Here is a 144179-nt window from a genome sequence, read left to right as displayed (position 1 = left end):
TCGAGCCCGCGATCCAAAATACGTCACGCTCTCGAGGTACAGAGCAACCAACCGCGCCACGACAGCAGTTGATATAAATCTATGTTCGTTTCTAATACTTAAAGTTCCCAGAGACCGTATGAGATCGCGGCAAAAGCAAACTGCCCCCACCTGGTCTCGAGCCCGCGATCCAAAGTACGTCACGCTCTCGAGGTACAGAGCAACCAACCGCGCCACGACAGCAGTTGATATAAATCTGTGTTCGTTTCTAATACTTAAAGTTCCCAGAGACCGTACGAGATCGCGGCAAAAGCAAACTGCGCCCACCTGGTCTCGAGCCCGCGATCCAAAATACGTCACGCTCTCGAGGTACAGAGCAACCAACCGCGCCACGACAGCAGTTGATATAAATCTATGTTCGTTTCTAATACTTAAAGTTCCCAGAGACCGTATGAGATCGCGGCAAAAGCAAACTGCCCCCACATGGTCTCGAGCCCGCGATCCAAAATACGTCACGCTCTCGAGGTACAGAGCAACCAACCGCGCCACGACAGCAGTTGATATAAGTCAATGTTCGTTTCTAATACTTAAAGTTCCCAGAGACCGTATCAGATCGCGGCAAAAGCAAACTGCCCCCACCTGGTCTCGAGCCCGCGATCCAAAATACGTCACGCTCTCGAGGTACAGAGCAACCAACCGCGCCACGACAGCAGTTGATATAAATCTATGTTCGTTTCTAATACTTAAAGTTCCCAGAGACCGTACCAGATCGCGGCAAAAGCAAACTTCCCCCACCTGGTCTCGAGCCCGCGATCGAAAGTACGTCACGCTCTCGAGGTACAGAGCAACCAACCGCGCCACGACAGCAGTTGATATAAATCTATGTTCGTTTCTAATACTTAAAGTTCCCAGAGACCGTATAAGATCGCGGCAAAAGCAAACTGCCCCACCTGGTCTCGAGCCCGCGATCCAAAAATCGTCACGCTCTCGAGGTACAGAGCAACCAACCGCGCCACGACAGCAGTTGATATAAATCTATGTTCGTTTCTAATACTTAAAGTTCCCAGAGACCGTATGAGATCGCGGCAAAAGCAAACTGCCCCCACCTGGTCTCGAGCCCGCGATCCAAAAATCGTCACGCTCTCGAGGTACAGAGCAACCAACCGCGCCACGACAGCAGTTGATATAAATCTATGTTCGTTTCTAATACTTAAAGTTCCCAGAGACCGTATGAGATCGCGGCAAAAGCAAACTGCCCCCACCTGGTCTCGAGCCCGCGATCCAAAATACGTCACGCTCTCGAGGTACAGAGCAACCAACCGCGCCACGACAGCAGTTGATATAAATCTATGTTCGTTTCTAATACTTAAAGTTCCCAGAGACCGTACCAGATCGCGGCAAAAGCAAACTTCCCCCACCTGGTCTCGAGCCCGCGATCGAAAGTACGTCACGCTCTCGAGGTACAGAGCAACCAACCGCGCCACGACAGCAGTTGATATAAATCTATGTTCGTTTCTAATACTTAAAGTTCCCAGAGACCGTATAAGATCGCGGCAAAAGCAAACTGCCCCCACCTGGTCTCGAGCCCGCGATCCAAAATACGTCACGCTCTCGAGGTACAGAGCAACCAACCGCGCCACGACAGCAGTTGATATAAATCTATGTTCGTTTCTAATACTTAAAGTTCCCAGAGACCGTATGAGATCGCGGCAAAAGCAAACTGCCCCACCTGGTCTCGAGCCCGCGATCCAAAAATCGTCACGCTCTCGAGGTACAGAGCAACCAACCGCGCCACGACAGCAGTTGATATAAATCTATGTTCGTTTCTAATACTTAAAGTTCCCAGAGACCGTATCAGATCGCGGCAAAAGCAAACTGCCCCCACCTGGTCTCGAGCCCGCGATCCAAAAATCGTCACGCTCTCGAGGTACAGAGCAACCAACCGCGCCACGACAGCAGTTGATATAAATCTATGTTCGTTTCTAATACTTAAAGTTCCCAGAGACCGTATCAGATCGCGGCAAAAGCAAACTGCCCCCACCTGGTCTCGAGCCCGCGATCCAAAATACGTCACGCTCTCGAGGTACAGAGCAACCAACCGCGCCACGACAGCAGTTGATATAAATCTATGTTCGTTTCTAATACTTAAAGTTCCCAGAGACCGTACCAGATCGCGGCAAAAGCAAACTTCCCCCACCTGGTCTCGAGCCCGCGATCGAAAGTACGTCACGCTCTCGAGGTACAGAGCAACCAACCGCGCCACGACAGCAGTTGATATAAATCTATGTTCGTTTCTAATACTTAAAGTTCCCAGAGACCGTATGAGATCGCGGCAAAAGCAAACTGCCCCACCTGGTCTCGAGCCCGCGATCCAAAAATCGTCACGCTCTCGAGGTACAGAGCAACCAACCGCGCCACGACAGCAGTTGATATAAATCTATGTTCGTTTCTAATACTTAAAGTTCCCAGAGACCGTATGAGATCGCGGCAAAAGCAAACTGCCCCCACCTGGTCTCGAGCCCGCGATCGAAAGTACGTCACGCTCTCGAGGTACAGAGCAACCAACCGCGCCACGACAGCAGTTGATATAAATCTATGTTCGTTTCTAATACTTAAAGTTCCCAGAGACCGTATGAGATCGCGGCAAAAGCAAACTGCCCCCACCTGGTCTCGAGCCCGCGATCCAAAAATCGTCACGCTCTCGAGGTACAGAGCAACCAACCGCGCCACGACAGCAGTTGATATAAATCTATGTTCGTTTCTAATACTTAAAGTTCCCAGAGACCGTATCAGATCGCGGCAAAAGCAAACTGCCCCCACCTGGTCTCGAGCCCGCGATCCAAAATACGTCACGCTCTCGAGGTACAGAGCAACCAACCGCGCCACGACAGCAGTTGATATAAATCTATGTTCGTTTCTAATACTTAAAGTTCCCAGAGACCGTACCAGATCGCGGCAAAAGCAAACTGCCCCACCTGGTCTCGAGCCCGCGATCGAAAGTACGTCACGCTCTCGAGGTACAGAGCAACCAACCGCGCCACGACAGCAGTTGATATAAATCTATGTTCGTTTCTAATACTTAAAGTTCCCAGAGACCGTATAAGATCGCGGCAAAAGCAAACTGCCCCCACCTGGTCTCGAGCCCGCGATCCAAAATACGTCACGCTCTCGAGGTACAGAGCAACCAACCGCGCCACGACAGCAGTTGATATAAATCTATGTTCGTTTCTAATACTTAAAGTTCCCAGAGACCGTATAAGATCGCGGCAAAAGCAAACTGTCCCCACCTGGTCTCGAGCCCGCGATCCAAAATACGTCACGCTCTCGAGGTACAGAGCAACCAACCGCGCCACGACAGCAGTTGATATAAATCTATGTTCGTTTCTAATACTTAAAGTTCCCAGAGACCGTACGAGATCGCGGCAAAAGCAAACTGCCCCCACCTGGTCTCGAGCCCGCGATCGAAAGTACGTCACGCTCTCGAGGTACAGAGCAACCAACCGCGCCACGACAGCAGTTGATATAAATCTATGTTCGTTTCTAATACTTAAAGTTCCCAGAGACCGTATGAGATCGCGGCAAAAGCAAACTGCCCCCACCTGGTCTCGAGCCCGCGATCCAAAATACGTCACGCTCTCGAGGTACTGAGCAACCAACCGCGCCACGACAGCAGTTGATATAAATCTATGTTCGTTTCTAATACTTAAAGTTCCCAGAGACCGTATCAGATCGCGGCAAAAGCAAACTGCCCCCACCTGGTCTCGAGCCCGCGATCCAAAATACGTCACGCTCTCGAGGTACAGAGCAACCAACCGCGCCACGACAGCAGTTGATATAAATCTGTGTTCGTTTCTAATACTTAAAGTTCCCAGAGACCGTATGAGATCGCGGCAAAAGCAAACTGCCCCCACCTGGTCTCGAGCCCGCGATCCAAAATACGTCACGCTCTCGAGGTACAGAGCAACCAACCGCGCCACGACAGCAGTTGATATAAATCTATGTTCGTTTCTAATACTTAAAGTTCCCAGAGACCGTATAAGATCGCGGCAAAAGCAAACTGCCCCACCTGGTCTCGAGCCCGCGATCCAAAATACGTCACACTCTCGAGGTACAGAGCAACCAACCGCGCCACGACAGCAGTTGATGTAAATCTATGTTCGTTTCTAATACTTAAAGTTCCCAGAGACCGTATGAGATCGCGGCAAAAGCAAACTTCCCCCACCTGGTCTCGAGCCCGCGATCGAAAGTACGTCACGCTCTCGAGGTACAGAGCAACCAACCGCGCCACGACAGCAGTTGATATAAATCTATGTTCGTTTCTAATACTTAAAGTTCCCAGAGACCGTATGAGATCGCGGCAAAAGCAAACTGCCCCCACCTGGTCTCGAGCCCGCGATCCAAAAATCGTCACGCTCTCGAGGTACAGAGCAACCAACCGCGCCACGACAGCAGTTGATATAAATCTATGTTCGTTTCTAATACTTAAAGTTCCCAGAGACCGTACCAGATCGCGGCAAAAGCAAACTGCCCCCACCTGGTCTCGAGCCCGCGATCCAAAAATCGTCACGCTCTCGAGGTACAGAGCAACCAACCGCGCCACGACAGCAGTTGATATAAATCTATGTTCGTTTCTAATACTTAAAGTTCCCAGAGACCGTACCAGTTCGCGGCAAAAGCAAACTTCTCCCACCTGGTCTCGAGCCCGCGATCCAAAATACGTCACGCTCTCGAGTTACAGAGCAACCAACCGCGCCACGACAGCAGTTGATATAAATCTATGTTCGTTTCTAATACTTAAAGTTCCCAGAGACCGTATGAGATCGCGGCAAAAGCAAACTGCCCCACCTGGTCTCGAGCCCGCGATCCAAAATACGTCACGCTCTCGAGGTACAGAGCAACCAACCGCGCCACGACAGCAGTTGATATAAATCTATGTTCGTTTCTAATACTTAAAGTTCCCAGAGACCGTTTAAGAACCCGGCAAAAGCAAACTGCCCCCACCTGGTCTCGAGCCCGCGATCCAAAATACGTCACGCTCTCGAGGTACAGAGCAACCAACCGCGCCACGACAGCAGTTGATATAAATCTATGTTCGTTTCTAATACTTAAAGTTCCCAGAGACCGTATGAGATCGCGGCAAAAGCAAACTGCCCCCACCTGGTCTCGAGCCCGCGATCCAAAATACATCACGCTCTCGAGGTACAGAGCAACCAACCGCGCCACGACAGCAGTTGATATAAATCTATGTTCGTTTCTAATACTTAAAGTTCCAGAGACCGTATGAGATCGCGGCAAAAGCAAACTGCCCCCACCTGGTCTCGAGCCCGCGATCCAAAATACGTCACGCTCTCGAGGTACAGAACAACCAACCGCGCCACGACAGCAGTTGATATAAATCTATGTTCGTTTCTAATACTTAAAGTTCCCAGAGACCGTATAAGATCGCGGCAAAAGCAAACTTCCCCACCTGGTCTCGAGCCCGCGATCGAAAGTACGTCACGCTCTCGAGGTACAGAGCAACCAACCGCGCCACGACAGCAGTTGATATAAATCTATGTTCGTTTCTAATACTTAAAGTTCCCAGAGACCGTATGAGATCGCGGCAAAAGCAAACTTCCCCCACCTGGTCTCGAGCCCGCGATCCAAAAATCGTTACGCTCTCGAGGTACAGAGCAACCAACCGCGCCACGACAGCAGTTGATATAAATCTATGTTCGTTTCTAATACTTAAAGTTCCAAGAGACCGTACCAGATCGCTGCAAAAGCAAACTGCCCCCACCTGGTCTCGAGCCCGCGATCGAAAGTACGTCACGCTCTCGAGGTACAGAGAAACCAACCGCGCCACGACAGCAGTTGATATAAATCTATGTTCGTTTCTAATACTTAAAGTTCCCAGAGACCGTACGAGATCGCGGCAAAAGCAAACTGCCCCCACCTGGTCTCGAGCCCGCGATCCAAAATACGTCACGCTCTCGAGGTACAGAACAACCAACCGCGCCACGACAGCAGTTGATATAAATCTATGTTCGTTTCTAATACTTAAAGTTCCCAGAGACCGTACGAGATCGCGGCAAAAGCAAACTTCCATCACCTGCCCCTCGAGCCCGCGATCCAAAGTACGTCACGCTCTCGAGGTACAGAGCAACCAACCGCGCCACGACAGCAGTTGATATAAATCTATGTTCGTTTCTAATACTTAAAGTTCCCAGAGACCGTACGAGATCGCGGCAAAAGCAAACTGCCCCCACCTGGTCTCGAGCCCGCGATCCAAAAATCGTCACGCTCTCGAGGTACAGAGCAACCAACCGCGTCACGACAGCAGTTGATATAAATCTATGTTCGTTTCTAATACTTAAAGTTCCCAGAGACCGTACGAGATCGCGGCAAAAGCAAACTGCCCCCACCTGGTCTCGAGCCCGCGATCCAAAAATCGTCACGCTCTCGAGGTACAGAGCAACCAACCGCGTCACGACAGCAGTTGATATAAATCTATGTTCGTTTCTAATACTTAAAGTTCCGAGACACCGTACGAGATCGCTGCAAAAGCAAACTGCCCCCACCTGGTCTCGAGCCCGCGATCCAAAAATCGTCACGCTCTCGAGGTACAGAGCAACCAACCGCGCCACGACAGCAGTTGATATAAATCTATGTTCGTTTCTAATACTTAAAGTTCCAGAGACCGTACAAGATCGCGGTAAAAGCGAACTGCCCCCACCTGGTCTCGAGCCCGCGATCCAAAATACGTCACGCTCTCGAGTTACAGAGCAACCAACCGCGCCACGACAGCAGTTGATATAAATCTATGTTCGTTTCTAATACTTAAAGTTCCCAGAGACCGTACCAGATCGCGGCAAAAGCAAACTGCCCCCACATGGTCTCGAGCCCGCGATCCAAAATACGTCACGCCCTCGAGGTACAGAGCAACCAACCGCGCCACGACAGCAGTTGATATAAATCTATGTTCGTTTCTAATACTTAAAGTTCCCAGAGACCGTATAAGAACCCGGCAAAAGCAAACTGCCCCCACCTGGTCTCGAGCCCGCGATCCAAAATACGTCACGCTCTCGAGGTACAGAGCAACCAACCGCGCCACGACAGCAGTTGATATAAATGATATAAATCTATGTTCGTTTCTAATACTTAAAGTTCCCAGAGACCGTATAAGAACCCGGCAAAAGCAAACTGTCCCCACCTGGTCTCGAGCCCGCGATCCAAAATACGTCACGCTCTCGAGGTACAGAGCAACCAACCGCGCCACGACAGCAGTTGATATAAATCTATGTTCGTTTCTAATACTTAAAGTTCCCAGAGACCGTATGAGATCGCGGCAAAAGCTAACTGCCCCCACCTGGTCTCGAGCCCGCGATCGAAAGTACGTCACGCTCTCGAGGTACAGAGCAACCAACCGCGCCACGACAGCAGTTGATATAAATCTATGTTCGTTTCTAATACTTAAAGTTCCCAGAGACCGTATGAGATCGCGGCAAAAGCAAACTGCCCCCACCTGGTCTCGAGCCCGCGATCAAAAATACGTCACGCTCTCGAGGTACAGAGCAACCAACCGCGCCACGACAGCAGTTGATATAAATCTACGTTCGTTTCTAATACTTAAAGTTCCCAGAGACCGTATAAGATCGCGGCAAAAGCAAACTGCCCCCACCTGGTCTCGAGCCCGCGATCCAAAACACGTCACGCTCTCGAGGTACAGAGCAACCAACCGCGCCACGACAGCAGTTGATATAAATCTATGTTCGTTTCTAATACTTAAAGTTCCAGGGGCCGTATAAGATCGCGGCAAAAACAAACTGCCCCCACCTGGTCTCGAGCCCGCGATACAAAATACGTCACGCTCTCGAGGTACAGAGCAACCAACCGCGCCACGACAGCAGTTGATATAAATCTATGTTCGTTTCTAATACTTAAAGTTCCAGGGGCCGTATAAGATCGCGGCAAAAGCAAACTGCCCCCACCTGGTCTCGAGCCCGCGATCCAAAATACGTCACGCTCTCGAGGTACAGAGCAACCAACCGCGCCACGACAGCAGTTGATATAAATCTTCGTTCGTTTCTAATACTTAAAGTTCCAGAGACCGTATAAGATCGCGGCAAAAGCAAACTGCCCCCACCTGGTCTCGAGCCCGCGATCCAAAATACGTCACGCTCTCGAGGTACAGAGCAACCAACCGCGCCACGACAGCAGTTGATATAAATCTATGTTCGTTTCTAATACTTAAAGTTCCCAGAGACCGTATGAGATCGCGGCAAAAGCAAACTGCCCCCACCTGGTCTCGAGCCCGCGATCCAAAATACGTCACGCTCTCGAGGTACAGAGCAACCAACCGCGCCACGACAGCAGTTGATATAAATCTATGTTCGTTTCTAATACTTAAAGTTCCCAGAGACCGTATGAGATCGCGGCAAAAGCAAACTGCCCCCACCTGGTCTCGAGCCCGCGATCCAAAATACGTCACGCTCTCGAGGTACAGAGCAACCAACCGCGCCACGACAGCAGTTGATATAAATCTATGTTCGTTTCTAATACTTAAAGTTCCCAGAGACCGTATGAGATCGCGGCAAAAGCAAACTGCCCCCACCTGGTCTCGAGCCCGCGATCCAAAATACGTCACGCTCTCGAGGTACAGAGCAACCAACCGCGCCACGACAGCAGTTGATATAAATGATATAAATCTATGTTCGTTTCTAATACTTAAAGTTCCCAGAGACCGTACCAGATCGCGGCAAAAGCAAACTGCCCCCATCTGGTCTCGAGCCCGCGATCCAAAATACGTCACGCTCTCGAGGTACAGAGCAACCAACCGCGCCACGACAGCAGTTGATATAAATGATATAAATCTATGTTCGTTTCTAATACTTAAAGTTCCCAGAGACCGTACCAGATCGCGGCAAAAGCAAACTGCCCCCATCTGGTCTCGAGCCCGCGATCCAAAATACGTCACGCTCTCGAGGTACAGAGCAACCAACCGCGCCACGACAGCAGTTGATATAAATGATATAAATCTATGTTCGTTTCTAATACTTAAAGTTCCCAGAGACCGTACCAGATCGCGGCAAAAGCAAACTGCCCCCACCTGGTCTCGAGCCCGCGATCCAAAATACGTCACGCTCTCGAGGTACAGAGCAACCAACCGCGCCACGACAGCAGTTGATATAAATCTATGTTCGTTTCTAATACTTAAAGTTCCAGGGGCCGTATAAGATCGCGGCAAAAACAAACTGCCCCCACCTGGTCTCGAGCCCGCGATCCAAAATACGTCACGCTCTCGAGGTACAGAGCAACCAACCGCGCCACGACAGCAGTTGATATAAATCTATGTTCGTTTCTAATACTTAAAGTTCCAGGGGCCGTATAAGATCGCGGCAAAAGCAAACTGCCCCCACCTGGTCTCGAGCCCGCGATCCAAAATACGTCACGCTCTCGAGGTACAGAGCAACCAACCGCGCCACGACAGCAGTTGATATAAATCTTCGTTCGTTTCTAATACTTAAAGTTCCCAGAGACCGTACGAGATCGCGGCAAAAGCAAACTGCCCCCACCTGGTCTCGAGCCCGCGATCCAAAATACGTCACGCTCTCGAGGTACAGAGCAACCAACCGCGCCACGACAGCAGTTGATATAAATCTATGTTCGTTTCTAATACTTAAAGTTCCCAGAGACCGTACGAGATCGCGGCAAAAGCAAACTGCCCCCACCTGGTCTCGAGCCCGCGATCCAAAATACGTCACGCTCTCGAGGTACAGAGCAACCAACCGCGCCACGACAGCAGTTGATATAAATCTATGTTCGTTTCTAATACTTAAAGTTCCAAAGACCGTACGAGATCGCGGCAAAAGCAAACTGCCCCCACCTGGTCTCGAGCCCGCGATCCAAAATACGTCACGCTCTCGAGGTACAGAGCAACCAACCGCGCCACGACAGCAGTTGATATAAATCTATGTTCGTTTCTAATACTTAAAGTTCCCAGAGACCGTATAAGATCGCGGCAAAAGCAAACTGCCCCCACCTGGTCTCGAGCCCGCGATCCAAAATACGTCACGCTCTCGAGGTACAGAGCAACCAACCGCGCCACGACAGCAGTTGATATAAATGATATAAATCTATGTTCGTTTCTAATACTTAAAGTTCCCAGAGACCGTACCAGATCGCGGCAAAAGCAAACTGCCCCCATCTGGTCTCGAGCCCGCGATCCAAAATACGTCACGCTCTCGAGGTACAGAGCAACCAACCGCGCCACGACAGCAGTTGATATAAATGATATAAATCTATGTTCGTTTCTAATACTTAAAGTTCCCAGAGACCGTACCAGATCTCGGCAAAAGCAAACTGCCCCCACCTGGTCTCGAGCCCGCGATCCAAAATACGTCACGCTCTCGAGGTACAGAGCAACCAACAGCGCCACGACAGCAGTTGATATAAATCTATGTTCGTTTCTAATACTTAAAGTTCCAGGGGCCGTATAAGATCGCGGCAAAAACAAACTGCCCCCACCTGGTCTCGAGCCCGCGATACAAAATACGTCACGCTCTCGAGGTACAGAGCAACCAACCGCGCCACGACAGCAGTTGATATAAATCTATGTTCGTTTCTAATACTTAAAGTTCCAGGGGCCGTATAAGATCGCGGCAAAAGCAAACTGCCCCCACCTGGTCTCGAGCCCGCGATCCAAAATACGTCACGCTCTCGAGGTACAGAGCAACCAACCGCGCTACGACAGCAGTTGATATAAATCTATGTTCGTTTCTAATACTTAAAGTTCCAGAGACCGTATAAGATCGCGGCAAAAGCAAACTGCCCCCACCTGGTCTCGAGCCCGCGATCCAAAATACGTCACGCTCTCGAGGTACAGAGCAACCAACCGCGCCACGACAGCAGTTGATATAAATCTATGTTCGTTTCTAATACTTAAAGTTCCCAGAGACCGTATAAGATCGCGGCAAAAGCAAACTGCCCCCACCTGGTCTCGAGCCCGCGATCCAAAATACGTCACGCTCTCGAGGTACAGAGCAACCAACCGCGCCACGACAGCAGTTGATATGAATCTACGTTCGTTTCTAATACTTAAAGTTCCAGAGACCGTATAAGGTCGCGGCAAAAGCAAACTGCCCCCACCTGGTCTCGAGCCCGCGATCCAAAATACGTCACGCTCTCGAGGTACAGAGCAACCAACCGCGCCACGACAGCAGTTGATATAAATCTATGTTCGTTTCTAATACTTAAAGTTCCCAGAGACCGTATAAGATCGCGGCAAAAGCAAACTGCCCCCACCTGGTCTCGAGCCCGCGATCCAAAATACGTCACGCTCTCGAGGTACAGAGCAACCAACCGCGCCACGACAGCAGTTGATATAAATCTACGTTCGTTTCTAATACTTAAAGTTCCCAGAGACCGTATAAGATCGCGGCAAAAGCAAACTGCCCCCACCTGGTCTCGAGCCCGCGATCCAAAATACGTCACGCTTTCGAGGTACAGAGCAACCAACCGCGCCACGACAGCAGTTGATATAAATCTATGTTCGTTTCTAATACTTAAAGTTCCAGAGACCATATGAGATCGCGGCAAAAGCAAACTGCCCCCACCTGGTCTCGAGCCCGCGATCCAAAATACGTCACGCTCTCGAGGTACAGAGCAACCAACCGCGCCACGACAGCAGTTGATATAAATCTATGTTCGTTTCTAATACTTAAAGTTCCCAGAGACCGTATGAGATCGCGGCAAAAGCAAACTGCCCCCACCTGGTCTCGAGCCCGCGATCCAAAATACGTCACGCTCTCGAGGTACAGAGCAACCAACCGCGCCACGACAGCAGTTGATATACATCTATGTTCGTTTCTAATACTTAAAGTTCCCAGAGACCGTATAAGATCGCGGCAAAAGCAAACTGCCCCCACCTGGTCTCGAGCCCGCGATCCAAAATACGTCACGCTCTCGAGGTACAGAGCAACCAACCGCGCCACGACAGCAGTTGATATAAATGATATAAATCTATGTTCGTTTCTAATACTTAAAGTTCCCAGAGACCGTACCAGATCGCGGCAAAAGCAAACTGCCCCCACCTGGTCTCGAGCCCGCGATCCAAAATACGTCACGCTCTCGAGGTACAGAGCAACCAACCGCGCCACGACAGCAGTTGATATAAATCTATGTTCGTTTCTAATACTTAAAGTTCTTAGAGACCGTATAAGATCGCGGCAAAAGCAAACTGCCCCCACCTGGTCTCGAGCCCGCGATCCAAAATACGTCACGCTCTCGAGGTACAGAGCAACCAACCGCGCCACGACAGCAGTTGATATAAATCTACGTTCGTTTCTAATACTTAAAGTTCCCAGAGACCGTATCAGATCGCGGCAAAAGCAAACTGCCCCCACCTGGTCTCGAGCCCGCGATCCAAAATACGTCACGCTCTCGAGGTACAGAGCAACCAACCGCGCCACGACAGCAGTTGATATAAATCTATGTTCGTTTCTAATACTTAAAGTTCCAGAGACCATATGAGATTGCGGCAAAAGCAAACTGCCCCCACCTGGTCTCGAGCCCGCGATCCAAAATACGTCACGCTCTCGAGGTACAGAGCAACCAACCGCGCCACGACAGCAGTTGATATAAATCTATGTTCGTTTCTTATACTTAAAGTTCCCAGAGACCGTATGAGATCGCGGCAAAAGCAAACTGCCCCCACCTGGTCTCGAGCCCGCGATCCAAAATACGTCACGCTCTCGAGGTACAGAGCAACCAACCGCGCCACGACAGCAGTTGATATACATCTATGTTCGTTTCTAATACTTAAAGTTCCCAGAGACCGTATAAGATCGCGGCAAAAGCAAACTGCCCCCACCTGGTCTCGAGCCCGCGATCCAAAATACGTCACGCTCTCGAGGTACAGAGCAACCAACCGCGCCACGACAGCAGTTGATATAAATGATATAAATCTATGTTCGTTTCTAATACTTAAAGTTCCCAGAGACCGTACCAGATCGCGGCAAAAGCAAACTGCCCCCACCTGGTCTCGAGCCCGCGATCCAAAATACGTCACGCTCTCGAGGTACAGAGCAACCAACCGCGCCACGACAGCAGTTGATATAAATCTATGTTCGTTTCTAATACTTAAAGTTCCCAGAGACCGTATAAGATCGCGGCAAAAGCAAACTGCCCCCACCTGGTCTCGAGCCCGCGATCCAAAATACGTCACGCTCTCGAGGTACAGAGCACAACCAACCGCGCCACGACAGCAGTTGATATAAATCTATGTTCGTTTCTAATACTTAAAGGTCCAGAGACCGTATGAGATCGCGGCAAAAGCAAACTGCCCCCACCTGGTCTCGAGCCCGCGATCCAAAATACGTCACGCTCTCGAGGTACAGAGCAACCAACCGCGCCACGACAGCAGTTGATATAAATCTATGTTCGTTTCTAATACTTAAAGTTCCAGAGACCGTATAAGATCGCGGCAAAAGCAAACTGCCCCCACCTGGTTTCGAGCCCGCGATCCAAAATACGTCACGCTCTCGAGGTACAGAGCAACCAACCGCGCCACGACAGCAGTTGATATAAATCTATGTTCGTTTCTAATACTTAAAGTTCCAGAGACCGTACCAGATCGCGGCAAAAGCAAACTGCCCCACCTGGTCTCGAGCACGCGATCCAAAATACGTCACGCTCTCGAGGTACAGAGCAACCAACCGCGCCACGACAGCAGTTGATATAAATCTATGTTCGTTTCTAATACTTAAAGTTCCAGAGACCGTACCAGATGGCGGCAAAAGCAAACTGCCCCCACCTGGTCTCGAGCCCGCGATCCAAAATACGTCACGCTCTCGAGGTACAGAGCACAACCAACCGCGCCACGACAGCAGTTGATATAAATCTATGTTCGTTTCTAATACTTAAAGTTCCCAGAGACCGTATTAGATCGCGGCAAAAGCAAACTGCCCCCACCTGGTCTCGAGCCCGCGATCCAAAATACGTCACGCTCTCGAGGTACAGAGCAACCAACCGCGCCACGACAGCAGTTGATATAAATCTATGTTCGTTTCTAGAACTTAAAGTTCCAGAGATGGTAAAAGATCGCGGCAAAAGCAAACTGCCCCCACCTGGTCTCGAGCCCGCGATCCAAAATACGTCACGCTCTCGAGGTACAGAGCACAACCAACCGCGCCACGACAGCAGTTGATATAAATCTATGTTCGTTTCTAATACTTAAAGTTCCAGAGATGGTAAAAGATCGCGGCAAAAGCAAACTGCCCCCACCTGGTCTCGATCCCGCGATCCAAAATACGTCACGCTCTCGAGGTACAGAGCAACCAACCGCGCCACGACAGCAGTTGATATAAATCTATGTTTGTTTCTAATACTTAAAGTTCCAGAGACCGTATAAGATCGCGGCAAAAGCAAACTGCGCTGGCCTGGTCTCGAGCCCGCGATCCAAAATACGTCACGCTCTCGAGGTACAGAGCACAACCAACCGCGCCACGACAGCAGTTGATATAAATCTATGTTCGTTTCTAATACTTAAAGTTCCAGAGACCGTATGAGATCGCGGCAAAACCAAACTGCCCCCACCTGGTCTCGAGCCCGCGATCCAAAATACGTCACGCTCTCGAGGTACAGAGCACAACCAACCGCGCCACGACAGCAGTTGATATAAATCTATGTTCGTTTCTAATACTTAAAGTTCCAGAGATCGTAAAAGATCGCGGCAAAACCAAACTGCCCCCACCTGGTCTCGAGCCCGCGATCCAAAATACGTCACGCTCTCGAGGTACAGAGCACAACCAACCGCGCCACGACAGCAGTTGATATAAATCTATGTTCGTTTCTAATACTTAAAGTTCCAGAGACCGTATGAGATCGCGGCAAAAGCAAACTGCCCCCACCTGGTCTCGAGCCCGCGATCCAAAATACGTCACGCTCTCGAGGTACAGAGCACAACCAACCGCGCCACGACAGCAGTTGATATAAATCTATGTTCGTTTCTAATACTTAAAGTTCCAGAGACCGTATAAGATCGCGGCAAAAGCAAACTGCGCTGGCCTGGTCTCGAGCCCGCGATCCAAAATACGTCACGCTCTCGAGGTACAGAGCACAACCAACCGCGCCACGACAGCAGTTGATATAAATCTATGTTCGTTTCTAATACTTAAAGTTCCAGAGACCGTATTAGATCGCGGCAAAAGCAAACTGCACTGGCCTGGTCTCGAGCCCGCGATCCAAAATACGTCACGATCTCGAGGTACAGAGCAACCAACCGCGCCACGACAGCAGTTGATATAAATCTATGTTCGTTTCTAATACTTAAAGTTCCAGAGACCGTATAAGATCGCGGCAAAAGCAAACTGCCCCCACCTGGTCTCGAGCCCGCGATCCAAAATACGTCACGCTCTCGAGGTACAGAGCACAACCAACCGCGCCACGACAACAGTTGATATAAATCAATGTTTGTTTCTAATACTTAAAGTTCCAGAGATCGTATTAGATCGCGGCAAAAGCAAACTGCACTGGCCTTGTCTCGAGCCCGCGATCCAAAATACGTCACGCTCTCGAGGTACAGAGCACAACCAACCGCGCCACGACAGCAGTTGATATAAATCTATGTTCGTTTCTAATACTTAAAGTTCCAGAGACCGTATAAGATCGCGGCAAAAGCAAACTGCCCCCACCTGGTTTCGAGCCCGCGATCCAAAATACGTCACGCTCTCGATGTACAGAGCACAACCAACCGCGCCACGACAGCAGTTGATATAATGCTATGTTCGTTTCTAATACTTAAAGTTCCAGAGATCGTACGAGATCGCGGCAAAAGCAAACTGCCCCCACCTGGTCTCGAGCCCGCGATCCAAAATACGTCACGCTCTCGAGGTACAGAGCACAACCAACCGCGCCACGACAGCAGTTGATATAAATCTATGTTCGTTTCTAATACTTAAAGTTCCAGAGATGGTAAAAGATCGCGGCAAAAGCAAACTGCCCCCACCTGGTCTCGATCCCGCGATCCAAAATACGTCACGCTCTCGAGGTACAGAGCAACCAACCGCGCCACGACAGCAGTTGATATAAATCTATGTTTGTTTCTAATACTTAAAGTTCCAGAGACCGTATAAGATCGCGGCAAAAGTAAACTGCGCTGGCCTGGTCTCGAGCCCGCGATCCAAAATACGTCACGCTCTCGAGGTACAGAGCACAACCAACCGCGCCACGACAGCAGTTGATATAAATCTATGTTCGTTTCTAATACTTAAAGTTCCAGAGACCGTATGAGATCGCGGCAAAACCAAACTGCCCCCACCTGGTCTCGAGCCCGCGATCCAAAATACGTCACGCTCTCGAGGTACAGAGCACAACCAACCGCGCCACGACAGCAGTTGATATAAATCTATGTTCGTTTCTAATACTTAAAGTTCCAGAGATCGTAAAAGATCGCGGCAAAACCAAACTGCCCCCACCTGGTCTCGAGCCCGCGATCCAAAATACGTCACGCTCTCGAGGTACAGAGCACAACCAACCGCGCCACGACAGCAGTTGATATAAATCTATGTTCGTTTCTAATACTTAAAGTTCCAGAGACCGTATGAGATCGCGGCAAAAGCAAACTGCCCCCACCTGGTCTCGAGCCCGCGATCCAAAATACGTCACGCTCTCGAGGTACAGAGCACAACCAACCGCGCCACGACAGCAGTTGATATAAATCTATGTTCGTTTCTAATACTTAAAGTTCCAGAGACCGTATAAGATCGCGGCAAAAGCAAACTGCGCTGGCCTGGTCTCGAGCCCGCGATCCAAAATACGTCACGCTCTCGAGGTACAGAGCACAACCAACCGCGCCACGACAGCAGTTGATATAAATCTATGTTCGTTTCTAATACTTAAAGTTCCAGAGACCGTATTAGATCGCGGCAAAAGCAAACTGCACTGGCCTGGTCTCGAGCCCGCGATCCAAAATACGTCACGATCTCGAGGTACAGAGCAACCAACCGCGCCACGACAGCAGTTGATATAAATCTATGTTCGTTTCTAATACTTAAAGTTCCAGAGACCGTATAAGATCGCGGCAAAAGCAAACTGCCCCCACCTGGTCTCGAGCCCGCGATCCAAAATACGTCACGCTCTCGAGGTACAGAGCACAACCAACCGCGCCACGACAACAGTTGATATAAATCAATGTTTGTTTCTAATACTTAAAGTTCCAGAGATCGTATTAGATCGCGGCAAAAGAAAACTGCACTGGCCTTGTCTCGAGCCCGCGATCCAAAATACGTCACGCTCTCGAGGTACAGAGCACAACCAACCGCGCCACGACAGCAGTTGATATAAATCTATGTTCGTTTCTAATACTTAAAGTTCCAGAGACCGTACCAGATGGCGGCAAAAGCAAACTGCCCCCACCTGGTTTCGAGCCCGCGATCCAAAATACGTCACGCTCTCGATGTACAGAGCACAACCAACCGCGCCACGACAGCAGTTGATATAATGCTATGTTCGTTTCTAATACTTAAAGTTCCAGAGATCGTACGAGATCGCGGCAAAAGCAAACTGCCCCCACCTGGTCTCGAGCCCGCGATCCAAAATACGTCACGCTCTCGAGGTACAGAGCACAACCAACCGCGCCACGACAGCAGTTGATATAAATCTATGTTCGTTTCTAATACTTAAAGTTCCAGAGACCGTATGAGATCGCGGCAAAAGCAAACTGCCCCCACCTGGTCTCGAGCCCGCGATCCAAAATACGTCACGCTCTCGAGGTACAGAGCACAACCAACAGTGCCACGACAGCAGTTGATATAAATCTATGTTCGTTTCTAATACTTAAAGTTCCAGAGACCGTATGAGATCGCGGCAAAAGCAAACTGCCCCCACCTGGTCTCGAGCCCGCGATCCAAAATACGTCACGCTCTCGAGGTACAGAGCACAAACAACCGCGCCACGACAGCAGTTGATATAAATCTATGTTCGTTTCTAATACTTAAAGTTCCAGAGATGGTAAAAGATCGCGGCAAAAGCAAACTGCCCCCACCTGGTCTCGAGCCCGCGATCCAAAATACGTCACGCTCTCGAGGTACAGAGCACAACCAACCGCGCCACGACAGCAGTTGATATAAATCTATGTTCGTTTCTAATACTTAAAGTTCCAGAGATGGTAAAAGATCGCGGCAAAAGCAAACTGCCCCCACCTGGTCTCGATCCCGCGATCCAAAATACGTCACGCTCTCGAGGTACAGAGCAACCAACCGCGCCACGACAGCAGTTGATATAAATCTATGTTTGTTTCTAATACTTAAAGTTCCAGAGACCGTACCAGATCGCGGCAAAAGCAAACTGCGCTGGCCTGGTCTCGAGCCCGCGATCCAAAATACGTCACGCTCTCGAGGTACAGAGCACAACCAACCGCGCCACGACAGCAGTTGATATAAATCTATGTTCGTTTCTAATACTTAAAGTTCCAGAGACCGTATAAGATCGCGGCAAAAGCAAACTGCCCCCACCTGGTCTCGAGCCCGCGATCCAAAATACGTCACGCTCTCGAGGTACAGAGCACAACCAACCGCGCCACGACAGCAGTTGATATAAATCTATGTTCGTTTCTAATACTTAAAGTTCCAGAGATCGTAAAAGATCGCGGCAAAACCAAACTGCCCCCACCTGGTCTCGAGCCCGCGATCCAAAATACGTCACGCTCTCGAGGTACAGAGCACAACCAACCGCGCCACGACAGCAGTTGATATAAATCTATGTTCGTTTCTAATACTTAAAGTTCCAGAGACCGTATAAGATCGCGGCAAAAGCAAACTGCCCCCACCTGGTCTCGAGCCCGCGATCCAAAATACGTCACGCTCTCGAGGTACAGAGCACAACCAACCGCGCCACGACAGCAGTTGATATAAATCTATGTTCGTTTCTAATACTTAAAGTTCCAGAGACCGTATTAGATCGCGGCAAAAGCAAACTGCCCCCACCTGGTCTCGAGCCCGCGATCCAAAATACGTCACGCTCTCGAGGTACAGAGCACAACCAACCGCGCCACGACAGCAGTTGATATAAATCTATGTTCGTTTCTAATACTTAAAGTTCCAGAGACCGTATTAGATCGCGGCAAAAGCAAACTGCACTGGCCTGGTCTCGAGCCCGCGATCCAAAATACGTCACGATACCGAGGTACAGAGCAACCAACCGCGCCACGACAGCAGTTGATATAAATCTATGTTCGTTTCTAATACTTAAAGTTCCAGAGACCGTATAAGATCGCGGCAAAAGCAAACTGCCCCCACCTGGTCTCGAGCCCGCGATCCAAAATACGTCACGCTCTCGAGGTACAGAGCAACCAACCGCGCCACGACAGCAGTTGATATAAATCTATGTTCGTTTCTAATACTTAAAGTTCCCAGAGACCGTATAAGATCGCGGCAAAAGCAAACTGCCCCACCTGGTCTCGAGCCCGCGATCCAAAATACGTCACGCTCTCGAGGTACAGAGCAACCAACCGCGCCACGACAGCAGTTGATATAAATCTATGTTCGTTTCTAATACTTAAAGTTCCAGAGACCGTACCAGATCGCGGCAAAAGCAAACTGCCCCACCTGGTCTCGAGCCCGCGATCCAAAATACGTCACGCTCTCGAGGTACAGAGCAACCAACCGCGCCACGACAGCAGTTGATATAAATCTATGTTCGTTTCTAATACTTAAAGTTCCAGAGACCGTACCAGATGGCGGCAAAAGCAAACTGCCCCCACCTGGTCTCGAGCCCGCGATCCAAAATACGTCACGCTCTCGAGGTACAGAGCACAACCAACCGCGCCACGACAGCAGTTGATATAAATCTATGTTCGTTTCTAATACTTAAAGTTCCCAGAGACCGTATTAGATCGCGGCAAAAGCAAACTGCCCCCACCTGGTCTCGAGCCCGCGATCCAAAATACGTCACGCTCTCGAGGTACAGAGCAACCAACCGCGCCACGACAGCAGTTGATATAAATCTATGTTCGTTTCTAGAACTTAAAGTTCCAGAGATGGTAAAAGATCGCGGCAAAAGCAAACTGCCCCCACCTGGTCTCGAGCCCGCGATCCAAAATACGTCACGCTCTCGAGGTACAGAGCACAACCAACCGCGCCACGACAGCAGTTGATATAAATCTATGTTCGTTTCTAATACTTAAAGTTCCAGAGATGGTAAAAGATCGCGGCAAAAGCAAACTGCCCCCACCTGGTCTCGATCCCGCGATCCAAAATACGTCACGCTCTCGAGGTACAGAGCAACCAACCGCGCCACGACAGCAGTTGATATAAATCTATGTTCGTTTCTAGAACTTAAAGTTCCAGAGACCGTATAAGATCGCGGCAAAAGCAAACTGCGCTGGCCTGGTCTCGAGCCCGCGATCCAAAATAAGTCACGCTCTCGAGGTACAGAGCACAACCAACAGTGCCACGACAGCAGTTGATATCAATCTATGTTCGTTTCTAATAGTTAAAGTTCCAGAGACCGTATGAGATCGCGGCAAAAGCAAACTGCCCCCACCTGGTCTCGAGCCCGCGATCCAAAATACGTCACGCTCTCGAGGTACAGAGCACAACCAACCGCGCCACGACAGCAGTTGATATAAATCTATGTTCGTTTCTAATACTTAAAGTTCCAGAGATGGTAAAAGATCGCGGCAAAAGCAAACTGCCCCCACCTGGTCTCGAGCCCGCGATCCAAAATACGTCACGCTCTCGAGGTACAGAGCACAACCAACCGCGCCACGACAGCAGTTGATATAAATCTATGTTCGTTTCTAATACTTAAAGTTCCAGAGATGGTAAAAGATCGCGGCAAAAGCAAACTGCCCCCACCTGGTCTCGATCCCGCGATCCAAAATACGTCACGCTCTCGAGGTACAGAGCAACCAACCGCGCCACGACAGCAGTTGATATAAATCTATGTTTGTTTCTAATACTTAAAGTTCCAGAGACCTTATTAGATCGCGGCAAAAGCAAACTGCGCTGGCCTGGTCTCGAGCCCGCGATCCAAAATACGTCACGCTCTCGAGGTACAGAGCACAACCAACCGCGCCACGACAGCAGTTGATATAAATCTATGTTCGTTTCTAATACTTAAAGTTCCAGAGACCGTATAAGATCGCGGCAAAAGCAAACTGCCCCCACCTGGTCTCGAGCCCGCGATCCAAAATACGTCACGCTCTCGAGGTACAGAGCACAACCAACCGCGCCACGACAGCAGTTGATATAAATCTATGTTCGTTTCTAATACTTAAAGTTCCAGAGATCGTAAAAGATCGCGGCAAAAGCAAACTGCCCCCACCTGGTCTCGAGCCCGCGATCCAAAATACGTCACGCTCTCGAGGTACAGAGCACAACCAACCGCGCCACGACAGCAGTTGATATAAATCTATGTTCGTTTCTAATACTTAAAGTTCCAGAGACCGTATTAGATCGCGGCAAAAGCAAACTGCCCCCACCTGGTCTCGAGCCCGCGATCCAAAATACGTCACGCTCTCTAGGTACAGAGCACAACCAACCGCGCCACGACAGCAGTTGATATAAATCTATGTTCGTTTCTAATACTTAAAGTTCCCAGAGACCGTATGAGATCGCGGCAAAAGCAAACTGCCCCCACCTGGTCTCGAGCCCGCGATCCAAAATACGTCACGCTCTCGAGGTACAGAGCACAACCAACCGCGCCACGACAGCAGTTGATATAAATCTATGTTCGTTTCTAATACTTAAAGTTCCAGAGACCGTATTAGATCGCGGCAAAAGCAAACTGCACTGGCCTGGTCTCGAGCCCGCGATCCAAAATACGTCACGATCTCGAGGTACAGAGCAACCAACCGCGCCACGACAGCAGTTGATATAAATCTATGTTCGTTTCTAATACTTAAAGTTCCCAGAGACCGTATTAGATCGCGGCAAAAGCAAACTGCCCCCACCTGGTCTCGAGCCCGCGATCCAAAATACGTCACGCTCTCGAGGTACAGAGCAACCAACCGCGCCACGACAGCAGTTGATATAAATCTATGTTCGTTTCTAATACTTAAAGTTCCCAGAGACCGTATAAGATCGCGGCAAAAGCAAACTTCCCCCACCTGGTCTCGAGTCCGCGATCGAAAGTACGTCACGCTCTCGAGGTACAGAGCAACCAACCGCGCCACGACAGCAGTTGATATAAATCTATGTTCGTTTCTAATACTTAAAGTTCCCAGAGACCGTATGAGATCGCGGCAAAAGCAAACTTCCCCCACCTGGTCTCGAGCCCGCGATCCAAAAATCGTTACGCTCTCGAGGTACAGAGCAACCAACCGCGCCACGACAGCAGTTGATATAAATCTATGTTCGTTTCTAATACTTAAAGTTCCAAGAGACCGTACCAGATCGCTGCAAAAGCAAACTTCCCCCACCTGGTCTCGAGCCCGCGATCCAAAATACGTCACGCTCTCGAGGTACAGAGAAACCAACCGCGCCACGACAGCAGTTGATATAAATCTATGTTCGTTTCTAATACTTAAAGTTCCCAGAGACCGTACGAGATCGCGGCAAAAGCAAACTTCCCCCACCTGGTCTCGAGCCCGCGATCGAAAGTACGTCACGCTCTCGAGGTACAGAGAAACCAACCGCGCCACGACAGCAGTTGATATAAATCTATGTTCGTTTCTAATACTTAAAGTTCCCAGAGACCGTACGAGATCGCGGCAAAAGCAAACTTCCATCACCTGCCCCTCGAGCCCGCGATCCAAAGTACGTCACGCTCTCGAGGTACAGAGCAACCAACCGCGCCACGACAGCAGTTGATATAAATCTATGTTCGTTTCTAATACTTAAAGTTCCCAGAGACCGTACGAGATCGCGGCAAAAGCAAACTGCCCCCACCTGGTCTCGAGCCCGCGATCCAAAAATCGTCACGCTCTCGAGGTACAGAGCAACCAACCGCGTCACGACAGCAGTTGATATAAATCTATGTTCGTTTCTAATACTTAAAGTTCCCAGAGACCGTACGAGATCGCGGCAAAAGCAAACTGCCCCCACCTGGTCTCGAGCCCGCGATCCAAAAATCGTCACGCTCTCGAGGTACAGAGCAACCAACCGCGTCACGACAGCAGTTGATATAAATCTATGTTCGTTTCTAATACTTAAAGTTCCGAGAGACCGTACGAGATCGCTGCAAAAGCAAACTGCCCCCACCTGGTCTCGAGCCCGCGATCCAAAAATCGTCACGCTCTCGAGGTACAGAGCAACCAACCGCGCCACGACAGCAGTTGATATAAATCTATGTTCGTTTCTAATACTTAAAGTTCCAGAGACCGTACAAGATCGCGGCAAAAGCGAACTGCCCCCACCTGGTCTCGAGCCCGCGATCCAAAATACGTCACGCTCTCGAGTTACAGAGCAACCAACCGCGCCACGACAGCAGTTGATATAAATCTATGTTCGTTTCTAATACTTAAAGTTCCCAGAGACCGTATGAGATCGCGGCAAAAGCAAACTGCCCCCACATGGTCTCGAGCCCGCGATCCAAAATACGTCACGCTCTCGAGGTACAGAGCAACCAACCGCGCCACGACAGCAGTTGATATAAATCTATGTTCGTTTCTAATACTTAAAGTTCCCAGAGACCGTATAAGAACCCGGCAAAAGCAAACTGCCCCCACCTGGTCTCGAGCCCGCGATCCAAAATACGTCACGCTCTCGAGGTACAGAGCAACCAACCGCGCCACGACAGCAGTTGATATAAATCTATGTTCGTTTCTAATACTTAAAGTTCCCAGAGACCGTATAAGAACCCGGCAAAAGCAAACTGCCCCCACCTGGTCTCGAGCCCGCGATCCAAAATACGTCACGCTCTCGAGGTACAGAGCAACCAACCGCGCCACGACAGCAGTTGATATAAATCTATGTTCGTTTCTAATACTTAAAGTTCCCAGAGACCGTATGAGATCGCGGCAAAAGCAAACTTCCCCCACCTGGTCTCGAGCCCGCGATCCAAAACACGTCACGCTCTCGAGGTACAGAGCACAACCAACCGCGCCACGACAGCAGTTGATATAAATCTATGTTCGTTTCTAATACTTAAAGTTCCAGGGGCCGTATAAGATCGCGGCAAAAACAAACTGCCCCCACCTGGTCTCGAGCCCGCGATCCAAAATACGTCACGCTCTCGAGGTACAGAGCAACCAACCGCGCCACGACAGCAGTTGATATAAATCTATGTTCGTTTCTAATACTTAAAGTTCCAGGGGCCGTATAAGATCGCGGCAAAAGCAAACTGCCCCCACCTGGTCTCGAGCCCGCGATCCAAAATACGTCACGCTCTCGAGGTACAGAGCAACCAACCGCGCCACGACAGCAGTTGATATAAATCTTCGTTCGTTTCTAATACTTAAAGTTCCAGAGACCGTACCAGATCGCTGCAAAAGCAAACTGCCCCCACCTGGTCTCGAGCCCGCGATCCAAAATACGTCACGCTCTCGAGGTACAGAGCACAACCAACCGCGCCACGACAGCAGTTGATATAAATCTATGTTCGTTTCTAATACTTAAAGTTCCAGAGACCGTATTAGATCGCGGCAAAAGCAAACTGCACTGGCCTGGTCTCGAGCCCGCGATCCAAAATACGTCACGATCTCGAGGTACAGAGCAACCAACCGCGCCACGACAGCAGTTGATATAAATCTATGTTCGTTTCTAATACTTAAAGTTCCCAGAGACCGTATTAGATCGCGGCAAAAGCAAACTGCCCCCACCTGGTCTCGAGCCCGCGATCCAAAATACGTCACGCTCTCGAGGTACAGAGCAACCAACCGCGCCACGACAGCAGTTGATATAAATCTATGTTCGTTTCTAATACTTAAAGTTCCCAGAGACCGTATAAGATCGCGGCAAAAGCAAACTTCCCCCACCTGGTCTCGAGTCCGCGATCGAAAGTACGTCACGCTCTCGAGGTACAGAGCAACCAACCGCGCCACGACAGCAGTTGATATAAATCTATGTTCGTTTCTAATACTTAAAGTTCCCAGAGACCGTATGAGATCGCGGCAAAAGCAAACTTCCCCCACCTGGTCTCGAGCCCGCGATCCAAAAATCGTTACGCTCTCGAGGTACAGAGCAACCAACCGCGCCACGACAGCAGTTGATATAAATCTATGTTCGTTTCTAATACTTAAAGTTCCAAGAGACCGTACCAGATCGCTGCAAAAGCAAACTTCCCCCACCTGGTCTCGAGCCCGCGATCGAAAGTACGTCACGCTCTCGAGGTACAGAGAAACCAACCGCGCCACGACAGCAGTTGATATAAATCTATGTTCGTTTCTAATACTTAAAGTTCCCAGAGACCGTACGAGATCGCGGCAAAAGCAAACTTCCCCCACCTGGTCTCGAGCCCGCGATCCAAAATACGTCACGCTCTCGAGGTACAGAACAACCAACCGCGCCACGACAGCAGTTGATATAAATCTATGTTCGTTTCTAATACTTAAAGTTCCCAGAGACCGTACGAGATCGCGGCAAAAGCAAACTTCCATCACCTGCCCCTCGAGCCCGCGATCCAAAGTACGTCACGCTCTCGAGGTACAGAGCAACCAACCGCGCCACGACAGCAGTTGATATAAATCTATGTTCGTTTCTAATACTTAAAGTTCCCAGAGACCGTACGAGATCGCGGCAAAAGCAAACTGCCCCCACCTGGTCTCGAGCCCGCGATCCAAAAATCGTCACGCTCTCGAGGTACAGAGCAACCAACCGCGTCACGACAGCAGTTGATATAAATCTATGTTCGTTTCTAATACTTAAAGTTCCCAGAGACCGTACGAGATCGCGGCAAAAGCAAACTGCCCCCACCTGGTCTCGAGCCCGCGATCCAAAAATCGTCACGCTCTCGAGGTACAGAGCAACCAACCGCGTCACGACAGCAGTTGATATAAATCTATGTTCGTTTCTAATACTTAAAGTTCCGAGAGACCGTACGAGATCGCTGCAAAAGCAAACTGCCCCCACCTGGTCTCGAGCCCGCGATCCAAAAATCGTCACGCTCTCGAGGTACAGAGCAACCAACCGCGCCACGACAGCAGTTGATATAAATCTATGTTCGTTTCTAATACTTAAAGTTCCAGAGACCGTACAAGATCGCGGCAAAAGCGAACTGCCCCCACCTGGTCTCGAGCCCGCGATCCAAAATACGTCACGCTCTCGAGTTACAGAGCAACCAACCGCGCCACGACAGCAGTTGATATAAATCTATGTTCGTTTCTAATACTTAAAGTTCCCAGAGACCGTATGAGATCGCGGCAAAAGCAAACTGCCCCCACATGGTCTCGAGCCCGCGATCCAAAATACGTCACGCTCTCGAGGTACAGAGCAACCAACCGCGCCACGACAGCAGTTGATATAAATCTATGTTCGTTTCTAATACTTAAAGTTCCCAGAGACCGTATAAGAACCCGGCAAAAGCAAACTGCCCCCACCTGGTCTCGAGCCCGCGATCCAAAATACGTCACGCTCTCGAGGTACAGAGCAACCAACCGCGCCACGACAGCAGTTGATATAAATCTATGTTCGTTTCTAATACTTAAAGTTCCCAGAGACCGTATAAGAACCCGGCAAAAGCAAACTGCCCCCACCTGGTCTCGAGCCCGCGATCCAAAATACGTCACGCTCTCGAGGTACAGAGCAACCAACCGCGCCACGACAGCAGTTGATATAAATCTATGTTCGTTTCTAATACTTAAAGTTCCCAGAGACCGTATGAGATCGCGGCAAAAGCAAACTTCCCCCACCTGGTCTCGAGCCCGCGATCCAAAATACGTCACGCTCTCGAGGTACAGAGCAACCAACCGCGCCACGACAGCAGTTGATATAAATCTATGTTCGTTTCTAATACTTAAAGTTCCAGGGGCCGTATAAGATCGCGGCAAAAACAAACTGCCCCCACCTGGTCTCGAGCCCGCGATACAAAATACGTCACGCTCTCGAGGTACAGAGCAACCAACCGCGCCACGACAGCAGTTGATATAAATCTATGTTCGTTTCTAATACTTAAAGTTCCAGGGGCCGTATAAGATCGCGGCAAAAGCAAACTGCCCCCACCTGGTCTCGAGCCCGCGATCCAAAATACGTCACGCTCTCGAGGTACAGAGCAACCAACCGCGCCACGACAGCAGTTGATATAAATCTTCGTTCGTTTCTAATACTTAAAGTTCCAGAGACCGTATAAGATCGCGGCAAAAGCAAACTGCCCCCACCTGGTCTCGAGCCCGCGATCCAAAATACGTCACGCTCTCGAGGTACAGAGCAACCAACCGCGCCACGACAGCAGTTGATATAAATCTATGTTCGTTTCTAATACTTAAAGTTCCCAGAGACCGTATGAGATCGCGGCAAAAGCAAACTGCCCCCACCTGGTCTCGAGCCCGCGATCCAAAATACGTCACGCTCTCGAGGTACAGAGCAACCAACCGCGCCACGACAGCAGTTGATATAAATCTATGTTCGTTTCTAATACTTAAAGTTCCCAGAGACCGTATGAGATCGCGGCAAAAGCAAACTGCCCCACATGGTCTCGAGCCCGCGATCCAAAATACGTCACGCTCTCGAGGTACAGAGCAACCAACCGCGCCACGACAGCAGTTGATATAAATCTATGTTCGTTTCTAATACTTAAAGTTCCCAGAGACCGTATAAGATCGCGGCAAAAGCAAACTGCCCCCACCTGGTCTCGAGCCCGCGATCCAAAATACGTCACGCTCTCGAGGTACAGAGCAACCAACCGCGCCACGACAGCAGTTGATATGAATCTATGTTCGTTTCTAATACTTAAAGTTCCAGAGACCGTATGAGATCGCGGCAAAAGCAAACTGCCCCCACCTGGTCTCGAGCCCGCGATCCAAAAATCGTCACGCTCTCGAGGTACAGAGCAACCAACCGCGCCACGACAGCAGTTGATATAAATCTATGTTCGTTTCTAATACTTAAAGTTCCCAGAGACCGTATGAGATCGCGGCAAAAGCAAACTGCCCCCACCTGGTCTCGAGCCCGCGATCCAAAAATCGTCACGCTCTCGAGGTACAGAGCAACCAACCGCGCCACGACAGCAGTTGATATAAATCTATGTTCGTTTCTAATACTTAAAGTTCCCAGAGACCGTATCAGATCGCGGCAAAAGCAAACTGCCCCCACCTGGTCTCGAGCCCGCGATCCAAAATACGTCACGCTCTCGAGGTACAGAGCAACCAACCGCGCCACGACAGCAGTTGATATAAATCTATGTTCGTTTCTAATACTTAAAGTTCCCAGAGACCGTACCAGATCTCGGCAAAAGCAAACTTCCCCCACCTGGTCTCGAGCCCGCGATCCAAAATACGTCACACTCTCGAGGTACAGAGCAACCAACCGCGCCACGACAGCAGTTGATATAAATCTATGTTCGTTTCTAATACTTAAAGTTCCCAGAGACCGTACGAGATCGCGGCAAAAGCAAACTGCCCCCACCTGGTCTCGAGCCCGCGATCCAAAAATCGTTACGCTCTCGAGGTACAGAGCAACCAACCGCGCCACGACAGCAGTTGATATAAATCTATGTTCGTTTCTAATACTTAAAGTTCCCAGAGACCGTACGAGATCGCGGCAAAAGCAAACTGCCCCCACCTGGTCTCGAGCCCGCGATCCAAAATACGTCACGCTCTCGAGGTACAGAGCAAACAACCGCGTCACGACAGCAGTTGATATAAATCTATGTTCGTTTCTAATACTTAAAGTTCCCAGAGACCGTACGAGATCGCGGCAAAAGCAAACTGCGCCCACCTGGTCTCGAGCCCGCGATCCAAAATGCGTCACGCTCTCGAGGTACAGAGCAACCAACCGCGCCACGACAGCAGTTGATATAAATCTATGTTCGTTTCTAATACTTAAAGTTCCCAGAGACCGTATGAGATCGCGGCAAAAGCAAACTGCCCCCACCTGGTCTCGAGCCCGCGATCGAAAGTACGTCACGCTCTCGAGGTACAGAGCAACCAACCGCGCCACGACAGCAGTTGATATAAATCTATGTTCGTTTCTAATACTTAAAGTTCCCAGAGACCGTATGAGATCGCGGCAAAAGCAAACTGCCCCCACCTGGTCTCGAGCCCGCGATCCAAAATACGTCACGCTCTCGAGGTACAGAGCAACCAACCGCGCCACGACAGCAGTTGATATAAATCTATGTTCGTTTCTAATACTTAAAGTTCCCAGAGACCGTATGAGATCGCGGCAAAAGCAAACTGCCCCCACCTGGTCTCGAGCCCGCGATCCAAAATACGTCACGCTCTCGAGGTACAGAGCAACCAACCGCGCCACGACAGCAGTTGATATAAATCTATGTTCGTTTCTAATACTTAAAGTTCCCAGAGAACGTATGAGATCGCGGCAAAAGCAAACTGCCCCCACCTGGTCTCGAGCCCGCGATCCAAAATACGTCACGCTCTCGAGGTACAGAGCAACCAACCGCGCCACGACAGCAGTTGATATAAATCTGTGTTCGTTTCTAATACTTAAAGTTCCCAGAGACCGTACGAGATCGCGGCAAAAGCAAACTGCGCCCACCTGGTCTCGAGCCCGCGATCCAAAATACGTCACGCTCTCGAGGTACAGAGCAACCAACCGCGCCACGACAGCAGTTGATATAAATCTATGTTCGTTTCTAATACTTAAAGTTCCCAGAGACCGTATAAGATCGCGGCAAAAGCAAACTGCCCCCACATGGTCTCGAGCCCGCGATCCAAAATACGTCACGCTCTCGAGGTACAGAGCAACCAACCGCGCCACGACAGCAGTTGATATAAGTCAATGTTCGTTTCTAATACTTAAAGTTCCCAGAGACCGTATAAGATCGCGGCAAAAGCAAACTGCCCCCACCTGGTCTCGAGCCCGCGATCCAAAATACGTCACGCTCTCGAGGTACAGAGCAACCAACCGCGCCACGACAGCAGTTGATATAAATCTATGTTCGTTTCTAATACTTAAAGTTCCCAGAGACCGTATAAGATCGCGGCAAAAGCAAACTGCCCCACCTGGTCTCGAGCCCGCGATCCAAAAATCGTCACGCTCTCGAGGTACAGAGCAACCAACCGCGCCACGACAGCAGTTGATATAAATCTATGTTCGTTTCTAATACTTAAAGTTCCCAGAGACCGTATCAGATCGCGGCTAAAGCAAACTGCCCCCACCTGGTCTCGAGCCCGCGATCCAAAAATCGTCACGCTCTCGAGGTACAGAGCAACCAACCGCGCCACGACAGCAGTTGATATAAATCTATGTTCGTTTCTAATACTTAAAGTTCCCAGAGACCGTATCAGATCGCGGCAAAAGCAAACTGCCCCCACCTGGTCTCGAGCCCGCGATCCAAAATACGTCACGCTCTCGAGGTACAGAGCAACCAACCGCGCCACGACAGCAGTTGATATAAATCTATGTTCGTTTCTAATACTTAAAGTTCCCAGAGACCGTACCAGATCGCGGCAAAAGCAAACTTCCCCCACCTGGTCTCGAGCCCGCGATCGAAAGTACGTCACGCTCTCGAGGTACAGAGCAACCAACCGCGCCACGACAGCAGTTGATATAAATCTATGTTCGTTTCTAATACTTAAAGTTCCCAGAGACCGTATGAGATCGCGGCAAAAGCAAACTGCCCCACCTGGTCTCGAGCCCGCGATCCAAAAATCGTCACGCTCTCGAGGTACAGAGCAACCAACCGCGCCACGACAGCAGTTGATATAAATCTATGTTCGTTTCTAATACTTAAAGTTCCCAGAGACCGTATGAGATCGCGGCAAAAGCAAACTGCCCCCACCTGGTCTCGAGCCCGCGATCCAAAAATCGTCACGCTCTCGAGGTACAGAGCAACCAACCGCGCCACGACAGCAGTTGATATAAATCTATGTTCGTTTCTAATACTTAAAGTTCCCAGAGACCGTATCAGATCGCGGCCAAAGCAAACTGCCCCCACCTGGTCTCGAGCCCGCGATCCAAAATACGTCACGCTCTCGAGGTACAGAGCAACCAACCGCGCCACGACAGCAGTTGATATAAATCTATGTTCGTTTCTAATACTTAAAGTTCCCAGAGACCGTACCAGATCGCGGCAAAAGCAAACTTCCCCCACCTGGTCTCGAGCCCGCGATCGAAAGTACGTCACGCTCTCGAGGTACAGAGCAACCAACCGCGCCACGACAGCAGTTGATATAAATCTATGTTCGTTTCTAATACTTAAAGTTCCCAGAGACCGTATAAGATCGCGGCAAAAGCAAACTGCCCCACCTGGTCTCGAGCCCGCGATCCAAAAATCGTCACGCTCTCGAGGTACAGAGCAACCAACCGCGCCACGACAGCAGTTGATATAAATCTATGTTCGTTTCTAATACTTAAAGTTCCCAGAGACCGTATGAGATCGCGGCAAAAGCAAACTGCCCCCACCTGGTCTCGAGCCCGCGATCCAAAAATCGTCACGCTCTCGAGGTACAGAGCAACCAACCGCGCCACGACAGCAGTTGATATAAATCTATGTTCGTTTCTAATACTTAAAGTTCCCAGAGACCGTATCAGATCGCGGCCAAAGCAAACTGCCCCCACCTGGTCTCGAGCCCGCGATCCAAAATACGTCACGCTCTCGAGGTACAGAGCAACCAACCGCGCCACGACAGCAGTTGATATAAATCTATGTTCGTTTCTAATACTTAAAGTTTTCAGAGACCGTACCAGATCGCGGCAAAAGCAAACTTCCCCCACCTGGTCTCGAGCCCGCGATCGAAAGTACGTCACGCTCTCGAGGTACAGAGCAACCAACCGCGCCACGACAGCAGTTGATATAAATCTATGTTCGTTTCTAATACTTAAAGTTCCCAGAGACCGTATAAGATCGCGGCAAAAGCAAACTGCCCCCACCTGGTCTCGAGCCCGCGATCCAAAATACGTCACGCTCTCGAGGTACAGAGCAACCAACCGCGCCACGACAGCAGTTGATATAAATCTATGTTCGTTTCTAATACTTAAAGTTCCCAGAGACCGTATAAGATCGCGGCAAAAGCAAACTGCCCCACCTGGTCTCGAGCCCGCGATCCAAAAATCGTCACGCTCTCGAGGTACAGAGCAACCAACCGCGCCACGACAGCAGTTGATATAAATCTATGTTCGTTTCTAATACTTAAAGTTCCCAGAGACCGTATCAGATCGCGGCTAAAGCAAACTGCCCCCACCTGGTCTCGAGCCCGCGATCCAAAAATCGTCACGCTCTCGAGGTACAGAGCAACCAACCGCGCCACGACAGCAGTTGATATAAATCTATGTTCGTTTCTAATACTTAAAGTTCCCAGAGACCGTATCAGATCGCGGCAAAAGCAAACTGCCCCCACCTGGTCTCGAGCCCGCGATCCAAAATACGTCACGCTCTCGAGGTACAGAGCAACCAACCGCGCCACGACAGCAGTTGATATAAATCTATGTTCGTTTCTAATACTTAAAGTTCCCAGAGACCGTACCAGATCGCGGCAAAAGCAAACTTCCCCCACCTGGTCTCGAGCCCGCGATCGAAAGTACGTCACGCTCTCGAGGTACAGAGCAACCAACCGCGCCACGACAGCAGTTGATATAAATCTATGTTCGTTTCTAATACTTAAAGTTCCCAGAGACCGTATAAGATCGCGGCAAAAGCAAACTGCCCCACATGGTCTCGAGCCCGCGATCCAAAAATCGTCACGCTCTCGAGGTACAGAGCAACCAACCGCGCCACGACAGCAGTTGATATAAATCTATGTTCGTTTCTAATACTTAAAGTTCCCAGAGACCGTATGAGATCGCGGCAAAAGCAAACTGCCCCCACCTGGTCTCGAGCCCGCGATCCAAAAATCGTCACGCTCTCGAGGTACAGAGCAACCAACCGCGCCACGACAGCAGTTGATATAAATCTATGTTCGTTTCTAATACTTAAAGTTCCCAGAGACCGTATCAGATCGCGGCAAAAGCAAACTGCCCCCACCTGGTCTCGAGCCCGCGATCCAAAATACGTCACGCTCTCGAGGTACAGAGCAACCAACCGCGCCACGACAGCAGTTGATATAAATCTATGTTCGTTTCTAATACTTAAAGTTCCCAGAGACCGTACCAGATCGCGGCAAAAGCAAACTTCCCCCACCTGGTCTCAAACCCGCGATCGAAAGTACGTCACGCTCTCGAGGTACAGAGCAACCAACCGCGCCACGACAGCAGTTGATATAAATCTATGTTCGTTTCTAATACTTAAAGTTCCCAGAGACCGTATAAGATCGCGGCAAAAGCAAACTGCCCCCACCTGGTTTCGAGCCCGCGATCCAAAATACGTCACGCTCTCGAGGTACAGAGCAACCAACCGCGCCACGACAGCAGTTGATATAAATCTATGTTCGTTTCTAATACTTAAAGTTCCAGAGACCGTATGAGATCGCGGCAAAAGCAAACTGCCCCCACCTGGTCTCGAGCCCGCGATCCAAAATACGTCACGCTCTCGAGGTACAGAGCAACCAACCGCGCCACGACAGCAGTTGATATAAATCTATGTTCGTTTCTAATACTTAAAGTTCCCAGAGACCGTATAAGATCGCGGCAAAAGCAAACTGTCCCCACCTGGTCTCGAGCCCGCGATCCAAAATACGTCACGCTCTCGAGGTACAGAGCAACCAACCGCGCCACGACAGCAGTTGATATAAATCTATGTTCGTTTCTAATACTTAAAGTTCCCAGAGACCGTACCAGATCGCGGCAAAAGCAAACTGCCCCCACCTGGTCTCGAGCCCGCGATCGAAAGTACGTCACGCTCTCGAGGTACAGAGCAACCAACCGCGCCACGACAGCAGTTGATATAAATCTATGTTCGTTTCTAATACTTAAAGTTCCCAGAGACCGTATGAGATCGCGGCAAAAGCAAACTGCCCCCACCTGGTCTCGAGCCCGCGATCCAAAATACGTCACGCTCTCGAGGTACAGAGCAACCAACCGCGCCACGACAGCAGTTGATATAAATCTATGTTCGTTTCTAATACTTAAAGTTCCGAGAGACCGTACGAGATCGCTGCAAAAGCAAACTGCCCCCACCTGGTCTCGAGCCCGCGATCCAAAAATCGTCACGCTCTCGAGGTACAGAGCAACCAACCGCGCCACGACAGCAGTTGATATAAATCTATGTTCGTTTCTAATACTTAAAGTTCCAGAGACCGTACAAGATCGCGGCAAAAGCGAACTGCCCCCACCTGGTCTCGAGCCCGCGATCCAAAATACGTCACGCTCTCGAGTTACAGAGCAACCAACCGCGCCACGACAGCAGTTGATATAAATCTATGTTCGTTTCTAATACTTAAAGTTCCCAGAGACCGTATGAGATCGCGGCAAAAGCAAACTGCCCCCACATGGTCTCGAGCCCGCGATCCAAAATACGTCACGCTCTCGAGGTACAGAGCAACCAACCGCGCCACGACAGCAGTTGATATAAATCTATGTTCGTTTCTAATACTTAAAGTTCCCAGAGACCGTATAAGAACCCGGCAAAAGCAAACTGCCCCCACCTGGTCTCGAGCCCGCGATCCAAAATACGTCACGCTCTCGAGGTACAGAGCAACCAACCGCGCCACGACAGCAGTTGATATAAATCTATGTTCGTTTCTAATACTTAAAGTTCCCAGAGACCGTATAAGAACCCGGCAAAAGCAAACTGCCCCCACCTGGTCTCGAGCCCGCGATCCAAAATACGTCACGCTCTCGAGGTACAGAGCAACCAACCGCGCCACGACAGCAGTTGATATAAATCTATGTTCGTTTCTAATACTTAAAGTTCCCAGAGACCGTATGAGATCGCGGCAAAAGCTAACTGCCCCCACCTCGTCTCGAGCCCGCGATCGAAAGTACGTCACGCTCTCGAGGTACAGAGCAACCAACCGCGCCACGACAGCAGTTGATATAAATCTATGTTCGTTTCTAATACTTAAAGTTCCCAGAGACCGTATGAGATCGCGGCAAAAGCAAACTGCCCCCACCTGGTCTCGAGCCCGCGATCCAAAATACGTCACGCTCTCGAGGTACAGAGCAACCAACCGCGCCACGACAGCAGTTGATATAAATCTACGTTCGTTTCTAATACTTAAAGTTCCCAGAGACCGTATAAGATCGCGGCAAAAGCAAACTGCCCCCACCTGGTCTCGAGCCCGCGATCCAAAACACGTCACGCTCTCGAGGTACAGAGCAACCAACCGCGCCACGACAGCAGTTGATATAAATCTATGTTCGTTTCTAATACTTAAAGTTCCAGGGGCCGTATAAGATCGCGGCAAAAACAAACTGCCCCCACCTGGTCTCGAGCCCGCGATACAAAATACGTCACGCTCTCGAGGCACAGAGCAACCAACCGCGCCACGACAGCAGTTGATATAAATCTATGTTCGTTTCTAATACTTAAAGTTCCAGGGGCCGTATAAGATCGCGGCAAAAGCAAACTGCCCCCACCTGGTCTCGAGCCCGCGATCCAAAATACGTCACGCTCTCGAGGTACAGAGCAACCAACCGCGCCACGACAGCAGTTGATATAAATCTTCGTTCGTTTCTAATACTTAAAGTTCCCAGAGACCGTATGAGATCGCGGCAAAAGCAAACTGCCCCCACCTGGTCTCGAGCCCGCGATCCAAAATACGTCACGCTCTCGAGGTACAGAGCAACCAACCGCGCCACGACAGCAGTTGATATAAATCTACGTTCGTTTCTAATACTTAAAGTTCCCAGAGACCGTATAAGATCGCGGCAAAAGCAAACTGCCCCCACCTGGTCTCGAGCCCGCGATCCAAAACACGTCACGCTCTCGAGGTACAGAGCAACCAACCGCGCCACGACAGCAGTTGATATAAATCTATGTTCGTTTCTAATACTTAAAGTTCCAGGGGCCGTATAAGATCGCGGCAAAAACAAACTGCCCCCACCTGGTCTCGAGCCCGCGATACAAAATACGTCACGCTCTCGAGGTACAGAGCAACCAACCGCGCCACGACAGCAGTTGATATAAATCTATGTTCGTTTCTAATACTTAAAGTTCCAGGGGCCGTATAAGATCGCGGCAAAAGCAAACTGCCCCCACCTGGTCTCGAGCCCGCGATCCAAAATACGTCACGCTCTCGAGGTACAGAGCAACCAACCGCGCCACGACAGCAGTTGATAAAAATCTTCGTTCGTTTCTAATACTTAAAGTTCCAGAGACCGTATAAGATCGCGGCAAAAGCAAACTGCCCCCACCTGGTCTCGAGCCCGCGATCCAAAATACGTCACGCTCTCGAGGTACAGAGCAACCAACCGCGCCACGACAGCAGTTGATATAAATCTATGTTCGTTTCTAATACTTAAAGTTCCAGAGACCGTATGAGATCGCGGCAAAAGCAAACTGCCCCCACCTGGTCTCGAGCCCGCGATCCAAAAATCGTCACGCTCTCGAGGTACAGAGCAACCAACCGCGCCACGACAGCAGTTGATATAAATCTATGTTCGTTTCTAATACTTAAAGTTCCCAGAGACCGTATGAGATCGCGGCAAAAGCAAACTGCCCCCACCTGGTCTCGAGCCCGCGATCCAAAAATCGTCACGCTCTCGAGGTACAGAGCAACCAACCGCGCCACGACAGCAGTTGATATAAATCTATGTTCGTTTCTAATACTTAAAGTTCCCAGAGACCGTATCAGATCGCGGCAAAAGCAAACTGCCCCCACCTGGTCTCGAGCCCGCGATCCAAAATACGTCACGCTCTCGAGGTACAGAGCAACCAACCGCGTCACGACAGCAGTTGATATAAATCTATGTTCGTTTCTAATACTTAAAGTTCCCAGAGACCGTACGAGATCGCGGCAAAAGCAAACTGCGCCCACCTGGTCTCGAGCCCGCGATCCAAAATGCGTCACGCTCTCGAGGTACAGAGCAACCAACCGCGCCACGACAGCAGTTGATATAAATCTATGTTCGTTTCTAATACTTAAAGTTCCCAGAGACCGTATGAGATCGCGGCAAAAGCAAACTGCCCCCACCTGGTCTCGAGCCCGCGATCGAAAGTACGTCACGCTCTCGAGGTACAGAGCAACCAACCGCGCCACGACAGCAGTTGATATAAATCTATGTTCGTTTCTAATACTTAAAGTTCCCAGAGACCGTATGAGATCGCGGCAAAAGCAAACTGCCCCCACCTGGTCTCGAGCCCGCGATCCAAAATACGTCACGCTCTCGAGGTACAGAGCAACCAACCGCGCCACGACAGCAGTTGATATAAATCTATGTTCGTTTCTAATACTTAAAGTTCCCAGAGACCGTATGAGATCGCGGCAAAAGCAAACTGCCCCCACCTGGTCTCGAGCCCGCGATCCAAAATACGTCACGCTCTCGAGGTACAGAGCAACCAACCGCGCCACGACAGCAGTTGATATAAATCTATGTTCGTTTCTAATACTTAAAGTTCCCAGAGACCGTATGAGATCGCGGCAAAAGCAAACTGCCCCCACCTGGTCTCGAGCCCGCGATCCAAAATACGTCACGCTCTCGAGGTACAGAGCAACCAACCGCGCCACGACAGCAGTTGATATAAATCTGTGTTCGTTTCTAATACTTAAAGTTCCCAGAGACCGTACGAGATCGCGGCAAAAGCAAACTGCGCCCACCTGGTCTCGAGCCCGCGATCCAAAATACGTCACGCTCTCGAGGTACAGAGCAACCAACCGCGCCACGACAGCAGTTGATATAAATCTATGTTCGTTTCTAATACTTAAAGTTCCCAGAGACCGTATGAGATCGCGGCAAAAGCAAACTGCCCCCACATGGTCTCGAGCCCGCGATCCAAAATACGTTACGCTCTCGAGGTACAGAGCAACCAACCGCGCCACGACAGCAGTTGATATAAGTCAATGTTCGTTTCTAATACTTAAAGTTCCCAGAGACCGTATAAGATCGCGGCAAAAGCAAACTGCCCCCACCTGGTCTCGAGCCCGCGATCCAAAATACGTCACGCTCTCGAGGTACAGAGCAACCAACCGCGCCACGACAGCAGTTGATATAAATCTATGTTCGTTTCTAATACTTAAAGTTCCCAGAGACCGTATCAGATCGCGGCAAAAGCAAACTGCCCCACCTGGTCTCGAGCCCGCGATCCAAAAATCGTCACGCTCTCGAGGTACAGAGCAACTAACCGCGCCACGACAGCAGTTGATATAAATCTATGTTCGTTTCTAATACTTAAAGTTCCCAGAGACCGTATCAGATCGCGGCTAAAGCAAACTGCCCCCACCTGGTCTCGAGCCCGCGATCCAAAAATCGTCACGCTCTCGAGGTACAGAGCAACCAACCGCGCCACGACAGCAGTTGATATAAATCTATGTTCGTTTCTAATACTTAAAGTTCCCAGAGACCGTATCAGATCGCGGCAAAAGCAAACTGCCCCCACCTGGTCTCGAGCCCGCGATCCAAAATACGTCACGCTCTCGAGGTACAGAGCAACCAACCGCGCCACGACAGCAGTTGATATAAATCTATGTTCGTTTCTAATACTTAAAGTTCCCAGAGACCGTACCAGATCGCGGCAAAAGCAAACTTCCCCCACCTGGTCTCGAGCCCGCGATCGAAAGTACGTCACGCTCTCGAGGTACAGAGCAACCAACCGCGCCACGACAGCAGTTGATATAAATCTATGTTCGTTTCTAATACTTAAAGTTCCCAGAGACCGTATAAGATCGCGGCAAAAGCAAACTGCCCCACCTGGTCTCGATCCCGCGATCCAAAAATCGTCACGCTCTCGAGGTACAGAGCAACCAACCGCGCCACGACAGCAGTTGATATAAATCTATGTTCGTTTCTAATACTTAAAGTTCCCAGAGACCGTATGAGATCGCGGCAAAAGCAAACTGCCCCCACCTGGTCTCGAGCCCGCGATCCAAAAATCGTCACGCTCTCGAGGTACAGAGCAACCAACCGCGCCACGACAGCAGTTGATATAAATCTATGTTCGTTTCTAATACTTAAAGTTCCCAGAGACCGTATCAGATCGTGGCAAAAGCAAACTGCCCCCACCTGGTCTCGAGCCCGCGATCCAAAATACGTCACGCTCTCGAGGTACAGAGCAACCAACCGCGCCACGACAGCAGTTGATATAAATCTATGTTCGTTTCTAATACTTAAAGTTCCCAGAGACCGTATCAGATCGCGGCAAAAGCAAACTTCCCCCACCTGGTCTCGAGCCCGCGATCGAAAGTACGTCACGCTCTCGAGGTACAGAGCAACCAACCGCGCCACGACAGCAGTTGATATAAATCTATGTTCGTTTCTAATACTTAAAGTTCCCAGAGACCGTATAAGATCGCGGCAAAAGCAAACTGCCCCCACCTGGTCTCGAGCCCGCGATCCAAAATACGTCACGCTCTCGAGGTACAGAGCAACCAACCGCGCCACGACAGCAGTTGATATAAATCTATGTTCGTTTCTAATACTTAAAGTTCCCAGAGACCGTATGAGATCGCGGCAAAAGCAAACTGCCCCACCTGGTCTCGAGCCCGCGATCCAAAAATCGTCACGCTCTCGAGGTACAGAGCAACCAACCGCGCCACGACAGCAGTTGATATAAATCTATGTTCGTTTCTAATACTTAAAGTTCCCAGAGACCGTATCAGATCGCGGCAAAAGCAAACTGCCCCCACCTGGTCTCGAGCCCGCGATCCAAAAATCGTCACGCTCTCGAGGTACAGAGCAACCAACCGCGCCACGACAGCAGTTGATATAAATCTATGTTCGTTTCTAATACTTAAAGTTCCCAGAGACCGTATCAGATCGCGGCAAAAGCAAACTGCCCCCACCTGGTCTCGAGCCCGCGATCCAAAATACGTCACGCTCTCGAGGTACAGAGCAACCAACCGCGCCACGACAGCAGTTGATATAAATCTATGTTCGTTTCTAATACTTAAAGTTCCCAGAGACCGTACCAGATCGCGGCAAAAGCAAACTTCCCCCACCTGGTCTCGAGCCCGCGATCGAAAGTACGTCACGCTCTCGAGGTACAGAGCAACCAACCGCGCCACGACAGCAGTTGATATAAATCTATGTTCGTTTCTAATACTTAAAGTTCCCAGAGACCGTATGAGATCGCGGCAAAAGCAAACTGCCCCACCTGGTCTCGAGCCCGCGATCCAAAAATCGTCACGCTCTCGAGGTACAGAGCAACCAACCGCGCCACGACAGCAGTTGATATAAATCTATGTTCGTTTCTAATACTTAAAGTTCCCAGAGACCGTATGAGATCGCGGCAAAAGCAAACTGCCCCCACCTGGTCTCGAGCCCGCGATCCAAAAATCGTCACGCTCTCGAGGTACAGAGCAACCAACCGCGCCACGACAGCAGTTGATATAAATCTATGTTCGTTTCTAATACTTAAAGTTCCCAGAGACCGTATGAGATCGCGGCAAAAGCAAACTGCCCCCACCTGGTCTCGAGCCCGCGATCCAAAATACGTCACGCTCTCGAGGTACAGAGCAACCAACCGCGCCACGACAGCAGTTGATATAAATCTATGTTCGTTTCTAATACTTAAAGTTCCCAGAGACCGTACCAGATCGCGGCAAAAGCAAACTGCCCCCACCTGGTCTCGAGCCCGCGATCGAAAGTACGTCACGCTCTCGAGGTACAGAGCAACCAACCGCGCCACGACAGCAGTTGATATAAATCTATGTTCGTTTCTAATACTTAAAGTTCCCAGAGACCGTATGAGATCGCGGCAAAAGCAAACTGCCCCCACCTGGTCTCGAGCCCGCGATCCAAAAATCGTCACGCTCTCGAGGTACAGAGCAACCAACCGCGCCACGACAGCAGTTGATATAAATCTATGTTCGTTTCTAATACTTAAAGTTCCCAGAGACCGTATGAGATCGCGGCAAAAGCAAACTGCCCCCACCTGGTCTCGAGCCCGCGATCCAAAATACGTCACGCTCTCGAGGTACAGAGCAACCAACCGCGCCACGACAGCAGTTGATATAAATCTATGTTCGTTTCTAATACTTAAAGTTCCCAGAGACCGTACCAGATCGCGGCAAAAGCAAACTTCCCCCACCTGGTCTCGAGCCCGCGATCGAAAGTACGTCACGCTCTCGAGGTACAGAGCAACCAACCGCGCCACGACAGCAGTTGATATAAATCTATGTTCGTTTCTAATACTTAAAGTTCCCAGAGACCGTATGAGATCGCGGCAAAAGCAAACTGCCCCCACCTGGTCTCGAGCCCGCGATCCAAAATACGTCACGCTCTCGAGGTACAGAGCAACCAACCGCGCCACGACAGCAGTTGATATAAATCTATGTTCGTTTCTAATACTTAAAGTTCCCAGAGACCGTATGAGATCGCGGCAAAAGCAAACTGCCCCACCTGGTCTCGAGCCCGCGATCCAAAAATCGTCACGCTCTCGAGGTACAGAGCAACCAACCGCGCCACGACAGCAGTTGATATAAATCTATGTTCGTTTCTAATACTTAAAGTTCCCAGAGACCGTATCAGATCGCGGCAAAAGCAAACTGCCCCCACCTGGTCTCGAGCCCGCGATCCAAAAATCGTCACGCTCTCGAGGTACAGAGCAACCAACCGCGCCACGACAGCAGTTGATATAAATCTATGTTCGTTTCTAATACTTAAAGTTCCCAGAGACCGTATGAGATCGCAGCAAAAGCAAACTGCCCCCACCTGGTCTCGAGCCCGCGATCCAAAATACGTCACGCTCTCGAGGTACAGAGCAACCAACCGCGCCACGACAGCAGTTGATATAAATCTATGTTCGTTTCTAATACTTAAAGTTCCCAGAGACCGTACCAGATCGCGGCAAAAGCAAACTTCCCCCACCTGGTCTCGAGCCCGCGATCGAAAGTACGTCACGCTCTCGAGGTACAGAGCAACCAACCGCGCCACGACAGCAGTTGATATAAATCTATGTTCGTTTCTAATACTTAAAGTTCCCAGAGACCGTATAAGATCGCGGCAAAAGCAAACTGCCCCCACCTGGTCTCGAGCCCGCGATCCAAAATACGTCACGCTCTCGAGGTACAGAGCAACCAACCGCGCCACGACAGCAGTTGATATAAATCTATGTTCGTTTCTAATACTTAAAGTTCCCAGAGACCGTATGAGATCGCGGCAAAAGCAAACTGCCCCACCTGGTCTCGAGCCCGCGATCCAAAAATCGTCACGCTCTCGAGGTACAGAGCAACCAACCGCGCCACGACAGCAGTTGATATAAATCTATGTTCGTTTCTAATACTTAAAGTTCCCAGAGACCGTATCAGATCGCGGCTAAAGCAAACTGCCCCCACCTGGTCTCGAGCCCGCGATCCAAAATACGTCACGCTCTCGAGGTACAGAGCAACCAACCGCGCCACGACAGCAGTTGATATAAATCTATGTTCGTTTCTAATACTTAAAGTTCCCAGAGACCGTATCAGATCGCGGCAAAAGCAAACTGCCCCACCTGGTCTCGAGCCCGCGATCCAAAAATCGTCACGCTCTCGAGGTACAGAGCAACTAACCGCGCCACGACAGCAGTTGATATAAATCTATGTTCGTTTCTAATACTTAAAGTTCCCAGAGACCGTATCAGATCGCGGCTAAAGCAAACTGCCCCCACCTGGTCTCGAGCCCGCGATCCAAAAATCGTCACGCTCTCGAGGTACAGAGCAACCAACCGCGCCACGACAGCAGTTGATATAAATCTATGTTCGTTTCTAATACTTAAAGTTCCCAGAGACCGTATCAGATCGCGGCAAAAGCAAACTGCCCCCACCTGGTCTCGAGCCCGCGATCCAAAATACGTCACGCTCTCGAGGTACAGAGCAACCAACCGCGCCACGACAGCAGTTGATATAAATCTATGTTCGTTTCTAATACTTAAAGTTCCCAGAGACCGTACCAGATCGCGGCAAAAGCAAACTTCCCCCACCTGGTCTCGAGCCCGCGATCGAAAGTACGTCACGCTCTCGAGGTACAGAGCAACCAACCGCGCCACGACAGCAGTTGATATAAATCTATGTTCGTTTCTAATACTTAAAGTTCCCAGAGACCGTATAAGATCGCGGCAAAAGCAAACTGCCCCACCTGGTCTCGATCCCGCGATCCAAAAATCGTCACGCTCTCGAGGTACAGAGCAACCAACCGCGCCACGACAGCAGTTGATATAAATCTATGTTCGTTTCTAATACTTAAAGTTCCCAGAGACCGTATGAGATCGCGGCAAAAGCAAACTGCCCCCACCTGGTCTCGAGCCCGCGATCCAAAAATCGTCACGCTCTCGAGGTACAGAGCAACCAACCGCGCCACGACAGCAGTTGATATAAATCTATGTTCGTTTCTAATACTTAAAGTTCCCAGAGACCGTATCAGATCGTGGCAAAAGCAAACTGCCCCCACCTGGTCTCGAGCCCGCGATCCAAAATACGTCACGCTCTCGAGGTACAGAGCAACCAACCGCGCCACGACAGCAGTTGATATAAATCTATGTTCGTTTCTAATACTTAAAGTTCCCAGAGACCGTATCAGATCGCGGCAAAAGCAAACTTCCCCCACCTGGTCTCGAGCCCGCGATCGAAAGTACGTCACGCTCTCGAGGTACAGAGCAACCAACCGCGCCACGACAGCAGTTGATATAAATCTATGTTCGTTTCTAATACTTAAAGTTCCCAGAGACCGTATAAGATCGCGGCAAAAGCAAACTGCCCCCACCTGGTCTCGAGCCCGCGATCCAAAATACGTCACGCTCTCGAGGTACAGAGCAACCAACCGCGCCACGACAGCAGTTGATATAAATCTATGTTCGTTTCTAATACTTAAAGTTCCCAGAGACCGTATGAGATCGCGGCAAAAGCAAACTGCCCCACCTGGTCTCGAGCCCGCGATCCAAAAATCGTCACGCTCTCGAGGTACAGAGCAACCAACCGCGCCACGACAGCAGTTGATATAAATCTATGTTCGTTTCTAATACTTAAAGTTCCCAGAGACCGTATCAGATCGCGGCAAAAGCAAACTGCCCCCACCTGGTCTCGAGCCCGCGATCCAAAAATCGTCACGCTCTCGAGGTACAGAGCAACCAACCGCGCCACGACAGCAGTTGATATAAATCTATGTTCGTTTCTAATACTTAAAGTTCCCAGAGACCGTATCAGATCGCGGCAAAAGCAAACTGCCCCCACCTGGTCTCGAGCCCGCGATCCAAAATACGTCACGCTCTCGAGGTACAGAGCAACCAACCGCGCCACGACAGCAGTTGATATAAATCTATGTTCGTTTCTAATACTTAAAGTTCCCAGAGACCGTACCAGATCGCGGCAAAAGCAAACTTCCCCCACCTGGTCTCGAGCCCGCGATCGAAAGTACGTCACGCTCTCGAGGTACAGAGCAACCAACCGCGCCACGACAGCAGTTGATATAAATCTATGTTCGTTTCTAATACTTAAAGTTCCCAGAGACCGTATGAGATCGCGGCAAAAGCAAACTGCCCCACCTGGTCTCGAGCCCGCGATCCAAAAATCGTCACGCTCTCGAGGTACAGAGCAACCAACCGCGCCACGACAGCAGTTGATATAAATCTATGTTCGTTTCTAATACTTAAAGTTCCCAGAGACCGTATGAGATCGCGGCAAAAGCAAACTGCCCCCACCTGGTCTCGAGCCCGCGATCCAAAAATCGTCACGCTCTCGAGGTACAGAGCAACCAACCGCGCCACGACAGCAGTTGATATAAATCTATGTTCGTTTCTAATACTTAAAGTTCCCAGAGACCGTATGAGATCGCGGCAAAAGCAAACTGCCCCCACCTGGTCTCGAGCCCGCGATCCAAAATACGTCACGCTCTCGAGGTACAGAGCAACCAACCGCGCCACGACAGCAGTTGATATAAATCTATGTTCGTTTCTAATACTTAAAGTTCCCAGAGACCGTACCAGATCGCGGCAAAAGCAAACTGCCCCCACCTGGTCTCGAGCCCGCGATCGAAAGTACGTCACGCTCTCGAGGTACAGAGCAACCAACCGCGCCACGACAGCAGTTGATATAAATCTATGTTCGTTTCTAATACTTAAAGTTCCCAGAGACCGTATGAGATCGCGGCAAAAGCAAACTGCCCCCACCTGGTCTCGAGCCCGCGATCCAAAAATCGTCACGCTCTCGAGGTACAGAGCAACCAACCGCGCCACGACAGCAGTTGATATAAATCTATGTTCGTTTCTAATACTTAAAGTTCCCAGAGACCGTATGAGATCGCGGCAAAAGCAAACTGCCCCCACCTGGTCTCGAGCCCGCGATCCAAAATACGTCACGCTCTCGAGGTACAGAGCAACCAACCGCGCCACGACAGCAGTTGATATAAATCTATGTTCGTTTCTAATACTTAAAGTTCCCAGAGACCGTACCAGATCGCGGCAAAAGCAAACTTCCCCCACCTGGTCTCGAGCCCGCGATCGAAAGTACGTCACGCTCTCGAGGTACAGAGCAACCAACCGCGCCACGACAGCAGTTGATATAAATCTATGTTCGTTTCTAATACTTAAAGTTCCCAGAGACCGTATAAGATCGCGGCAAAAGCAAACTGCCCCCACCTGGTCTCGAGCCCGCGATCCAAAATACGTCACGCTCTCGAGGTACAGAGCAACCAACCGCGCCACGACAGCAGTTGATATAAATCTATGTTCGTTTCTAATACTTAAAGTTCCCAGAGACCGTATGAGATCGCGGCAAAAGCAAACTGCCCCACCTGGTCTCGAGCCCGCGATCCAAAAATCGTCACGCTCTCGAGGTACAGAGCAACCAACCGCGCCACGACAGCAGTTGATATAAATCTATGTTCGTTTCTAATACTTAAAGTTCCCAGAGACCGTATCAGATCGCGGCAAAAGCAAACTGCCCCCACCTGGTCTCGAGCCCGCGATCCAAAAATCGTCACGCTCTCGAGGTACAGAGCAACCAACCGCGCCACGACAGCAGTTGATATAAATCTATGTTCGTTTCTAATACTTAAAGTTCCCAGAGACCGTATGAGATCGCAGCAAAAGCAAACTGCCCCCACCTGGTCTCGAGCCCGCGATCCAAAATACGTCACGCTCTCGAGGTACAGAGCAACCAACCGCGCCACGACAGCAGTTGATATAAATCTATGTTCGTTTCTAATACTTAAAGTTCCCAGAGACCGTACCAGATCGCGGCAAAAGCAAACTTCCCCCACCTGGTCTCGAGCCCGCGATCGAAAGTACGTCACGCTCTCGAGGTACAGAGCAACCAACCGCGCCACGACAGCAGTTGATATAAATCTATGTTCGTTTCTAATACTTAAAGTTCCCAGAGACCGTATAAGATCGCGGCAAAAGCAAACTGCCCCCACCTGGTCTCGAGCCCGCGATCCAAAATACGTCACGCTCTCGAGGTACAGAGCAACCAACCGCGCCACGACAGCAGTTGATATAAATCTATGTTCGTTTCTAATACTTAAAGTTCCCAGAGACCGTATGAGATCGCGGCAAAAGCAAACTGCCCCACCTGGTCTCGAGCCCGCGATCCAAAAATCGTCACGCTCTCGAGGTACAGAGCAACCAACCGCGCCACGACAGCAGTTGATATAAATCTATGTTCGTTTCTAATACTTAAAGTTCCCAGAGACCGTATCAGATCGCGGCAAAAGCAAACTGCCCCCACCTGGTCTCGAGCCCGCGATCCAAAAATCGTCACGCTCTCGAGGTACAGAGCAACCAACCGCGCCACGACAGCAGTTGATATAAATCTATGTTCGTTTCTAATACTTAAAGTTCCCAGAGACCGTATGAGATCGCGGCAAAAGCAAACTGCCCCCACCTGGTCTCGAGCCCGCGATCCAAAATACGTCACGCTCTCGAGGTACAGAGCAACCAACCGCGCCACGACAGCAGTTGATATAAATCTATGTTCGTTTCTAATACTTAAAGTTCCCAGAGACCGTACCAGATCGCGGCAAAAGCAAACTTCCCCCACCTGGTCTCGAGCCCGCGATCGAAAGTACGTCACGCTCTCGAGGTACAGAGCAACCAACCGCGCCACGACAGCAGTTGATATAAATCTATGTTCGTTTCTAATACTTAAAGTTCCCAGAGACCGTATGAGATCGCGGCAAAAGCAAACTGCCCCACCTGGTCTCGAGCCCGCGATCCAAAAATCGTCACGCTCTCGAGGTACAGAGCAACCAACCGCGCCACGACAGCAGTTGATATAAATCTATGTTCGTTTCTAATACTTAAAGTTCCCAGAGACCGTATGAGATCGCGGCAAAAGCAAACTGCCCCCACCTGGTCTCGAGCCCGCGATCCAAAAATCGTCACGCTCTCGAGGTACAGAGCAACCAACCGCGCCACGACAGCAGTTGATATAAATCTATGTTCGTTTCTAATACTTAAAGTTCCCAGAGACCGTATGAGATCGCGGCAAAAGCAAACTGCCCCCACCTGGTCTCGAGCCCGCGATCCAAAATACGTCACGCTCTCGAGGTACAGAGCAACCAACCGCGCCACGACAGCAGTTGATATAAATCTATGTTCGTTTCTAATACTTAAAGTTCCCAGAGACCGTACCAGATCGCGGCAAAAGCAAACTGCCCCCACCTGGTCTCGAGCCCGCGATCGAAAGTACGTCACGCTCTCGAGGTACAGAGCAACCAACCGCGCCACGACAGCAGTTGATATAAATCTATGTTCGTTTCTAATACTTAAAGTTCCCAGAGACCGTATAAGATCGCGGCAAAAGCAAACTGCCCCCACCTGGTCTCGAGCCCGCGATCGAAAGTACGTCACGCTCTCGAGGTACAGAGCAACCAACCGCGCCACGACAGCAGTTGATATAAATCTATGTTCGTTTCTAATACTTAAAGTTCCCAGAGACCGTATAAGATCGCGGCAAAAGCAAACTGCCCCCACCTGGTCTCGAGCCCGCGATCCAAAATACGTCACGCTCTCGAGGTACAGAGCAACCAACCGCGCCACGACAGCAGTTGATATAAATCTATGTTCGTTTCTAATACTTAAAGTTTCCAGAGACCGTACCAGATCGCGGCAAAAGCAAACTGCCCCCACCTGGTCTCGAGCCCGCGATCGAAAGTACGTCACGCTCTCGAGGTACAGAGCAACCAACCGCGCCACGACAGCAGTTGATATAAATCTATGTTCGTTTCTAATACTTAAAGTTCCCAGAGACCGTATAAGATCGCGGCAAAAGCAAACTGCCCCCACCTGGTCTCGAGCCCGCGATCCAAAATACGTCACGCTCTCGAGGTACAGAGCAACCAACCGCGCCACGACAGCAGTTGATATAAATCTATGTTCGTTTCTAATACTTAAAGTTCCCAGAGACCGTATAAGATCGCGGCAAAAGCAAACTGTCCCCACCTGGTCTCGAGCCCGCGATCCAAAATACGTCACGCTCTCGAGGTACAGAGCAACCAACCGCGCCACGACAGCAGTTGATATAAATCTATGTTCGTTTCTAATACTTAAAGTTCCCAGAGACCGTACGAGATCGCGGCAAAAGCAAACTGCCCCCACCTGGTCTCGAGCCCGCGATCGAAAGTACGTCACGCTCTCGAGGTACAGAGCAACCAACCGCGCCACGACAGCAGTTGATATAAATCTATGTTCGTTTCTAATACTTAAAGTTCCCAGAGACCGTATGAGATCGCGGCAAAAGCAAACTGCCCCCACCTGGTCTCGAGCCCGCGATCCAAAATACGTCACGCTCTCGAGGTACTGAGCAACCAACCGCGCCACGACAGCAGTTGATATAAATCTATGTTCGTTTCTAATACTTAAAGTTCCCAGAGACCGTATCAGATCGCGGCAAAAGCAAACTGCCCCCACCTGGTCTCGAGCCCGCGATCCAAAATACGTCACGCTCTCGAGGTACAGAGCAACCAACCGCGCCACGACAGCAGTTGATATAAATCTGTGTTCGTTTCTAATACTTAAAGTTCCCAGAGACCGTATGAGATCGCGGCAAAAGCAAACTGCCCCCACCTGGTCTCGAGCCCGCGATCCAAAATACGTCACGCTCTCGAGGTACAGAGCAACCAACCGCGCCACGACAGCAGTTGATATAAATCTATGTTCGTTTCTAATACTTAAAGTTCCCAGAGACCGTATAAGATCGCGGCAAAAGCAAACTGCCCCACCTGGTCTCGAGCCCGCGATCCAAAATACGTCACACTCTCGAGGTACAGAGCAACCAACCGCGCCACGACAGCAGTTGATGTAAATCTATGTTCGTTTCTAATACTTAAAGTTCCCAGAGACCGTATGAGATCGCGGCAAAAGCAAACTTCCCCCACCTGGTCTCGAGCCCGCGATCGAAAGTACGTCACGCTCTCGAGGTACAGAGCAACCAACCGCGCCACGACAGCAGTTGATATAAATCTATGTTCGTTTCTAATACTTAAAGTTCCCAGAGACCGTATGAGATCGCGGCAAAAGCAAACTGCCCCCACCTGGTCTCGAGCCCGCGATCCAAAAATCGTCACGCTCTCGAGGTACAGAGCAACCAACCGCGCCACGACAGCAGTTGATATAAATCTATGTTCGTTTCTAATACTTAAAGTTCCCAGAGACCGTACCAGATCGCGGCAAAAGCAAACTGCCCCCACCTGGTCTCGAGCCCGCGATCCAAAAATCGTCACGCTCTCGAGGTACAGAGCAACCAACCGCGCCACGACAGCAGTTGATATAAATCTATGTTCGTTTCTAATACTTAAAGTTCCCAGAGACCGTACCAGTTCGCGGCAAAAGCAAACTTCTCCCACCTGGTCTCGAGCCCGCGATCCAAAATACGTCACGCTCTCGAGTTACAGAGCAACCAACCGCGCCACGACAGCAGTTGATATAAATCTATGTTCGTTTCTAATACTTAAAGTTCCCAGAGACCGTATAAGATCGCGGCAAAAGCAAACTGCCCCACCTGGTCTCGAGCCCGCGATCCAAAATACGTCACGCTCTCGAGGTACAGAGCAACCAACCGCGCCACGACAGCAGTTGATATAAATCTATGTTCGTTTCTAATACTTAAAGTTCCCAGAGACCGTTTAAGAACCCGGCAAAAGCAAACTGCCCCCACCTGGTCTCGAGCCCGCGATCCAAAATACGTCACGCTCTCGAGGTACAGAGCAACCAACCGCGCCACGACAGCAGTTGATATAAATCTATGTTCGTTTCTAATACTTAAAGTTCCCAGAGACCGTATGAGATCGCGGCAAAAGCAAACTGCCCCCACCTGGTCTCGAGCCCGCGATCCAAAATACATCACGCTCTCGAGGTACAGAGCAACCAACCGCGCCACGACAGCAGTTGATATAAATCTATGTTCGTTTCTAATACTTAAAGTTCCAGAGACCGTATGAGATCGCGGCAAAAGCAAACTGCCCCCACCTGGTCTCGAGCCCGCGATCCAAAATACGTCACGCTCTCGAGGTACAGAACAACCAACCGCGCCACGACAGCAGTTGATATAAATCTATGTTCGTTTCTAATACTTAAAGTTCCCAGAGACCGTATAAGATCGCGGCAAAAGCAAACTTCCCCACCTGGTCTCGAGCCCGCGATCGAAAGTACGTCACGCTCTCGAGGTACAGAGCAACCAACCGCGCCACGACAGCAGTTGATATAAATCTATGTTCGTTTCTAATACTTAAAGTTCCCAGAGACCGTATGAGATCGCGGCAAAAGCAAACTTCCCCCACCTGGTCTCGAGCCCGCGATCCAAAAATCGTTACGCTCTCGAGGTACAGAGCAACCAACCGCGCCACGACAGCAGTTGATATAAATCTATGTTCGTTTCTAATACTTAAAGTTCCAAGAGACCGTACCAGATCGCTGCAAAAGCAAACTGCCCCCACCTGGTCTCGAGCCCGCGATCGAAAGTACGTCACGCTCTCGAGGTACAGAGAAACCAACCGCGCCACGACAGCAGTTGATATAAATCTATGTTCGTTTCTAATACTTAAAGTTCCCAGAGACCGTACGAGATCGCGGCAAAAGCAAACTGCCCCCACCTGGTCTCGAGCCCGCGATCCAAAATACGTCACGCTCTCGAGGTACAGAACAACCAACCGCGCCACGACAGCAGTTGATATAAATCTATGTTCGTTTCTAATACTTAAAGTTCCCAGAGACCGTACGAGATCGCGGCAAAAGCAAACTTCCATCACCTGGTCTCGAGCCCGCGATCCAAAAATCGTCACGCTCTCGAGGTACAGAGCAACCAACCGCGTCACGACAGCAGTTGATATAAATCTATGTTCGTTTCTAATACTTAAAGTTCCCAGAGACCGTACGAGATCGCGGCAAAAGCAAACTGCCCCCACCTGGTCTCGAGCCCGCGATCCAAAAATCGTCACGCTCTCGAGGTACAGAGCAACCAACCGCGTCACGACAGCAGTTGATATAAATCTATGTTCGTTTCTAATACTTAAAGTTCCGAGAGACCGTACGAGATCGCTGCAAAAGCAAACTGCCCCCACCTGGTCTCGAGCCCGCGATCCAAAAATCGTCACGCTCTCGAGGTACAGAGCAACCAACCGCGCCACGACAGCAGTTGATATAAATCTATGTTCGTTTCTAATACTTAAAGTTCCAGAGACCGTACAAGATCGCGGCAAAAGCGAACTGCCCCCACCTGGTCTCGAGCCCGCGATCCAAAATACGTCACGCTCTCGAGTTACAGAGCAACCAACCGCGCCACGACAGCAGTTGATATAAATCTATGTTCGTTTCTAATACTTAAAGTTCCCAGAGACCGTACCAGATCGCGGCAAAAGCAAACTGCCCCCACATGGTCTCGAGCCCGCGATCCAAAATACGTCACGCCCTCGAGGTACAGAGCAACCAACCGCGCCACGACAGCAGTTGATATAAATCTATGTTCGTTTCTAATACTTAAAGTTCCCAGAGACCGTATAAGAACCCGGCAAAAGCAAACTGCCCCCACCTGGTCTCGAGCCCGCGATCCAAAATACGTCACGCTCTCGAGGTACAGAGCAACCAACCGCGCCACGACAGCAGTTGATATAAATGATATAAATCTATGTTCGTTTCTAATACTTAAAGTTCCCAGAGACCGTATAAGAACCCGGCAAAAGCAAACTGTCCCCACCTGGTCTCGAGCCCGCGATCCAAAATACGTCACGCTCTCGAGGTACAGAGCAACCAACCGCGCCACGACAGCAGTTGATATAAATCTATGTTCGTTTCTAATACTTAAAGTTCCCAGAGACCGTATGAGATCGCGGCAAAAGCTAACTGCCCCCACCTGGTCTCGAGCCCGCGATCGAAAGTACGTCACGCTCTCGAGGTACAGAGCAACCAACCGCGCCACGACAGCAGTTGATATAAATCTATGTTCGTTTCTAATACTTAAAGTTCCCAGAGACCGTATGAGACCGCGGCAAAAGCAAACTGCCCCCACCTGGTCTCGAGCCCGCGATCCAAAATACGTCACGCTCTCGAGGTACAGAGCAACCAACCGCGCCACGACAGCAGTTGATATAAATCTACGTTCGTTTCTAATACTTAAAGTTCCCAGAGACCGTATAAGATCGCGGCAAAAGCAAACTGCCCCCACCTGGTCTCGAGCCCGCGATCCAAAACACGTCACGCTCTCGAGGTACAGAGCAACCAACCGCGCCACGACAGCAGTTGATATAAATCTATGTTCGTTTCTAATACTTAAAGTTCCCAGAGACCGTACCAGATCGCGGCAAAAGCAAACTTCCCCCACCTGGTCTCGAGCCCGCGATCGAAAGTACGTCACGCTCTCGAGGTACAGAGCAACCAACCGCGCCACGACAGCAGTTGATATAAATCTATGTTCGTTTCTAATACTTAAAGTTCCCAGAGACCGTATGAGATCGCGGCAAAAGCAAACTGCCCCACCTGGTCTCGAGCCCGCGATCCAAAAATCGTCACGCTCTCGAGGTACAGAGCAACCAACCGCGCCACGACAGCAGTTGATATAAATCTATGTTCGTTTCTAATACTTAAAGTTCCCAGAGACCGTATGAGATCGCGGCAAAAGCAAACTGCCCCCACCTGGTCTCGAGCCCGCGATCCAAAAATCGTCACGCTCTCGAGGTACAGAGCAACCAACCGCGCCACGACAGCAGTTGATATAAATCTATGTTCGTTTCTAATACTTAAAGTTCCCAGAGACCGTATGAGATCGCGGCAAAAGCAAACTGCCCCCACCTGGTCTCGAGCCCGCGATCCAAAATACGTCACGCTCTCGAGGTACAGAGCAACCAACCGCGCCACGACAGCAGTTGATATAAATCTATGTTCGTTTCTAATACTTAAAGTTCCCAGAGACCGTACCAGATCGCGGCAAAAGCAAACTGCCCCCACCTGGTCTCGAGCCCGCGATCGAAAGTACGTCACGCTCTCGAGGTACAGAGCAACCAACCGCGCCACGACAGCAGTTGATATAAATCTATGTTCGTTTCTAATACTTAAAGTTCCCAGAGACCGTATAAGATCGCGGCAAAAGCAAACTGCCCCCACCTGGTCTCGAGCCCGCGATCGAAAGTACGTCACGCTCTCGAGGTACAGAGCAACCAACCGCGCCACGACAGCAGTTGATATAAATCTATGTTCGTTTCTAATACTTAAAGTTCCCAGAGACCGTATAAGATCGCGGCAAAAGCAAACTGCCCCCACCTGGTCTCGAGCCCGCGATCCAAAATACGTCACGCTCTCGAGGTACAGAGCAACCAACCGCGCCACGACAGCAGTTGATATAAATCTATGTTCGTTTCTAATACTTAAAGTTTCCAGAGACCGTACCAGATCGCGGCAAAAGCAAACTGCCCCCACCTGGTCTCGAGCCCGCGATCGAAAGTACGTCACGCTCTCGAGGTACAGAGCAACCAACCGCGCCACGACAGCAGTTGATATAAATCTATGTTCGTTTCTAATACTTAAAGTTCCCAGAGACCGTATAAGATCGCGGCAAAAGCAAACTGCCCCCACCTGGTCTCGAGCCCGCGATCCAAAATACGTCACGCTCTCGAGGTACAGAGCAACCAACCGCGCCACGACAGCAGTTGATATAAATCTATGTTCGTTTCTAATACTTAAAGTTCCCAGAGACCGTATAAGATCGCGGCAAAAGCAAATTGTCCCCACCTGGTCTCGAGCCCGCGATCCAAAATACGTCACGCTCTCGAGGTACAGAGCAACCAACCGCGCCACGACAGCAGTTGATATAAATCTATGTTCGTTTCTAATACTTAAAGTTCCCAGAGACCGTACGAGATCGCGGCAAAAGCAAACTGCCCCCACCTGGTCTCGAGCCCGCGATCGAAAGTACGTCACGCTCTCGAGGTACAGAGCAACCAACCGCGCCACGACAGCAGTTGATATAAATCTATGTTCGTTTCTAATACTTAAAGTTCCCAGAGACCGTATGAGATCGCGGCAAAAGCAAACTGCCCCCACCTGGTCTCGAGCCCGCGATCCAAAATACGTCACGCTCTCGAGGTACTGAGCAACCAACCGCGCCACGACAGCAGTTGATATAAATCTATGTTCGTTTCTAATACTTAAAGTTCCCAGAGACCGTATCAGATCGCGGCAAAAGCAAACTGCCCCCACCTGGTCTCGAGCCCGCGATCCAAAATACGTCACGCTCTCGAGGTACAGAGCAACCAACCGCGCCACGACAGCAGTTGATATAAATCTGTGTTCGTTTCTAATACTTAAAGTTCCCAGAGACCGTATGAGATCGCGGCAAAAGCAAACTGCCCCCACCTGGTCTCGAGCCCGCGATCCAAAATACGTCACGCTCTCGAGGTACAGAGCAACCAACCGCGCCACGACAGCAGTTGATATAAATCTATGTTCGTTTCTAATACTTAAAGTTCCCAGAGACCGTATAAGATCGCGGCAAAAGCAAACTGCCCCACCTGGTCTCGAGCCCGCGATCCAAAATACGTCACACTCTCGAGGTACAGAGCAACCAACCGCGCCACGACAGCAGTTGATGTAAATCTATGTTCGTTTCTAATACTTAAAGTTCCCAGAGACCGTATGAGATCGCGGCAAAAGCAAACTTCCCCCACCTGGTCTCGAGCCCGCGATCGAAAGTACGTCACGCTCTCGAGGTACAGAGCAACCAACCGCGCCACGACAGCAGTTGATATAAATCTATGTTCGTTTCTAATACTTAAAGTTCCCAGAGACCGTATGAGATCGCGGCAAAAGCAAACTGCCCCCACCTGGTCTCGAGCCCGCGATCCAAAAATCGTCACGCTCTCGAGGTACAGAGCAACCAACCGCGCCACGACAGCAGTTGATATAAATCTATGTTCGTTTCTAATACTTAAAGTTCCCAGAGACCGTACCAGATCGCGGCAAAAGCAAACTGCCCCCACCTGGTCTCGAGCCCGCGATCCAAAAATCGTCACGCTCTCGAGGTACAGAGCAACCAACCGCGCCACGACAGCAGTTGATATAAATCTATGTTCGTTTCTAATACTTAAAGTTCCCAGAGACCGTACCAGATCGCGGCAAAAGCAAACTTCTCCCACCTGGTCTCGAGCCCGCGATCCAAAATACGTCACGCTCTCGAGTTACAGAGCAACCAACCGCGCCACGACAGCAGTTGATATAAATCTATGTTCGTTTCTAATACTTAAAGTTCCCAGAGACCGTATAAGATCGCGGCAAAAGCAAACTGCCCCACCTGGTCTCGAGCCCGCGATCCAAAATACGTCACGCTCTCGAGGTACAGAGCAACCAACCGCGCCACGACAGCAGTTGATATAAATCTATGTTCGTTTCTAATACTTAAAGTTCCCAGAGACCGTTTAAGAACCCGGCAAAAGCAAACTGCCCCCACCTGGTCTCGAGCCCGCGATCCAAAATACGTCACGCTCTCGAGGTACAGAGCAACCAACCGCGCCACGACAGCAGTTGATATAAATCTATGTTCGTTTCTAATACTTAAAGTTCCCAGAGACCGTATGAGATCGCGGCAAAAGCAAACTGCCCCCACCTGGTCTCGAGCCCGCGATCCAAAATACATCACGCTCTCGAGGTACAGAGCAACCAACCGCGCCACGACAGCAGTTGATATAAATCTATGTTCGTTTCTAATACTTAAAGTTCCAGAGACCGTATGAGATCGCGGCAAAAGCAAACTGCCCCCACCTGGTCTCGAGCCCGCGATCCAAAATACGTCACGCTCTCGAGGTACAGAACAACCAACCGCGCCACGACAGCAGTTGATATAAATCTATGTTCGTTTCTAATACTTAAAGTTCCCAGAGACCGTATAAGATCGCGGCAAAAGCAAACTTCCCCACCTGGTCTCGAGCCCGCGATCGAAAGTACGTCACGCTCTCGAGGTACAGAGCAACCAACCGCGCCACGACAGCAGTTGATATAAATCTATGTTCGTTTCTAATACTTAAAGTTCCCAGAGACCGTATGAGATCGCGGCAAAAGCAAACTTCCCCCACCTGGTCTCGAGCCCGCGATCCAAAAATCGTTACGCTCTCGAGGTACAGAGCAACCAACCGCGCCACGACAGCAGTTGATATAAATCTATGTTCGTTTCTAATACTTAAAGTTCCAAGAGACCGTACCAGATCGCTGCAAAAGCAAACTGCCCCCACCTGGTCTCGAGCCCGCGATCGAAAGTACGTCACGCTCTCGAGGTACAGAGAAACCAACCGCGCCACGACAGCAGTTGATATAAATCTATGTTCGTTTCTAATACTTAAAGTTCCCAGAGACCGTACGAGATCGCGGCAAAAGCAAACTGCCCCCACCTGGTCTCGAGCCCGCGATCCAAAATACGTCACGCTCTCGAGGTACAGAACAACCAACCGCGCCACGACAGCAGTTGATATAAATCTATGTTCGTTTCTAATACTTAAAGTTCCCAGAGACCGTACGAGATCGCGGCAAAAGCAAACTTCCATCACCTGGTCTCGAGCCCGCGATCCAAAAATCGTCACGCTCTCGAGGTACAGAGCAACCAACCGCGTCACGACAGCAGTTGATATAAATCTATGTTCGTTTCTAATACTTAAAGTTCCCAGAGACCGTACGAGATCGCGGCAAAAGCAAACTGCCCCCACCTGGTCTCGAGCCCGCGATCCAAAAATCGTCACGCTCTCGAGGTACAGAGCAACCAACCGCGTCACGACAGCAGTTGATATAAATCTATGTTCGTTTCTAATACTTAAAGTTCCGAGAGACCGTACGAGATCGCTGCAAAAGCAAACTGCCCCCACCTGGTCTCGAGCCCGCGATCCAAAAATCGTCACGCTCTCGAGGTACAGAGCAACCAACCGCGCCACGACAGCAGTTGATATAAATCTATGTTCGTTTCTAATACTTAAAGTTCCAGAGACCGTACAAGATCGCGGCAAAAGCGAACTGCCCCCACCTGGTCTCGAGCCCGCGATCCAAAATACGTCACGCTCTCGAGTTACAGAGCAACCAACCGCGCCACGACAGCAGTTGATATAAATCTATGTTCGTTTCTAATACTTAAAGTTCCCAGAGACCGTACCAGATCGCGGCAAAAGCAAACTGCCCCCACATGGTCTCGAGCCCGCGATCCAAAATACGTCACGCCCTCGAGGTACAGAGCAACCAACCGCGCCACGACAGCAGTTGATATAAATCTATGTTCGTTTCTAATACTTAAAGTTCCCAGAGACCGTATAAGAACCCGGCAAAAGCAAACTGCCCCCACCTGGTCTCGAGCCCGCGATCCAAAATACGTCACGCTCTCGAGGTACAGAGCAACCAACCGCGCCACGACAGCAGTTGATATAAATGATATAAATCTATGTTCGTTTCTAATACTTAAAGTTCCCAGAGACCGTATAAGAACCCGGCAAAAGCAAACTGTCCCCACCTGGTCTCGAGCCCGCGATCCAAAATACGTCACGCTCTCGAGGTACAGAGCAACCAACCGCGCCACGACAGCAGTTGATATAAATCTATGTTCGTTTCTAATACTTAAAGTTCCCAGAGACCGTATGAGATCGCGGCAAAAGCTAACTGCCCCCACCTGGTCTCGAGCCCGCGATCGAAAGTACGTCACGCTCTCGAGGTACAGAGCAACCAACCGCGCCACGACAGCAGTTGATATAAATCTATGTTCGTTTCTAATACTTAAAGTTCCCAGAGACCGTATGAGACCGCGGCAAAAGCAAACTGCCCCCACCTGGTCTCGAGCCCGCGATCCAAAATACGTCACGCTCTCGAGGTACAGAGCAACCAACCGCGCCACGACAGCAGTTGATATAAATCTACGTTCGTTTCTAATACTTAAAGTTCCCAGAGACCGTATAAGATCGCGGCAAAAGCAAACTGCCCCCACCTGGTCTCGAGCCCGCGATCCAAAACACGTCACGCTCTCGAGGTACAGAGCAACCAACCGCGCCACGACAGCAGTTGATATAAATCTATGTTCGTTTCTAATACTTAAAGTTCCAGGGGCCGTATAAGATCGCGGCAAAAACAAACTGCCCCCACCTGGTCTCGAGCCCGCGATACAAAATACGTCACGCTCTCGAGGTACAGAGCAACCAACCGCGCCACGACAGCAGTTGATATAAATCTATGTTCGTTTCTAATACTTAAAGTTCCAGGGGCCGTATAAGATCGCGGCAAAAGCAAACTGCCCCCACCTGGTCTCGAGCCCGCGATCCAAAATACGTCACGCTCTCGAGGTACAGAGCAACCAACCGCGCCACGACAGCAGTTGATATAAATCTTCGTTCGTTTCTAATACTTAAAGTTCCAGAGACCGTATAAGATCGCGGCAAAAGCAAACTGCCCCCACCTGGTCTCGAGCCCGCGATCCAAAATACGTCACGCTCTCGAGGTACAGAGCAACCAACCGCGCCACGACAGCAGTTGATATAAATCTATGTTCGTTTCTAATACTTAAAGTTCCCAGAGACCGTATAAGATCGCGGCAAAAGCAAACTGCCCCCACCTGGTCTCGAGCCCGCGATCCAAAATACGTCACGCTCTCGAGGTACAGAGCAACCAACCGCGCCACGACAGCAGTTGATATAAATCTATGTTCGTTTCTAATACTTAAAGTTCCCAGAGACCGTATAAGATCGCGGCAAAAGCAAACTGCCCCCACCTGGTCTCGAGCCCGCGATCCAAAATACGTCACGCTCTCGAGGTACAGAGCAACCAACCGCGCCACGACAGCAGTTGATATAAATCTATGTTCGTTTCTAATACTTAAAGTTCCCAGAGACCGTATAAGATCGCGGCAAAAGCAAGCTGCCCCCACCTGGTCTCGAGCCCGCGATCCAAAATACGTCACGCTCTCGAGGTACAGAGCAACCAACCGCGCCACGACAGCAGTTGATATAAATCTATGTTCGTTTCTAATACTTAAAGTTCCCAGAGACCGTATGAGATCGCGGCAAAAGCAAACTGCCCCCACCTGGTCTCGAGCCCGCGATCCAAAATACGTCACGCTCTCGAGGTACAGAGCAACCAACCGCGCCACGACAGCAGTTGATATAAATCTATGTTCGTTTCTAATACTTAAAGTTCCCAGAGACCGTATGAGATCGCGGCAAAAGCAAACTGCCCCCACCTGGTCTCGAGCCCGCGATCCAAAATACGTCACGCTCTCGAGGTACAGAGCAACCAACCGCGCCACGACAGCAGTTGATATAAATCTATGTTCGTTTCTAATACTTAAAGTTCCCAGAGACCGTATGAGATCGCGGCAAAAGCAAACTGCCCCCACCTGGTCTCGAGCCCGCGATCCAAAATACGTCACGCTCTCGAGGTACAGAGCAACCAACCGCGCCACGACAGCAGTTGATATAAATGATATAAATCTATGTTCGTTTCTAATACTTAAAGTTCCCAGAGACCGTACCAGATCGCGGCAAAAGCAAACTGCCCCCATCTGGTCTCGAGCCCGCGATCCAAAATACGTCACGCTCTCGAGGTACAGAGCAACCAACCGCGCCACGACAGCAGTTGATATAAATGATATAAATCTATGTTCGTTTCTAATACTTAAAGTTCCCAGAGACCGTACCAGATCGCGGCAAAAGCAAACTGCCCCCATCTGGTCTCGAGCCCGCGATCCAAAATACGTCACGCTCTCGAGGTACAGAGCAACCAACCGCGCCACGACAGCAGTTGATATAAATGATATAAATCTATGTTCGTTTCTAATACTTAAAGTTCCCAGAGACCGTACCAGATCGCGGCAAAAGCAAACTGCCCCCACCTGGTCTCGAGCCCGCGATCCAAAATACGTCACGCTCTCGAGGTACAGAGCAACCAACCGCGCCACGACAGCAGTTGATATAAATCTATGTTCGTTTCTAATACTTAAAGTTCCAGGGGCCGTATAAGATCGCGGCAAAAACAAACTGCCCCCACCTGGTCTCGAGCCCGCGATACAAAATACGTCACGCTCTCGAGGTACAGAGCAACCAACCGCGCCACGACAGCAGTTGATATAAATCTATGTTCGTTTCTAATACTTAAAGTTCCAGGGGCCGTATAAGATCGCGGCAAAAGCAAACTGCCCCCACCTGGTCTCGAGCCCGCGATCCAAAATACGTCACGCTCTCGAGGTACAGAGCAACCAACCGCGCCACGACAGCAGTTGATATAAATCTTCGTTCGTTTCTAATACTTAAAGTTCCCAGAGACCGTACGAGATCGCGGCAAAAGCAAACTGAGCCCACCTGGTCTCGAGCCCGCGATCCAAAATACGTCACGCTCTCGAGGTACAGAGCAACCAACCGCGCCACGACAGCAGTTGATATAAATCTATGTTCGTTTCTAATACTTAAAGTTCCCAGAGACCGTACGAGATCGCGGCAAAAGCAAACTGCCCCCACCTGGTCTCGAGCCCGCGATCCAAAATACGTCACGCTCTCGAGGTACAGAGCAACCAACCGCGCCACGACAGCAGTTGATATAAATCTATGTTCGTTTCTAATACTTAAAGTTCCAAAGACCGTACGAGATCGCGGCAAAAGCAAACTGCCCCCACCTGGTCTCGAGCCCGCGATCCAAAATACGTCACGCTCTCGAGGTACAGAGCAACCAACCGCGCCACGACAGCAGTTGATATAAATCTATGTTCGTTTCTAATACTTAAAGTTCCCAGAGACCGTATAAGATCGCGGCAAAAGCAAACTGCCCCCACCTGGTCTCGAGCCCGCGATCCAAAATACGTCACGCTCTCGAGGTACAGAGCAACCAACCGCGCCACGACAGCAGTTGATATATATGATATAAATCTATGTTCGTTTCTAATACTTAAAGTTCCCAGAGACCGTACCAGATCGCGGCAAAAGCAAACTGCCCCCATCTGGTCTCGAGCCCGCGATCCAAAATACGTCACGCTCTCGAGGTACAGAGCAACCAACCGCGCCACGACAGCAGTTGATATAAATGATATAAATCTATGTTCGTTTCTAATACTTAAAGTTCCCAGAGACCGTACCAGATCTCGGCAAAAGCAAACTGCCCCCACCTGGTCTCGAGCCCGCGATCCAAAATACGTCACGCTCTCGAGGTACAGAGCAACCAACCGCGCCACGACAGCAGTTGATATAAATCTATGTTCGTTTCTAATACTTAAAGTTCCCAGAGACCGTATAAGATCGCGGCAAAAGCAAACTGCCCCCACCTGGTCTCGAGCCCGCGATCCAAAATACGTCACGCTCTCGAGGTACAGAGCAACCAACCGCGCCACGACAGCAGTTGATATAAATCTACGTTCGTTTCTAATACTTAAAGTTCCCAGAGACCGTATAAGATCGCGGCAAAAGCAAACTGCCCCCACCTGGTCTCGAGCCCGCGATCCAAAATACGTCACGCTTTCGAGGTACAGAGCAACCAACCGCGCCACGACAGCAGTTGATATAAATCTATGTTCGTTTCTAATACTTAAAGTTCCAGAGACCATATGAGATCGCGGCAAAAGCAAACTGCCCCCACCTGGTCTCGAGCCCGCGATCCAAAATACGTCACGCTCTCGAGGTACAGAGCAACCAACCGCGCCACGACAGCAGTTGATATAAATCTATGTTCGTTTCTAATACTTAAAGTTCCCAGAGACCGTATGAGATCGCGGCAAAAGCAAACTGCCCCCACCTGGTCTCGAGCCCGCGATCCAAAATACGTCACGCTCTCGAGGTACAGAGCAACCAACCGCGCCACGACAGCAGTTGATATACATCTATGTTCGTTTCTAATACTTAAAGTTCCCAGAGACCGTATAAGATCGCGGCAAAAGCAAACTGCCCCCACCTGGTCTCGAGCCCGCGATCCAAAATACGTCACGCTCTCGAGGTACAGAGCAACCAACCGCGCCACGACAGCAGTTGATATAAATGATATAAATCTATGTTCGTTTCTAATACTTAAAGTTCCCAGAGACCGTACCAGATCGCGGCAAAAGCAAACTGCCCCCACCTGGTCTCGAGCCCGCGATCCAAAATACGTCACGCTCTCGAGGTACAGAGCAACCAACCGCGGCACGACAGCAGTTGATATAAATCTATGTTCGTTTCTAATACTTAAAGTTCTTAGAGACCGTATAAGATCGCGGCAAAAGCAAACTGCCCCCACCTGGTCTCGAGCCCGCGATCCAAAATACGTCACGCTCTCGAGGTACAGAGCAACCAACCGCGCCACGACAGCAGTTGATATAAATCTACGTTCGTTTCTAATACTTAAAGTTCCCAGAGACCGTATCAGATCGCGGCAAAAGCAAACTGCCCCCACCTGGTCTCGAGCCCGCGATCCAAAATACGTCACGCTCTCGAGGTACAGAGCAACCAACCGCGCCACGACAGCAGTTGATATAAATCTATGTTCGTTTCTAATACTTAAATTTCCAGAGACCATATGAGATTGCGGCAAAAGCAAACTGCCCCCACCTGGTCTCGAGCCCGCGATCCAAAATACGTCACGCTCTCGAGGTACAGAGCAACCAACCGCGCCACGACAGCAGTTGATATAAATCTATGTTCGTTTCTTATACTTAAAGTTCCCAGAGACCGTATGAGATCGCGGCAAAAGCAAACTGCCCCCACCTGGTCTCGAGCCCGCGATCCAAAATACGTCACGCTCTCGAGGTACAGAGCAACCAACCGCGCCACGACAGCAGTTGATATACATCTATGTTCGTTTCTAATACTTAAAGTTCCCAGAGACCGTATAAGATCGCGGCAAAAGCAAACTGCCCCCACCTGGTCTCGAGCCCGCGATCCAAAATACGTCACGCTCTCGAGGTACAGAGCAACCAACCGCGCCACGACAGCAGTTGATATAAATGATATAAATCTATGTTCGTTTCTAATACTTAAAGTTCCCAGAGACCGTACCAGATCGCGGCAAAAGCAAACTGCCCCCACCTGGTCTCGAGCCCGCGATCCAAAATACGTCACGCTCTCGAGGTACAGAGCAACCAACCGCGCCACGACAGCAGTTGATATAAATCTATGTTCGTTTCTAATACTTAAAGTTCCCAGAGACCGTATAAGATCGCGGCAAAAGCAAACTGCCCCCACCTGGTCTCGAGCCCGCGATCCAAAATACGTCACGCTCTCGAGGTACAGAGCACAACCAACCGCGCCACGACAGCAGTTGATATAAATCTATGTTCGTTTCTAATACTTAAAGGTCCAGAGACCGTATGAGATCGCGGCAAAAGCAAACTGCCCCCACCTGGTCTCGAGCCCGCGATCCAAAATACGTCACGCTCTCGAGGTACAGAGCAACCAACCGCGCCACGACAGCAGTTGATAAAAATCTATGTTCGTTTCTAATACTTAAAGTTCCCAGAGACCGTATAAGATCGCGGCAAAAGCAAACTGCCCCCACCTGGTCTCGAGCCCGCGATCCAAAATACGTCACGCTCTCGAGGTACAGAACACAACCAACCGCGCCACGACAGCAGTTGATATAAATCTATCTTCTTTTCTAATACTTAAAGCTCCCAGAGACCGTATAAGATCGCGGCAAAAGCAAACTGCCCCCACCTGGTCTCGAGCCCGCGATCCAAAATACGTCACGCTCTCGAGGTACAGAGCACAACCAACCGCGCCACGACAGCAGTTGATATAAATCTATGTTCGTTTCTAATACTTAAAGGTCCAGAGACCGTATGAGATCGCGGCAAAAGCAAACTGCCCCCACCTGGTCTCGAGCCCGCGATCCAAAATACGTCACGCTCTCGAGGTACAGAGCACAACCAACCGCGCCACGACAGCAGTTGATAGAAATCTATGTTCGTTTCTAATACTTAAAGTTCAAGAGACCGTATAAGATCGCGTCAAAAGCAAACTGCGCTGGCCTCGAGCCCGCGATCCAAAATACGTCACGCTCTCGAGGTACAGAGCACAACCAACCGCGCCACGACAGCAGTTGATATAAATCTATGTTCGTTTCTAATACTTAAAGTTCCCGATACCGTATAAGATCGCGGCAAAAGCAAACTGCGGCGGCCTGGTCTCGATCCCAGGATTCAAAAATCCATACCTAGATATCGCTAGATATTGCTATATATCCATAAAGTACAGTGTCCTTTGGATTTCTTGGGAATTTTTGGACCCTGTTCTTGGAAATAGCAAAATCGGGAGTGGTCACACTCCATGTAGGTCAGAGGACGACCTCTAGACGTGACTCATACACAACCCGATCACCTTTTATCGATTAAGTTGTGTGTTGTCGGATTTTGTCAAGGTTTTGGTACTGGGGGGGGGGGGAGGTCTCTAATTAAGTTTCGTAACTCATCGGGTAGCGATTAGAGGCCGGGTGGGGCGTAGGGTTGTGGGGCGCGCGTTTTCATGCAGATGGGAACAATCTCAAGAAGTGATGGGTGCGTCCATAGTAGTTTAGTAAATGTCTTGCTAAAGAAATTATCATGTCTTATTAATTATGATTTAGCTGCATAGTCGCAAAGAAGCATATTCACATATTGAAGCGTATACGTATTGTTATTAACATTATTTTCACTATTTTCTATCTTTTCATCATGGGAGTCTTCTGTTTTGCCAGCATAGGCAGACTTCCATTCACATTGTAATATTTATGTGAAAAAAAAAACAAATAAATGAATGAATGAATGAATATATATATATATATATATATATATATATATATATATATATATATATATATATATATATATATATATATATATATATATATATATATATATATATATATATATATATATATATATATATATATATATATATATATATATATATATATATATATATATATATATATATATATATATATATATATATATATATGTACATATACACTAGTGAGAGAGGGAAAATGGAAACCTCAAAAATGGAGTTGTTGGTGTAAGGGGTAGGGTGAGACGCACGCCCCTTCCGAAATCCTCGATCCGTCACTGGCTACCTTGTGTATATTATAGGGATCAGCGCTGTAATTATGTCACTGTTCCTCTTTCTCTTCCCGGTGTCTTGGCGTTTTTCAAGTCTTGTACTCCCTCCTTTTCTCCCTTTTCTCTCTTTCCTCTTTTTCTTTTCCCTTCCTTCCTCTCCTTCCTCCTCTTCCCCCTCTTTTTCCCTTTTTCCTTCTTTCTAAATTTCTCTCATCTATTTCCTCCCAGGGGAGCGAGCACCTCAACGCCCCCTGGATACGCGCCTGTGTAAGTCGGATTGTCTAGATACCACTCTGTCGGATGAATAGATCTCTGTCAACCAGTTCTAGGGTAATACATTCATTACCATAGAAATAATCGTCTGTACTTCATTCAAGGAAATGGGATTTTCGGGAATAGTAAGTGTTATACATTCATGAACGGTTTCTGATGGCATTTGTGTTGGGATGACCTCATATATAAGGTCGCCAACCATAATAATATCCTCATCAATAAAAATACTGTTAAAAACAGTTTCACCGTTCTCTTCGCGTAAGAGAGAGTTATGTAAAATTGGTTGGATAAGCATCTCCTCTCTTGGCCTAGAGGGGACTTAAAGGGTGTGAAGACTCGCGCAAAAAGAAACGTATAATGCCGGTAACATGACCTATAGTTTCGAATGAGATGTAACAAAAGTGTTAGACACCACCATCGATCCCAGAAAATACACACAGCTTGCTACCATCGGTAATTAGACACTAGTGTACAGTCAGTACATACAGCTGCGGTCAATACCTACAGCATAGCGTACAGACAATACAGCGCTGGACATCTTATATAACACGTTAACACATTTCATTACTGTACTGTCTGCATTTTGTAGCGACACGAACAAATCGTCACTTGCAAGCCACGGAAAGTTAACTGTTTCAGATGGCCGCACGCGGTTTGGGGCGACTCTTCAATGCCTTTAAATTGACCCAATTTTTGCTCAATATGTATGTTCATTTATGCTCTTCAACATGCAAGCCACAGAAAAACCCAGATCATGATTGATAACGGGTCAAAAAGAGATGTTCTCCTGCTGCTTTTTGGAACTTTTCCTGAGATTGAATAACAATCGGGGATATTGATTCTAATAGGAGTATGCCACCTGCACCCTAAGGTAGCATACGCCCATTAAAAGCCCCATTGACTTACACACTAAATCACAAAAGTAATGTGGTCTCTAAGTCTAGATAGAAGTTTTCACTAGCTAAACGCTACCCATCACCGGATAGCTGACAAGTTGGCCTTTCATGGCACCATCAATTTTCCGTACCATGACCGTGTAGATTTTTTGCTATCCGAGCCGGAAGTTTTCGTCACTTGTAAACAAACCTCTTCACTCAGTGGTAAACAAATTTCCTACGCTGCTCCCGGGAGGCCTAAAATTGCCTCAATTGACCCAATTTTCTCACCATATGTACTTCCATTCATGCTCTTCAACATGCAAGCCACAAAAATCTAGATTATGATTGATAAAAGGTCACAAAAGATGTTCTCCCGCTGCTTTTTGGCACTTTTCCTGAGATAGGAGAACAATCGAGCGGATTGATATAGACTCTAATAGGAGTATGCCACCCTAAATCAAAAACTTTTAAGTTTTTGCAATGTGCAGACGACACTGGCATACAAACACATATTTTGTATAAAACGTGTGTAGGCTAGGCTAAAAATGGTTTTGTATTGTTTTAAAGAAAATATCTTGCCTTGCTGTGCGGCCTAATGTAGCCAGCATAATGGAGATAGAGTTCGTTTTTTTTGGTTTGCCTACCAAAGTACAAAGACGAAAGATTTGGGAGACAAAATTTCAATTGCATGACGGTCTAGAGGCCTACCAAGCTGTGTGAGGTGGGGATAGGCATAGGACCATGGGCACTACTAGTACTACTACTCGGTACTAGGCTAGGCTTCAACAACTAGTATTACGACACGACAGTAAGAGTAGATCGGCATGTTTTGGTCATAAAGTCCAGGATTTCCTGTTCAGTTCCATTTTAGGCTTGGCTTACTACTTATTTGAGATCAAAGCAAACAAGCATAGGCCTATGCCTTGCTTAGTCTAGGCCTACGACTGAGTTATAACAAGCCTAGCCTAGACCTAGTTATGCCAGTGCAACCCTGACAGTAGCTGGACTGAGTTAGGCCTAATGGACCTATATGCTGTGTATCTCGATCATAGGAATTGAAGTTGAATATGGCCATAAGAAGTAGCCTACTACTACTATGGGCATAGCAATACATACTAGGTCTAATGCTATGCATGAAGGCCAAGACTGTCTATAGATAAACAGTCCTCCTCAAATTCACTCGAGCATTAAGAACTTGTTACTTGATAGCATAAACTACCCCCAATACTGCCACTAGGATTCATCCTTGAGCTCACCTAATTAATTCACCAGTCAACATGTATGGTTGTAAACATAAGTGCTCTAAATCTAATGGCCAGCACTACTTTCCTGTGCATGAAGACATGTTTGGCTTGCCCTATGAAAAAATACTCTGTGTGCTTAATTAATCATGAATTTGTGCAGAGGAGCATTAAGTATGCCTAGCATTACCAAATGGGGTAGATATTCAATATCCCCTTTTTTGGCCAATGACAGGGGAGTCAGGTGGTATTGCAATAAGTATATGGAAGATTGTAATGGCTTAGCCTAAGATACTCCTAGGGTAAGCACCTAGCATGCTATGCAACAACGCTTTGATTGAAGATTTGATAACAGACTTATCAGCCATACGGCTAGTTCTAAATTAGCTAGGCCTTACACAGTTACAGTTTCAGCCAAAAATTCCATTAGGCCAATACAATTTGGCCTACTGCCACTGGCTAGAGTTTAAAACAATAGGGTTAAGACTTAGACTAGGCTCATGCAGTACATCAGCAAAATCGTTTACAACAAAAGTCGATGACTATTGCTACTGTAGGGTTTTGCAGGCCTTCCAACTCTCGCGGTTTACTGTACAACTCTCACTGCAAGTCTTCAACATTTTACAAAAGTTTGTTATACCTTTGAGTTTGACATCAGCGTTTTGGAAATTGGGTCTGTTCATGTTTCACGGTTGCCAAAGGTAGCAAATTTTCAAATTACAGTACAGAACTTCTATTCTAAATAAAAAAAAAACATAATTAATATCTGCAATTTATGAATTAGAATTGACCAGACCTTAAACTATTCCGGAAATTATATTCAAGATGGTAGAAAAGTGTGACAATCTATAAATTTTCCAAAAGTGGTTCTTTTCTTAATGGTGGTGCCACTCCATTACTGCTACATTTTGGGAATTCTGTCGTTAGTTCCTTTATTAACATAAAATTTACTATAATCAGACAAGTTTTCAATGATATTGATGATGTTTTCAAAGAAAAATTAGAGTATCGTGAGAAAAATCACAATTTTTCCTGAATTACAGTTTTCTCTTTAAAGAGCAAAATTGAAAGTAATTGAAACAAAATACCATAAAATCAAACCACAACATAAGCATATATATATTAACCAAAAGCTGACAGTTTTGGGTAATGTCCTCTCAGATTTTTTTGTCATGACTCTTGTTCCGAACATCACCTATCCAAATAGATCTTGTTTCAGACATCACCACCAATGCTTTACCTAATATAACCTAATACTTAGTAATAAAACATATATTGTTCATTTAAAGGCAATAATAATGAGTAAACAAACATGTTATTAATTGATAACCTTACTAAAAAAGATATATAAACTCTTAATAGGTTCCAAGTTCGAAACAAAGAAAAGTGATCAACAAGACATAAATTTATTAAACACAGGCCATGCTTGTTAATACTAAGCAATACATTTCAATGTGTAACACGCAGGCACACAAAATTCTTAGTAGTTGCATATTTGCACGCACTGTTCTGGCCTCGGTTAAGCATTAGGAGTTGAGACCGTTAACTTACTTAGCCCGATCTGATATTACAAGATGACTTCTCCTGAGCTGGATACCGATGAAGAGTACAGTATCATTGGAAAATATCGTTTGTCAGGACTGTGCCCTGAAAATTCAACATTAAATGTAAAAAGATCGATACGGAAAAGATCGAAGAGTTTAGACTAACGGGAGCAATAAACAGCCACCGAGCTTTGTGCTGAAAAGTGTGAGCAGTAATAGTTTTAAATCAAGAAAAGCCAAAATCATGCAATTTAAATCATTGAAATTAAAAAAGCTTCACTGTCCAGTATCAAAAGTATTTGCGAAATTTGATACAGCATTCTGTTCTGTACAAGAATGTTGTTGGTATGATTGTGTATGGTTCTGAATGCTATTTTCCTTTTTTTTTAGGTGGGTGTGGATATGATTGGACCCCTTGCAGAGACCATCAATGGAAATAAGTACATCATAACCCTATGTGACTATTTTTCAAAATTGCCAGAGGCTGTTGCTGTAAGAGACGAAACAGCATAAACCGTTGCAAACTTTCTGTTTGAAACCATGGCCAGGTATATATCCATGTACTTTGTTTTTACTTTACATAACATACTTTTGAAGTTAGTTACGTAGACCTGCATTTGTTCTCAGTTTTACCTGTGACCCAGAAAGCGGCAAAATGGTTACAGAAATTTCTTGAAGTTGTTTTATAAGTTAATGTTAATAAAATGTTAGTGGGATAACGGTCAGTGCATCCAAGACCAGGTGTTATGTCAGTGCTTAACTTACTTGTTTTGAAATCAGTGCTAAAAGAATCTCCTGATTAAACCACGCAGCCACTCTGAAGATGCCAATAGTTTACTGCATTACTCTAACCAGTACTTTAACAACTTGTTTAATTTTCCATTTTTTTAGATTTGTGTGCATGAAAATTTTCATCTCAGACCAGAGAGGAGAATTTGTTAATGCTCTGAACAAGTCCCTATTTGACATGACAGGGGTGAGCCACAGAGTATCCTTCAGCTACCACCCACAGACCAATGGGCTGGATGAAAGATTCCACCAAACTCTGCAAATGTCACTCATCAAAGTTGTCAATCAAAACCAAGATGACTGGGATGAAACACTGTCTTCCATTCTCATGGGGTACCGTACAGCAAAACATGGTTCAACAGGTCTTTCTCCTTTCGTTGTGATGTTTGGAAGGTTTGTAATAATTCAAACCTACCATTGCTGAATAGAGGTTTACATTTGTAAAGGTCATATACTGTACAGAGAAAAGCAATCAGGGACAAGAGAGTTTGGACAAATCCTGCATAGCTACACTGATCCTCTATAGGATAAAATCTCATTCGACACATCCCAGGTACAGGGAAAAACTGCTAAATAGAGGACCACCAATAACCCTATATAAGTTACAACACCTAAATTAATAAACAGATTAACTCTGTATATGGTACACTCTTCAGCAAGTACAAAAGATGAACATTCATTAAACTATAAAAGCATGCCAATTAATTAAGATACATGCAATTAATGCCACTGACATTGGTTTTGTTTTTCATATACTATATATCATATTTTGGGCTGGTATGCAATTTGGACCTATAACAGCACAGAATATACTTTGGTTTTATATTTCTGCTGGTTTGAGTATGTGATGTGACTCAAATTTATGGTTCCAGGGTCTTAATAGCGAAAATAAAATATAAAAAAAATTAAATATTCTTCAGTCAACAAAGTGTTGGGAATAATTGATTGTTAATTTATCTTCATATATCCAGAGAGCCATTGTTACCAGTCGACATTGAAGACTCCATTGTCCAACCAGAATCTCTTGCTGCAGCGATGCACAGAGGGAGAGGGTTTTACAACTCATGTCACAGTCGCAGGACATAATCAAAGGTTTTGTGAAAGAAAATATTGGCAAAGCCCAAGAACGGCAAGAAAAAGAATTTTGACTAAAGGCAGCAATCAAAACAGGTTTTTACATAATGCTATGTTGTGCATTGAAAACTGACTGTAGTTAAATGAATGGCAACATATACATTGTATTATGATGTTTATGTATATTTGCTGGATTTTGTTTTATTCAGACCTTCAAAGTTGGTTCTAGTGTTCTCGTCCAGAATGCAGGAAAGGATGCCCGAAGAGGAGGGAAGTTCGAAACTCTTGGCTTGAGCCGTATGGAGTCAAGGCTGTGAATGAGAAAGGGCTGTACACACATACTAACAGTTCCACAGGCCTTCCTTTGAAGAAGAAATAGGACCAAAATAGATTTTAGCTGACGTTCTCTTGTTAGCTCCAATCTGAAGAATGGTAGGTTGGTTTGAGGTGATCCTTGCAGCAATGACGAGCTAAGGAGGGTCGTTATTCTTTTGGTGCAGATATCGTGCAACAAAATGAGTGGGCAGGGCTTAACATTAATAACTGTTAGCTCCAATCTGAAGAATGGTAGGTTGGTTTGAGGTGATCCTTGCAGCAATGACGAGCTATTGGGTCGTTATTGCTTTTGGTGCAGATATCGTGCAACGAAATGAGTGGGCAGGGCTTAACATTAATAACTGTTAGCTCCAATCTGAAGAATGGTAGGTTGGTTTGAGGTGATCCTTGCAGCAATGACGAGCTAAGGAGGGTCGTTATTGCTTTTGGTGCAGATATCGTGCAACGAAATGAGTGGGCAGGGCTTAACATTAATAACTGTTAGCTCCAATCTGAAGAATGGTAGGTTGGTTTGAGGTGATCCTTGCAGCAATGACGAGCTAAGGAGGGTCGTTATTGCTTTTGGTGCAGATATTGTGCAACGAAATGAGTGGGCAGGGCTTAACATTAAAACCTGATCTGCAATTGCTCACCAACCATATGTGGTATGACTAAAGTTTATTGGGCTGAGCAGGTTGGTTACCCAATGCAATGTTTTCAGTGCTATTTTGATTTTGCTGCATATTGATGAGATGTGTGACAAAACAGGGCTCAGCTGAAATTTCCTTATAAACACAGAATCGGAAGAAATTTATTCCATTTGAGTTGATACTTAACATAATGATACCTCATAGCCTGCAGGAATAGTCCGTCTCGTTTTCTTGGCAGATATTTTCCATTTTCGCCCATGTTTGTTGCATCTCAATCATCATTGTTAGCTTTTTCTAATATTTGTAGAACCTTAATTACTATTAAGTGTGTGCAACCCCCCTTCCCTCCCCCCTCCCCCCACACACACAAACAAACGCATACACAAATTACTCATGTTACATCATGGAAACCATAATGCATTTTAACTTGGTTGATTTTTCATATATTGTGTAGGGACAGTAAAGTACTCAACAACTGTGGAGGTGAAATAGCGCCCCCCTTTTTTTGTTTCTTTGCCATGGGTTGAGATGTTATTCATGTACCACCCATGCTTTCATATCAAGCCATTGTGTATAACATCAACAAGAACTCTTGTGTACTTTTTCTGCCCATATCTACTGAATCAGGTATGTTTATGTTGTTTCATGTCAGGAGTAATATTAAGAAAGATGTAGGGACTTGCTAGGGATTAAATCAACACTTGTAATGTATTTAGGGTTGGCTATTTATTGATTATTGTTGAACGTTATTTCTAGTTCAAAGAGTAATTGGGCTTACATAGACTCAACATGGGAAGGGGTTTTGCGAGGGTAGTAACGTTATGTAAATGCACACATAGTTTATATCACTAAGTACTGTTTAAGTGAGTGACAAGAGATTAAGAAGATCATTCCGTAGTATATTAAGGTGTTAGTTATACTTCTACTTCTTCCATTTGTTTTTTATTCATTATGCATTTAGCCTTATTCATTGTTTTGTGTTAAGTTAACCTAACTTGTAAGAAGATCCACGCTCTGTAAACCGAGGGTTTCAGACCCAGAGTGAGAGGTTAAATAAATCATGGATGCTTTCATATCAAGCCATTGTGTATAACATCAACAAGAACTCTTGTGTACTTTTTCTGCCCATATCTACTGAATCAGCTGGCTCATGAGCACCACCATCTGCTGTAGTAAATAAGGGGAAGGCTAGGACGAGGAGGATGGCTAGATGCGGAGAACTGTGACGGCTAGACGTAAGACCTGCAACGGCTGAAATCTGTGGAACACCCCAGGCTCGACCATTGGACCGGGGCAACATTTTGGAGGCACCACCCGGATAGCAAGGCAGTGTGACTATGCTGTTTAATGTTTAATTATTTCACTAAGATGTTTGTATTTTAAGATAAAGTGATTAGATTATTAAGATATAGGCTAACACAGTCCTGGGAATAGTGGTTAGTTGGTTTGTTAGTAACATGGAGTATCAGGAGCTCGAACAGGTTATTGGGGAGATCTCCCAAGTTGTGTCGACGTTAGAGGAAGGTCAGTTGAGGGAGGTTTGCACCTCAGTTAAACTAGAAGGCCTAGAGGGGAAATCTAAGCTAGCGCTGAAAAGGCAACTTCTTCGTTATGTCCATGGTGAAGATCTGGAGGGCAGTGAGGATGGGGGGTTGGACGCCCTTAGAAACCTGCTAGCTGATATTAGGATCATCAGCCATTCAGACACTGAAAAACCACTTCCCCCTGCCCAGCCTTCTACCTTTCTTATTCCACCCCAGTATCGTAGAACCCCCTCTAGGGTTGATATAGAGAATGGGTCCTTTCTGCGGAAAGATTTCCGGATTTCGGGGCAGATTGGGGAGCCTGGGCACAAAGACAAGCTGTCCTTTGCTAGTTTAGCCCACCAGATAGAGGAAGGCCAAAGGAAAAACATCCCCGATGAAGAGATAACAGAGGCTGTTATTCGTGCCATCCAGCCTGGCCTGAGTCTACGTGGCTATTTGGAAAGTCTTCGTGGCCTGACAATGGCGTCACTTCGGAAGATCCTACGATCCCACTACCGGGAAGGACAGGCTACCGACCTTTACCATCAGCTGTCCAATGGATCCCAAGAACCAAAGGAGACCCCCCTACACTTCCTCGTGAGAATGCTGGAGTTACGCCAGAAGGTCATCTTTGCTTCGCAGGAGGCGGACTCAGGTCTTAGCTATGAACCTCGTCTGGTCCAGAATATGATGCTCCGAACGCTTCTGACAGGACTTCATAATGACTTTATTAGAGCAGAGGTCACTCCACTGTTGAAGAAGTCCACCGTGTCCGATGAGGAGCTGTTTGAGAGCTTCAACGCCGCTTCCAGCGAGGATGACGAGAGACAGAAAAAACATCAAGCTGCTAGAAAAGTTATAAAAGTGAATGCTGCACTAGCAACCAAAGAAGTGGAGAAGCCGGTGAAGGCGGAAACATCAGTCCAAACCCCAGTCCCATCGGAGATGGAGGCCTTAAAAGCTGAGATGGCCAGCCTGAAGGAAATGCTCCTCCAGACCGTTCTCAGTGGGAAAGGGAGCAGAGGCTTGAGACGACCCCCAGGTTGCCAGTCTTGCAGATCAGCAGGACAGGGTGAGTCTTGTAGACACTGCTACAAGTGTGGCCAGGGAAATCATTTTGCCAGAGAATGTTTTCAGAGGCAGACTCAGGGAAACGGCAGCGGGTTACCATCGGGGGGCCAGATGTAACCCCAGAATTAAATCAGCCCCATGTCATTTCAAGCATCAACGGCTCCGATTACAGAGTTTTTCCCGACCTAACACCACGACAACAAACAAGACTTGCAAAATTGGTTGGAAGACGCTGTTCAATTCAGTGTAAGCTGAATGGATCTGTTGTAACAGGATTGTGGGACACAGGCGCCCAGGTGTCTATAGTGTCTTTCCAGTGGTTGAAGGAGAAGCACCCTAATGCAGAAGTACATCAGATAGAGGAATTATTAAACCCACGGGACTTGGACCTGAAAGCAGCTAATGGCACTAGTATGCCCTTCCAAGGCTGGGTGACATTGATGTTCAGTCTTTCACTAGCTGATGCTGAGAGGGCCCCGGAGATTCAAGTTCCCTTTCTTGTGAGCCAGTCGACCACCGATGACGTAATCATAGGTTTTAATGTTATTGAAGAAGTCCTAGGCACTAGTCGGACCGAAGGATGTATACAAAACACCCTTAAACAACTGTCTTTATCTCTTCCCAGGTTAAGTAGTTGCCAAATTAAAGAGGTTGCTGGCCTGATCCTTGCAGACCGGAGTGAAGAGCTATGCAGTGTCAGATTGGGAAAGAAGGAAGTCTGCGTGCCCAAGAAAGGTATGGTTGAATTGTCGTGCAACGTGGACATAGGACCAGTCAGCACACCCGAAACTGTTTTGTTTGAAGCTGCTGTTGAGGGCCTACCAGATTTGCTTGATCTTCCATCAGTTGTCATACAACTGCCAGTTACCCCTGTCCAGAGGGTACCCATCAAAGTGTGGGTCATCAACCGCAGTTCGTTTACCATCATCCTGAGACCGAAAACCGAGTTAGGTAAGCTCAGTCAGCTTAATATGGTACATCCTCTACCCCAGCACCAGTCCCAGGAAGTTTCCATACAGGCAGTAACAAACCTTTCAACCACTCCTATCAGACAAGAAGCTAACTCAGAGTTTGAGCCTGCTGTAGATCTGAGCGAGCTAGATCTACGACAAGAGGAAATGGCCAGAATTATGCTTCGACGTCATCGTGGCGCTTTCTCGAGAGACGATGATGATACAGGCTGCATCAAGACAATGAAGATGAAGATTAACCTGACCGATGAGACACCAGTGCAGCAGACCTACAGATCTGTTCCCAAGGCCCTGTATAAAGAAGTCAAAGATTATTTAACAGATTTACTGAGGAGGGGCTGGATCCAGAAATCTTCGTCTTCTTACTCCTCCCCGACAGTATGCGTGAGAAAGAAGGATGGGACCTTACGCCTCTGCATTGATTACAGGGAGCTAAACAGGAAGACTGTGCCTGATCGACAGCCTATACCTCGAGTGGATGATGTGCTAGAAAGTCTCGGCGGTAACAAATGGTTCAGTACCTTGGACCTCGGGAAAGCCTACCACCAGGGGTTCATGGAAGAAAAGAGTCAACCACTCACAGCCTTTGTTACACCTTGGGGCCTGTTTGAGTGGAACCGTATTCCGTTTGGCCTGATGAACGCACCCGCTACTTTTCAGAGGGGAATGGAAACCTGTTTGGATGGACTTCTTGGCGACATTTGTATGGTTTACCTTGATGATGTACTGATTTTCAGCCCATCCTTTGAAGAACATGTGAGCCACATTAGTCAAGTCCTGAGTCGATTAGAGGCATATGGAGCCAAACTGCGCACAGACAAATGTGAACTATTCAGGGGACAAGTTCGTTACCTCGGCAAGATTGTGACAGGAGATGGTTACATGGTTGATCCTGCGGACACAGTAGCCGTCACCTCCCTCAAGCAGAAGACACCAACTACAGTAGGAGAGTTGAGGAGAATCCTTGGGCTCTTGGGGTACTACAGGCGGTTCATACCTGATTTTTCGAGGATTGCCAGTCCTCTGTACAATCTCCTGTCCTCGCAAGAAACACTCAAAGCCAAGAACAAGGTCGAGACTCGGAAAAGATCGAATCAGAAGAAACGACAGTTACCATCTTCCACCCCTATAGGTTGGACTGACCAACACCGAGATGTGCTGATCCAGCTGGTTGATAGACTTACCAGTCCCCCGGTAATGGCCTATCCCGATTTTCATGAAGAGTTTGTGCTTCACACAGATGCGTCGATGGAAGGTTTGGGGTCTGTGTTATACCAACATCAGGAAGGCAAGTTAAGGGTCATCGCCTATGGTTCACGTACTCTGACTCCTTCAGAGAGAAACTACCACTTACACTCAGGGAAACTGGAGTTCTTGGCATTAAAGTGGTCCATCTGCGAGAAATTCAGACACTACCTCTATTACGCCAAATCTTTCACGGTGTACAGCGACAACAACCCGTTGACTTATCTATTGACCACTGCGAAATTGAATGCTACAGGATATAGGTGGGTGGCAGAACTAGCCGACTTTAATTTCAACATCAGATACCGCCCTGGGAAACAGAATATTGATGCTGATGCACTATCAAGACTGCCGATTGATCCAGAGGCCTACATGCTAGACTGTACCCAGCGAATGGCAAAGGAGGAGGTTGATGCAACAATGGAAGGTATTGTCGCCCAGTCACGGGAAGGGGATGTATGGGTTTCAGCGGTTGTCAAAGATGAGGAAGGTCACAAACAGGTCAACAGTTGCCCAAAGCCCACCATCCAACCAGTGTCCAAGGAGGAGATAATCAAGTTGCAAAGAGAGGATCCAGACATTAGACCAGTGCTGGCACATATTAACATGGGAAGACAGCCAACAAGGAGGGAGAGGAAACAGCAGACCAGAACAGTGAAAGCTCTCCTTCGAGAGTGGGGACGATTGCACATTCATGATGGCATTCTTTGGAGAGAAACCAAGACGAAGCGCCAAATAGTTCTCCCAGCTAGTCTCAAACCGGTGGTACTGAGAGAAATGCATTCAGAAATGGGGCACTTAGGTACTGATCGAGTGGTTAGTGCTTTAAGAGACAGGTTCTATTGGCCTTCTATGCAAGCAGACGTTCATCATTTTATAACTAAGGTTTGTACTTGCGTAAAGTCCAAGAAACCACAGAGGAAGACTAAGTCCATGTTAACTAATATTAAGTCAACAGAACCCTTTGAGTTGATATCAATTGATTTCCTTCATCTTGAGAAGAGCGTTGGTGGTTATGAGTACATCTTGGTGGTGGTTGATCACTTTACCCGATATTCACAGGCCTATGCAACTACCAACAAGTCTGGAAAGACTGCAGCAGAGAAAATATTCAGTGATTTTGTCCTCAGATTCGGGTTTCCACGACGAATACATCACGATCAGGGTGGGGAGTTTGAGAACCGACTTTTTCAAAGACTGCAACAGCTCTCCGGTATGGCATCTTCTCGAACAACACCCTACCATCCAGAGGGAAATGGGCAGGTTGAACGCTTCAACCGTACACTGCTACAAATGCTTAGAAGTCTGACTGATAATCAGAAGTCGAGATGGAAGGAATCCTTGAATAAGGTTGTCCACGCTTACAACTGCACAAAACATGAGACCACTGGGTATTCCCCATTCTTTCTTCTGTTCGGAAGATCTCCTCGACTACCAATAGACTTGGCATTCAACCTTAACCCACCGGATACAGAGCAGACCACCAGCTATCCAGAATTCGTGAAGCGATGGAAAGAACAGATGAACCAGGCGTATGCCATCGCCAGACAGAATGCAAATGCTGCGGCTGCTTCAAGTAAGAAACAGTATGATAAGCGAGCTAATGCAACAAACCTGCAGCCAGGTGATAGAGTTTTAATGAGAAATGTTGGTGCATTTCAAGGTCCAGGAAAGTTGCGATCATACTGGCAAGACTGTGTATACACTGTTGTCGACAGGAAGGGAGAATCGCCAGTTTACACGATCAAACGAGAAGACAATAATGGCAAACATAGGGTGGTGCATAGAAATCTCCTGCAGCCCTGTGACTTCCTGATGGGTGACGGAGAGAGGCCGAGACTTGACTTGGAAAGGGAAGTGGACGAGGTACTCTCTGATGAACCAAATACCATTCCTCCTGCAGACAATGTTGGCTATGATAACGGTGATGACAGTGATAACGAGGACGCTGGACTCTATATTGTTACACCATATCCGCCCCAACAACATTCCACTGACGACGTTCCACCTGAAGAGACGACAGAATCCACCAGCAGCAGTGACAGTGATGACTGTGCCGATGATCTAGACTTGGCTGAGGAGACCTCAGAACCAGATTCACAAAGGGGTAGTGACCCTCCCACAGAACAACCAGACACTGAAGATGAGACTTCCGACGGGGACCCAACGCCCATGGTTAACCAATCTGCCAGTGATCCGGGGTCGCCAAATTTAGGTGAAAACTGGGGGTCTCACGGGGATAATGATTTGGAACATAGATACCCTTCTAGACAGAGAGAAACCCCTGTAATTATAGAGTATGATAGGTTGGGATCTCCTAGGTTGGGGAGACGAAATACTAATGTATGTCATGTTGAGGGCAGTGTTACAGCTACAGGAAGGGCTAACAATACTAACAACTCATGTTATTATCCTGAAAGTATCCAAAGTATTGATGCATATCATTATCCTGAAAGTATCCAAAGTATTGATGCAAGCTTTTGGGAGCAACCATATCTGTGTGCTATGTATTTGTAAGAGACAGAGGGTCTGGGTTTTTTTTTTATATTATATATATCTATACGTTTAGAAGTCAGGATGTGTCTTGTGTTGTTCGAGTACTAGACTCATGGCAAGAAGCTGGTTAACCTTAAAAGTTGAGTGACCAAGGATATACAGTGTTGAGAGTTATGGTGGGTTCAGAGTTACTGGACGAATCAGCATAGTTTTGGAAACTGATTTGACAAATCCTATTTTTCTTTACAACCTCTTGGGTGTGATTAGAGTATTTAACACGTTTGGCCACTGTGTGAAGTCCTAATCTTTGTAAGTTTACAGTTCCTCTGTGAATAACCATGTATACTACATGTAATTGGATGTCAAAGGTGCTGTTTAGGTGTGGTCACATATACGTTGAGGGTAAACACCTGGTTAACCAGTCACATTTTGTTTCTTTGGAAATGCGTAATGGGTGGTTTCCTATTTCAAGTCTGTAACATGCATTGAGTGTTCCTTCTATATTCTGTATTCATTTATTTTACTTATAACATGCATTGAGTGTTCATTCCATATTCCGTATTCATTTATTTTACTATTCCAGTTAAGAGTGTTAATGCTAGAAGTCTTGTTGTTGAAATGTTGGGGACAACATTCCATTAGGGAGGGGAGTGTGTAGGGACAGTAAAGTACTCAACAACTGTGGAGGTGAAATAGCGCCCCCCTTTTTTTGTTTCTTTGCCATGGGTTGAGATGTTATTCATGTACCACCCATGCTTTCATATCAAGCCATTGTGTATAACATCAACAAGAACTCTTGTGTACTTTTTCTGCCCATATCTACTGAATCAGGTATGTTTATGTTGTTTCATGTCAGGAGTAATATTAAGAAAGATGTAGGGACTTGCTAGGGATTAAATCAACACTTGTAATGTATTTAGGGTTGGCTATTTATTGATTATTGTTGAACGTTATTTCTAGTTCAAAGAGTAATTGGGCTTACATAGACTCAACATGGGAAGGGGTTTTGCGAGGGTAGTAACGTTATGTAAATGCACACATAGTTTATATCACTAAGTACTGTTTAAGTGAGTGACAAGAGATTAAGAAGATCATTCCGTAGTATATTAAGGTGTTAGTTATACTTCTACTTCTTCCATTTGTTTTTTATTCATTATGCATTTAGCCTTATTCATTGTTTTGTGTTAAGTTAACCTAACTTGTAAGAAGATCCACGCTCTGTAAACCGAGGGTTTCAGACCCAGAGTGAGAGGTTAAATAAATCATGGATGCTTTCATATCAAGCCATTGTGTATAACATCAACAAGAACTCTTGTGTACTTTTTCTGCCCATATCTACTGAATCAGCTGGCTCATGAGCACCACCATCTGCTGTAGTAAATAAGGGGAAGGCTAGGACGAGGAGGATGGCTAGATGCGGAGAACTGTGACGGCTAGACGTAAGACCTGCAACGGCTGAAATCTGTGGAACACCCCAGGCTCGACCATTGGACCGGGGCAACAATTGAACAAACTAATATTAAGAAAATGTCCCTTAACATATTGCTTAATTCAAAAGGGAATTGCGATATAGCATCATTACGGTAATGTTGCTTTACTATTCCAATGTTGTTGTTATAGGAGAAATGATATACTGCTTAAATCTTCATGGTGGTGGCAGCAACCCAATGAGATTCCTGGCTTGCAGCCGACAACATCAGGAACTTGGACAAAGTTGGTTGAGTTGATAATTTAACACACTGTCTAGACTGAGTTTGCAGGAAGAACAGCCATCAAATTACCATTTCCCCATAGAGTGGTGTAGCTGGGAACCACATTGCACTTTGCATGTGTGGTTGGAGTATTAATTTTATACAGGTTGTAAAACACTGCATGAAGTCACATTTATTCTTTCATCAACATTGATTCTATCATCACAGTAATCCTCATAGAGGCAGTTCCAGAATAGGGACTGATATTGACCATCTTAAATTTCTGTTAGTTTAAAAAAAAATAAGGATACATTTTATACATACAGTATATTTGATAGACAGTATACATAATATATGTGTTCAAGATCTTGCCACAAAGGCCAGTGTCTGCAGCTCAGCATTATACAAGTATGGAAGTAGATGTTGTGTTACGTGGCCAATATCTCAGGACGTAACAGATACAGGGATATTGTGACGCTGGCCAGTTTCTTAGGACATAATCATCACACTTCATTAACTTTGCTATATGGTGCCATGTTTTACAGATAAAAACGTTGTAATTAAGCAATGTGTAAGTATGCTCGAGTTTTCAAATTTGCTTGCAACTATATTGAATCAATAATTTCCATGCATGAGATATTTTCAACATATATCACCCCAAAATGGTAATATTTGCAGTGGTTGGGATAACTTGATAACTTGTTGGTACATGACTCTGAAAATTATTACAGTACCAGCTATACTTGTAAGACTGTACCCATGCTATTGGTATAGATCTGCATTTATTGGTTCTTAGCAAATAACCATCCAACATATGAAAATCAATTTAATACTGTATAGCTTCTCAAATTGATTCAGTTGAAATCTGAATTTTATTGTCAACAACAATTAACAATATGCCATCTAATTGCAATGAATGAACTCAAGAAAGCATTTATTTGCAAGGAATAATTTGTCCTCTAAAATCCAAATTGCTATTCAAAATGTAAAGAGAATTTTTTTTTTTTCCAACTTGACAGTTGCTAGAAGTACCACATACAGGTTTTAAACTGCTCTAACAAGTTCAAAGGAAAAGTTCAGTCATAGAGGTCATCTAATTTTCATCTTTTTTTAATTGATTCCCCTAACTAATTTTAATTAAACGTTAACTCAATTAACGATTTAATTAATTGACTGATCACTCACTCAATCAATAATTACAGTGAGACAATTCATTAAAAATGATTCAATTGAAATAACTGGTTGACAACTTGTCAGAATATATCAGCTTTATCAACTATTCATACAACTCATTTTAAACCATTTTGACCAATATGTACAGGGAAGTTGAAAGAACAGAGAAAATTCAGAAAACAAGTCATGACTTTGGAATGAATTTGTCCCAATTCAGCCAACTTAAAGGACATCATATTTCTTAATTTGTCCAGTTTGCAATTTTGTCTTAAAAGCATGTAGTGGTCCTTCAAATTCAAATTAAAGGTAAGTAACCTAAGACAACCCATGCAGCTTTAGAAATAATTCATTAAGGCAGGGATTGCAAGCTATGGAGGTACAAGACTTCATGTGACTTGATCCTCCCCACCTGGAAATGTTGAAAAATGAAAGACTTTTACTGTGCCAGGACCATATCCTTGACAAAACCTTATGCCTGGAGAAGTAAAGGGAAAAACCCAACCTATATCAGCACAATTGCAAGGGGCATTTTGTGATGTTCCAACCCCATCCCAAGGATTGGCACTTATTGCAGAATATCATAATTTTCACTTCAACAATGAAGGGTTTTAAGTTTGATTATCCCCCAAATATACTAGATTTTCCAACATGGGCACTCTTCTTTGTCAAGTTCATGATACCTCTACCCCTTTCTCCCAGTAGCATATTCCAACAAATGGTTATTAAGATATGATGTGTTTATCATTTTACTTGATGAGAGTAACTTTTCAGCTACAGAAGCTAGTGACAGACTTCCAAGAAAGTGCTTTGAAACATCAAGCAATCATTAACAAAAAATAGATAAAAATGAAGGTTGCAACCCAAATCTTTTCCACTTATATTGATGAGCCACCCATGTCAGATGTAGATTTCCTACAAATCTAAATTTTCCTTCTTTTTTTTTAGCTTCTTTGCAGCATCATTCGACACTATAATGGACATAGCTCTGAATTAATGGAAGTAATCAAAGCTCTCTTCCGCGCAATTTCAACCTGAACTTCATGGGCCTCCTGTCTCAAGGTTGAAACAGATTCTTCCAGAGTTTGATTCAACTGCACAGGAGGATGCATTAGAATTCCTTGGTGCAGTTTACACTTCATCATGCACTTCCTGTAACCAAAGCCAGTGCAAACTTTTAGATGAGTAAGAGATATAGATCGTTCTGTGAAAAGCATCAAAGCAACACAAACAAAAATAAGTGAACTTTTCAATATATTATTTAAAATTATGCCATGTTGGCCAAAAATATGCAAATATTCAAATATGGTCACCTTTGGTCAAAATTCTATAAACTGTTTTTATTACCACTTTTGATGAAATTTACCTCACGGGGACATTCAGTCATCTTGTGTGTTCATTAAGAATGTCTGAGAACAATTTGGACTAAGGGCCTCCATGAAAGTAACTTGTTGAAAACTTCTAGCAATTATAGCATCCTATAATTTGGGGCATATACAGACTACCTTTAACATTGAAACTGATTGGGAATTTGCTTAGGTTTGCAGGGAATTAGTCATTTTTGAAAGAGGTATTATGGCACCAGTTAGATCTGACTGATAAACTTGCATCAATACAATGAGGATGCACATTTTGTAAGGCTGGGTTTAGATGATAGTCTGTATCTGATTGATAAGTTTGTTGCTCTTAATAATAATTCTGATAATTTTAAGTAAAAGCTGAATGAAAGTTTTCATTTATACCTGATAATCCAGAGGGTAAAGGAACAAATGGAAATTGCAATAGAAATGCAACATTGTTGTAATGAGTAACTTATTTTTTCCTTTCCAGGTACTTCTTCTTACATACAACAAATGAGATGAAGTGGACTTCCTGCAATGAGACTTGGCACTGTCGGGCAAACTCCTATCCAGTAATTCCGATATATCCTAGTAACAAGGGCTATATGTCATGCTTGAGTATGCAGGGGCACCTTGAGGTGTGTCTAGATTGCAAAGATCTTGAAGGCTTTTGTGAGTCCTGGTGAGTTCCTGCAAACTCCCTGTTTTTGTCATATTGTTTTCATTCCATGCTGTTTTGTGTTATGTAAAATTGTTTCAATATGTAACACAATGCATTTTTGTGAAGTAGCAGTATGTGTGTTTATGAGTGTAATGCTAACAGCCTGTCATTACGATAACTCAATAAACTGACAAATGAACAGGAGTCAAATTCTGAAACTATTAGTGATGTAAGTTAATGGCCAGAATTCATACGTTGAAAATTTTCAGGTTTAGAATCTAGCTTGAGTTGTAATGATCCCATTGAGCAGTTCTAAATACTGTATACAGGCATCTTTTCATATTGACTCTAGATCTCTGGTGTTATGTCTTTCTCAATTTATTTATTTAAAGTGTTGCAAAAAGAGTTAATTTCACATAGGGTGACATGTATATGTGAAATTAATTAACTAGTTAATTGTATTCTTTGCTATATGTACTTTGCAAAGGGATTATTATAAATAGTGCACATACTGGAGAACAATGGTCCAGTGTGACGAAATTACACTAAATCACCATCGTCGCCCTAAGTGGTGAGTTTATGCTATGTCGTCCTAAGTGTTGTGAAAAGAGATGAATTCACCTAGGGCGACAAAGGTGTCGCCTTAGGTGCTTTATGTGCAATTCACTATTTTTTAATTAAATACCTTGGTATTTGTATTAGGCAGAGGGATTATTATAAATAGCACACCATCCGTCCGGTTCTCCTTCAATACTTCTCTCCAGAAAGGACACAATTTTGGGTCAATGGTTCAAGAACGGGATTGATAAAGTATACCGTTTGTATTAGAAACCATTACTTCATCTAGCTAAGGATGTGAAGAATTATTAGTCTCCAGTAGTTCTTGATTCAGTGGTCCATATTCAATTCATGTGGAGTTTTCAGGAACTATTACCAGTTATGCAACGAGTCAGGGCTAGAGTCACTAAATTTCAGAGTAATAAAGTAACTCAAACACAAGTTCATGGACAGTCTTCCCATAGATCTAGATTATGCAGTCCAAGATTCAACTCAAACGTAGGTTTCATAAAAGTGATATCTTGATTAAGTATCTTGATAGTCACTGACTTTTTCATGTTTGCTAATAGTGGTTGTACCAGATGTCATTGTCTTAAACTCCACAAGTCACAAAGTAGCATTAATATTCGGCATACCTTTTTTTCTAATAGGGTTGTGAATGAGTGGAATGGCTCGCCTGAGAAAGTTGTACTTGCAAGTACTGTAGTGTGAATGGGTTTAAGAATGCTTTGGACAAGCACTTTAAGCATTGTAATCGGGTCTGATCGTTTGTGTCATCAGTTTTCTTCCCTCTCCTATAGGGTCTTTGATGGGGACTTGAGTGTCCCTCCTGATCCTTTTTCTTTACTAAACTAATCTAAACTAATAAGGTCAAGCATAAAGTATGTGTGCTTAGGCCTACGCAATTGCAGAAGCCAATCTCCTTAACCTTTTTGAACTAGCACTTTTAAGGTTAACTTAACCTTTTAGAAGGTAAGCTTAACTTTTTCTTTGCAAATGTAACACGAACACTGTTGAGCAAGAGTCGTGCCAGCAATGCCACTGCATGAGGGAAATTCACAGTGACAGAGTAAATAATTGCTTTCGCACCCACGGATGAACACATGTTAGGTATATTACTATCACTAATCTGGGGAAATTGCATTTAAGAATATAAATATGTTTATCAGCTAGTCAACAGTTATTTAAGGTATCATTTAATTCTTTTCATTTACTCCATTAGTGATCTTCCCTTTTCCAACAGCTTTACTGGAAAGACTCTTGCTCAGCCGCATTACACAAACACCTTACGAACAGAATACTGCAGATAGCTGATCGTTAACTATGTTAGGAATCCACATGCAGTTCTGGTTATGAAAATAGTAAGAGACAAGATCTGTTTTTCAATCTATGTTTATGGTGAACTACGATTAAGAATAATGAGTTGTAATTTTAATAAATGAGCCCTTCAGTACTGATAACCAGGATTTTAGTTATCTATTTTTTCTTTCTTTACAGTACAGAAATGCAGGGTTGCACTACACCATTTCCAACAGAGGAAGTATGGCAGAAAACAGGTGGAATTTTACATATAAATGCCGAAAATGTGCTGGACAGAGAGGTTCAATAAACTTTTGGAACATTGACACCTCATTCACTTACATGAGGAAACCTTTTCTCATAGATGTTGAATAAACAGTTGTAAGAAGATTAACATGTAGAATTGGTTCTGAAACTAAATCAGTATTTATGAACTCCTCACATCTATGATCTCACCATAAAAGATCAGAAACAAGTTGTTGAGTTTGAAGAGTTAGCAACTTAAAATTAGGAAAAAGTTTCATATTCAAGAAGAAATCAAATTTCAACCTTATGATAAAGAATGGGATGATTGCATGGGTAGGTGTGAAAAACCTCTCAGCTACCTCAAAGGGGAAAAGTGAAAGTAATACCCATCACCTCAGAGCTTATACCATCACAGACTTACACTCACTAAGTAGTACATGTAGCTTATTTGATAGTGAAGTTGTTCATCTGGTGAGTAGCCTTCTCTGTGCAGTGTACCTAGTAGAGCAAAAGTGACAGTCAGAAGTTTAAAAGCATATATTACTACTCAATGTGGTGTAAGAATCAGCTGAACTGAGCCCCAAGCTGCATTCAGAATAAGCTTAGGCCTATATACATTTAGAAATATGTAACTGGAAAGCTCACACCTTTGCAATTTCAGATTGGATGGCATGGGCTGATGACATAAATGAAAAGTTGGCAAAACATACGTTAGCCCCAGCAAGTTACACAAAGGGATGCAGAATGTGGACAGGTGCGTACACCATCAGTAAGCCAGGGGCACCAGCATATGGCATTATTTTCACAATGCTAACAGCAGAGTCCACATTCTGACATATATGCTCTTCAAAGTATTGTGCAAAGTAAAGAAATCTTAAGGACCAAACCATTTGACATCTCCTACATATGCCACAACAGCCTACATGTAGAGAGAGATGTCACATCTCTGAACAGTATCTTGCAGTGCAACACAGCAGAAAGCCTTGAAAGTTTGATGGCACTTGCCAAGTTTATGGTCATCAGCTTGATTGCCTACTTCCCTGAATGAGTGATACAGTTTTAACTCATAACAGTGAGTGTGGATAGACTCAGTTTACAAATTACTGGCATCACTGATAAATATTGTCATCTTTATCATCAGTGTAGTTTTTCATCCTAGAGTAACTGGTCATGAATCAGTTGATCTTTCTTATAGATACTGGACTGGTTTATGTTTATAGTTCTACCATGTAGCTTGTACTTTCTCTCTCTGAGTTGTGCTCTCTTCCTTCTGTATGCTCTAGCTGCCTCTCTTACGTAATTCATCACATTGCTGTTTTCTTTGCATCTATTTCAGAGTCTGGATACATGGACTATTTGAGCTCACCTTTAATACTGCACCTTCCATCTTCCTGGCTATGGACTCTCCAGGCACATTATATGTTATGTGTATGGAACTGTAGTCCCTGTACTGACCATTGCATGAAAATGTGGTACTATGTTTTGGATTGGTCACAGTGAAAGCCTAATTGATGGTATCTACATTTGAGTGGAATTAAGTCTCAAAACGAGTGGACCATAATGTTTGCTGCAGGTGGGTGTCTCAGGTATTTTGTTTAGCTTCCTGCTGTCAGTGTGCGATATTAGCAGAGAACCCTTTGTAGCATTTGGCATACATGGAAATGTGTACTTTCTGGCCTCTTGCATACAAATGAATGCTTTGGGCAATGTGAATGATTTCCACTGTAGTACTTTGCAAGGCAGTCTAAACATGTTGATAAAGTGCTTTTGATATTTAAGATATAAGGATCTTTATTGACCATAAAAATTGACATTCATAAATACATCGAAATACATAAAAATCTGATTCTTAAAACGAAAAATTAAGACTACTAAGTCCATGTTCTGACACATATATTTGGCCTATTTCCTACATAATTCATTGGCAAGATTGAGAATAGCCCTTTGCAAGAAAGAACGCCTGTATCTCTCGGTTCAGCATCTCATGACAATTAGTCTGCCCGTTTGATTGCTGTAATCTACCCGATGCCCCAGAGGATGTTGGGATGACATGATTGACTTCATATTACTCTGTGATACTCTGACAAGCAACTCATCTACTGAACTGAGGTAATGTGACCGACAAACTTTCCTTGCTTTAGAAACTAGTCTATTTAACTTGGTCATGTCTCTAGCAGTAGTATTTTCACCCCACGCTGCTAAACAGAATGTAATGGTGGTCTTGATTGCCGATTTTAATATAGAATAGAGAAATGAGAGTTGGTCTAGTCTGAATAAATTAAGCTTCTGTAATAGGAACATACGCTGATTAGTTTTTGCTACAGTACGTTTTACATGTTCATCCCACTCCAATTTATCAGTGATGGTTTCTCCCAGGTATTTATAAGATTGTCAAGTGCTTCTTAGTCACAGTTTTTGCAGGAACATAGAGGAGAATACTGCTTTAATATAGTCAGTGCTCTGCGGAGTGACTTGAGTAGGTGAACTTGATCTAACAGGTTAAGTTCACTTTCAGAATGAGTAGTTACAGCCATTGTACTACTGAACCCTTTACATGCCTTGCCATCAGCATCAGTTGTGAGACACTTGACCGTTAGTGGATTCTTAGCTGTAAGTAATTTGGATTCACAAATCTTTCCACCATTTTGTTCATGATCTCCGAAATAGGGCATCTTTGCTGAACAGCTCTCATTGCCTGGACATTGTACCTTGTGATCCCTTCTTCTTTTCATTTCACCCATTAAGCACAACTTGTTACTGTGATGGTAATCAATAACAAATGTATCCATGGTGACATTCGCAACTATTACATCTCTGCATTGGCTTGTTGGAGCAAATGGAGTCTTACTTCTTGCATTATACTCATAGGGTTGTGATATGATCATATTCTGCCTGAATTGGAAAGTCTTTGGAGAGGCCACGCAGTTGCAGTGTCTTCTTAATTATACCCCTCTTTTGTGCCATATTATTTTTCATTAATTTCTTTCATTACCTGTAGGTACAAACTGGTTGTAGTGTACTGACAGCAGGACTGGGAAGGGACATGCTGTTGAGCAATCTACGAGCTGCACTTAAACTGCCCACTACTCAGAGGCAGCGTGGGGTACCCGTTCCTGGGAAAGGCAGCCATATACCTGGAGCTCATCCTGTAGTAAGTAATGTTGATATGCACATGCTATTGTGTCTGGGCTGGGTAAAATATAATTCCTTATGCTAGGTTGCCAAGGTCAGCTCTGTGCATCGTTGTCTTTGTAGAGAATTTCAGAGTGTTTGGTAGACCAAACCAACTGTGAATAGGAAATAACGGCTTTCAAACAGCATGTGCTTGTATTTGATTAGATGTGTGTGTGCTTGAAGCTATGGGGTTGGAATGGGATTTATTGTGATTGGTGATTACCTAGTATGTGAACATAGAGCATTCGATATTATTTATAATTCCTTTTGAAACAGGAGTACTGGAGCATGAAGTTGATGGACAAATTAAGGAATGAGAGGAACACATGCAAGCAGAAAAGAGGAGAAGAAACATTGGGGGCACCTGTTCCACTGAAATTAACCAAGTAGATGACCCAGCTAGCAAACATAGGCATAAAATGTAAGTTCAGGTATAACTTTTGAGAATGAAGCTCATCTTGAGGAGAATAGACATTAAATAATTAACATACTAGGCTAAAAATGCATTATGCAGTCCTATTCACAAATTTGATTTGATTTGATTTATTTGTTTTATCACGTGAATATATACAATGTGATAGGAAGTCCTCTAAAAAATCTTCAGATGGCTTAACAAAGTAGAGGACTCCCTGTTAAGAAAAGGAAAAAGTGAACTAAATATATAAGAAAATATGAACATGTTCAATTAATAAGACGCAATAATTTTTTGAATAAAGTTTCTTCTGAATGATTTTGCAGAAGGTTTATTTGTAATATTGCCTGATAGAGAATTCCAAGTTTTGATTGTATGTGCCCTCAGTGATAACATCCCCATTGTAGAATTATACCTGTTATAATGTGCATTGCCTGAAGATCTGGTATTGTAATGATGAATATCACTGTTACATATTAAGTAGTCATTAAAAGCATTTGGTAACAGTCCATTCCAGGCCTTATAAGCAAATGTAGCAAGGTTAACTCTAATAATGTCATCAGCTTTTAACAACTTAGAACGCTTAAAAAGAGGATTTGTGTGGTCCCTCTGGTTTGGCATGTGTTATATGGCGGACTGCTTTCTTCTGTGTAATACAAATGGGATTCAGATTGGTATATCTAGTACCAGACCATATGTTACAACAATACGTAATATGTGGCTGGACTAATGTCTGATAGAGAATCTTTAATATGTGTGTGGCAGATAATGCTTAAGCTTAGCTAAAACACTGGTGTTTTTGCAACTTTTTTACAGACAGTTGTAATGTGGTCACACCATTTAAGTTCATGATCTATATATACGCCTAAAAATCTAGTACTATTGACTTGTTGTAGTCTTTTACCACCCATAGTAATATCAGCATTCCATGTAAAATTTTTATAAGTATTAAAAACTATATAGTTTGTTTTATCAATATTCAATGATAATTTGTTGCCAGCGAACCAGTCGCTGAACTTGTCTAATTCAGTTGATACTTAAATATGAAATAAAGTTCTCGATTGTGATACGAAGAAAATATTTGTGTCGTCAGCAAACAAAACAACTTTAACTTTATCAGAAACATTGGTAATGTCATTAACATATAGGATAAAAAGCAATGGACCAAATATAGAGCCTTGTGGCACACCACATTGAATTCTCTCCGGTTGGGAATGAGCATTTTTGTAGGATGTATATTGGTAGCGGTTTGCTAAGTAACTGTCGATCCATTTTAGGGGGGTTCCTCTTATGCCGTAACAGGGTAATTTATTAAGCAGAATTGTGTGGTCTATTGTCAAAGGCCTTTGAGAGGTCCAGGAAAACCCTGACACAGGTACTATTCTTGTCAAGATTACTATACAAATTGTCAATGGCATCAGCTAGTGCTAGCTCAGTGGAGTGTTCAGGACGGAATCCATACTGTTTCTGGCATAAAATGTTATATTTTGAAATAAAGTTAAAAATACGATTATACAGAAGCCTTTCAACTATTTTGGAAAAACATGATAATAGTGATATAGGTTGATAATTTTCAAAGTTTTCTGAATCCCCTTTCTTAAAGACAAGGATGACCTTGGCAATTTTTAGCATATCAGGGAAAATACCGGTACTGAACGACAAATTGCAAATATGGGTTAATGGTTTGGTAATAAATAAGATAACTTGTCTTACAATGCCAGGCTTAAAATCATCGTATCCAGCTGCTTTATCAGGTTTCATGCAAGAGGTTGCTGTTTTTAACAACTCCTCCTCACTGACAGGATGAGAAAACATGGAATGAGTGTTAACATCAATGTTAACAGATTCCTGTGATTTACGTTTGTGGTTGATTTTACTTGCCAGTGATGGCCCCAGATTGACGAAAAAGTCATTAAATTTTATTAGCAATATCATGGTCGGTGTTAATCTCTTTGTCACCATCCTTGAAAGAAGAGGGATACGATGATTGTTTACGACCTTTATGGAGTAGTTGGTTAATGGTATCCCATGTGCCTTTTGGGTTACTCCTCGCCTTATAAAATTTATTGTTGAAATATAATTTTCTAGAAAATTTGATAACATGATTGAGCTTATTACGATATTGAGAATAAATAGTTTTATTTACACCAGACGGGTTCTTAATATGTCTTTTAAATAGCTTATCGTTTCTTTTGATAGAAACTAGAATACCTGCAGTAATCCACGGGTGTCTCTTTCGACGTTTCTTAGATTTGGTGACACATTGCTCAGGAAAGCATTGATTATATATGGCATTGAAATTGTTATAAAACATAGAATAGGCAATGTGTGCATCAGTTTGGGATGAAACATTTTCCCAAGAAGCATCTCGAATTGTTGAGAAGAAATTCTGTACATTTGTCTTGCAGTAGTTCCTTACATACATAGGGCCCCTTTGTCTACTTTTGTGTATGGCAGTTTGGAGAAATATTGGATAATGGTCACTGAGATCGCTTACAAAGATACCAGTTATTAGTTTGCAGTCATCATTGGTTATAACATTATCTAAAAGAGTTGCAGAAGTGCAACCCACACGGGTAGGTTTAGTAATAGTAGGAAAAAATCCACTGGCATATAGTAAGTTTAAAAAGTCAGCAGATTTAATATTGTCAGCAAGATCAATATTATAATTACCCATAATGTACGCACTATGTCGTTCATTGGAGAGTTGGGTTAAAATTTTGTTTACGTGTGTCAGAAAAATATGCAGTGAACTTTTTGGAGGCCTATAAATTACGCCTATGGTATAATTTTTCATTGCTGATGTTATGTCAACCTCTATGAACATTGACAGAATCATTGAAAATGCTTATATCGTTTCTGAGTTTGAAATTTAAATCTTTGTTGAAAAATGAACAAACACCACCACCTCTCCTTTCGGGACAATGCCTTTCAACAAGCGTATAGTTATTGATATGGATTAGGGGGGATATATCTGCAGTAAGCCAGGTTTCGGTAAATCCAATGACAGAGAAATCCTTCTTCAATAGAGACGTAAATGTAGTTATGTCGTCTAAGTTTTTGTTAAGGCTTCGACTATTATGGTGGAATAAAGACAATATGTGTTCGCGAGACATCTTGTTGTATGAATCAATATCGTAGTAATTGCATGCGATAGCTTCCTCCCCTGTTTCAAGGTATTTTGCAGCTTGCATCGCTATAAATAAATAAATGTACCGTATAACATGAACGCCATCATCTTTGCATAGGTTCGGCCGAAGAATCCTTTGTTCTGACATTTCTCGCTCTGCTGAGATTAGGAATAAATGTTTTCTTCTTTAGTCTGATAGTTTGAAAGCCGTCTTCGTCTAGGGATATTTGCCTTTTGTGGGGTTGGATGTTTCCCCTTTGTGTGCTTGCCCCCTCCATCCGCTGAGATCCAGTCTCCGGTTGTGTTCTCCGTTGTTCTACTACTTTTTGTGTTGGCAATGTCGTCTTTTGTTCAGTTCGCTGTTGTTGGTGGGTTTTCTTTGACTCCTGGTTAGGATTACTTGGGTGTCTGGATTTCGCGTTATTGTTCTTCTTTGCTGTTGAATCTGTGTTTTGTTCGGATTTCTGTGCCCTGACCTCGTTAGCTTCTTGAATAGCGTGATCGTCCTGTTCAACCGACCCAGTGACTTATCCCTCAGACTGATATTGTGTTTCGTTTTCATGTGTATCTAGGGTCGAGCCAGTGTCTGTGTTGTCATGGCGATACTCTTCAAACGTTCTTGGCATTTAAAGCATCTGACCTTTGGGCAATTAGCTTCCCGGTGCCCTTGGACATCGCAAACTTAACATTTGTAGTTGGGACAGTTTCTCCTGATGTGATCGCTTTCCAAACACAAATTGCATACTTTAGTTTGACCATTGTGCGTTAAGTTCATATTAATCCCGTTAATTCTAATTGCGTAAGGCAAGCTCTTGTGTTCTTCAGGTAGTTTTAACTGTACATATCGTATTCCGTTCCCGATATTTGGGAATCTGGGGAAGGTCTTTCCTTTCCATTCGCCTCTTATTTTACACCCATACTCACAAAGTTTTCCTGTTAGATCTTCGTCCTGTATGAATGAAGGTACTCCGAAAACACTAACAGTTAGGAACGTTCTGTTGACACCAGTAGAAACTGATTCCCATTCACGAGGAGTCCACTGTCCAAAATAAGATCAGCTTGTTCCTTAATGTGATAATCCAGCATCCTAAAGATTTCACACAACTTGCAATTCCATCTCTACCAACATCATTCATGATAGCATACAAAGTCTCAGTATCTTTATATGAACTGTCGGCAACTCTGATGCTACACTCCTTTAATTTCTCCACTGTCGCAGAATCCATACTAACAATCTTGTAGGCTAACGAACGTCGCAGGACGTCGTTGCCGAGATCTCCAGCAGAAAAAGTATTCCAAAATTGGAACAAAATAAAATTTTCTGCTAAATGTTGTCTCAATTAGTGTCTCAAATAATACAATTTGCAAGATGTAGTGAAAACCACACTCTATTTAACCTCGGAGATCATTAGAGAGTAGAATATATAAGAGCTCCTCAAGGAACAGTGTCAACAGGTTGACGGTTGGTTATCCAATAATGGTTGGTTATCCAATTTTTTGACTTCATGAAGTCAGACCAACTTAAAATTGATCTCAAGGATTGGGCTTTTTGATAGGTCTATTTATATGTAGAGATATGCACTAGTTAATTGCAATTTCAGCCCTCCAAACTAGTGTAGGGATATGCACTAGTTAATTGCAATTTCAGCACTCCAAACTAGTATAGGGATATGCAATAGTTTATTTGCAATTTCAGCGCTCCAAACTAGTGTAGGGATATGCACTAGTTTATTTGCAATTTCAGCCCTCCAAACTAGTGTAGGGATATGCATTAATTTATTTGCAATGTGACCCTTCAAACTGGTGTAGGGATATGCACTAGTTTATTTGCAATTTCAGCCTTCAAAACTCCAGGAAGTTGCGGGTAAGGAACCTGAAAAGGTTTGTGGTCAGGACCATTGACAATGTAGTTCATACACGAAACCTAAGATTTATGTATATATCCAAAAAAATTTGTTATTTTTAATTAACTTTCCCTGCGTCAGTTTATCATCAAAAGCTCTATGAGGTAATAACATGTTTCATTTGTAACTTTTCTAAGATTTTGACTGATATGATGCTTTTTTTGTAGTTTGACGTGAAGTTAGGTGTTGCAGAAAATGTACGTTTGCAGTGTATGCTGAGGGCAGCTATGGAGACCAGGTACAATCAGGTAAGTTTGTTCCTCACTTTTTAAACATCTTAGGTCCAAGCATGTATTATATTATGTGATATGCCTGCTACTACTGTACTAGATCCAATAATTATTTCAGTATGTGACAGAAGACGTTACAAGTATTCATATTTGCTTGCATTTCATTTTTATGTTGTAGGTGATTTCTGTTGGTAGACAGCATAAAGCTAGATAGGTTGTACATATTCTGCAGTATTTGCCAGTAGCACCCTCAGTTTTATCACAAGTTTTTGTAGTATAAGATGGCCGTGTCCATGTGTATGATAAAGGTAACTGTTGTGTTCATATTGTTGTTGGCGTTGGTACATAATAGTATTCCATGGCATTGGGATTAGTTGGTCATATGCACACTTAGAGTTGTAATAAATAAGCTGTATTGATTCCCTTCAGCTATCATCTATTGACAAAGCAAATATTTTTTTAGATAGTTATGGATTTTGGACAAATTTAAGATTTTATATCTTATTTTTTTTTATCATATGTCGGTTATAGCCATGATTTTTAGAATAGAAGGTTAATTTTTGACATGAGAAGCATTGTGGGTTGCATGGCATAAGCATTTAAAAGAGCCTTCTACTCCTTAATATTAAAGAAGCCATTCACTCTTTAATATTTTCTGAGCATTAAAGGAGTGTTCCAACATTTAAAAGCTAGTTTATGATTTTATCAAGCATTGTTTATTACACATTTGTTTTCCTTTTCCTCCTATTTTTTGATGTAGAGCTTGCTAGTTGGGAACAAAATACCAGCGCTTAAAGAGAAAAACTGAGTTCTGCCTTCCCTTGCCATACTATATCTCCCCCCCCCCCCCCCCCTTGGATGTCGCAACCAGACTCCTCTAACCACCCAATCCTTTACATATAAACAATGTCCAATCAATTGCCAGGTAGTGTTTATAGAGTTATAGAACAACAGTGTTTGTTTCAATTATCTAGGAGACTTCTCTGCATATGCTGGTCTTCTCTACTGCTTTCAAATGCTAGCTAATGGCTAACTTGATCAATTGTCTTTCTTGATATAGTTTTGCCTTCGTTTGTGTAATCTAAATAATTAAGTCACTCACTGTTTTATTTAAAGGCAAAAATGAACTAAGGGATTTTTTTTGGATCAACAGATAACTTCTGGAGATGAGTGGAATAACCCCAATGTTGGATGCTTCTCGGCCAAAAGATGTTTTTCTCATCAACTTCAAAGCAGTTGCTACATATTGATAGATAGTGTTCAAAGTTAAAAGTCTGCGAAAGCAATAGTAATAATAAATCCAGACCAGGTACTGAATGCATTTAACATGTGCACACTTCGGCAGCCGCTGCTGTGAGTATCCACCTTTATAATTACTTTCATGATTCTTAGAGCAGGTTCCTTTTTTCTTTACTTGGATTTTGATCATTTTCTTTAACATCTTTAGCTTGACTTGTCACATTTCGATTTGTTTTGATTAATACCCAGTTGGCTTTATAAATTTGCTGACCACAAAAAAAAAAAAACTACCTTAAAAGCAATGATGTCATAGATTATGGAGGATTTTTAAATGTTCTTTGAATATTCAATATGTTTGCCTAGCATTACCCTTCCTGCAAGTTGTTGACCAAAGCAAATCTTTAAAAGCATGATGTCATAGAATATGGAGGATTTTGAATTTTTTGCTTTGAATCTTGACAGGTCTCAACTATGAAGTGTGGCCTTTTGTCGATGAGTCAAGAAGCCTTGATTTGTGGTGAGATCTCTACACTATGACTACACGGGGATCGTGGTCGAGGAGGAACAGGAGGATCAAATCATCAAAAACAAGATCCTATTCTTGCATAACCATGGTATCGTCTGCTGTGGTGGGTCCATAGAGGAGGCGTACTTCCTATCCCTCAACTGTGTAGCAGCATGCGAGATACAGGTAAAGAATTAGCTGGACTTGGTCCAACGTGGTCGGATTGCTTGTAAAACTTAGCAGTGTGAGGCCAAATGTTCTCTGGTTATATTACAGTTTGTTCATTCTCCTCCATTTCAGAATATTTTGGAGACCTGTGAAATTTACAGAGTTTTCCTTTTTTAAGCTGTTTTCTAAAGAGCCGGGAATGGGGTAAGGGGGTTGAGGGATGAAAATGGACAAGATTAGTCAACTCCAAACACAAAGTAAATGGTATGGATTGAGTTAATCTTTGTTATGACCCTCTCCTCTGAGAAAAGTTATCTGAAATTTTCAAACTGTTTCCAAACAATATAATCAATTTGGAATTTTTATTGTCTTGGGAATGATTGTATCTCCTAGCCTACACGGAACTTGATTTTGCCATTAGCGTAGTCTACTTCTGTATCAATATGTAGTCATTACACTCTTCTAACTCTCTCCACCTCTGAAGATTCTGCTTCTGTACAAACTTTTGTTTGCTTTTCTCCGAGTCAAACTAGGCTCTGAGTAACAGCAGAAAGTCACCTGCAATAGCAAAGCCTGCTCCATGAAATGAAAAGAACAGCGGTTGAAGAAGTATGTTTGACTGGAATAATTGCTAGTCTTGATGCGACTTGCGACTCCAAATCGGATTTATGGATTTAGATAAAGGCATAGTAGGGAGATGTTTGCTTTCTAACATGTATGGGCACTAATAATGTTGACATTCATCGATAAAATTCCCATAATATTCTTTTTGATGTCTGACCCCAAGGGCAAGGTTACCCACCTGGGAGATGTGTTTCATTATTGACCTTGGAATCCAGGGTCTTTTGGCTACTGTAAATCCTTAGAAAAGCTACCAGTTGAAACTGTGGGAAAAATCTCACTTAGAGATCTTTTATGAAAGTCATAATTGAGTTTTCTATTTGTTTGTCTTGAAGGTTCAGCTACACACTTTACTAGTTGGTTGGGATTACAAGTGGTGGGGGAAGTGGGGGGTGTTGATGGGCAGGAATGGGAGTACTTGGTCCTCTCTTCTCCCTGCAGCATCAAGAGCTGGTTGTCTGGGTTTTGTCAACCTACAATTTTATCAATCGGTGTGTGTGTGGTTTTTTTTGTCGAGTCTGGGTAACAAATAATGGTCGTTACAAAGCGGATTATCTGCTTTCTAATAAAGCCACCCTTACCTTACACAAATATATTTGATAAGTATTCAAAAAGTATTCAAAGATTTCCTCAGTATTCAGAAAATTTACCATATAACACACAGTACAAAATAAGTATTCCAATACTAATATGAATAACTATAAGCCTTCCTCAGAGCCAAAATATGTAAATGAGTGAAGTATTCGAATACCTGTTAGGTATTCAAATAGGTATTCAAATAGGTATTCGAATAGGTATTCGAGTAGATTTGGAATAGCTATTTGAATACTTAGCTCATTTACATATAAGTATTCGCTCATTTAAATAATTTGGCTCTGACGAATACTTGTAGTTACTCGAATACTTATTCGCTAGTATTCGAATACTTGTATGCTAATTAGTTATTTTATGAAGGCTTAACAGGTTTCTGAATACTTACTCAAATACTTATTGAATACTTGTATGCTAATCAGTTCCAAGTAAGGAGAGTTAGGAATTTGGCCAGCTTGTTGTCCTAGTTATTGATTAAAACTCTCCAAACAAATAATGAGAATAACCAGAATTCTGAAGTCTCCTTTTTTATGCAACAACTATAAAATTACAAAACAAAACAAAAATAAAATACAGCTTCTTCAATTTCATGTATCTTGTAGCATTCATGCACTTGTATGCAAACCGTTTGTTCATCTCTTGTGGCTGTGGCTCTGTCCACTGGTTTCTGCCACACATACTGTGAATGTACTCTGAACATAAAACAAATAGAAATAATTAATAATGATAGGGCACAAATATACATTGGCACAATAACCACCCACCAGAAACGGAAAATATAATATATAATATTCAGTGCATAATGGACGTCGCAACGCGAGGGAGAGATGGGTGGCTTTAGACCCCACTTTTTTTGCAAGCAAGCATGTTTACACATGTCTTACAACATGTCACAAAGTTTATATATAACCTTACTAGCCCTCCCCCCCTGTAATAATTATTAAAATGATAAAAAATTTGGCCATTGCATATAACCACATATGAAAAACAGAAATGTAATCACATTAAACCCTGCATGCCCAACACTCAAATGTTTTGCATTTTTATAACGCTATTTCAATGGTAAGTAAAATCTCTGTAGTACGGTAAGAGAAACGTCAGACTTGAACGTGAAGTTTGACTAGGTAAAACTAGGAAACTAATCCAAGTACTGAATGTCCAAATAATTACCAAACATATGTATTGCCCCATGCACCCATAAGAATAAGCTTAACTGTAGTAACCTTATAAGTTTAGGCCTAAACAAGAAATATTCTACACATGTAGCCTTGTCTTATTTTAATTTGATTATTAATTTTATTAACTGCAAATATGCTGTTTATCGTTGCACAAGACAGGATAAAATTAGAAGTTGATCTTGGTTATTGTGCCACTGTCAGAAAGTTTCATGTGATTACACATAGAAATGAAACAGAAAAAAGGTCAACATACCACTTATTTTGATGATTTTTCTAGAATACGGCCGCTTTCCTCTCCGCTTTATCAAGCAGACTGCATTTTCAGTTGCATTTTCTTTGTCCATCACCGACTCTGTACTAACTTGTTGATCTTTCATCCAATAAATAACACATTTTTTAGGCTTGGTCTTCTTCGATGGGTCAACAATATTTTCCATATTCTTGGATAACTGCAGCAAGTTCTGAACATCCATTATTGGATATTTAGGCCTAGGCCTATCGCTGTGGGATAAAATTTATTTTCTTCCAAGTTTCAGTCTAATGTTAATAAAGTTCAGTCGGGCTGCAAGGACTGGAATAAATTTAGTCCGACTCAAAAACTGAAACATTTATTTCTGCGAACTCAAATTCAATCTGCTAATAAAAGTTGAATAAAATTCAAGAGGAATAAATATCTGTTCAAAAGGGAGTATTAAGCACAGAATACTAAAACAGTAAGTCTATGAATATGATCGATGAGATTTTGGAAAGGCTTCAGTTTTCAATCCTCCGCGATATATTCAAATACTGCCGTGCCTGTGCACTTCACCTTGGCCAGAAAGCGTATTATAAATACTAATGTGATGACACTAACATCATGAAAGGAAAGCTGGGATGCTCCTGAGGGTCTTTGTAAGTTTGATGAGCTCAGCTTGTGCCCGCAGGCGTCCACAGGATTCTGTATCAAATCGTTTGGAGAAGAGGCTTATAAACACAAACATCCGTTTTCCTGATAGTGTTACAATGCTTCTATTGTACCTCATACATATTGTACATAATGCTTTTGCCTGTTTGCTATCAAAGTGCTTTGCAGAATCCAGGCATTGGTTATATCCACCATAGAGAAGTTGACATCTTTTTGTTCATTAAAGAGCAAATAATCAAATAGCCAAGTTTGGTCCAGTTTTGTTGACAGACAAAACATTTTTGTTGGATAGGAACAAATGAAGTATTATTGCCCAGACAGACAGTTGGCTCAAATATTTGCCTGTTGAAGGAGAAGTGCATTTCTGTGCTTGTTCTGTAATGGCAGTATTTAGCTCTTTTGTCCCTTGACAGAGAGATGGAAGACAAAATACTTCAATTGAGAAGGATTCAAAGGTTTCATCAAAAGGACGAAATTTCAAACCAGATTTAAGCTAAAAACGACTCTTTAGTGGGTCTTGTATTTTTGAAGCATGAATGCCAAACGGATGGTTTCTTCAGCAAATCATGTACGATGTTGTCGTCCTCTTATATGAAATTGTTGAGTTTCATTCCTCGGATGGCATATACAAGATGACAAATATAAGAATCTCCTTAGTTGTGTTAGGACCAGCAGAGCAAAGTCGGCAACGAGAAACGACAAAGGAGGAATAAGAGAGATTAAAAGAGTCGCTCGTAAGACTTGTGTTCGATAATGTAACAACAAACTGCATTCAAACGCTTTACCGTATGCTAATTATTCGTGACAGATACATGCCGTAGGCCTGGATAATGTCATCCACCTACCGGATGAAGTCAGAGACAAGGTCGGCGAAGCGACTGCCAAGGACGCAGGTGGGGTCAGTGAGACAGGACACAAACTGAAGGTCGGTAAACTGGAGTTTGAAGCCATGATGAGACATTTGGACAATATGGTAAGATTTCAAAATGCAAAAATTCCAACTCACTTGGCATGCAACGTCTGTGCAGCAGACCAACTAGCCTTATTTGCATTTAAAGATCTGGGCAAACATAGCAAGCATTTACTATGCTAATTGCCAACCAATGGCGTCGCTAGTTAACGTATGAGGTTTTTGATCATATGTGTACCAAGCTAATACGCTTTATTAAGTGAGATAATTCAGTGAGAAGTGAGTTGTAGGAAGTCAGTGTGGATAAGCAGGTAGCTTCGTTCAGTCAAAGTAAACAGCTGTGACGTATCAGGATGGTTGGATACACCATTCGATTTGATTTGTGTCTTACTTGAAACTCTAATTGTTACAGCTTGATACTCTCTTAGATTCACTATATATATATATATATATATATAGTATTGGCAAGCTCTTGACTTAATAATCAGAATGGTTTCATACGCTATTGCACATAATCGATACTTTATCGGTTTGGGGAACTTCATGAAGCTCCCCCATGTGATCTGTTGCACACCCCACCCATTTTGAAAATATTTTCAAGATCCCCTGCATCCAAAATTGTGCAGTATTTCATGGAAATGGCATAGAAACAGAATGTTCCAATTAGTTTGTCCTGAATGCACCAAAGACAGCGAATGTGTGAGATTTTCAAAGAGATACTTGTAGAAGACTTGATATGTAATCATTTCATAAGTAAAACAGCAAAGATGGAGGAATGTGCTGCTGATGTTAGATGTAAGAGTGACTTAGATCTGCAACCAGCACAAAAATTTGATCACAGGAACTTTTTAATTTGTTACAGGGTTACATAACAGGCGTGTACGGCCAGCCGTTTGTGAGACACGAACTGAAGCCCAAGAGCGACGTCGCCTACCCAGCCGCCTCCACCAACTTCATCTACATCTACGACAACGAATTTGAGAAGAGCAGAAACGAGTCACCGATCAAGATGTTGAACAGGAGGCAGGCAGAGGAGAAGACGAAATGGCTGAACACGCCAAACACATACTCCAAGGTGAAGGTAGCCCAAGAGTACGCCAACTGGGGAGAGGAAGGGGAAGACGAGGGCTACAAGACAAAGATACACCTGAGTAGTAGTGACATGTAATTGGTGGTAGGCACATCATCTGTTTGACAGAATCACCCGACACAATCCTTAATTTTGGGCAATTTGGGGACTTTGACAATTCAAGACATCAAAGAGGCACTTGCCAAGGTGATGAAAATGTTTTGATTTTAGCACTTTCCAGAAACAAAAAAATATAAATCTAAAATGTCCTACAGATGGAATTATCAGAAGTTAGTCATCCTTTGTTTGTTTGCTATTTATTTAGCTAATGTTTGATCTTTTCAGAGGGAGAACAAGGATAGAAGGGTTGTTGGGGGGAGGGGGAAGCGGGATTGTCACCATTCTGGACAATGTGATCCGGGGCGTTGATTTGTTTCAAATATTGATGGGGTACATTTGCTTGGGTGCAGGCGCGTAGCAACTTTCATCCCCCAAATTGTTCTCGCGCTTTGTGATATTTTGTATATTACTATCTAAGCGGAGCGCCACCATCGGTTGGCAAGCAGCGTACAAGAAAATTTCTGGTTTTGATAGCCCCAGATCACCGAAAATGGCACTTCTCAGGCTTGAAAATGACCAACCAGATGTACACTTTTGCCTGAGAACCAAGTTTTTTCCAAATAGTTTTTTTTTTTCATCCATTACCTATTTTAAGATTGACACCAGTCACACATCACGTTGGACCTCATTGCATCTCCTGTGGATCATTGCTTTTGTAGGTAATACTACGTAACGGCCCAAAATACCCGTCAGCCCCACTTTTCAAGGTTTTAAAGCCCATTATTTGTTCAGAATTTGAATAAAAAATTCACTTCAAACATGCCCATAATGTTGCACAAAATATCATCTATGGACAACCAATATAGAAAAAAAACCTTCAACCCCTAACAGACCTGTCAAAATTGCAAGAGTAGAGGGAAGTATGATGAAGAATGTTGGTCAGGGAATTTTCGAAAATTCAGACACAGTTAATTTATTGGTGAACAAATATTAAAACCTCTTATAACAGCTACTATAAAACTTCCATATCATAAAAAAAATACAAAAAGAAAATTGAGGGGGGGAGCGGTCTCCCCCTTGGCCCCCTGGCTACGCTCCTGCGGTTAGAAATCTTGTAGGAAACAGGCCAAATGGAAACCCAGTAACTCTTCTCTCTGGTTACATTTTTCACAGTGGGTAGGTGACAAGGACCCCAAGAGTGGTGATGCAGTCGCTATCACCGATCCACAACAGTTTGCAAGACGGGGACAAGATCATAAGGAGTACAAGAAGAAGGTTAAACTGTACGTTGATGACGTTATACACTGTTATTTCTAATTGATTGTTTTATTTTTGTTATTTGTCACCACTTTCTCCTTCCTCTCACTTCTTTCCCATTTTTTCGCCTTTCCCCTAATTCGGTCTTCCGAGGAGTGAATGATGTATCTGGTATGTTATAGAAAAAGTGGTAAAAAAAAAAGATAATGTAAAAGTGTATCAGTGGGTGTTGCCCTGGATTCGTTGAAGCGGACTCTGCACGTAGGTAGGGTTCTCCCCTTGAAGGGAGCGGACTCCCCATTTAGGGAGCCATTTCCACATGTAGGGAGGGTTCACCCAAGAAAGTTTTTTAAGATGTGCTATTTACTACTTTTGTATTTTTATGGTAGGTTGAAGCGGATGGGTGTATATTTCCATCCCGCCCCAGACCCCCTTCCCACCCAGGATCATTTTACACACAGCAGACCCTTAGCCAGCCTCAAAAATTTGCTGTGAGAACTTTAAACATTCTTAAATCTCTCCTCCTTAGTATCACTATTCAATGTCCTCTTAGTGTTATGTTATGTGTCTTTTTAGTGCTATGTTATGTGTTCTGTCATTCTGACATCTTTGATAGATGTCCCAAAGAGTGTCTGCCGGTGAAGTTTCCGTAACCATATTACCCAGAAATGAAAATTTGATGAGGTCACACCTGCATCCAACAGAACGAGGCATTTAGCACTCATGCCACATGCTCCTTGCAGCTGGTGCCAGGACCGCCGTGGCAAAAGGCATGAATTTTTAATGCCTCATCCTTAATGGCAGAGAGACTATGAATAGAAGTGTTATAATGTTACCAACAAGGATGTTGTCTACTCTTTGAATTTCAGATTAGGCAAGAGTGTTTTGGGGATAAGACGCACCCTGGACCCATCTCTGAAGTTCTGGCAGGTATAACTTATGGAGATGCTTGCAGAACACAGGTGCGTTGGAATTTTCCTTGTCTCTGGCCCCCTCTACCTTCCATTCTTCTCCCCACCCCCCCACCCCCTCTGCATTTATCTATTAAGTCCACATTCTTAAAGGATATCTCTTGTTTTAGATTATGAAGAGCAGAGCCACCCACCTATTTCTGTTTATAGATTGTTTATGATTTGCATACTAGTATAAAGTATACCGACTAAGTTCAGTAGTATGTCAGCTGATAAGGCTTTTTGTTTCATGGACAAGACCGTAATAAGTTGGTGTAGGGTTACATAGCAGTTGTACGGGTATGCTACTGTAGACAAGGACAGAATAAAGCGCCCTCGCTACCTGTTGTGTTCTAACGCGTCTCATACCAGCACAACAGTGTCCTGTTTCACTGAAGCTTTTACACTGGTTCGAGAGTAAACCACTTGTATCAGCCCGATGACCCTCTAATAATATTGTAAACATTGATCAAGATCTAATAATATGGTAAAGTTTGATCAAGGTACCAGTTTACTTAAGAATAGAAAGTCTTTTTTTTTTCTGTCTGTAGTTAGGTAATAGCTTGGCTGGCCTATCCCCCAATCCCAACACTTATTTTTATGTTATTTGATTAAGCATTATCTTGACCGCACCTACCAATGGGCTGCCAAAGACTTAAGTATCCTTGCTTAGAAAAATTGTAAAAATCTTCATCATTAATCCAGAACAAGCACTAAGTAATAGAAAGAGAGAAAATAAAAGGAAGGGGGGGCAATTTTGTTTATCAATGTGCCTGGTGTGACAGTCATTAGGATACGATTCATGTGTACTTATTAAAGTGTGGTGAAAATGACGGATGGTCTCGACATTCCTGCCATTAGGTTCTATGCAAGTAATATCAGTGAATGTACCACAAGAAAGTACATGAGCTACAGGGAAAAGTTGAGATATTAGCCCTCCTCCCCCCACCTCTGCACTCCACCCAGTAAAATGTGTGGGTAAATTGACACTGAAGCTAGTAATTGGACATGCCACTGGAGTTGCACTTCATGTTAAAATCAATAGGTTGAACAAACTTCCATTGATAAGATCGAATTAATTGATCAATCTCAACTTACTGAAGCCAGCTTACTCGGAAACAAATATCTTTCAGTTATGGCTTGTTTTGATATTCTTCATTAATGATTACACAAAGTGATTGGTTTTAAGTGTAGAAATCATGTCACCTTTTATGTGAGTCATAAATCAATGCTTTGCTTTACTTTTGTTGGTGAACTCGGTTTGATCAGTGCTGTTCTACCCAACCTCTACCCCCCACCTATCCCCACCCCCCAAATTGCAGTTGTTTTCGGATTGGTTTGACTAGACTCACATGTTTGAAAGACTTGCCTGCAGCTTTTGTTTACTTTTCAATTGAGTGTTTTGTTTTGAATTTATTTTTGAAGTGATATGGTTTTCGTAAGCTTCACTTTCACCCTCTTTTTGCATGAAAAAATGTTTTTATGGTAATGTGTGTATCTTTGCTGAACATCAGAAAGAAAAAAAATACAAGAAGATAATTTCATAATGAAACTATAGTTTAGAGAATTAATACCCAGGAGATTCTCAAAGAATATTATTTTAGATTTGCCAGATTTTCTGAAAACATCGGTTCTGATCCTGCCAGACTCTATGTTTATTGTTCAGTTAAAGTAGCATTCAGCTTGAAAAATCTCAGTAAAACACCAAACCATGTATTCCATATCAAATACGAACATAATCGATGTGCAAATGATAGAAATTACACAAAGAGGAAGTTTTAACCTCCGACTATGTCCATATTAGCTGTTAGCGTTAGTCTTTACCATGTTTTTACTGTTTCTAGCTTTAGTGTTTGACTAACAAACAGTTTAAAACAAAAAAAAATGGGGAAAAAAGTGCTCCTTTAATCTAAATTGCCTGCATGGAATATAGCTCCACTTTTAGTCAAATTACAGTAGTGCATGTCACCTTTAAACCCTGTCATTCTTCAATCTCCTTAAACTAGATCCCCCAAAATTGCTTGACTTTCTCTCCAAACTACGATGTTGCCTCGACCAAAAAGAGGGGAGAAAGGAGAAACTGTTTTCTTTCTTAATTCAGCCATCTTTTTGGGCATTTGCTACAATGATGTGATTTTGCTGTGACGTTGTCACAACTTGTCACAACGTGTCACAGTCTGTATTTACTCTGTCGTTGTCGTTGATGTTGTTGCAAGTTTTGGTTTCCTTCCCCACTCGGTCGACCAGGATGCGCCACTGTCGGATTCTCGTGACGGTATGTAACCAGGCCAACAGGTATAGGAAATAAATTTAATAACAAAACAAGAACAATAGCGCATCTTGGGAATAAAAGCAACCGAAATATCATCATTTTGTCACGGTGGATTTATATTGCAGACTTGAGGTTTCTGTATTATCTATGAGGACATTATTAGAACAAACATCAGTAGCAACTGAAGTTCTCTCTCACCCTGTTTACTTCATCCATTTTCATTTTTCTTGGTGGTGAAGGGTGATGGGTGTGGGGAAGTGGGGGGTTACCCTGAATATTTAAAATATGCAAAATTCTTAAAACCACAGAAAGATCAAATGTAAGAGAGGATCAAGATGTCTTACTTTACTTTTCATATAGCAGAAGGGACAGAGGTGATCAGGCTAATTAGCCATGTGAAGTTGCACCTCTTTGGGCGTGGGTCGGAGGGGGAGAAATACACCAAGGGTTTCGTACAGAAATATTGCATAATATTGCCTTCACCTGGTGGTAATTAGAATTGAATGAAAAGTGTAGTACGTTAAATGCTACTTCACAAAATTGATTGATCTTTTAGCTTTCAATTCAGGCTTCGTCTCTGAAATGCTCTCTCAACCGATTCTCCATTCAGTGATAAAAGGACATCTGGATTCAACTTTAAGTCTCTGCTTGTTTGTTTGTTTCTGTCCTCTCTAAATATGAAAGTCTCAATATCTGTCCCATCCATGTTTTGCCATGCCAAGCATCATATATTTACAGACTAATTGCACCCATTTCGACAGTGCTGAAGTAAAACTCTTTAAAGTGTTTTTAGGGAACTATCTAGTAGCTACTAATTGACCCGACTGTCAACTTATTTTCTGTGGTATCAATTTTTTCTTTAAATCCATTCGGATATGGGTATTTTGAGTTTTTCATACGACGTAAACACAAACAAAAATGTTGGTCATGAATAGCACACAGCTCCTCTGTTTTTACTTACATTTCAAAACTGAGTAAATTGGTTGGTTTTATAACTTGCCTCGTAGTTGTGTTCTGATGAATATCCTTCATTGTTTGTACTTACTTTCATGTGATATTTAGGTATAAAGCCCCATTATGCCTTCCATTATAAACACGAACAAACTGTTCCCTAACCCTAGTTTGGTACCATTGTGTAGTTAATAAGCAGACAATCTTGTAGGTGCATTGTTTGCCAAATATTTTGGCTGAATCTCAGAGAACGAGCGAGAATAGAAACCTCCAAAACATTATTATTCAGACCGTCCAGATGGAATGCATAGTGAGACTTTAACATCAAAGGACAAGATGTACAGTGACCTTTGAGTTAATGTTATATATTCTTTGATGGTATGATATTCCTTTTATTACCCTTATATTTCTTACATCATGGTGAAGCGTGTGAAACCTACCTTTATAATCCCCACCGGTTTCATACACAGTGTATCAAAGACTGGAACAGTATGAACTATCTTTTTAACTGTTTCCATTCATTTAGAAGATAGTGTGCTTAACAGGTCCCATTGGCCCCAGTAAGCTTTTGCCGCCCTATCTAACCCACTAATCTGCTCCCAGGGAGGACGAGAACCACTCTCCTTCCAATTCAACACTGGCCCAATATTACTATCCTTTAGTTGGTACCCCCTGAGCTGCTCCTTGGTACAGCTCTCAACCCAATTAGAGTCCGCCGTAACTATGTTACATAACCCTGGGGTCTCTTTCGGAGGGTTGGCAGGCAATGCTCCGGAATGCACCATGGGGGGATCACTTCTCGACAAAGCGTCTGCATTGGCATGCACTCTGCCAGGCCTAGTTTCTATCTGAAAATCATATGTGCCCAGCACTTCCAGCCACCTAGCTACCTGACCCTCGGGGGATTTAAAGTTATACAACCAACGGAGGGAGCCATGATCCGTGCGTAACAAAAATTTCCTGCCATAAAGGTAGTGGCGGAAATTCTTAATAAAAGTTACAACAGCAAGAAGCTCTCTACGTGTTACGGAATACTTCTTTTCACAACTGCTTAGCGTACGACTGGCATAGGCTGCAGGATGTTCTTCACCCCGAATGGTCTGAGACAACACAGCCCCTATTGCTGTATTGCTAGCATCAGTATCAAGGATAAACATCTGACTAAAATTTGGGTAGGCTAATGCAGGAGCTGTCATCAGTTTAGATTTCAGAGTCTGAAATGGTTCTTCACACTCCTCAGACCACAGAAACCTTTGGCCTTTCTTTGTTAGTGCATGTAGGGGACTGGCAATTTCTGCAAAGTTCCTAATAAATTTCCTGTAATAGGAACACAGTCCCAGAAATCCCCTTAGTTGCTTCAGTACGTGTGGGAGGGGGCCAATCTGTGATTGCTTCGATCTTACTGGGATCGGTACCCACCCCGTGATCAGAGACAATGTGACCTAAATACTTGACTTCCTTTTTGAGCAAGTCACACTTGGAAGGCTTAAGCTTCAACCCTGCCCCCTTAATCGGTCGAAAACTTCTCCTAGGCGTACTAAATGCTCCTCTATCGTGGTGGCATATATTATGATATCATCGATATATATAAGACATATTTGCCAATGTAACTCACGAAGTACCTGCTCCATTAATCTCTGAAAAGTGGCAGGGGCGTTGCACAATCCAAAAGGTAACACATTAAACTCATAAAGACCACTACCCATTGAGAAGGCTGTCTTCTCCCTGTCACTACGGTCCATTTCGACTTGCCAGTACCCACTTTTTAGATCAAGGGTACAAAACCACTTAGCCCCTGACAATGCATCTAAGCTATCATCTATCCTAGGCAATGGAAAGGCGTCTTTATTAGTAACGTCATTTTACCTACGATAGTCTATACAAAACCACAAAGAGCCATCTTTCTTTATCACTAGTACCACTGGGGAGGACCACGCACTCTTAGAAGGAGAAATGACGCCTTGCGTCAACATCTCATTCACTTCGGCCTGTGCTTCTACCCGTTTATGAAAGGGGAGTCTCCTAGGGAGCTGTCGGATTGGGGTTGCATCACCCGTATCAATGCAATGCTTAACCAACCCAATCCTTCCTAAGGGGTCACCTTCGCAAGAGAACACAGTACGGTTATCCTGCAAAAACTGCCTCAAACGAATACGCTCACAATCGGGTACACCCTCCCCACTTCGATGGAGCAAATCTTCCATCTCGGCCGGTAACCCACTGGTATAATTGTTCTCTACCTCATCTAACTCCACAACGTTGGCAATGGGGGAAACTATGCCTACATGGGTACCTTTGTACAATGTTACAGGATTCGAAGTACCATTTAATAGTCTAATAGGGACAGTCCTTCTAGAAGTATCAACTAAAGCAAGTCCAACCATAACATGGCGGCTTTCAGGCACTCCGGGTTTAGTTTCCAGTAGGCCTGGCCCATTCAGCTTCCCCGGGGACACTCCATATATCAATTCTAACACCCCTGACACCATAATCTCGCTCTCTGCAGGGATAAAGACTGTCTCAACCAGTGCTACCCTAACTGGCTGATCCAGCGGAGTCTCACAAAGAGGAACAGCTAAGCGGGTCCTACCAACAAACAATAGGGGTTCACCTCCCAATTGTATCAAACATTCATGTTCTCAAAAGTCAATTCCAAGTAAACCAGGGGCAGTGATACTGGCAACTAGGACTTGCACTGGAATCTTCAGGGTGTGAAATTTGAAGGTTAAGTTATATTTACCTTTTACTTGGAGTGGCCTACCATCAACATCGGCAAAACTGGTTCCCGTCTCAGTAAGTGGAGCCAAATTACCTGCAGAGCATAAATGCTCCCATGTCTGAACACTAATGATGGTAGTACCAGCGCCAGTATCTACTAAAAAAGCAATCTCGGTATTAGAGATACATATATTTGCACACAAAGCTCCCCCTGACTTGACCTTCTCCCCATTTCCAAAACGTTGCAGGGCTTCAATTTGCTCAGTCGAGGGGCACCCCTCATCCCCGACTGACTCTAGTTTCCCGATCCCTGTCTACTTGGCTTAGAGGGACAGTACCGGCTAATGTGACCTAACTGCCCATACCTCCAACACTGCATGGGACCAGGCCCAGACCCATGCAGTCAAAGGGGGTGGCGCTGGCGGACCTTGCTGAACAAATTGACTTAACCTAGCATTTCCCTCCAAAACTTTTCCCAATTGTACTTCCAGCCTATCCAATCTTTCAGTAATTCCGCCAACCGTATCCGACGATGCCAAAACAGTATAGACAGAACGCCGGGGTTTCATCACTCCCTCTGCCTGGTCAATAGCCTCCACCTCAAGGGCAAGATGCAGAGCATTTTCTATTGTCTTGAGTCTACCCCTTCGAACAACAATCCTAGCCAAGGGGGTAGGAACCAGGGGGGGGCTGGGGGCACCAGCCCCCCAGTGAAAAATGTGGAGGGGCGGAAGTATCATTCCCCCCCCCCGCTTCGCAAGTCAGAAAACCCCTTTTTCATTTCCAAATGAGAAAAAAAATCTCAGCACCAAATTGCATCTAAGGCCAGCTGAAAATACAAAATTAAGTTTACAAAACGGAGTGGGTGTTGAAGTGTGCTATATTGCACCAAATTGCATCTCAGACCACCTGGAAATGCAAAAAATTCCAAAGGGGAGGGGGTGTCCCCCTCCCCTTAGACCCCTCCCCCAGGCTGGCCATCAATCTTCAGCCCCCCCACTCAAAAGTACGTTCCTACGCCACTGATCCTAGCATCCCTGTCACGTAAAGCACCCAAAAAAGACTCTAGAGCTAACTCGTCATGTGCTCGCATATCAAGGCCGGGATAAGCCTCTATCACTTCCCGACGGATTGAAGAGCACAGCCCAGGTAAGGTTTCACCCTCTGCCCGTACTCTAGATCTTAATTTTGCCCTTCTAGCGCTAGTCAGGGCTGCTGGAGCAAAAAATCTAGAAAGTGCGTTTACAGTGGTCTCATAACTACCACGGTCTGTAGATGATAGTCCCATATATACCTCCTGGGCGTGCCCAGTTAACTTAGCTACCAGGATTTTTGATTTTTCTAATTCCGTCCACCCATTAATCTCCGCACAGACTGTAAAATGAGTCAGGTAATGATCCCACTTTCTTCTCCCATCATAACTATCTGGCATAATAATAGGTTTACGGAACGAGTCACCTAAGGCATTTGAATTACGAACCCCTCTGCCTGGCGAAGTACCCCTATTATATAACCAATCCCTATCCCTGGTAAGATTAAATTGACAAACCTCAGCTTCTCTCTCCAGTGCCTCTATCTCGGCAATAAGCCTCTCCACAGAGTCCCCCTCGCTCTCTCGTCGTGCAGCCATCTCACCTCCTTCCAGAAACCAGGCTTACTTAAAGGTAAAGAAACTTGGTATGATATTAAATTGTCAAAATAAAAATAACTCGCAAATACCATGGGGCTCCAAAGCCCTGCCAGCAAACTTGAAATAGGGAGGTGGGGTGACAAAAATAATCCCACTTCTGACACCAATTTCTGTAACGCCCTTGTACCCCGGCCGAGAGGTAGCGTGGGAAATCAGGCAGCTGGAGGCCACCTGATGTCAGGGCAGGGGAAGGGGGGAGGTGAAGACTTATGCTAGCAGGGCTTGAACCAATACACAAAAAAGAGAGAAGAATATAGTTAAAGAGAACTGGGTCTCAAATCAACAATTTAATAGCTTAATTAACTTTAAACAAAAATAAGGCAGTGTGTAGAATTGGGAAAAAACTTGAAGCACGCCACCAACAGAATCTTGGTCTCGCTCATAACTTTATTTATGTTAACCGATTCACTGCAAACGAGAACAAATTAAACCAAAATAAAATAATAAAATATACAAGAAAAAGATACATTAAGACATACAGAAATACTGTCACAAACGGCCTTCCTAAGATAGATGGACGATACCATAACGGACTAGAAACACACACGATATTGTGACTAAATACAAGTAAAAGCAATGTACACTCACGTAAGGTAAAATACAACAAAAGAAATTAACTAGAGTAAGGACAAGAGCTTATGAACGCTCCGGGAGGGGTTATGAACTTGTACACATATACAAGCTAGGTAACGCACAAAACCTAGGCTTACAACAACAATAGTGCACTGTAACTTATCCTAAATGGTTAACAGTGCAACCGTAAACACAACTTAAATAACTTATTTATCTTAACTACACAAATGTCAAATCAAATCAACTACACCGTAATTCTTACCGAAGTTTTGTGGCCTTTAAAAATAATCCCTCATCTACAGATAAAATGCATATGAACCAAAAAAGAACTTTAAAAGGTAAGCTTTAACATCACGCTTAAGGCGTTAGTGTCGCCATGTTGTTTCTTAAAGAAAAACGTACAAAACCCGTCGAGCGCCCTCCCCTATACCTTGAATCTACCCTGCAACATTCCGGCCCTTTAATTGTAACATCAATTACACAAACTAGTAGTTCCACTTAAACGCGGAAGCATAAGAACATAAAAATTAAAGAAAACAACCAAACCCAAATAAGAGTCGATTTGAATTACAAACATAACATAGTGTCCTTTAGCCACCACCCAAAACATAATGTAACGGACAGGATCCTAAGAGAACTGGTGGGAAAAGGGGTAGTTACTCTTCCCTTCACATTCTAGCAACAAACATAGCTTATGGATTGGTCTTTCCAGTGTTGAGTGTTGTGTTTTGATGCAACAGGATCTGACGTGGCCCTTACTGTCAACTTTGGTCTCCAGCACACGTCCCAACAACCAGCTGTTCCTTGGCAGAGATTCGTCAACGACAGAAACGACGTCCCCTTTCTGGATGTTTCTTTTGGGCGAGAACCATTTTTGCCTCTTCTGCAGTAGTGGAAGATATTCCTTGCGCCATCTTGCCCAAAATAAGTCTGCAAGATATTGGACTTGGCGCCATCGCCTGCGGACGTAGACATCCTTTCTGTCAAATACACCTGGCGGCATCAACGCACAGCTCCTCATGGTCAACAGCATATTTGGCGTCAACGGCTTAATGTCCTCCGGGTGGGTGGAAACAGTAGTTAGGGGTCTCTCATTGACTACGTTTTCAATCTCGCACATTAATGTAGCAAGACCTTCGTCATCAAGTCGCATGGTCTGTTCCTTTAAGATGCCGTTCATAACTTTCCTAACAACTCTTATCATAGCTTCCCAAATGCCACCAAAGTGGGAGGCGGCAGGAGGGTTAAACTCCCATGTGATACCTCGCTGGGCCAGCCAGTCAGGGATGTCGCTTTTGTTCCAAGCCTTCAATGCTTCTCTCAAAGTTCTCTCCGTACCAACAAAATTGGTACTATTATCGCTTCGAATGCTACTTATTGATCCTCTCCTGCACAGAAATCTTCTCAGCGCATTCAAGCAGCTGTCACTGTCAGCCGAGTGCAGGATCTCAAGGTGTATGGCCCTTGTGGCTAGACAAGTGAGTATGAGTCCATATCTTTTGACTATACTCCTTCCTCTTTTGATCTCAAACGGACCAAACATGTCAATACCGGTATGATCAAATGGCGGCCTGTCACTTGTTACCCTTTCAATTGGTAGAGCAGCCATCTTTTGTTCACCTCTTTTGGCTTGGTACTTTCTGCATATGGTGCACTTGCCAACTATACTTCGGATGATAGTTCCGGCACCGACTACCCAATACTTCTTCCACAGTCTCACGAGGATGGCAGACTTGCCCATGTGACCCAATGACTTGTGCGTTTCCAGAACTATAAGACGGGCAACTGGTGAACTCTTAGGTATGACTATCTGATGCTTGGTTTCTTCAGGTAAATCAGCCCTTCTCAATCTACCTCCAACGACAATTAGACCACCTCGCAACATGGGGTCTAGTGTTCGCAATGGACTTTTCCTCATCACTGAGTTGATTTCTTTCTCCGAACCACTGGTTAGGGCTTTCAACTCTGCCTCAAAGTGCCTGTTTTGCTCATGGGAAAGAATGAGCGTTTCTGCAGCCTTCAAATTATCTACAGTCAAGTGGCAGCAAACAGATTCAGACCGGCATCTCGCTCGCACCTTCTTCGTAAATTTGATGACTGTGCCCACTACTCTTTTGAGCTTGGAGTAACTCGAACACCTATCAATCAAGTCGTCAACAAAGCAGGCATGGTTTCTTTCGACGACCACATTACACACTCTCTTTAACTCAGGGTCGTCGTCTATCGATGCAATATGGTCTTGTGGGGTGTACCATTCCTCACTTGACCGATACAGGAAATCTGGTTCATTTGTCCATCTCTTATTACTGAGGAAATCATCAATGCGTTGGCCTCGGGATGCTTCATCGGCTGGATTGTCATGAGTGTTGACGTAATGCCACTGGTTGATATTTGTGAGATCCAAGATCACCGACACTCTATTGGCGACAAATGCTTTGAATCTGCGAGTGTCGTTGCTAATGTACTTTAGTACAGTCTGACTATCAGACCAGTAGAACACTTCTTTCACGTCCAGCTCAAACAAGATCATACTGGTAAGGCGTGCAGCCATTGTAGCAGCTGTCAACTCGAGGCGAGGAATCGATGTGTACTTCAAGGGGGCGACTCTGCTCCTAGCAAATATTAGTGAAACCTGTAGATTGCCCTCTTTGTCCTTTTGACGAAGGTAGGCACACATACCATAACCCGTATCACTGGCATCAGAGAAGACATGCAGCTGTCTGTCAACAACCTCAGCAAACAAATCAGACTTCACACATCTTTGGACACCCCATTCCTTCAGTCGCTCCAACTCGCACAACCAACGCTGCCAAATCTGCAGGGAAGCATCATCGATGGGTTCATCCCATCCCAAACCCTTGCGACATATATCTTGCAGTAGCATCTTTGCTGGCAACACAAAGGGAGCTACAAATCCGAGAGGATCAAAGAGAGAACTTACAACAGACAACAGGCCTCTCCTTGTGTGATCCCTTTTCACAGGTGTTACTTCAAACTTTAGCATATCAGTCTGCGGTGACCACTGTACACCAAGGGCACGGCTGATTGGAATGCCCTGCTGGTTGAGATCTAATGACTTCAACTCTGGAGCTCGATCGTCGCTGGGGATAGAGGCTAGTACCTCCTTACTATTCGACGTCCATTTCGTGAGTCTGAACCCGCCTTGAACACACAAATCAGTCAGGCCCTTTGCTAATGCCATGGCCTTGGAACTGTCTGAAGCTGTTGCCAGACAGTCGTCTACGTAAAATGAATCCCGGATAGCCTTCCGTACATCAGGACTATATTTGTGTCCATGGTCTTCTCCTGTCTTCTGAAGTGCCCTGTTGGCAATGGCCGATGATGATATGGCTCCAAAGAGGTGACGAGTCATCCTGTAAATCTTTAACTCTTCTTCCTCATTGCTCCTCCACAGAAATCTGAGGGCATCACGATCCTCAGGTGGTACAACAACTTGAAGGAACATTCCTTCGATATCGGCCATGACCGCAACTTTCTCTTCCCTATACCTGAGAAGAACACCCACCAGGCTGTTTGTGATGTCCGGCCCCTGTAGAAGTAGGTCGTTCAGGGAGACGCCGGCTTGTTTGGCTGCACAATCGAAGACCACCCTTACTTTGCCTGGTTTCTTGTCACTGATAACGGGATGGTGGGGAAGATACCACTCCCTACCCTCATACGAGGTCTCACAAACTTGTTCCATGTAGCCACGATCGTACATCTTGTTCATGAACTCTACATACTTAATTTTCAGCTCTGGGTCTCGTCGAAACCGCCTTTCTAGCATTTCGAACCTCTTCCTAGCTTGTCCTTTGTTATTGGGTAGGATCGAATTTGGATCCATCCATGGCAAGGGAATGACATAACGCCCTCCTACCGACTCGATACCATCCTCGATAATTTTGACAAATTTCTTGTCTGCTACTGACATCCCAAGTCTCTCTGTTCCTTGGCTCTCAGGGAAGTCTACCTTTGTGGCTTGTTGGACCAATTGGGTCAATTGATAATGGTCCTCGACAGCTCTCGCCTCCACTCTGTTAACGGTGTGAGTATTCAAGGACGAACCTGGTCTCACAATGCTCCACGGGATCCAACCCAGTAGAGAACGTTGGGCAAAGGGTGAGCCATGCGGCCCTGTAATCATCTCAAGTGGTGTATACGCATCGGCAACGGCGTTCCCTATCATCAAGCCGATATCTGCATTAATCTGTCTCAGTGAGACCTTGCCCCTGAGATGGTCCCAGGCATCAACATCCTTTTGCGTCGGTATGTGTTCTCTAGTCACAGGGAGGCATTCCTTGGTGTAGACATTGGGCAGCTTGATGTCTCTGCCCCCATCCAAGTTACTGATCGCCAAGTTAGAAACTATGCTGGTTTCAAGTGTATATGGCGCAGCCATAGTTTCAATTGGTATCCTTGCTCTTCTTCCTCCAACACCTAACTGTTGTCTTAGTTGATCTGTGCAAAAGGATATGCTCGAACCCGGATCTAAGAATGCATATGTCTGCAGAGCCCGGCCGTTCTTTAAGGACTTAACAACCACTGGGATTATAGCCATCGTGCACAACCCATCATTAGTTCCACACGCCGACGCAACTTCTTTGGACTGACTTACTTCTCTCGTTACACCTGGCAGATCATCTCTGTGAAGCTCTGTTGGGTGTCGTTTCTGACACTTAGTGCATTTCAGGCGATTATTACAAAACTTGGATCTATGACCCGACTTAAGGCATCCAAAACAAAGTCCCCATTTTTGAACCCACTTAACTCTATGGTCAAGCGTCGCCTGCTGGAATTGCTCGCAGACCACAGATTCATGATCTCCCCGGCATAGGTCGCAAGAGATAGACTTTGGCTGTATTGTGGCACAGGACTTCTTGTTGGATGATCTCTGATACTGGTATGAGGCAGTTTCATTAGCATGGCAATCAAACGTTGGGATGTTGGCCTCTTCTGCCCTTTCAGCAATAAACCTGGCGAACACCTCAAAAGAAGGGAAATGACCTTCGTTGTTGTTGTACTTCATAATAACTGTCCGCCATTTGCTTTCGATGTACAAGGGTAGCTTAGCAATTATCTTGTAGTTTTCCTGGGGGTAGTCTAGGATCCCCAAGTCATGAATTGACCCTTTAGCTGCACATATTTCATCAAGGAAATTCGATAACCTCTTCAAACCAGCAGAATCTCGCCCGTTGATTTTAGGCCAATTTTCCAGCTTTCCTAGAAATGCACGGCTGATCACAGCATCCCCTCCATACCAATAATGCAATTTCTTACGTGCCTTGTCATATGCAACACTATCTTGCATAAGCAGGTAGCCACTAATCATGGTGAGTGGTTCCCCCTCAAGGTGTTGACTAAGTAGGTTCAGCTTCTCAGCAGCGGTGTTCGCTCTTGATGCAATGAGGTTGTCGAATGTACTGATCCACATTGGATATTTCAAAGGGTCACCTTTGAACTGCTCCACTCTTATGGGAGGCAGTCGAAATGAGTTGACTAACTCTCTCAGCGTGTATTGGTGTTCTTCTTTGACCACCGAAGTTGGACGGGGCATTGTATCGAGGAATCTTGTGACACCGTCATTGGGTCCATCTTCAGGAATCTCATCTAGAACGAACGAGGTTGACCCTTTGTCTTCTTCCTCGTCCGATTCGTCTTCCCCACTTTCATCAACCACTTCCAGTAGTACCTTAGTCTTCTCCATCTCTTTCTGGAGCTTCAATCTTTCCATCTTCAGTTGGAGTTCCCTTTCCTTAAACTCCAGCTCAATCTTCTGCATTGCTAGTTGTCGTTCCAACTCGAGCTTCTCGCTTTTCTTTGACATGCGAGTAGAACACTTGTTGCTCTTTATTGATGATCGAGTGGAACCTTTTCCAATTTTAGCAGCGCAGGAGCTGGCCTTGAGGTTTCCTTTTGTGTTGGGAGTTCCCTTACTGGTAGCATCAGGTAAGCTTGCTGACTTCCTTTGATATTCTTTGCCTGATCTTGTTGCCATATTGAAGCTCAGTAGGTGAAGAAAAACTTCGTGAATGATGTAGAATTGGGAAAAAACTTGAAGCACGCCACCAACAGAATCTTGGTCTCGCTCATAACTTTATTTATGTTAACCGATTCACTGCAAACGAGAACAAATTAAACCAAAATAAAATAATAAAATATACAAGAAAAAGATACATTAAGACATACAGAAATACTGTCACAAACGGCCTTCCTAAGATAGATGGACGATACCATAACGGACTAGAAACACACACGATATTGTGACTAAATACAAGTAAAAGCAATGTACACTCACGTAAGGTAAAATACAACAAAAGAAATTAACTAGAGTAAGGACAAGAGCTTATGAACGCTCCGGGAGGGGTTATGAACTTGTACACATATACAAGCTAGGTAACGCACAAAACCTAGGCTTACAACAACAATAGTGCACTGTAACTTATCCTAAATGGTTAACAGTGCAACCGTAAACACAACTTAAATAACTTATTTATCTTAACTACACAAATGTCAAATCAAATCAACTACACCGTAATTCTTACCGAAGTTTTGTGGCCTTTAAAAATAATCCCTCATCTACAGATAAAATGCATATGAACCAAAAAAGAACTTTAAAAGGTAAGCTTTAACATCACGCTTAAGGCGTTAGTGTCGCCATGTTGTTTCTTAAAGAAAAACGTACAAAACCCGTCGAGCGCCCTCCCCTATACCTTGAATCTACCCTGCAACACAGTGACTTTCTGCCGTACACAAATATAAAAGCAAACAACCTTCCGGGCAGAGATTCAGTTTAAATAAATAACAAATACACTACATACCAGGGCGTGGGCAGCACGGCTCTTAAGAATCACGAGAGTGAATACCCGACACGTGGCGCCAATGGCAGACTAAACAAATACTGCCTAATGTGGTCCCGCCCCGATTAACTTCTGCAATACCTCCGGGGAGTGCCCTAATTTGACCCTACCTCCAGAGTCTATAACATTCAAAGAAGCCAACCAGGACGGGAAATTATTAGTTGTACAATACAAAAGGAATGGCGCCCCGTAGTCAGCCCTCACTCCCGGACCCGCTCTCTAAAATAAATGAACCTTGCCTTTAAAATAATACTATACTGTAATTGCCGTGCTGCTCATCGCTGGTCTCCAGTTCTCTGCCCGAACTTCAACGAAATAAATTAAGTGTCCACAAAACAAAATACATAAGAAAAACAACGTCTTAATTAAACAAGGTAAAGAGAGCGAGTGAAAGTAAAATAGATAAACGGTAAACAGAACAACTCGCGTAATAAAAGAGCGAATGCCTGGAATGCTGGTGATGGCAGACGACGGGGAGAGCAAAAGAGACCTGCATAATAAAACAAAAGTAAATGGAATGGTGAATGAATGGACAACAAATCGCAGGGTAAATTATTCAAACAAAATGGGAAAACATATTCTTAGTAGCCCTGGGCGCGTTCTAAATACTGGCACACGCATCCCGAACAACCCAGGGCGTAACAATAGTACAGTATTCAAATGGTAGCCTTTACTGTAGAGTTGTTAACTCTATTGTTCACTCTGATAGTTGAATATAATTAAGTTACATAATATATGCTGCAAGACACTTGGGGCGATATTTTATGAAGGAAGTACGTTCCTTTGTAGCTACTTGTTCTGTTTGCTATATGATCTAACTGTTAACAATGAATTATTTGACAACCTGTAGGCTTTATTTTCACACTCAAATGAGTACTTATTAATGATTACCCACATTGTTGATTATTATAGATGCATGTGATTGAACACACAATATCACAACCTAATTAAAAGGCTTGTATTAGTATACATCTCTCTCCAGAGGCTCCAGTTCACTGTACTTTCATCAAGGGATGTCATATTCTTATCATGTTTTCAGTTTTAGTACTTTTATCTTTTATGTTACTGTTTAATTATCATTCAATTATGGTGTGTATGTATGCTGTTGATAAATAAAAAGGATTCCAGCTTCCACGGAGTGGTAAAATAAATGGCTGTCCTTTGAGTTTCTTATAAAGCAAAGATTTATATCAGAGCTGTAACATTATGTAAATGTGGTTTTCTGTTTCTTAATCGATCTTGGTGTCCAATTGCACTACACATCCAACAAATGCAGATACCCCCTCCAACCATACCAAAGATAAGAATGGGGTTACACGGCCCTTGTAATAATAATAATGAGCAGTTATTTTTACAAAGCTTAACCAAACACAAATGTGGGAGAAGCCCGCGCACAGGCGTATGGATCACAACTTACACTACGGGTGGCTTCCAATTCAACATTTTATATAAAATTTAGAAACTCATTTCAGATGGGAAAACTGTAGACTGCTCTTGGATGATAAACCCACCTTACATAGAACCTCCTGATTGCCAAACCTCATTGCTTCAAATGCCATTGCCTTTATCCACTCGATCACAGCACCAGTGGTTCATCCTAGATGAAACCTAGCTGGCAGAGGGAGGGGGGGGGGGCACCTAAGATACAGTTACAGCAACTGAAGTAGATATAACTTTTGATTCTATTAAAATTTAGCAAACCTCTCCTTTACCCAACCTCTACTTCAAGACATGCATAAGGAACATGCTCTAGAACTCTGCACAAAAAGGTAAGACTGTACTTTAAGAACAAAACCTCTACATGGATCACAGAAACAGTGAATTTCATTTAATACCTTCATTTATATTGGGGAATGGGTTAAAAATTCAGACAGTTTATCTAAAAAATCTCAAATGTGACATTTTATCACAAAATTCAAGCAGTTTTTGCCAAAATTTGTTGTATCTGAGAATGTTCATGCAGCTAGCTAAACAATTTTAGGTTGACATTTTTATGTCAAGATTCGCCCCAAGAGTCCGGCCCCCTCAAAAAGTGTAAATTATTATCTTTAGAATGTCTGTCCCATGGATACGCCAGACCTACACCCTCGCCCCCCCCCCCCCCCCGGGTTGATCATGACAGTACGCCTACTGTCCCGCCTAGGCCTAATGCCAGACCAACCCATTCGAGTAATGATATATTGGTCATTAAAACAACTTTTGTGACGAGATTCGCAGCGAACTCAATAAATTATCTTGACCATGCAACATGTTTAATGACCTTAGGCCTATGTTATGAGAACATTTGAATTGTTTCGTTGTAAATGTAATGATTTCAAATGGATATGCATCTAGCATGTCATTGCTAGTTTATTTTTTTTCAATTAATACGTTGATATATTATGCGGTGTTTGTCCCACATGGCTTGCCATAGACGCACACGGTCGTGGTCAAAGGTTAGCAACGGAGCGCGAATTATGATCTGTATATAAAGCTCACGAAATGTTACACGAGCAGTACGTGCAGTTCGCTTCCTGGCAGCCGTTGGCTAACAATTCATACGTAATTGTAATTTGTAGCCTATTCTGTATGGGGGGGGGGGGGGTAACTGCCAAAGAATGTGAATGGCAGATATATTCGCCAGCTCGAAGGTTGTGTATTAGTTTTATGGAGCAAGTTAGTACTTCACATTGTTTGAGTCAGCGAGCGTGAGAAATTACGCTAGCCTATCATATAATAGTATAGCTTAGGCCTAACGATAGGCTAGCTCACGTAGGCACTGGCGTCTATACTAGTTGGAATGCTAATCTAGGCCTAATATGATTATTCACTAGACAATTAACGTAAGTAAAGTAGGTCACTTTATATCTTCCGACAAAATACTAGACCTAGCTGGTTGGGCCTAATTACTTTCTGGTTAAGGCTAGGCCTAACTTAATTAGCCTAGGCCTAAATGTCTTTAAATTCCTACCAGAGTAGCCTACCATAGCCTAGGCTATGCCATCTAGCACTTAACAATAACAGTAACACATCCACAAGAAGCTAACTCGCAGCCGGACAAATTAGCTTAGGATGAAAGCTCTCTTTCCTTTTTTTTTTTTCCATCATGACAGGCAAGTCCGTTGGTTTCTTCTCCAACTTCCAAGAATAAAAACAATAGTTTCCTCCCTGAAATTATTTTTAGGGGTTGAAACCAATGTTTTTCAGGGGAGGAAAGAAAGACGGCTTGGCTGTGGAAAGAATTAATTTAGGTAGTGAAGCAACTGCACGTAGTAAATGTGTCTTGTGATTTAGGAGAGTTTGGTGAAAGAAAGGAACATATTTCAAGAGACACTTGTACTGTACCTGTAGTAATTGAAGAAACTGGTAAATAGGAAAACAAGGAGAGGAACCAAGGAGGGCATACCTATAGGCTAAATTTTCTATGTTATTTCATTCCCACAATGAATGCCATTACAAGCAAACGACCCATTACCACTATGAATTCCACGCATGTATATTACCCCATGTTCGCATACAATCCTATGCAAACAATCCGGCCTATTCACAAACACTTTTTTATCTTCCAATCACTGAACAGTTACACAAGGAAGATACCTGGTCACATTTTCTATTTTCATACTATCACAACTTTCTTTAGCTTACTCTACAAGAATATGCAGTCAGAGCCTACAGAACAACAGTCTCCTCCCTTGAAAATAGTATGTTAGTTTCCTTAACCGTGTTATTTTTCACCCTTAACTTTACCTTTCTCCCTTTAAATCTTTTCTTACAGTTATTCCACTTACAACATCTATTCTTTCCACATAGCCTAGCCAATATGCCTCCCATGAAAAACCTTAGTTAACTCCCCTGAAAATGTTAATGTAAGTTGTTCAACTTTTAAGTGGGAGGAAAATAACGTTGTTAGGGGAGGGAACAGATGGCCCCAGGCTAGGCCTACCACCAAATGAAAATGGGAAACCTAGGCTAGCCTACCAAAGCGAAGGCTAGATAGAGATGAGGACTAACTAGCCTATCCTAGGCTTCTTATACAAGCAACAGTACTTTGTAAAATGAAATTCTCAAGCAATTAGGCCTAGCTCTGTGGTCTAATTGATGTTAGTGATGGTTCAAGTATGGAGAAAACTCTCCATGAAAGCTGATGTTACCTAGCGTAGGCAACTAAATTGATATACATGTATTAATTTGATCAACTAGCATAATTTTGACCTGAAGCTAGGCTTAACAGTATTGGTCCAACTCTTGGCATATCTTTATCAGATCATAGCCTTCTTTGATGCCTAAGGCATGATTTTATGGTCTGCAGAACTGTTTCACTGAAACTTTGATTATTATTAAACCGAATTCAAACTTTGCTAAGTCGACCTCTCATTGTTGAGTAATTGTCTTTGATTTGGTTTTCAATTTGAAAACATTGATTGAAAGCTGTGAGGAACACAACTCATGGTAAACACATATTAAGAGTATTGAGAGATAAGTACAATATATAGTATCTCTGTCCTTGTTGATATAGAATATTATTACACAGGTGCCAGAAGTCATGGAAGCACATGATGGTGTACCATGAATATACTAATATGTTGTTGGTACTTGTGTGTTGGCTGAAAAGCCAGTTTTCATCTTTGCTAAGTGTACTTGTTGTAGCTTAAGTGTCGGTCCTTATTTCACTTGTCAAGTTTCTCGTTTCAAGAATGATGTTTATTTCAGACATTTTTCAATTTTCCAGTTCCTCATGAATGTGCTTGCTAAGTTTGTTTAAACTAGTACATGCTCTCCAAATTGTTTGACTGATGAAATGTTCTCAAATTGTGTTGAATTCATTCCTTTCAATCAGCTTGACCATTATAGTGAACAATATACATCAAAGGAAGTTTTGGCATTTTACGAAGTACTCCATAGGTTTGATAGCAATGTCTAGTAAGGTTCATTAAAGAGTCATATTGCAAGTATTAAAAATAAACAGGCACTTAGTAACAAATAGAGGTACAGTTTATTCATGTTTGTAAACATTCATCAAAAAGGTATCTGCATATGCAAACAGGAAGATGATCTTATGTAAAACTACTTTAAAAAAAATACTTAAATTTATGTCACACCAAAGGTATATATATACTGTACATATTGCTTTGATATTTGTCTTTACAGCATTGCATTGGCCACACTGATTCACAAGGAGACTCCATGAACTGTGACTGTAACATCCTGCTGGAGGTCTGAGACATTGAAGATTCTGTAATGCTTCCGTTTGGGTATGCAGTTTACTATAGTAACACAGAAATATTTAAGCTCTGGTATTTGTTTCGTTTATTTCTGCCATTAAACCACAATCATATACATTTGTTTATATATTGTTATATCAATGAGGCAGCAGTCAGGGTTGTTTAGGTAGTCAGGGGGAGGGAAGGGAGGGAGTGTATAAAAATGAGTCTAGTTGCAATGTCTATCTGCTTTCCAATATATGAAATCTTCTTATCTTTTACAATACTGTCTCAGGTGAAAGAAGAAGATGAAGAAAATTGAAGGAAAATTGTGAGTCTTGGATGTCTGTAATGAAGCTGGATCAGGTTTAGAACAAGTGGTTGAAAGATCATAAACTCCACCAAATACGAGAAGATCCTTCAAGCCTGTCCTCTACAGAGAGATCTGGAAGTGTTATCTGGAGGTGATTTAATAGAAATTGGAGAAAAAGTAAGATTCAAGGAAAACATCAGTGTGAGCCAGTATCATGAACATCAGTCTTGTCCTCTCAACAGTTGATTGTTGTCAAGATCATTTCTAAATGTAAGAGACACGGTGCCTTAGCCTGTTGGAACCAGTCGGTATTTGGTGTGGTCTGTTTTTGTGCTAAATGTACGAGACACGGTGCCTTAGCCTATTGAAAATAGTCGGTAATTGGTGTGGTGTGTTTTTGTGCTAATTGAATGAGACATGGTGCCTTAGGCTGTTGGAATTAGTTGGTATTTGGTGTGGTCAGTTTTTGTGCTAAATGTACGAGACACGGTGCCTTAGCCTGTTGGAACCAGTTGGTATTTGGTGTGGTCAGTTTTTGTGCTAAAGGTACGAGACACGGTGCCTTAGCCTGTTGGAACCAGTGGGTATTTGGTGTGTTCTTGTTTTTGTGCTAAATGTATGAGACATGGTGCCTTAGCCTGTTGGAACCAGTTGGTATTTGATGTTTTTTGTGTGCTAAACTACTATTCTTACAGAAAGGCTGAACAAGTTCCATGATATAGTTTGAACAGAGTGACACATTCAACTCATTCCAAGCAACCATGACAACATCAAAATGAACCTAATTGGTTTCTTAGTTTATTGGCATGAGATGTAGTCTGTTTTTGTGCTAAATTATTGAGACATGGTGCCTTAGTTTATTGGTATTAGTTTTTAATTAGAAATGTAGGAGACATTTTTGTGCTAAATGTATAAGACCTCAGCCTTAGCCTATTGCAACCAGTCAGTAATTGGTGTGGTGTGTTTGTATTAAAGTGATAAGTTCTGCCTTAGTTTATTGATATGAGTTGCTAATTAGTGTGGTCTGTTTTGTGCTAAATTAATGAAACCTGTTGCCTTAGTTTGTTGGAATGAATTTGTAATAAGTATTTTTGTTGTCTAAAATTAATAAGACATTGTACCTAGTTTGATGGAACGAGTTGGTATTTAGTGAGGTCTTTTTTGAGAGTTGTTCAAACCAGTGTCCAATAACTTTGATCTGACCATAAAATTTCATTTCTTTCACAAATTGCCCCTCTAGAAGAGTATACATGTTTTGTCTCACGGCTGACAGTTTGGTTGTTAACAGGGTTTGACTTTTTTACTTTTGCTGTTACTTTGAAGAAAAATGACTAATTTGTTTTGTATTCCTCTCCTTTCATCAGAGATCTCTGGCCTATGTTGCTCAACAAGCTTGGATCCAAAATGATACCGTGAGAGGAAACGTTCTGTTTGGTAAAGATCTCAACTCCACCAAATACGAGAAGATCCTTCAAGCTTGTCCTCTACAGAGAGATCTGGAAGTGCTATCTGGAGGTGATTTAACAGAAATTGGAGAAAAATTAAGTTTCAAGGGAAACATCATTGTAAGCCAGTATCATGAACATCAGTCTTGTCCTCTCAACAGTTGCTTGTAAAGATCAGTGCTAAATGTTCGAGACATGGTGCCTTAGCCTGTTGGAACCAGTCGGTACTTTGGTGTGGTCTGTTTCGTGATAAATTAAAGAGACATTGTGCCTTAGTTTGGTGGAATGAGTAGCTAATTAGTGTGGTCTATTTGTGCTAAATTGAAGAGGAGTACTGTGATAATTTGTTGGTAGTTAGTGTGGTGTGTTTGTATTAAATTTATAAGTTTTGCCTTAGTTTATTGATATGATTTGCTAACTAGTGTGGTCTGTTTTTGCTAAATTAATGAGACCCGGTGCCTTAGTTTGTTGGAATCATTTTGTAATTAGTAATTTGGTTGTCTTAAATTGATGATTGTTGCCTTAGATTGTTGGAAAGAGTTGCCAATTAGTGTGGTCTGGGTTGTGGTAAATTAAAAAGACAGTTGATTGTTGTCAAGATCAGAATACTCAAAGATGACTCAAGAAAACTCATTTGAAGAAAAAACACCAGCTAAGCTGGAAAGCTGCAATATACAGTCAAGGTTAGTCATAAGAAAGAAAGGTTCATAAAAATACATATTTAATTATGTTTCCACCAGTAAAGTTTCAATCACAGTCTAAACTTTGTTGGAATTAGTTGCTAATTAGTTTTTTATGTTTTGTGCTAAATGTACGAGACTTACTTTGAAGAAAACTGGCTATTTCTTGTGCATTCCTCTCCTTTCCTTAGGGTTCTGTGGACTATATTGATCAACAGTTAGCTTTTTGACATAGCGCCACCCCATCATCCTTCACTCTATGACTTACCCGCCATTTACAAAACGTACGCCTCCTTGGATACCAACACAACGCTTCAGAGTACACTTTCGATTCATAGTGTGTCTCTTCAAAAGGAGTTCCTATTCTTTCCGTCCGCCGTCTTAGGCTGGAGACTAATTCTTTCTAGTAAGTAAAGTTTATGATCAATTTCATTGTATAAAAGCCATTTAAAACCCGTAGGGAGGGGCTGTTTTGCCAATATGACAACCCCTTACCCACCTATAACCGCCTCCTTAGTCGAAAACCTAAACCTCTCTGATTTTGACATAGACATTAATGACTGGATCCCTGTACAAAAATAGCAGAAAAAGACAACGTCCAATATACGTTGAAATAAACCCATCTCCAAACTCCAAACCAACCACCAAAAAGTCCGCTCAAACAATCATTGTATCAGGAATCTTACCAGAACTATCAAAAAACCCAATAAACACTTGCTAAACTAATCAATGAAGAAAAACCAAATGCCATGATCCCAAATATAAACCGTCTTCGTAGTAACGACATCCTAATCACCCCCATGACCCTAAAACTGCAAATATCCTCCTGAAACCATGGAATCAAAAGACTTAACTAGGCAACCCCAAACCAAGAATCCCAAAAAAAGTATGACAAAGAAACTTCTCCGTAGTAGCCTGTGGCATAAACCCTGAAATTCAAATCAAAGATATTGAACAAGAACTCAAAGACCAAGAATACACCCCAATACAAGCTAAAAGACTCATTAGTCATGCCACAAACAATACAGCTTGGAAAGTAAAAATGACGTTTGAAGAACAAGAGCCTCAACAATCCCTAATCAAACAAGGTTTCTACTTAGGATACTCTAAACACAAAACAGAAGAATACCACGAACCCCCCCAAATCACTCAATGTTTCAAATGTCAACTCTTTGGACACACCCCCCATACTTGCCAAATCAAACCAGATGTCTCAGATGTGGCAAAAACCACAGAGTTAAAGACTGTCCCAAACCAAAAGAAAACCCAAAATGTGCCAATTGCTCAGGGACTCATGTCGCCCTTTACAAAGGATGCCCAAAATTTAAAGAAGCTAAAACTGAAGCTAATAACAAACAACAAGAACAAAGAACCTACGCGAATGTAACCAATTTTACCCCTAAAATTGAAATAACGAATAAAATCGTCACTGAAAAAAAACTTAATATCGCAACCTTTGTAATTGAATTAGTACAATACACCTTCCAAACAGCCAACATTAATATTAAATCTGACGACCTTGCCAGTTACGCCACCGTGTTAGCACTAAAACACCTAAACTTAAATATCCCAGAAACTGTAATTATGGAACGTCTCCACCATCCTTCAATATTTAGCCCTCCTCAATCCACCTACATGACAAGCACACTCCCTCCTTCGGTCAAGTTCCTCCTCCTAAATATCAACAGTATCCTTCCAAAATTAAGCCTCCTACTTAGTATATTCGCCAACCACTCCCCGGATATCATTTCTTTAAACTAAACTAAATACAAATTCCCACCTTAGCATCCCTGGTTACCAAACTTTCAGACACGATATCTCTCGATATATGGTTTGAGTACTTATTGCTGAAAAAAACAACCTCAAAGCCACCCTCCTCCCAAACAAACCCAAACAATTGAAATTGTACTCGAAAGAGACAATAAACCTCTCCACATTATTAGCTATTATAGTCCCCAAATGAGCCCATATCCACAATCAAAAACAGTTCTAATAAAAATACAATACTACTAGGAGATTTAAATGCCCACCACATCATTTTTGGTAGCACCAAAATATCTGAAAAAGGCATATCCCTCTTAGAAATATGTGATAAACACAACTTAACAATAATTAACCAAAATACCAAAACTAGGATAAACCCAATAAACAATAATACTGAACTACTTGACTACGCCATAACCTCAAACCACCTTGCAACTAAAACTCATTCGATTCAAATCCTAGAAGATGACCTAATCAGTGACCATTTTCCACTCCTTTTTGAGCTAGACATAAACCTCAGTCGCATCCAAAATAACGAATTAACGTATAATTACAATAAAGCAGACTGGACATCATTTAAAAAGGGATCATAACAAACAACACTATTGCCAATTACCACAACAAAAAGCTAAATTACATCGGCATGTATTGTGACAGCATTGCCCAACATATCTTTAATACCTTCAAAAAACACTGCCCCTTAAAAACAAAACAGAAATCCAAAACTAAATAGGAATATTCTTACACTAAATAAATCAGACGTCGACTACATAGAACCTATATGATCTCCCCAGATCCAACTCTAAAAACCTAAATTAACCAACTTGAAAAACAAATAAATAGACAAATATCGGCGGTCGACCAAAACCGAGTCCAAAACAAATGTGATTCAATCATTAATGACAAAAACCCAAAACACTTTTGGAAAAATTAAAGAAATATCGAAAACCCATTACAACCCAAACACAGGTAATACAGACGAATGCCTTAGAGATAAAGTAGGTAACCTGATCACAAAAACTTAAGACCAAATAAAGCTTAGTGAATCATACTTGAAAACTATATTCAATATCTTAGATGGCCCTCCATACGATAACAGATTCCAACACAAAATAAACCGTACAATTATCTGTAATGCAACCAGCTTTATCCCCAACTTCTAAGGATGTCTCAACAAAAACATCCCTCTACTCAAAGAAATAGATATAAATGATTGGTATAGTGCCACTGAATATGCAAAAATGCCTCCTCCCCTGGTCTTGACAACATAAATGACCTAATGCTAAAAGATTCCCCTCCGTCGGCCTCCGATATTCATTAACTCTCATATTTTCCCATTATTTAACAAACTCCTTAGACTGGGTCATTTCCCAACCCTGTGGACATCCGCCAAAATGATTTTAATACCGAAACTAAGTAAAGACACACCAAAATTCAAAACTATCAACCAATTAGTCTCCTACCAGCCTTAGGTAAGATTTTCGAAAGAATTATAGATAACCGCACCAGAAACCACCTTGAGCAAATTAATCACTTTGCCTGTATCAATCAGGCTAATTCTGGGCACACAAATCTACAATAAACCAAACTTTCCACCTTTCCAAAGAAATTCGCATCGGCTTCATAAAAAAACATGATACCACTGCCCTCTTCCTTGATGCCAAAAAGGAGTTCGACAAAACTTGGCACAACGGCATAAGAATTTAACTACTTAACTTTAATCTCCCCTCCAATTACACCAGACTTCTTTCCTCTTTCCTTAGTGAGCGCAATGCCAAAATATGCTACAAAAACCAACAATCAAAACCTTTTCCACTTGGTGCAGGTACTCCACAGGGCGCTGTTTTCAGCCCCCTCCCCTGCACCCTATATGTTAATGATTTGAACATCCCCCCTCTATCTAAATGCAACTATAGTCAGTACACTGACGACATAGCCATTTGGAGCACCAGTAAAAATATCTATATGACGGAACTAAATATTAAAAGAGCAATTACACATCTCGAAAAGTGGTGCTCGATGTGGAGAACAAAAATATATCCCTCAATATCTAACCTAGCCAATTTCTCCATAATAAACTCAAAATACCATAACCATATTGCCAAAATGAATCTTTTCAACACCTCAATCACTGCTACTCCTAATGCAACCTTCCTTGGTACCACTTTCGATAGCAAATTATCGTTTAATCTACTTTGTAACAGAACTGCAGGACGCTGCTGGTTCCAACTTAAATCCATTCAAATCCTCTCACACAAATATAACTTCCCTCCGAAAACCATTATCCAAATCTATAAATCCAAAGTAAAAATGATTCTCAGTTACGGGAGCATCTCCCTGCTTACCATCTCTAATCCCAATAAACAAATTTTAAACAGAATCCACACCACAGCTTATCGACTCGCACTCAAAATCCCTACCTATATTGCTACTTTGTACGTTCTCCGTGCAGGAAACACAAAATCTACTTTCACCCGACTTGAAGAATTCAACACCAAGTTATACAAAAACAACCTCGAGAACGACCCTTTGATTGAAGACCTCCCCCTGAAATACAAAGTCGCAACAACTCACTACCCCAAAACCAAACCCTTTCTGTATTCACAATTGTTACTACTTAAAGTCTCATTCCATTAAAAAAATCCTTTCCTAAATGGTTCTAGGCCCAAGTATACTTATATATACAGATTATATTGTTACCAAACAATAGAAACCACAACCACTCCCTACCCAAACAATAGAAACCACTCCGTCTCCACAATTCTCAGTACTTAAAAAATTCCTCTCCTTTAGAAATCCCTCCCTAAGTGACTCTTTGACTCTGACCTCGGGTATGATTATGGCTATCCTGTCCATTGTAAATATATAAGACTTCATTTACCAGCAATTCCCTGACTGAACATAGACAACCTCTCCAAGAAAAAAAAAAAAAAAATGTCTATTCTATAAAAACAAACTTATTATCCCCCGTAGGACCTCTCGCCAGGTCGACCAGGGGTTAAACTCCTTTTGATTTGATATCAACAACAACAAAGACAAAACTTTTACTCGAATTAAAAAAAAAAGGTAACTAATTTCATTTATTTCATTTCATTTATTGATTTTTGTTCTATTTTAACATAAGTATGACATATGACATAGAAGGAGATAAGAAACAAAACTTGTGAAAGGAAGTGTATTAAAAAACCCTATAGGGCTTGTCGGGCAGTGACACTCCCTAAAAACTCCCTAAACTCTAAACTCCCTAAAGACATCATGATTAGATTTTGGTTTCATTTAATCAATAGGTAGAGGAATTGGACACTCTTGCGCAAGATATCAACGACTTGAAGTACTCTGCTCAGGCGGCCTCCATTCTAGGTATGTACTTAATAATAATATAATAATAATAATAATCAATGTACTGTGTTTGGAAAGAATCTTTTTGCTGCTTTGGATGAAGATTAAGGATTCTTTTTTTCAAAAGGCAAAATGCAAGATGGACTATATATGAAAGGATGAATACCAAAACTTTAAGAAAAGAAATTGGGTAAGGGAGGGGGGAGGGGGAATCAGGCAGAGACCATCATGTTACTACCCTGTTAATTTTGTGTAGGACGCTGGTTAATTTAAAAGGAAGAAATCCTTTAGTACCCTTGAGTTTCTGAAAGGTTTCTTCTTTGGGATAACAGTGGAGAGACATATCGATGTTCTCTTTTGGGTCTGATCGTCAGGAAAATGCAGATTAAACTGCCGTGTCCATTTGGAACCTTGGAATTGAACCCTGCTACTGGAACAAATGTATTCCATCAGAGCATAGACAATGATTCAGAGAAATATGGCCTTTATATTAATAATCTGTTGTTTTCTTTCCCAAATTTTTCTCTTTGGTTAAACAATGAGTGAAAAGATTCATTCGGTTGGAAGCAGCACCGCCCCTTTTCACACCTTTTTTTTTTGGGGGGGGGGGGGAAGAGACCTATTAGCCCTTAGGGTCTGAAAATATTACAATAGGATTATTGTGGTGGACAGGACAGACAACAGTTATTTTTGCTTGTAGCTGAATGTATGATGTTCAGGGATCACAAGGAAGTATCAAAAGCCTGATCAAAACTGCCGTCTTTTGTACTATCGAAATTTGTCAGAATAAGGAAATTGAAAGCCAAAATATAAAGAGTTTATCTGGCCTTGTAGACTGCGATTGAACCAGTCTCTGTCATCTACAAATAATAGAAAGTGGGTATCCATTTCTGTTTGTGACAGCAATAACAAAAAATGACTGCAAATTAACAAGTTTTTGTAAACTTTCTCTATTCAGGGATTTGAATCCCAAATTCCACTCGAATATACCCCCCCCCCCCCCCTACTTATGAACTGTCACGTAGCTCAAGGTGACAAACTTACTACAAAGATGAGAATAGGCCTTAGGTGGTTCCTAATTCAATGACATTTCTCACAGTTAATTGAATTGACTTCCCCCACCCTCCGGATTATCCTCACCCATAGAAAATACCCTCCACCCAAGAATACATAAAAAAAAAACCATGGCTTACCAAGAACCTCTCTGCGTTCATTTTTCAGATTCCAATGAACCTTTCATCAGCAAAGGAATGGCGCAACTCGGTCTGAAGGACAATCGACCGCTGGCGGAATGGCTTGACCGGTACAACGCCAACCAGCCGGACCTGGCCGCCAAGCCCAACTTCACCACATTTCCACTGGACTTTAAGCCGTCACCGTGCAAACCGCTCTTCTTTGACATAGCTCTGAACCATATAGAGTTACCCTCCTTGGATGAGAAACTGGAACAGAATAAATCGTCCCCGCAGGGGGGTCTGGGTGGGTTCCTGCGTGGATGGTGGAGCGGGGGTGAAAAGTAACTCTCGATTTGCCACGATGTCGGAAAAAGGATTTCGGAAAAAGGTCTTTTGTATACATAAGCCGGTAGTATTTGGGAGGGCTCTCACTCTTCTCCTGCATGTGCTATAATCATCTTTTATTTAAGTTTTATTTGATTTTATTTGTTTTTTAGTATAGAAAACTACACCTTGTTGCAATGCAAACACCTCTGTGTTTGCATTGCAACAAAGGAAGGCCAAAAAGAATAACACTCACTTTTTTAACCTGGCTTGGCAAACAAAATTTGAAGAATATTCAAAATGGGATTTGGAATTTTATATATTTTGGATTTGGTGTTTGTGTGTTTATCTTGTTTATCTTGTTTAGAGAAAAAGAAGAAAAAAACAGCATCTTTATTTGATGGGGCTTTAAAGTTTTAAAAATGGGTTTCGGTTGTTGATATCTTGGTCTACAAACATTGTGGTGCTTGACTGACTGACACTTTATGGGGGCATGATAAGGTGACTGAATTTAATATTGGCAGGAGTTATGGATGGTAGTTGGAAGGACCAGGGGTGGGGTGGGGGGTGGTGAGGCGAAGGATAGAGAAGGAGAAATGAAAGTGAAGAGGGAGAATCTTTGAATTGAATTTTCAGTTTGCAGTAGCACAGGTTTGCTGCATGATAAGGCTATATTTAAAGAAACTTTCAATAATGCACTCTTCGTGTATATAATTTGGGGTGTGGTAGTCGGAGCCGGGGGGGCGGGGGGGGTGATTGAGACAGCAATGAAAGGGAGCAACCTTTCCACATATATGTTGTTTGTGCTATGGTAGTAACGTTTCCTTTTTCAAACTGGAGGGCAAAAAATGTAAAAATTGAGTTATCTAAAATTAATTCAAAATCAGGTTTAGTTAATAAATGAAAGTTAAAGACAATTTTATTGATGGTAGCAGGGGCGCCATGGTATTGTAAACTGAATCAGCAATCAGCCATGGAAGGCCAACTCCTTTTTGTTGGGAACTTGTCGTCAAGCAAACCTATGGATTCAAGCCCTATCTGGCTAAAGTAAGATGGGGTTATTATTTTTATCTAGGAGAAATCAATTCTTTTTCCCCTCATGTTGAAATGGTCTTCCAAATGTTTAAAAAAAAATGTCCAAAAAGAATGTACTGGTGTGAATTGGATAGCCACCTGGTGTGAAGTAAAAAGGCCATTGGCTTATCCCATATGTACATGTGACTGCTTAGTATCATTAAATAACTGCCCTCCAGGCTGATATTATAAATAATAGAAACATTATAGAAACTAACTGTCTGTTGTCACCCAACCATCTCAATAGTAGATGCAGGTATCACTAAGAATGTTTATGAAATATGTATTGCATGTTTTGATTAGTATTTGCATAATAATTTGATGAGGGATAACCTGTTTCTGGACAGGTAGTTGAAGGGTATTAACTGTGGTGGGAGGGATGAAGGTATATCCTGTCCATGAACTGATTTGTCATTAAAAAAAAGAAGTTATTTCAAAGTCTATTCTTTTTTTTCCTTTTTTTCTTCCTTTTACATGAGTATTGTAAAAGGAAAAGCAAAGATTGAGTTTGAGCCAGGGACCTTGAGATGCAAAAGCAAAAGTCTTTACCACTAGACCATTAGGTGGGCCTCTGGTTTCTAAAGCTTTACAAATATTTAAAGATCCTGCTGTTTGGACTTAGTCTTTTTTTGTAAAAACATTTTCTCCACTACTCCCTCACCCCCGATTAGCTAGTCAGGGGGAGGGGTGGCGGCGAACTCACCTTGTCCGCGTTGAACCTTGTCAGGGGGAGGGGTGGCGGCGAACTCCACTTGTCCGTGCCTTTACCTTGTCAGGGGGAGGGGGCGGCGACCTCACCTTGTCCGCACCCTCACCCCCTCTCATCCTCCCCCTCTCACCTGTCACCCTCGGTACTCACCTTGTCCACCTGCCAGGAGGAGGGGGACCGCCCGCCTTCGGGATTCACCTTATCCACTTGTCAGAACTCCTTTTGCGAATACTCACCTGGGGCTTGAACCGATGCAATCCAAACCAATCGCTTACTGAACGATGGAATAACCAATTACACCATTTCGGTTCCCTCTGGAAAAACTTCGTTTCTTATATTTATACTTCCACTCCCTCCAAAGAACAGAAAAGTAAAAGGCTCTGTCTAGACATTAACCGCAGACATGATGCTCTGTCTGGGAATCGAACCGGAGACATGGAGTTTGTCTGTGTCTCTCCAGTCCAGAGCACTACCAACTGCGCCACTAGAACTGTTGAGAATTAATGCTCGTTTCTAATATTTAAACTTCAAAGTCCAGAATGGAAGAAGGAAAAGAAAATCAAATCAAACTGCTCTCTCTGGGAATCGAACCTGAGACATGGAGTTTGTCAGTCCAGAGCACGACCAACTGCGCCACTAGAACTGTTGAGAATTAATGCTCGTTTCTAATATTTAAACTTCTAAGTCCAGAATGGAAGAAGGAAAAGAGAAAAAATCAAAATGCTCTGTCTGGGAATCGAACCTGAGACACGGAGTTTGTGAGTCCAGAGCACTACCAACTGCGCCACTAGAACTGTTGAGAATTAATGCTCGTTTCTGATATTTAAACTTCAAAGTCCAGAATGGAAGAAGGAAAAGAGAAAAAATCAAAATGCTCTGTCTGGGAATCGAACCTGAGACACGGAGTTTGTGAGTCCAGAGCACTACCAACTGCGCCACTAGAACTGTTGAGAATTAATGCTCGTTTCTAATATTTAAACTTCAAAGTCCAGAATGGAAGAAGGAAAAGAGAAAAAAATCAAAATGCTCTGTCTGGGAATCGAACCTGAGACACGGAGTTTGTGAGTCCAGAGCACTACCAACTGCGCCACTAGAACTGTTGAGAATTAATGCTCGTTTCTAATATTTAAACTTCAAAGTCCAGATTTATGACTTATGAAAAAAATAGAAATCATATAAACAAAAAGCCTTTTCCGGTCACTCGGTCAGATAATTACACGAAATAAGTGTATAACAAAGACAAGGGTGTCTTCTACTCCACGTCTAATTTTAATTTCGATGGGTGCTTCAGAGAGGACAAGAGAGGGGCCTTAAAAGAGGGGGTTTTCCAAATTGTGCACTTATAAAGAACACGTATTTCTATCGGGTCCTTTGAGACCACGTATCTCCCGAACGGAAGCAGATATGGACCTGGGAGTTGCAGATTTGGGCTCCTGAGCATCGGTTACCCCCTGTCACGTCATATGGGCGAAATCGATTTGGGGTCAATTTTTGGCAATTTTTATTTGCGACAAAAATAGGTTTTTTGTCTGAAAAGTTTAAAAAGTACTTCTTTTTGATACCCAATTCCAAAATAAACTTCAGATTCGTAATCAGCGTGTCGCGAACTACCAGAAAAGATACACATTTATCGAATTTGCGACAACAAGTTTTTGCACCTCAAACTTGAAAAAGTAAGACCGAAAAACTTTTACGACGAACAAAGGATTAAAATCTTTTGTTGCCCCTAAAAGTTTTTCCGTTTTCTATTGTTCCTCTGAAAAGTTGCAAACTGAGCGAAATAAAAGGGCGCTCGGCGCATCTTGCCAGTGATACGTGATTTCAAAGCAGTCAAATCAAACCTTTGTTTGTCATCTTGAGTTTTATCTTGACATTTATGAATAAATGGGTCAAATTTTGGCATAAATTTTGGAAGAAACTGCTTACGGTTTTTAAAGGTGAAATAACTTTTTGTCGCAAAGGCGATAAATGTGTATCTTTTCTGGTAGTTCGCGACACGCTGATTACGAATCTGAAGTTTATTTTGGAATCGGGTGCTGTGTGGGGGCGTGCAGGGGAAAAAAATGATTTGTGATTTATGAAAAAAATAGAAATCATATAAACAAAAAGCCTTTCCCGGTCAGATAATTACACGAAATTAGTGTATAACAAAGACAAGGGTGTCTTCTATTCCACGTCTAATTTTAATGTCGATGGGTGTTTCAGAGAGGACAAGAGGGGGCTGAAAAGAGGGGTTTTTCAAAATTGTGCACTTATAAAGAACACGTATTTCTATCGGGTCATTTGCAGTGGCGGAGCTAAGGGTATTGGTCGAGGGGGGGGGGGGGCGAGAATGGTCTGTAGGGGCGCTTTCGAAACTATCTAAGCGGAGCGCCACCACGGGTTTGGCGCGGAGCGTACCGAAAATTTTGAATAAAGATGCTCCTTAGATCGGCGGAAATGACACTTTCCGGGCCTTGCTAATTTGCAGATAAAGGATAAATGTCAATAGGTAGATGAGAGCGCAATAAAAACGTCAATAATAGCATATAAAGTGGTAAAAAGCTAAAAAAGGGCGCCAGCAGTCCATTTGAGTCCGTCAGGGGGGGGGGGTATCCGCCCCCTGACTGTATGGACGCTGCGCCACTGCCAGATAGACCACCCCCCTCCCCCCATGGTACGCCATTTGACGAAAGAATAACACACCCTCAATGCAACCTATACCTAATGGACACTTTCGTGGTATGATTATAGTCCCCCAAATGAGCCCATATCCAGCATAGCATATATATGTTCTAATAAAAATACAAAACTCCTAGTAATTGCCCACATTATTTTTTCTGAAAAAGGCAAATCTCTTAGAAATATGTGATAAATACAACTTAACGATAATTAGCCAAAGTACCAATCCTAGGATAAACCCAATAAACAAATTACAGAACTACTTGACTACCCATGTAACCTCAAATCACCTCGCAACTTAAACACATTCGATACAAATCCTAGAAGATGACTAAATCAGTGACAATTTTTCCACTCGTTTTTGAGCTAGACATAAACCTCAACGCATACCAAATAACGAAGTGACGTATAATTACAATAAAACAGACTCCCAAAATACAACAACCAAAACAACGAGCTAAATTCAGTGGCGGCGGAACCGGGGGGGGGGGGGGTAAGCGCAACACAACTACGTCTTAGGCCAATGATTTGCCTCATTTCAGCCAGTTCTCCAACATCCCCTGAAAGATATATCCTTCCAATGGTAGCACATTTCCCATGGATATATCCTTCAGGGACATGGGGGGGGGGGGGGAGGGTAGGTGCGGAGCATTGCAGCCAGAGCATTCAAACGATATGATAATTGATTGTCTCTATCATGCCTCATCGAATATTAGTGTTTTAAATAAGAGTGTAATAAGCTAAACGCTATACACTCATCAAAATTTGCGTTTACACTACGAGTACACGCAAGGCGTGGAACATGGCTCTATGTGCGCAATTAATTATTAAACGAACAAAAACACAATATTAGCATTTCACCTGTACTGTATAGGGTACATGCATTCGTGACTGTGCTTGGTTCATAGAAATATGTTGGCAACTGCACATGGTTTGGAATTACCCATTTGTTGACATTAAGAAATGCTTTCTGTTTTTTCTTAGGACATTTATTTAATTATTGCATTTAATTGCAAGTAGTAATTTACTACACTCAAAAACGTCTATGCGAGTACACTACGAGTAATAGCTACTCTCTTAAAACACCCTCGAATATACAAATTACAATGCTTTTACAGATTTTTTGGTGCAATCTGAGAAATTGCAGGCTTGAGACCCATATCTTAGGGCTAGGTATTCGCAGCATAAAACACTCGGCAAGTGCCGTTTCCGGGCATCTGGGGGTTTGAAAACCCCAAAATTGTCTTGTACGCTCCGCATCAACCCATGGTGGCGCTCCGCTTAGATAATCTTAACACATTAGCACCCCAATAATTTTCCCGTTCCGCCGCGCCTGGCTAAATTACATCGACAATTACTGTGACAGCGTTGCCCATCAATCATATCTTCAATACTTTCAAAAGACACTGTCATTTAAAAACAAAACAGAAAACGAAAACTAAATAAGAAAATCCTTACACTTATGAAACTCAGACGTCGCCTACGTAGAACCTATATCATCTCCCGAGACCTAACTCTAAAAACCCAAATTAACCAACTTAAATAGCAATAAACAGACAAATATTGGCGGATGAACAAAACCGCGTCCCAAACAACTGCGATTTAATAAGTAATGATAAAAACCCGAAACACTTTTGGAAAATTTAAAAAAATCATTAACCCCATTACAACCCCAAACACAGGTAAAACAGACCAAGGCCTTAGAGATAACGTAGGTAACCTCATCACAAAAACTCAAGACCAAATAAAGCTAATTGAATCGTACTTTAAAAGTATATTCAATATCTACGATGGCCCCCGATACGATATCAGCTGTAAACACGAAATAGACCGTACAATTATCAGAAATGCAACCAGCTTTAACACCAACCCATTAGGATGTCTCAACAAAAAACATCCCTCTGCTCAATAAAATAGATATAAACAATTGGTATAGTGCCACTAAAAAATGCATCCTCCACTGGTCCTGACAACATAAATGACCAAATGCCTAAAAACTCCCCTCCGATATTCATTAGCTCTCATATTTTCCCACTATTTAACGAACTCCTTAGACTGGGTTATTTCCCAACCCCATGGAAATCCGCCAAAAAGATTTTAATACCGAAACTAAGTAAAGACCGCACCAAAATTCAAAACTATCGACCAATTAGTCTCCTCCCAGCCGTATGTAAGATTTCCGAAAGAATTATAGATAACCGCACCAGATCCCACCTAGAGCAAATTAATCACCTTTCCCCGTATCAATCGGGCTAATTCCGTGCACACAAATCTACAATAAACCAAACTTTCTGCTGATCTTATTTTTTAAGCCTCTGAAGAAGATCCTGCTAGGATCGAAACTTTTACACATTCTATTACACAGGCTCTCTAGTGGATAAGCAGTTTGCTAACAGTTTCATTCTGCTTATCTTTTAGGCCTCTGCTTATCTTTTAGGCAGAACAAAGGTTTGTGAATCCTTTGTTCGTTTTAAAAGTTTTTTCGGGTTTCTATTGTTCCTCTGAAGTTGCAAACTGACCAAAAAAGAGGCCGATAGAGAGCGCTCCACGCATCTTGCCAGTCATAAGTTATTTCAACGCAGTCAAATCAAACCTTTCTTATTCATAAATGTTCTCCAGTTTCACGGTGTTGTTTCCTCGGAAATTGTATGCTAAGCGATAGAAGTGTTCAATGGTTTAATCGTAATTTTTCTTCAAAAATGGAACGGAGGGTGATAAAATACTGCCTGATACTGTTGTTTTAACTGGTTGTTGTATATTAAGTTTTCAACCGCTCCGCGACATGAGCTATGCAGATTCAGGAAACGTTGTCTTGACCATTTCTTTAGCAACAAGGCAATCAAAAGAATTAAGATCTTTTAAGGACTCAAAATGTAGAATATATATTCCAAAATGTTTCAATACCCAGAGAGAACAGTCTTCCTATGTGATATAAAGACATACAGATGCTCTATGTATGAGCACATGGACATATTCTTTGATCAATTTGAGCAAGAAAAGCAGCTCTGCCAACCCTTTAATAATTAATGAGTAACATGACATTGTTTTATTTTCACTATGAAACATTTTCACAAGTTACTGCCAAACCTAGAGTCATGTAGTATAAATCACTGAAAATAATGCCAATTTTGAGACCATTTGAAATATGAAGTTCAATAAAGGTGTACGTTTTGAGTTATCCTGTACAGCATTTGAACATCACCCTCCGTTCCATTTTGAAGAAAAAATTAGCATTATTTCTTAACAGTTGCAGTGACGCAGTGGTTAGCAAGGGCGTAGGAACCGAGGGGCTGGGCTGGATCTAACTGCGCCAAAGTTCAATACAGGGGAACTTGAAATGCAGCTATTGGTCAAGAAAAATTGGTGGGGACACGGTATATTATGTCCCCACTACTGAAAAAAAGTTGATGGGGACGCGTCCTGCTGTCCCCACCAGGATCTGCGCCCATGGTTTGAAGGCTGTTCATCCTGGAACGCCATTTTCATGCTCACTGATATGATGTGATATCTGCTGTTTGCTTAACAAATTCGAATAATTGAAATGAGACTGAAATATATAACTTTGATCTGTTTATTGTGCAATTCCCCACATTCTTTTCATTTCGAAAGACGCACAGTTTCAAGTTCAGTACACTGAAGGTTTCGATTCTCTATCTGCCTTCAGTTTAGGTAAGATCTTGGGATATTCATCCCTAGATATCGCTGGATATTGCTAGAAATCCATACAGCACAGTGTTCTTGGTATTTCTTGGGATTTTTCGGGCCTGATCTTGGGAAATTGCAAAATCGGGAGTGGTTACACTCCATTTAGGTCAGTGCACGTATGGCAAGCCGTTTTAACATTTACCTCGCAATTCGACTTAAGTCGAATACATTTCACTTAAGTGGAATTCAATTTCACTTAAGCAGAATACTATTTAACTTGAGTGGAATTCTATTTCACTTAAGTGGAATACCATTCCACTTAAGCTTAATTGTATTTTACTTAAGCTGAATTCATCAACTTGTCACTGCATCTTACTTAAGCTAAATCTATTTCACTTAAGTGGAATTGTATTTCACTTAGGAAATGCATTTCACTTAAGTGGAATTGTATTCTACTTAAGTGGAATACAATTCCACTTAAGTGGAATGTCCTGTCTATTTCACTTAAGTGGAATACAATTACACTTAAGTGGAATACAATTCCACTTAAGTGAAATGTGATTGGATAGTCTATTTCACTTAAGTGGAATGTGATTGGCTAGTGTATTCCACTTAAGTGGAATGTGATTGGCTAGTTCATTCAACGCCAAACTTTGCCCATGCCTTTGCGCGCCATTATAAACAACTTGCCGCGATACGTGTACGTACGTGGTGTCGATATGTGCACAATGAATATCGGCTGTCCATCTGGATCCAGCTAGCACTTAACATTTGTGCAAGGTGAGTACGTACGTACCTGACCTGGTACCTGACGAATACCATTACCAAAATAAAGCCATGGCAAATACATTACAAGTGGTTGGAGCTACAGCCGAAAACGCATTGACAAGGGCTAGAGAACGTATTACTTTTTTTTTATTTTGGATGGAATCTTTTACTTCGTCAAAAGTTTCACTATCTACAAAGTTACGAATTCTGCCTATGTTACTTAAACAAGATGTAAGCCGCCTCTGTTGTGCATCATACTGATTGTTCCCCTGTGCAAGTGAGAAAACAACACTTCGAATTGTGTCTGTAACAACAACAATTATTTGATCGCATTCCAGCAATGTTAGATGTGAATGATTAGCCATAGCCATAATGTACACGTGCAACGAGGATCGACTACATCATCATATGTGATGAGCAATTGAATGCGTTACGACGAACATTACCCTAAATTGTATTTATATATAAGCCACATATCAACATTTCCACTTAAGTGGAATTGTATTTTACTTAAGCAGAATAGAATTCCACTTAAGTGAAATTGACGCCCAAAAGATATTATTCCACTAAAGTGTAATTGTATTCCACTTAAGTAGAATACAATTCCACTTAAGTGGAAATGCATTCCACTTAAGTGGAATTGTATTTTTAAGCAGAATAGAATTCCACATAAGTGAAATTGACGCCCAAAAGATATTATTCCACTTAAATGAAATTGTATTCCACTTAAGTGGAATACAATTCCACTTAAGTGGAAATGCATTCCACTCAACTGGAATTGTATTTCACTTAAGTGGAAAAGCATTTCACTTGAGTGGAATTGTATTCCACTTAAGTGAAATAGATGGACTATTTAGCTTAAGTGAAATGTTATTCCACTAAAGTGGAAATGTATTCCACTTAAGTAAATTACAATTCCACTTAAGTGGAATGTATTTCCACTAAAGTGAAATACAATTCCACTTAAGTGGGAGGCATTTCCACTTAAGTGAAATAGAAATGTCCATTTCCACTTAAGTGGAATGGAATTCTACTTTAGGGAAATTGAACTCCACTTAAGTGGAATACATTTCCACTTAAGTGGAATAACATTTCACTTAAGTAGAATGTATTCCAATAAAGTGAAATGTATTCGACTGAAGTCTAATTGCGAAGTAAATGTTAAAACGGCTTGCCATATGCACGATCTCTCTATATATATATATGTATACACACATATATATATATATATATATACACAGCCCGATCACTAGAC

General features: G+C 44.3%; 1 protein-coding gene across 3 annotated transcripts; it reads right to left on the bottom strand.

Moving 5' to 3' along the window:
- Positions 1–67013: 67013 nt before the first annotated feature.
- Positions 67014–119725, bottom strand: LOC139976236 (uncharacterized). 3 transcript variants are annotated; one of them, XR_011796046.1, is made up of 2 exons: positions 113348–119725; positions 67014–67049 (listed from the first exon to the last, which is right to left on the bottom strand). XR_011796046.1 is itself a non-coding variant. In XM_071984816.1 (2 exons), exon 2 carries the CDS (start codon positions 118983–118985, stop codon positions 113619–113621), a length of 5367 nt encoding a protein of 1788 aa, XP_071840917.1. In that variant the 5' UTR covers positions 118986–119105; positions 119533–119725; the 3' UTR covers positions 112749–113618. The 3 variants fall into 3 exon arrangements, 1 of the variants encoding a protein (XP_071840917.1); XR_011796045.1 differs by lacking the exon at positions 67014–67049 and adding an exon at positions 112743–112825 and having other exon boundaries at positions 113253–119725; XM_071984816.1 differs by lacking the exon at positions 67014–67049 and having other exon boundaries at positions 112749–119105; positions 119533–119725.
- Between the last annotated feature and the right edge of the window lie 24454 nt (positions 119726–144179).

Source organism: Apostichopus japonicus, chromosome 11 (assembly GCF_037975245.1).
Source record: "Apostichopus japonicus isolate 1M-3 chromosome 11, ASM3797524v1, whole genome shotgun sequence".
Classification (NCBI taxonomy): Eukaryota; Metazoa; Echinodermata; class Holothuroidea; order Aspidochirotida; family Stichopodidae; genus Apostichopus; species Apostichopus japonicus.
Note: the sequence above shows the minus strand (reverse complement) of the source record. Positions and strands in the feature narration are given on the sequence as shown.

Bases quoted from the DNA above. Each gene is read 5' to 3' on its own strand.
- LOC139976236 (XM_071984816.1), bottom strand. From the start codon at position 118,985: ATGGCAACAAGATCAGGCAAAGAATATCAAAGGAAGTCAGCAAGCTTA.